This window comes from Colias philodice, chromosome 23 (genome assembly GCF_061535455.1).
Source record: "Colias philodice isolate Cphi_HAF_F1 chromosome 23, ilColPhil1 Martin Lab GWU primary, whole genome shotgun sequence".
Classification (NCBI taxonomy): Eukaryota; Metazoa; Arthropoda; class Insecta; order Lepidoptera; family Pieridae; genus Colias; species Colias philodice.
Window position 1 is genome coordinate 148,929 of NC_143108.1, and position 139,509 is coordinate 288,437.

Here is a 139,509-nt window from a genome sequence, read left to right on the forward strand (position 1 = left end):
TGAAAATTGTTCAATATCGAGTGTACTTAATTTAAGAATTCAATAGTGTAAACAACATTTGTATATTTTATTCCCATCGTCTCTCCTTCAATTATCACAAGCTAGAAAGCAGCTTCTGCAACATAAAAAAATTAAAATCATCTCACAAACGATGAAAATGTAAAAGTACCAATAGTAGGGGTCGTCAAGTGGAGAGCACAAGCCTCCACTCACGTGTCGCGCCTGACTTGGTGACGAGCCCTCCGTATGACTCGTGAATAATTGAATTAAAACTTCGCGACGCATTTATTTACACCGTTTATCTTCATTCTAGTGTATGATGTTGTAAGGTTTTTGAAGATCTGCAAATAGAGCTCGACTAGGATAAAAAAAATTGTTGAAAATGCTACAAGAAAAGATAAATACTACAACGAATAAATATTGTAAAAAAAAATTAAAAACATGCTATAAGGATAGAAATTATTCGTGAAATTATTGTATATTGTCACCGATCAGTGTAAAAATTAAGGATTAAAACTGTAAGTTTAAATTGGGTCAAAATTAACTCTGAAGAAGTCGACTACATATACACTATACAGGTGAAGCAGATAAAAGTGTGTTAAAAATAGATATTATATTATACCCAAAGGTTGAATGAGTAATTAAGTTCTAAAAGAAGCTTTAGAATAGAAAACTTCTTCTCAAATATATAAAATATTTGGTGTGATGTGATTAAATATTTGGTAGCATTGCCAAAAATCTTCGGTTAAAAGTAACATCCTCTGTTCATATATTTACGGACAACGTTTCATAATATTTTATATTAAGTCTGACATATTTCAAATTAAGGGGATTTATAAACGAGGCGGGTACGTGTCATTAATTTAGATAAATGGTTATTTAAATTATTCTGACTCTACCTAATTTGTAGGGATTGCGTGAAATTGATAATAATTTAAATTAAAATAGTTCTACGTGGATCAATCACGCAAAGGTATGTTTTTTTGGTGTCTATACTGTCAGCAGGATTAATCTATTCTAACATATTCTTCATAGCACCAGATTTGTATCTAAAAACTCTAAAGTGATTGAAAGTTTATAATCATTCAGTTTAAATACCTTTAAGTCTACATCTATACATACTGCGCAATATTGTAAGAGTCTGTTGAGATAAAAATAATCCGGTGGAATTAAACACATTCATGACGAAGCCAACCTTTTTTTTTTTTTTTTTTTTTTTTTTTTTTTTTTTAAGTGGGGAAATCTTGCATAGATACCCACGGCCTCCGGGGAAGGGGCCGTGGGTTATGTCGGATTCCTACCGACCAAAACCCCACTGTGTTCCGTCAAGCCGCATCAACGACGGGGCCACGGGTATGGTAGAATTCTTCCGTGACCCCGTCAGCGGCTGCCCGTCGCCGGGCCAAAACAAATTGTGAGCCAACCAGCTCTAACCTCATGGGGCGGCGTGAGCGGAACACGTCTCACGCCACCACATCTCTCCGGACGATGGACTAAATCCCCGCTCCATCGCCCGGCTCCCCTCGTTAGGGAGGCTGGTTGCGGCCGCGTAAATCAGCCGCAACACGACGACGACGCCCAATAGGGCGTCGGCGCCGGATCGGGTCCGCGTGAGGATCCCTCTCGCGGACCCGCTCAGCCTCCTCTTTCCGCGAGATCACGTCCTCAGAGAACGTGATCACCGCGCGCCAGGATCTGTCGCTGCCCACCATTGCACGAACTATGGAAGGCAGAGAGAGATCCGACCCGACGACCGCGACCAAGCGAGCACGAGGCTCGGCCCACGCGGGGCACACGGCAAGAGTATGATCTGCCGTGTCCTCCGGGCAGGCGCACCAATGGCAAGCCATGCTGGGCTCCCTCCTCGCGACTTTGCACAGATACCGCCCGAAACAACCGTGCCCGGACAGTACCTGTGTAAGGCGGAAGGTTATGGCCCCATGCCGCCTGTCGCACCACTCTCGCAGCACCGGTCGAATTGCTGCGACCGTCCGCTCTCCAGCGCTGGGCTCTTCGAGCCGGCGTTCCCACTCCCGGAACCGCCGTTCGACGGCCTCATCCCTCCACTGCTCAACCTCCTCATAGGATGGGTTGAGCCCAAGTAACTTGGACGCCGAGACGCGGCGATACACGTCCGCGAGCATCTCGGCGTCCAGTTCCCACGGTGGCGTTCCGGCCATCACGCACGCTGCCTCGAATGAGACCGTGCGGTACGCCCTCACTACCCTAAGCGCCATGACCCGCTGCGGTCTCCGCAGGAATGGTCTATTACGGGCGCTTAAGGCATCTGCCCAGATGGGGGCCCCATAGAGGGCCATGGAGCGGATTACGCCTGTATACAAACGGCGACACCCACCCCTGGCACCCCTAAGGTTTGGGAGCAAGCTTCCCAGTGCCCCGGCCACCCCAACAAGACGGGGGGCGAGGCGACGGAAGTGCTCCACGAACCTCCATCTGCTGTCCAGCACAATGCCTAGGTACCGCATTGTGGATCCAACCTTGATGGGCACCCCGCTAACCCGGATCTCCGATCCAGCGCTGTGTAGCCTTCGACGGCCGGGAAAGAAGATAGCCTCCGACTTCTCCAGCGCCACCTCGAGACCCAGCCGCCGAATGCGACCCACCACGTCCGCCACCCCCGCGGCAGCTAGGAGAGCCGCCTCGTCATACGAGGCACCACGCGCGGTCACCAGGGTGTCGTCCGCGTAGCAGGTTACGCCGACACCTGGGAGATTTGCGGCGCGCAGGACCCAGTCGTATCCAATGTTCCACAGGAGAGGTCCGAGGACTGAACCCTGTGGAACACCGCACGAGACCTCCTTCTCGCTCCACCCATCCCGGGTAGGATACGCCACAGCCCTGTCCGAAAGATATGATCGCAGTAGGCGCATCATATATTCCGGAACGCGGTGAAAGTGGAGCGCGTCAAGAATCTTCTCCCACGGCAGGGTGTTGAAGGCATTGGCGATGTCCAAGGACACCGCCAGAACAACCTCGCCGCTCTCAGTCGCGCTCTCCACAGTCGCCCTCACACGCGTTATGGCATCGAGCGTAGACCTCCCCCGGCGAAAACCAAATTGGTTGTTGCTGAGGTCCGGACCTATTCCCTCTAAATGGTTGACGAGGCGAGCTGCGAAAACGCGCTCAAAAAGCTTGCTCACCTCGTCAAGCAGAACGATAGGCCTGTAAGCAGTGGGTGAGTTCTGCGGGCGTCCATCCTTCCTCAGAAGGACCAAGTTCCCCGTCTTCCACCTGCGGGGAAATTGGCCCTGCCGAAGGCAGGCTGAAAATAACTGCTCTACTCGGGGTCCGAGAGCCTCCATCGCCAGCACCCAGGCTCGACCAGGGATTCCGTCTGGGCCTGGGGCGGTGTTCTTCTGCTTGAGTCGCCCCACCGCTGTTTCCACTTCGTCCCGGGTGACATCTGGAACAGATACACCTGCAGAGTCTTCCTGTTCGTCAGACGTCGCCGCCGTTGTCAAGGCATCTGGGCCGCCGTTGGCAAGGCTTCCCCTCTCTGGGAACAGGGTTGCTACTATCTGTTCCAGTAAGCGAGGCTCGAGGGACTGAGACAGGGGAGGGGCCCACGGGCGGAGCTTCTGCCTTACCCGCTTGTACGGCCGACCCCACGGTTCTTGGTTTAGGCTCTCAAGCATTTCGTCCCAGGCCCGATCCTTGGCGCTGCCGATTGCCTCCTGCAGAGCCGTCACGCACTCCCTGTAAGCGGCATATAGTCGCGTTTCCTCCTCCTCATCGCGCCATCTCCGGCGCCGGTGTCTGGTGTACGCCCGCCTCGCAGCCACACAAGAAGTGCGCAGCTGGGCGATTTCGGCAGACCACCAGTACATCCGACGTCTGCGCGGAGTAGAGCGGGCTCTGGGCATCGACGCGTCGCAAACCTGCACCATAGCGTTTGCCAGCCATGCTGCTTCATCCTCGACCGAACTGTCCTGTGGCGCAGGCAACCACGACTGCACTATGGCAGCCTCAATCAGAAGGTCCCTGTCGAGACTCCGAAGTGCCCAGCGTGGACGCCTATCAGTCCGGGAAGACCGGCTGGAGGCAATCGAGGGCGCAGATATGCTGAAGCGGATGTAACGGTGGTCCGACAGCGTCTCCACATCGGTAACAACCCTCCAATCCTCGATTCGCCGTGCAAGGTGGGGGCTTGCAAACGTGACGTCGACGATGGATCCACCCCTTTGCCTCACACACGTTAATTCTGACCCACGATTGAGCACCGAGAGATCGGCCGCAACCGCCCAGTCTTGTAATACCGCTCCCCGCGCATTCCTCACCGAAGATCCCCATGCCATTGACTTGGCATTGAAATCTCCGGCCAGAAGTATAGGCTGAGGACGGGCGAGCTCAATCAGCTCCCCCAACTCTGCCAGAAACTGCTCGAACTCGTCCAGTCCGCGGTTGGGAGAGAAGTACACTCCGACCACCGTGTATCCTCTGATTGAAGCCGAGACGCAGCCCCGCCGTTGGACAACTCGTTCCATAGTCACACCCCCCTGAGCCACTAACGTCACCAAGCCATCCACGTCCCCCACCCAGTTATCCCGGAGAGGTACCGAGTATGGCTCAGCTACCACCGCCACATCTATCATCCACTCCGCCAGACTCTGGAGCAGCAGATCTTGAGCTCTGGCGCAGTGGTTGATGTTGGCTTGAAGAAAGCGGAGGGCCATCGCTACGTCTCCATTCCTTCTACCTCCACAGGCGCCTCTAGTGGCGCAGGGCAGGAACGCGATGCGACTACTGGGCCATCGCGACTCTTGCCTCCTCTCTTCCGCTTAGGGGCTTTGCAGGCCGGGCCCCCGAGCCGGTGTCCCGCAGGCAGTCTTGCATCGGCGCAGAGGACACAATGAGCGGTTGCAGAGCACCCTGCAGCCTTGTGCCCATCTTCGCCACACCGATAACAGACGTTGCTCCGGTCCGTCGGCGATGAGCACATGACTCTTACGTGCCCCACCTCCAGACACCGGAAGCAGCGTTGCGGCTTCACTGCGCCAAGCGAGACCCCCGCGGAAACCCATCCAACAAGGATGCGCCCAGCCTGCGCCACCTTTTTCGCGGCGGCTACCGGGCAACTCACCCACGCCGTGGTGGAGCCCCTCGAGCCCACGCGCAGACCACTACACTTGACCTGGTCCGCGGGGCACTCACCCACCCGGGAGACTGCAGCTGCGACTTCATCGGCAGCCACCGAATCGTCGAGACCAGTGACCCGAACCTCCGCGCACTTTATCGGCCTGGATACCTTGATGGTATCTTCGCCCCACACCTCGCGTAGTCTACCAGCAAGGGCGTCCGCCTCCTTTGCACTTGTAGTGCCCGGTATTTCCAGAATTCTGGCCCCGGTGGCGGCACGCTTAAAGCGCAAGGCGCTAACGCCGATCGCCGCGAGGTCGATATCTTTCCGAGATCTAGCCATCACGGAGGCGTACGTTACACCGCGCTCCTCCGCACCCGGCTGCAGGGTTATGACCACAGCCGAGGACGAGGGAGAGCGGAGTTTAGGGGCCCTTTCACGTGCTTTATCCCCCGCCTTGTTTTTCTTCCTTTTCTTCTTCTCCACCAGAGTCCACCCTTGTTTAGGCGGTTGCTGCTGGGGAGCAGTAGACGTAGACGGGGCAACCTTTTCGGGACGCCGCTCCGCCTTCTTACCTCCCTTTCCTTGATTGGCCTTTGGGGCCGGACCGGTACCCACAGGCTGTGCAACAGCCCGCTTTTCGCCCTGATTTTTATTCGCAGCCTTTGCAGGCGCCCTCTTAGTAGCCTTTGGAGGCGGGAGTTGAGGGAAGTCCTCGGTTAGCCCTTGGCTAACCGCCATCCCCCTAGTCCTATCATCCGCCGCTAGTGGCGGCCTCACGCGCCTTACTGGAGGTAGGCGTTCCTCCAGCACATCCAGCCGGGCGTTTACCATTTCTCCAACCTGCCGCATGATGTTCGCGGTCAGGTCAGAGTCCGTCTGCTGCTGCTGCGTATGATGTGCAGCCCCTAGCGTAGCTTTCATGTCCGCCATCTCCTTGCGGAGGGCCGCAATCTCCCCATGGAGCCTGGTATTGTCGGCCTGAAGCCGCCGTGTCTCTTCGGAGGCGGTGCGCTGCACCAGCAGTGCGACCGCCTCTTGGATCGCCTCCGACGCATCCTTTAGGGTCCGTTTCGACGTCCCCTTCAGGCTTGAGGATTTTGCTTCTATTACAGCAAGGTTCTCCTCAATGCGGCGCCGGAGGGCTGCGGTGGATTCATTTTCGTCTGTCCGTCCGCCGCCAGCTTCTGCTTCCACAGCCTGGGAGCTTCTCAAGACCTGGGTCTCTCGCTCAGTCTCGGGCTTGTCGCCTGCGAGCACAAGAGCTTTTCGTGCGGCGACCAAGTCCGCCAGAGCTCTCCTTGCGGCCGTAGGCCGCGCCACACCTGATGATCGTCCCTTGCCCCTCTTGGCACCCTTCTTGGCCGTGCGCGTTTGTCCCTCTGTGGAGGAGCCCGAGCAGCTCGCTCCAGAAGACCGCTTGCGCTTTGCCCACAATCGGTCCTCTTCGTATGACTGGACCGTCATGAGGCTGTCTACAGACGTTGCCGTAGACAGTCCACTGGGTCCAGCTTTCCTCCCCCTAGTTCTCACACGCTCCGTTTGAGCGCGCGTCCCTACCCCAACATCCGTATCGCTTTGCATAACATCGTTGTAGTCCATTGTCCGTTTGCCAGTGTCGTCATTCGATCCAGTAGCTTTTGGCACCGAGGAGGCCTGGGAACCCACCTCCACAGTGTCTCTGCGTAAGTTTTTGCCCCCCCCAGAATACGTGGGGCAGCCTGAGTTGGACTCAGGGAGGGATTCTCCACCTTTGGTGGTACCCTCCTGGGGTAGTTTATTTTTAAAACTTACCTCCATCATCTCCTCTCTCTCCTCCAGTTTGCAGTACGCCTGCCGGGTTAAACCCGCCAGCCGCTACCTAGGGCTGGGCCCTTTCGGCCCAGCGGCCTCATCGGCCCCAACCCCAGTACTAGGTGATGCTGCGCACATACCATCACCTAGGAGTATTATTTAGCAGCCCTCCGGCCAGTGAGTGAGGCCTCCCGCCCCTCCTCGCTGGTTTTGGTCCGCGCCGGCTGAGTAGCCGGTACCCCCCATATCTGGGGGGCCTGCCCCTATCCGCCACCTGGGGACGCGCCCGATGGGAGACCAGAAACTCCACACGGGATGACGAAGCCAACCTAAGAACGCGTTATAAACGAAAAAGGCAGCCGACGTTATCTTTATTACAGACTTATCTGGATATTTTTTCCCGCTACTTTGCAGAAATTTGTTCACTTTATATCTTATTTTGGGAATTTTCGGCACAATATACCAAATAGAAATATAACGTGACAAGTAACAATTTAGAGGTTGAGAAAGGCAACACATAAGTGACAATATTATTTCTTTATTCATTTTCAGAAGGCGGAAGAACCTAACTATCCTACGCGTATAGAAAAATAAAATCTATTCCGTTTTATAAGAATACAAAATGATTGTTCCTATTTTTCCACACAAATAGGATTCGTAGACAGTATGCAGATAGCATCAGCTCCTAATCCAGACTTAATTAAAGATGAGGTCAGTTGGATACAACCACTAACCAGACGTAACCCGAATTAGTTATTACATGGCTGGATTGGCAAGTAATAAGGTGAGCAATATATTAGATCAATCGACGAGCATTTGAGCTTCTAATTAACTCAAAAGCTACCGTTATTTGGACTAGTCAATGATTATAATATGTGATTCAACTGAATAGGAAATTCAGTGACCTCTAAGTGTCATTTTCATGTCGACACACTGATAATACTATTTATTTAGAAAGTTTAACTGAAAAACTACTGCACCGTAATTCGCTCTGTTTTCACCAAAGAATATTATAGTCTGTTTATGATGGAAGGTATATCATTTGTTAAGCTTCTTTTCTTTCTTAATAATAATAAAAACGTTGTGTTAATATTTTTATAGGTACAAAAATAAATGAAAAAAAAATATATGAATTTTATATTTTTTTTCTATAAAAGACGATTTTATTATTATTATTATTTCTCTCTTTTTTCCTTTTCTTTGGAGTTGATGACCGCGGGAACAAAGCTAGTTGATAATAATTTACAAGACAATGTTCCAATGATACTTCATCTAATGTCACATGCCATCAACAGCATGACTCACTTACACACAAACTAATTTTATGACATAACTTTTAATGGACGCCTGGGACACTGCCTTCAGCGTGTTGTCATGAATAGCTTTGCGAGATACCGTCTAGCTACTAACATTTTATGGTATCTTCAATATTTTTGCGATGTTTTCAACGTCACGGGCGAACGGGTATTTGGTAAGTTAATGGATGAAGACATACGCCGTAGGTACTTTATGATATGTACCTAGTACCTACTACTCACTACTGTATGTTATAAGTAGCTTTTTGCATAAATATTAGAAGCGCAGAAGCTTATTCGTGTATGTTTTTAGTAAGAACATGAATTCCTCCGCACTATAACCAAAGTCATTAGTTTGAATATAATACGTGTGAGTAATTCACATACTTTTAAGCATCGAAGTAGAGCCATTTTGACTTCATTTTAACCCGTCTGCCAAAGAAGGTTTATGTTTTTAAATTCACTGCACAAAGTCAGACCATAATATTATATTATCGTGTGCTTTCATATTTTGAGGAAGCACGCAAAAGCATGCGAAGTCAGGGCGACTCACTAACACTCATTAAAATTATAAATGTCACTTCTACCTAATTAGCCCGGCTCCGGTGGAAACGAAGGAAATTTTATATCCGTTCTGAATGACGGGAAAAAAGAATAAGATTCGAATACTCGAGAAGGACTCCCTTCTCCTCCCTCCCCCCTGTACCCCCCTGCCCCCGCTCCTTCCTCCAGCTTCTTTTCTGCATTTCTATAACGGTGCGGGAAATTATTTAGCTTTTTTTCTTGGCAGTTTTAAAAGCGTAATTGAAAATGTATTTCTAACGATTTGAATTGTAAAACTTTTGAAGAAACTGCAGTATTTTGTGTTAAAAGGAAAATTTTATAAATCTACGAACGACTTGAATATTTCTCAATCGTGTTCCGGTTATTTTAAATTGTAGTTTTATTGCAGTTTAGGTTTTTTATCAATGTATTTCTCATGAAGTATCTTATATTGAAACAAGGTCTTTCGAATTTAAATCATTGAGCTTTTTATGAAAATTCGATTTGTGAAATATTTTATTTATTTTTGTTCTTCTGAAACAAGCGAATATTGTATCAAGTCATAAGTTGTAACTTGCGTTGTAACAAGGTTGTCAGTCTTCGTTTCTTATCTTTTGGACATAAATGTTACAATTTAACAACGACAAATAAGTGACACATCATAAACTTTGTTGACAACGAAAGAGCAAAACGTGAAATTTTCATAACAAATGCAAATTCTTATCCGCTATCATCCCAGTTCATCATAAAAGTTGTTTTAAAACAACTTCTTATTTATATAACATATATACAAACCTTTTTTGTGGAGTTCTTTTATATATTTTAAATGGAAATACGATATACATATTTATTGTGTATCTATTGTAGGTACTAATTAATAGATTTTCACTAGATACCAAAAGTTTTTTTAAGAGCGAAATCTTTTATTACTTTTATGTCTGCCTTCTTCTGTGTGGAGAAAATTTTACTGCCATCATAAATAATATCTGTATTTTGTACCCTCTTTCCAAGACTCCATATTGAGCAAGCGCCTAATTGAGTTAGAAGTATGTACATATGTATATTATGTATCTATGTAAATGTATGTTTGTAATGTGTCGCTCCAGTGAGGTGTGTCACTCTGAATAATTTGTAACGCGTAATTTACTTCAAAAGACAAATAGGGTCGCGGAAGGAGATGAAAATATCATAAATCTATATTATACATAATGTTGTTACGAAATTTGTTACACTTAATTGGTTTTATCGGACGATATACTAATTCTTGGTACAAAATATAGTACAACTAGCTGATTATTCAGACTTTATCCGTGTTTCTACAGAATCTTAAACCACTGTTACTCAGTTAAGATGTAGGGTTCTAAAGGTAACCATTTTTTAAACTAACCTATTAGTGTCTGATTCATAGAATAAATCGTTGAAAAATAAACTTTAATGCTTGGCTCTTTATAATATTAACCTAATTATTGCTACTCAAGGATTTTGATCAGTGAAAGAATAAAATACCTATATGGGAACAGCTTTTAAGTTTAGCTTTCGTAGTTGATGGGATTGGAAATACAGATATACAAAAGGGAAAGTATAAATCGATAATTATTGTATAAAGTGTATGCTGTAATTATTCTAGGAAATCACTTCCATTTAATGTTTTTGTTTGTCCGTTTATTTTTGGAAACAGAGGGCAGATTTTGCAAATTCATAAAGCACAGCTCATGGAAAATAATTCCTTTTTTATATAAATTAATAGCCAATTAATTAATGAAAAAATAGACTTAAATATTGATATAAAAATCACAAACTTATTAATTTTAAACCAGAACAAAGAGTGCTTAACTAACATACCTCCAAGTTTCCACCCCACATAAAATTAGAAAGCCGATAATGAAAACGTTTTAACCATTTCAATAATACTTATAATAAAACCTTTAAAATAAACCCTTTCGCAGCGCCCTTAATGAAAAACAATAAAAGCCCAAAATGTTCAATATCACCTCGACTCGCCATAAATTCTTGATCCCGTTTGAGTTATGTTTCTCCGAAAATATAGAACTGTAAATGGAACCTTGGGATCTAAGGGCCAAGGTCGATATTTGCATAATAATGAAGTTTCGATTGCGAACCGATCTTTGGAAGTTACGTAAACCGTTTGTGTGGAATTACCGAAGGTGTCTATATGTACCTATACTACATGTTACAATATATACAATCTCGTTACTTGTAAGTTATCCAGGATCTTAGATATTGAGATATTTCTAAAGGAGCCTCAAGAGGGTTGTCTGAAAGAATCGGATTATGTATTGAATAATTTTGTCGTACTTTTCTTTGTGGCCTACGTGTTATATTTTTCGCAATTTCATTTTTGATTGTCGCTAGGCGACTCGGTAAAATTTTGTATCACTTTGATGAATAAATTGTGTTTCCCTCTGTGTAATGTGCTTTTAAATCAATGAAGTAGATACTTATTGCAAAAACAAAAGTAGGTAGGTAATAAGTAGGTACTTCATTCATATAATAATGGTTACTTAGACAACAAGTTCTTCGTTGATTTTTACCGATATCTTTTTATCTTCTAATAACATAGTTTACAGCTCCAGAAAATCGTTACGAATTCAGAACCCCTGCTGAGTCTAGGAACGCATATAAAAAGGGCCAGACACATACCTACAGCTTAGAGGATTTACATAGTAATAAGACACGCAATATCGGCCTATAAACATAACTAAACCTTCACTTACAACTACTTATTAACAACTATTAATAAAATTTATGAGCCACAGAATGTCTCAGAAATATTGTCTATGACTTATGCTTCCTATAATTAATGGGCTGTCCGATCCTACCCCAGATAGGGGACGGGGTGACAATAAAATATTACTATTGTAAAGTTTTCGCGTCTCGGAGATTTCTACGCAATTGAGACTTTAAATTTGATCTTATTATCATAGCACTTGGAGAATAAATGTTGGCAAACGGCTTAGATCACGAGTCTTGTATTTGAACTAAATAAATTGTTCAACTTTAGCAGTTTTCATTTTACATTTTGATTAGATATTGGATCAATTTGCTTTTGAGAATCCGCTGTTTGTGTTGTTCGAAGTGTTTAGCATGTTCATTGAATACTAATTCTAAACATTTTACTGTTGTACTTTTAACTGTTTTGATTAAATGTTTTGTTGAAATAAATAAAAATATAATAAAATTATATTCTGTTTTTTGAGCGTAACAATCGACTTCATAATATTTGTTCATTTGTATCTTTTCGATTCTTATAAGTAAAAGCGACATGTCCATATTTTCTATTCTGCTGTCCTTAAACCTGTATAAGTTTACATTACATATTATACCGCAACTATAAATAGTTTTCTGTCTTAGGGTTGTGAATTGTGTTTGTATCGAACTATCGAGTCACCTTCGTGCAAAAAAGCCTCAGAAGGCTAAAACCCGATATATAAAACCGAAGGTTGCCATGTAAATCTGTGCTCGATAAGAAAAGGTTAAGTCACAATTAAACATTAACAAAGTAAAACATGAACCAAATTAATTTCACAGAAATATTTGAGGTAGTGTTACCGCACGCAATATTTTTACAACCTACCCCCAAATTGCTTTAATTAACCACGCGGAGGACTGTACGTAATAAAATGAAGTTACGACAATCCTGGATTGTACCTTTTGAGGGTCTTTTACGTACATCGTAAAACATAGCTAATTATAATTTAAATTTGAATAACTTTTTTGTCTTTATATTGCCGTTTATTATTCTTATTATTTTTGTTTCTGTTGTAAAATTAAGACCCACTTGCGCCGACTGGTTTACACGTAAAAAATATACACATACTACTCCGTAAAAATGTAGTAGGTAATACATTTTTTCAAAAAATCTTATCAAACAAAACTTTATCCTTAACTCTTTAATCCTTATATTATTAGTCTCAATTATGAAATATTTACAAAATACGATTATAATTAGGTAGGTCTTTAGTTGTTTAAATGAATCCATAGACTATACATAATTAAAATTAAATTAAATAAATACTTAAAATAAAGCTCTCCAATATTTGCTTTGACTGAATTTAAAATAATAACAGCCGCACTGTTCAAACGTGACCAAATTATGTATTTAAAGCTTTCTACGAACGATTCTAAAATTGAATAATATTTTATTTGCGTATAAAATAAAGTTTTATTTTTAAATATCATATTTTTTTTTTATTCATCATTCTAATAACTTCTCCCACGGAATGGATTATGAAAAATTATAACTGTGTTTATATAATTGAAAATCATATAAATACTGAACAATACCTTCAAATCACAATTTATAAATTCACTCCAATTTCCTGGTAATTGTAATACATTACGACGATATTAATTTTGTCTCCTTTTCGTATCCGAAGCTTTACCATTCGGCAGAACAACATCACGATTTTCACTTGCTCACACGAGCGAAAGAATTTCTCGTGAATAACGCAAGTTGTAAAATTCACAGTCAAAGAGAATAATTCGGTTATAATGCACTGGTAAATATGGAACAACTGCTATTGTCTTTGTTATTTAATTAAGAATATGGGAATTAACAAAGAGGGAAGGTTGGCGATTCTTGAGCTATGTTCCGTAGTTTGTGAAAAAGAGCTTAAGTTAATTGTACTTACATAAATGAATGTCTAGTCTACGAAGGACGAGGAAAAAGTAGCGAAGGCCTGATAACTCAGTGCAAAAAAAACTGTGTTTTCAATGTAAATATAATATACTTAGATACAAATTACAATTAGCCTGAAAATCCAGTCAATTTGAACAAGAAAAACACAATGTTAGTGAACTTAGCAGATCATTTTTAGCAGATCAAAAAAAAATGTGAGTTCTTATCGCGTGCAGTTGAGTTCTACAGTTCCTGATACTTTTTAGAAATAGTTCTGGCGTTTTTACCTTAAAAAACGACATTTGAAAAAATGATCTGCCAACTTCCCGTAGCAGATCATTTTTAACAGATCAAAAAAAAAATGTGAGTTCTTATCGCGTGCAGTTGAGTTCTACAGTTCCTGATACTTTTTAGAAATAGTTCTGGCGTTTTTACCTTAACAAACGACATTTGAAAAAACCCGACCTGGACCCGGCTTAACGTGATGCTAAGACGTAATGCTACGACGTGATGCTACGACGTGATGCTACGACGTGATGCTACGGCGTGATGCTACGCTGTGATGCTACGGCGTGATGCTACGGCGTAATGCTACGGCGTGATGCTACGGTGTGATGCTACGGTGGGATGCTACGGCATGATGCTACGGCGTGATGCTACGGCATGATGCTACGGCATGATGCTACGGCATGATGCTACGGCGTGATGCTACGGCGTGATGCTACGGCATGATGCTACGGCGTGATGCTACGGCGTAATGCTACGGCGCGATGCTACGGCATGATGCTACGGCATGATGCTACGGCATGATGCTACGGCATGGTGCTATGGCGTGATGAAATATGACATAAATAAATTTTCTAGTGTTTCATTTTACGCGAGTATTTCTAAAAAGTATCAGGAACTGTAGAACTCAACTGCACGCGATAAGAACTCACATTTTTTTTTGATCTGCTAAAAATGATCTGCTACGGGAAGTTGGCAGATTATTTTTTCAAATGTCGTTTTTTAAGGTAAAAACGCCAGAACTATTTCTAAAAAGTATCAGGAACTGTAGAACTCAACTGCACGCGATAAGAACTCACATTTTTTTTGATCTGCTAAAAATTATCTACTACGGGAAGTTGGCAGATCATTTTTTCAAATGTCGTTTTTTAAGGTAAAAACGCCAGAACTATTTCTAAAAAGTATCAGGAACTGTAGAACTCAACTGCACGCGATAAGAACTCACATTTTTTTTTTTTGATCTGCTAAAAATGATCTGCTACGGGAAGTTGGCAGATCATTTTTTCAAATGTCGTTTTTTAAGGTAAAAACGCCAGAACTATTTCTAAAAAGTATCAGGAACTGTAGAACTCAACTGCACGCGATAAGAACTCACATTTTTTTTTTGATCTGCTAAAAATGATCTGCTAAGTTCACTAACATAAAAACACATACCTCTACTACGTATACCTCCGACAAACAATTATTAATATTGAATTTGTTAATTTATAGACTTTAAGTTAGTTGACTGGATTTTCAGGGTAATTTGTTTATTTATTTATTTAGGATAGATTCATCATCACCACCATAATATCACTATAGGGTTGCTTGGAAGAAATCGTTCACGAGCGATAATGCCGCCCAGATTACATCTCTAGTATAAGTAATAATAATAAACAAACTATTCATTTATTCATTCATTATCTTTTTAAAGTTTAAAATAATTTAGCCAACACTTACTAAGTCTTTACATATTATTACTACTCGAAAACCCCTAACAAAAACTAATAAAATGCTACGCATTTTCAAACATTCGCAAAAATAACATTTACATAACAATATCGTCAAACTCAAACTCAAACTCAAACTCAAACATTTATTTATTCAATTAGACTACTTTTAGTAGCACTTTCGAATCGTCATTACATAAGTATTTTTAACATTTACCACCGATTCGGAAAGCAGTATCTATGGAGAAGAACCGGCAAGAAACTCCATAGTTGCTCTTTTAAAATCATATTGTCAATATTACATAATCTGTAACTTAAATCTAACTACATAATATATCATAATATGCCAAAGAACTGTCCTGTGGTTCTTATGCGACAACCCTCCATGGATTTTCATCTTCCATATATTCCTTAATGCTATAATAGGCTCTCTGAACTAATATATTTTTTACATAAGTTTTAAATTTAGCACTACCAAACTCTTTAATATTATGAGGAATTCTATTGTAAAAGCGTATACCTTGACCCATAAATGAATTTTTAACTTTAGCTAATCGGAAAAATGGCATTTCAATTCTATTTCTGTTCCTTGTGCCATAACAGTGTCTATCTCCTACTCTTGTGTGTACGTCGGCATTTTTGTGTACATGCAAAATATTATTAAATATATACTGTGATGGTACAGTAAGGATACCAGTATTCTTAAAGAGATCTCTTAGTGAGTCCCGAGCACGTAAATTATATATAGAGCGAATGGCTCTTTTCTGTAAGATAAATATACTTTCTATATCTGCTGCCCTGCCCCATAGTAGAATTCCATAGGACATAATACTATGAAAGTAGCTGAAATAAACCAATCTAGCTGTATCTTCATCGGTGAGATGCCTTACCTTTCGGACTGCATATGCTGCTGAACTGAGCTTACCTGCAGCGGTGTTGACATGGGCTCCCCACTGTAGTTTCTCGTCCAATGTTAACCCAAGAAATACAGTCGATTCTGTAGGGTGTAATACCTCCCCGTTCAAGGTAATATTTCTGCTCAACTTTTTAACGTTAGGTAGTAAAAATTCAACACAAGTTGTTTTTTTGGCATTTAATAATAAATTATTAGCAGTAAACCAGTCGGATATGTGTAAAAGAGTACTGTTCACTTCGTCAACATTTGGGTCATGCCTATCCACATTGAATATTAATGAGGAATCATCTGCAAACAGAACTATTTCACACCTATCCTGTAAATAATAAGGTAGATCATTGATATATACCAAGAACAAGAAGGGTCCTAAAATAGATCCTTGTGGAACACCAATGTTAATTGACGCACCGCTAGAACGTTCTCCATTAACAACTACAGTTTGTATCCTATCATGCAGGTATGAGGCTATGAGGTTCTGAGCTTGTCCTTTAATCCCATAGTGATTAAGTTTACGCAATAATGTACAATGTTCAACGCAGTCAAATGCCTTGGAGAGGTCACAAAATATCCCCAAAGCATTTTTTGAGTTTTCCCATGCCTTATATATATGTGTTAGTAGTGCAACTCCAGCATCTGTGGTTGAGCGCCCCTTTGTGAAACCAAACTGTTTGGTGTGCAGCAAATTATTAGAAGCAAAGTGACTAGTCAATTGGTTTAATATTAACTTTTCGAATACCTTACTTAATGTTGGTAAAATCGAGATAGGTCTATAGTTGTTACAGTCTTCTTGATCGCCTTTCTTAAATAGAGGTATAACTTTACTAAGCTTTAGTAAATTAGGAAATGTACCATAGTCACAACACTTATTAAATATGAAAGCTAAATTGTTTGCAATATTTTCTATTATATTATTAACTAAATTTACGGACATTCCCCAAAGATCACAAGTGTTTTTTAAATTAAGTGTCTTAAATGCTGTAACAATATCATTAGCAGTTACGTGACGCAATTGAAATAATGTACTGCACCCCGCAACATGGTCCCTCAAAAAGGTCTCTGCAAGTACTGAAGACGAGTTTAAATTATTAGTAATGCTAGCAGGGACACTACTAAAGAAATCTTCAAAAGCAAGCGCAACATCAGCATTTTTGTCAATAACCATGCCATTATGTACAAGTTTTATGGTATTACTTGATTTGCTTTTACCCATTTCACCATTAATAATAGACCAAACTGTTTAACTTTATTATCCGAGTCGCGTATTTTATCTCTGATATACAAACGCTTCGCAGTAAAACAAACAATTTTAAAAGTTTTTGAGTAATTTCTAACATATCTAAGAAAAGATGGGTCTTTATTATATTGCTTCATACCATATAACTCATAAAGAACGATCCTACACCTATGTATGCTAGGTGTCGCCCATTTACTAAATGGTAAATCCTTGGTAATATTTAAAGATTTAACTTTAAATATTTTTTCAAATTCATTATGAACTAAATTAAAAAGATTTTTAAACATTTCACAAGGATTATTATGACAGGATTGATCATTCAGTACGGGCAGGTTTTTATTAATATTATCTCTAAATTTATTAATGCCTTTTTTAGTTATAGGCCTAACATTAATTCTTTTAAATTCAGGTAAGCAATCCCATTCAAAAACTACTTTCTGGCCACAGTGATCCGAAGTGAGTGTATTGAGAATATTTTTCTCTAAACAGATGCAGTCGCAGTATATATTATCAATACAGGTTGCAGAAGTAGGTGTAATTCGTGTGGGTTCATTAAAAAGTTTATACAGATTAAATGACTGAAACAAATTAACAATTCGTGTTGCCGTTTGTGTTTGTAAAAGTATATCAATATTAAAATCACCACATACTATAACTTTTTTTTTACTCCTACTTAAACGCTTTAATATTTCTTCCATGACTGTCTCAAACATATTATAGTCACTGGAAGGGGGTCTATAAACGCAAACAATAATGTAACGCTCCAGTTCAACACAGGACAGTTCAATGGTCCGTTCTACAGAAAGACTAACAATGTCAGTTCGTTCTTTGCATTTTACACTATTATGTACAAAAATAAGAGAACCTCCATGAATAGCATATGTCCTGAAGTATATACTTTTTAATTTATAATTATCAATATTTATTAACAACTGACATTGTTTAAGCCAATGTTCTGTTACACAAAAAACCTTAATACTATTATGATTTAAAAACAATTCTATTTCTAATAATTTGCTAGCCAAGCCTTGAATGTTTTGATGTACAATAGAAAAGGTCTGCTTAGCTGTTGTCTTATATACTAGTTTAAATCTAGCTTAGGGCTAGATTTTCTGTCAACACTAGGTTGGTGTATATAATTACTACTACATAAAATTATAGTAGATCCAGGGTCTGATACCGAACATGTACCAGACTGGTTAATATTATATGCTATTAACATAGCAAGTTCTCGCTTATATCTAGATGGCAGATACACTGTATTCTTTGTCAAAGTAAAAGATTTAATACACAAATTAATGTCAAAGTAAATAAATGCATCACGATGATGATTTGTTACATTATACAATTTTAAATTCATATTATGAATTAATCTATTTTGTTCTTGTGTCAAACCAGGTAGGTATGGCAATGTACACAACATAAATTTACATTTAGTCTTACTACTAATTTCCAACATTTTTTGAAATCCTACATCAATATCCTTATTTTTTACATTTAAACTATCTCCATATAGTATAATTACAATATTATTCTTATTAAAGCTGAAATGATCAAGTGATTTGATTATATAATTAAATGAACTGTTAGGAGTGCAAATATTAGTGACTTTAAGCCCTAAATTGTTGAGCATAGCGCCAAAACCCTGACCAATATTATCTGACAACACAAAAATTTCCTGCTCGGAAAGGTGTTTAGTTTTTCTAGTTGAAATTGTTGTCACGGGTTTTACACTATGTATGTCTGTGCAGTCAAGCTTATGGGGCGACGTTTGCTCATTGTCACTTTTTGAACACTGACATACATATTTATTGGTCAGCGACTCAAAGCGATCCATATTTTCAGTACTCAACTTAATTAAGTCATCTGCCTGTTGTATATGCTCGTTTATTTGTATTTGAGCAGCAGAATATTTTTGGTTGACATCATTTAACATATGACTTAAAGAGTCTATCTTCTCCTTTAATTCATTTGTTTCTACATCATACAAGATTTTATAATATTCTAGATCCCTATGATATTTGTCTAACTCTTGAACCAGGTTTTTATTGTCTTTCTCTAATTGAACTACATTTTTTAAAGAACTCAAAAGTCAAAGCGGCAATCTTTAACAGCCAAAGGGGACATTCTGATTCGTTTATTCGTTGACTCCAAAAGATTCACAAACACGGATATAACACAACACACAGATAATATAATACACTACGTACTGGCTCGTCTCGAATATCCGGTGCTTTCATTGTTAAAGATCCCTTCAAACGCTTTCCCTCAAGGCCGACGTTTTGGCGGGAAACGTGATAAAAATACGGAGCTAAAGTGACAGAATAAACTATGTGCGGTTTGAAAGTCGAGTCGGGAATGTTTCTGAAGCGTGAACTACAAGCTCAGTCCAATGATCAAATAGGAAAATCGCTTATATTGGCGCTCGGAGCATGGTTACAGGAAAATCAGACGCTTAATACAATTATTTCGATCTGTTTTGAAGCTTTCATGTGAAGTGTCGTTGTGGCTGTGATCAAAGGAAATCACGGAGATTTGGAACTAATTTTGATGTGAAATATAATATAGAACATGATACATATTATATGTTTTTTACAACGATACATATAAAAACATTGCTTTTCCTTTAGTAAGTTGGTGAATATTGATGGAATTTTTTAAGTTGAATTTAAAAGCTCTTTAGCATTTTTATCTCGATAAATACGATTATGACAAGAGCCTTCTAATTACCGATTTATACCAGCGTAAGGCTGTATATTGAAGGTGAGCAATGTTTTAAATCCTTCATTAGTAACATGTAGGCACAATATAGGTTTATGGAAAGCTTCATATAAGTGCCAAGTCATTAATATACACGTTTGATATAATTTAGCGACGTAATTGCTCTCATTAACACTCAATTAGTGAAGAAAATTCAATCTACGATATTATATTTAAGGTGAAGTCAGAGGTTGGTTGTTCTACATAACAATAATATTTTATTTTTAAAACAGATTAAAATTGCTTTCAAATATGTACATATGGATATAAGATAAGTATGGAGTCTGCTGACTGCTGTAAGATGTCAAAGCTTCAAAATACGAGTTAACATTTTGTTAAAATGTTAGCTTGAATATAAATTAAAACTACGTAAAAATGCTATAAATATTTTTGTATCGCCAATGTTAAAAAATACGTGTATTTAGCACGGAGCCAATCCATAAATATTGCCCTAAGGGAAAATCGCTTAATGCGGCGAAAGCGCTTAATGTAGGGAATACAATACCATTGAGCTACTTAAATGTGTTTATATTTAAAAGTATAGAAATTTTATTGTTTTACTAGCTTTTCACCCGCAGCTTCACCCGCGTAGACAAAGGAAAACCCGCGAAGTTTCCTTCTATAATATAATATGATAATCCAAGTTACCCTCTATATGTGTGTTTTAAATTTCATGAAAATTGGTTTAGCAGTTCTTGCGTGGAAGAGTAACAAACATACAAACATTCGCGTTTATAATATTAGAAGGATATCCTGAGTAGATGTAATTTAGGAAGTTGACAACGTTACTCCTGTCCCTGTACCTTGTCGCGGAATACTATAAATCTTTTGTAGGATCTCATTCATTTCATCCTACACCCTACATCCTACAGGCACCAGGAAAGGGAATAAAGATTTGGTGACGTCAGCTTTGGGTAAGATTTAATGCCACCATTTACCTGTGAGAAGAATAGCCGACCTGTGTTATTATTTTACTGAGTTTTGACAGATTAAACAAGGGCAGGAAAGCGTGACAAATAATGATTATACAGCAGAAAGTGTGATTACATTAACTAAAAATACTTATACTAATGTTTTAAAATTTAATTATCTTAAATTTATGGTAGGTATCATTACTTTAATTTATATTAGACTAGATTTTTGCCCGCGGCTTCGCCCGCGCAGTCAAAGAAAAACCCGCATAGTTCCCGTTCCCGTGATTTCTGAGATTGCGTCATTTTCCCGGGATAAAAAGTAACCTATGTCCTTTCTCGGGTATCAAAATATCTCCATACCAAATTTCATGAAAATTGGTTCAGTAGTTTAGGCGTGATTGAGTAACAGACAGACAGACAGAGTTACTTTCGCATTTATAATATTAGTATGGATTATTGTTTCTTTTATTGAACAGTATTACAGAAAATATAACTAGTTCGCAACACAAATATTCAAATATGAAGCACCATTTTATAGGATTTTCTCTTTTTATTATAATCGCCAGCTTTACGAGAGCCATTAACATAAAGGTAGTCCCCGACAAGGTCCCGACTGAAAAGTTGCGTAACTATTATATTCTACCAAAATTTCTAAATTTGTTCGCATTTGGTCAATACTATAGTAGAACTGTAATTTATATAAAACAAAGTCGGGTTTGTTACAATACTAGATCTGCTGGACCAATTTCCATGATTTTGATTCGTTTGATTTGAGAATACCTACACACCTATTATAAACTCGACGAATAAATATTTCCCTTGTAGGTTCCTTTTTTTCATCCATCCTGATACTGTAGGTAGGTATATTAATGAAATACTGCAGGTACCTATATTAATATTTATTTCGTACCTATCATTATATTACGTTCGTCAAAGCCTAAATTAGTTCAGCTAGAAACTCCATAGTTTGCTTATTTAACACACTTTTGCTTATTTAACGTTAGTAAAATCTTACAATAGAGTACTGGCCATCAATAAAGGCATCAACCGGATCATCAAAACGGCAAATAAAATATTAGATTCAAATGAAATCAAATTCAAATGAAATCAGTTTACTTAGATGAGAAATAAAATGATAATATCATCCATTTGTTTATTGATACCAAATACTATTTTTTATGTTAGCACAGTAAAAATACATATTTTTATAAAGTCCATATTGAACTGTCAGCTAGAAAATAACATATGTAGAATAGTTTAAGCTTTATTATATAAGTAAGAGGATCATGTCGCGATAACCCGTCGCGCCACTCGGCCCGCCGAACGCCATAAACCACACATAAGCCGACAGAAGTTTTTCATTTATTTAAATACCAAATACGCGCTTTATCAAAATTTCGGCTACATTATGCAAAGTAGAGTGAAATTGCTCGCCTTTTTGTAATTTTATTTACGAATATTTCGCCGTAAATTCGTTCGAGACATAAAGTACGGTGGTTGCTCCTTATCTGAGCCGAGTTAGGATAATTATTTTGGAAGATTAAATTTCACGGTAAAAACGTTGGTTAGCTTTAAACTTTTAATGTACATATTTTGGGGATTAAGAATTACAAAATATTGTTAACCACAGGACACATAAATACTAATAAATAAGTTTTACAAAATGACTATAAATACTTGAGAAAGCATTAGAGCTTTTAAAAGCTTTTCGAACCAGTGGTAAATAGTTTCACTGTATTTTAACAATTCAAAAGCACTAGTTGAATAAATGAATGTGTGAGTTTGTATCGCAAGTGATTTTCAGTAACAAGGACTAATAAATAAAATAACTTTGTGTTAAGAAAACGAATAGGTACCTACGTAATGAAGTATCGTTATCATTTTTATAAAAGTTGAAGGTATTTTCTTATCTTTAAAAAGGCATTAAGTGTTATAAAGTAAATAATACTTAACAAAAGCGGATAGTGTTCCATAGAGATGCTATCTTAGCTGAGAGGTCAGTAACGAGCGTCTTTGTCTCGTCTCAAAGCTTACGGATAACATCTGGAAACGATATTCTTTAACAAATATATATTTCAATTTCGTGCAATTTCATCGACTTAGATTTATTGTATTGCTTTATTTTCAACTGGGTTTTAAAAACAACTAGCTTGCTACACGGCTTTGATTCGGTTGAAATTTTCTTTGTAGAGTTTGAAATTTTTAAAAACTTTATAGTTTATAAAAATATGATGATAATGTGTTTTCCCGATTGAAACTATCTGTATTCAATAATCTATAGAGATATACCAAAGGGCCTACAGATGTTGGCCCTGCACTCACCTCTCCCCGGATAAATCATTCATCACAATATCTATTAAAGTGATGAAAAAGGGATCACATTTCATTTTTTGTCAAATATCTCTTCTCCAGTTCCTTTGCTCCAGTAGAAAATCAATAAGAACTGTTTTAGTAAGATTATCTAAAACACACTAATTTACTTTAAAAGCATTAGTAACTACTCCATTAAGTATTAAGCACAAGAGCAGAAATGTGTAGGATTTAATTAAAATCAATTATAATTCAAAGATGGATTAGTGGAACATGTCGCGGGATATTATAGTGCCATAAATCAAGTTCAGTCTATATTCTAGTGTTCAAATGTTCACTGTATTAACGGGAAAGGATTGCGTAGAAATGAAACTTGGCGTATCTAACAGCTCAGCAAGGTGTGGTGCAAGTTAAAAGAAATTGAATTTATAAGCGTAATAAATAAAATTTCATTGTAAAATGAACGTTGTAAATGCGCTACATTAAAGTGCGTCACACACGGTGAAGATACTATAATATTTTATCTTAAGATACTGTTATATTTTATATTACAGTATCTTAAGGTATCCGGTATCAGCGTTCTGACCATCATTTTTCTTTTTGTAGTATCTTTACCATGTGTGACGCGCTTAACTCTGTGCGTAGAGCAATGGTCGCGATAGCTTTCGTGCGTTTTTTCTTTAGAAAATCAAAGTACATAGGTCTTCTAGACCAAAAACAATATAAGTAAATTATAAAAAAATATACTGTTTATTGTGACTAGTGTTCATTTAATCGCTGAATAAAGCAATGTTTATTAACAATTTGAATGACTTGTAAACTAGCTTTATTTATTTTTTTATATTAATTTATTAATTTTCGGTTTACTTGTTAAGATTAATACCAAATTCAAAAAAACATAATTTATTATATCGAACTTACATTTTCTATAGAATCTTGTGGCTCGCTCCTCCAAAATATGCCTAAAGTATAGAAAAGCCGGTCGTAATTCCGCTCATCAATCATCGAGATCGGGATGCAAATGTGTAAACCATGTTAGGAGCGCGATGACGTCACGGATTTAACTCGATGTGATTGGCTTTTGACACATTAATGTGATTCTTTTGTTATACCCAAAATGGCCGCGTCATACGTTCGTTATTTGCTGTTTGTTGATCAGTTCGACAGTCATTAATTTCTGTAAGTGTGTAATTTATCAGAGTGTTTTAATGTGTGAGTAGTGGTATATTATTTATTTCTTTGGATTGATGGCAATAAATCGTGAAGCATATTGATTGTGATTTTTGAGCATTTAAGAAAGAAAATTTTACTGTAAAATACGAATAACGAAAGATAGGAAGTGTCTACAACATAGTAGTTTATTTTTTGTTGTAATTACACCATTAGAAGTTTGCTTCAAATATTATACACATAATATGTGGCTAAGTAGCCACATTTTACTTCTTTTGTCTCTTTTTCACTCACAATAGTCGTGAGTGCCGTGTTTGAAGATCGAATGTTGTGTTGGTAGCTTATCTACACCTTTTTACTCATAATATCATTTCCCATATCTATTTACCTCAAATAGGGTAACGGCACCAGTGGTCAGCCTCATAACAGCTTTTTGAAGTTTTGACAATTGCCATTTCTACAACAATCGTTGAATAAAAAAACGTACAACATGTATGGATTTATTGTTTATTGTAGTTTCGAATCAGCGTTTATCAAAAACAATAATTCTCTTAGTAAAATATATAATTAATTTTAAACAAAAAATGGCCCAGTGTCCCAGTGAACAGCCTCTAAAAACCAATAAACAGCCTTGTTGAACCCAGTGTTCAGCCTTTAGTAAGTATAACTAATTATGAGATCAAAATAAACAATGTTATATCAAAATCAACTATATAAAATCACATTTTTATAGCAACGATTCACTTAGCACAAAAAAATGTATATCGCACATAATACAAATATTATTTTAAACATACTATTACATACAATCTCTTTTTGTCTTCTTATTTTCTAGGAACTTCTTATTATTTATCATAAAAACAGCAATAATTCTTTTTAAAAAAATCAGCGATATTAGTTTATAATATTATTGATGTATCTATAATCCACAATATATATATGTAATTATAATCAACCACAGGAGGATCTCTTTCGAAGGATTTCTCTGGAGGATACTGTTGTCTTGGCGGCATTTTTAGCTAGAAAAAAAGGGAACAATAATAACTTTTGGATATGAATACACATAATACCATTATTTCAGGTAAAACTTAACTTACATGAAGTATTACTTATAGATTTAAACACAAACATTCGCATTTATATTTAAAATTAGGGATGTAACGATACATGATTTTGCCGATACGATACCGATACCGATATTTGTAGTAATGTATCGGCGATACCGATACCGATACCGATATCGATGGCTTGGTAGAAAAATAAATAGTGAATTATGCATAAAAAGTTACCAACATTTAACAGAGACAACTGTTAATCGTATTCTTTTAAATAAAAATGCCAAATCAAAAAACAACAAAACCATTTATTTTAGTAGGTATTATTATTTTACGAAGTCAGTTAAACTTTAAGTAATACACATACAATCAGTACCTAATAAAAGTTTACTATAATATTGGTAGAGTTTTTTCAGAAAACAAAGTGCGCACGCGCGGGCGGCCTCCCGCATCGTTCATTGGGCGCGGATTTTTGAATTATTTGATATCAAAAAAATTGGTTGTTTGTAAAGTAGGTTTACGATCGAGATGTTTACGTGATAACATAATGCAGTGGCAGCGCTCGAGATGAAACGGGAGATCGGTCCGTCTCTCTCTCGTTATACCTGCGATCGCGCTCGTGAGGTTTTGGTGTGACACAAGTTTATGAACATGTCACCCGACTAAAACGATTTTAAAAACGTTATCACGTTAAAAATTAAAAAAATTCAAAATTATTCATTTCTTTCCTTTACATAAACAAATTTGTGATTGGAACACTCCTAGTAAGCAAATAAAATGCTTGTGTCAGGAGGTTCCGCTCTTCCTTAACACTATTACAGAAACAGAAATAAAACAAAATGAATGAATACAATGCAAAAACATAAAAGAAAAGATAGAATTTAATAAAAAAATATCGGTATCGGTTGATTTATTATCGGCGATACCGATATATCGGCTTGCCGATATATCGGCCGATATATCGGTATCGGTATCGGTATCGTTACATCCCTATTTAAAATATTATTTCAATAACATCGTGGCTGAATACTGGATCATTGAGACCACAGATTGAGACCCAGTGGTTAGCCGCTTGAAAAAAATATTTTGAAATGCGGCTGACCACTGGGTTTTGTAACAATTAGGAATAATCCCAGTAATCAGCCCCAGGGGCTGTCCATTGGATCTTTCATAAAAAATCAGTATCCAATGATCAGCCCCTCAAATTTTTAAGTAAAAAAACAATATTTTTTATCAAATTTCATAAAATTAAATGCTCTAAGTAATCTAAAAAGTTATTATCTATAAAACACAATCACATTTCATACTAAAATATGTTATTTCTCACCTTTCAAAAGAGCACCACGTGAAACAAAAAATATTGCAGACATGACACTTCTGCTCTTGTCGGCGGACAGCACCTGTACGAACGTGTTTACTTCTCTCCCCTGACCCCCTGCTGCTCCTATCGCGTGATGCATGAACCAATAACGAAACAGAGCTTCTATTTAAGTGCGCGTGATTTGGTTATTTTGATTACAGCGATATTTATGGCCAATAAACAACGCAATAGGCTGATCACTGGTTCCTGGCTGACCACTGGTGCCGTTACCCTATATACCCTGATTTAAAAGACACGTACAATATCCTACATTTTGCCAACACAAAGGGGCGTTCAAAAAGTGCGTATCCCGCTAATTTAGTTGGTATGTAAATCAGCGGTGGGCTGCTCAGCGCTCGTGCAGAATAACATCGTAAATCATGGTCCACCTGCGCCAAAACTGGGATGGATAAATTGGCAGAGAGCATCTGTCTATGAAAGCTTTAAACTGCTTACATTTTGGATTTTTAATGTAGGTAGGTATATTTTGGTAAAATTGTTCACTTGGTAAAGGGAATAGTCTGGTGTGACTTAAACTGATGAAGCTTTCTATTAGTAGAAAGTAGAAACATGTTCAAAATTCGTTAAGAATACAAAAAAAATGGATCACGAAGCGGAATTCGAACCCTCTGCAGATACATATTTCTCATTTATAAAGCATTTGTATGCTATAAAAATAAATTTCAAGCATCTAAATCCTTCTTCGGTTTTGTTCGAACATTGCTTTTAAAATGTTTCATATGAATGAAAAAAATAACAGTGATGATGTAATTTATAGTTAAAGGGAAATTTATGTATAAATTATGGGAGAGACGGTTCGGGCGGTGTTTATTACAAACTCTCTCAATTAATCATCAGGCTTACGATATATTATTATCTTGTTTATGTTGTTTTCGCTATGAAAACAAAATATGAAATTTGATTTTAAAATGGGTAACGCAAACAATTCGAAGCTTTTCGTTCGAATTCGAACTTCTTGAACATTTGTGAAAAAGGCAAAAGGTCTTGTTTGATGTTGGTTTAGTTTTGATTATTTGAAGGCGGTTTAGATTTTTGTTAAAAAATAATTAATTATTATATTTTTAATCTCATCGCAGTTATGCATCCTAGCAGAGCTAATAATAATTCTCACACGAGAAATTCCGCAAGATTTCATTATGCCTTCCTTTGTGGGGTTTTATGTTTAACTAGCCACTTACCTTTGTACGTAATTACTCATTATAGCTCTTATAAAACATGATTATAATTTTTTCTAGTGGTGTAATTAGAGTTTATAATGGTAGTAAATTTGAATGGCTTACTAGCTAGGTTATTACCTACTTACATCTATGATTTTTTGTTTAGTATTTTTTGTTTAGTTTATAGGAGAATCACTATTTTTTATAGTTTTAATATTTTATTTCTTTAAATTCAAATTCAGAATGGTATTTTATTGTAATTTCAGGTTATTTTTTTGTTCTAGGTACTTATACTGGCATACAATAAATAAAAGTGGCTGGTATAAATGAATTCTACGAAATAGTAAAGTGTTGCATGAAACATTGTAAGAAAATCTCTCGGAAAATGAGCTCTACCTATTGTAATATTAATCGTTTTTCATTAAGGCTCATTTTTCATTCCTTCAGCACTTGTAAGTGCTTTAGCGGCATTTTGTTACCTTATACTTATTGGAATTTGCTGTCCTATACTAAGAGATTTTTCAGAAACTGACTGTGTTAAAAAAAAACTAAGGAAACAAGCACATTCTTAAATATTATTTAGTAACATAATTTCAACATGAAATAGTTTTATGGCTAGAGTATGGCGCCAAACGAGATTCAACTGTTAATAAATCAAGTAATACGATTAAATCCTATAATTTCAAAGGCAGTATTAAGCCCAATTAACAAGTACATAACTGACCAGTTACGTAGATGGTTCAAGTAACACCCACTTAACTTCTCAAATGACACTTAACACTAGAGTACGCCATAGGCACCAAACCTCTGAATCCTGATAGCATAGCAATAATTTTGATAGCAAATACCTACAATAATAATATGTAAATTACCTACTTTGTGTCGATCGGCTATGTATGCAAAGGTTTGATGAATAAAATGTTATGTACCGTGCATGTAGGATTCTAATTTTACGATATATAATTTTATGTGTTATTTGTATATAAAAGTCTGTACCTAATAAATCAATTACTTACTGTTTATAATTGATTTAAGTTGAGACTATTTGACGAAATACTTCACTAACTTCATTTTAAGTCAGCAATTCTTGACAAAGTGAAGCATTCCGTAAAACTTACCATAATAAACTTACCTGAGAATAAGAACACTCATAAGAGCAATCATCAGCAAAATGCCGTTTTTATACCAAAGCTTTATGGACGCAATAACCTTTGGCTGTGGAAAGAAATGAAGCATTTTCTGCGTTTATTTACATTCATTATGATCATTTATTTTGCGTTACTTCATATCGACACAATGGGAAGGACCCTGGATTTTTTTCGATGGCTCTTAAATAAATGACAAGATTACTTACAGTTCTGTTATGTTTTTAAATAAAGACTCTTTATTTGTTTTTGTTTTTACTTATCGCCTTAATAAACTGAGTCTATTGGACTATTCGCTAAATTTAAGATGGCGGCCTATTCACATATTTTGAAAGTGTGATTTTTCGTGATTTTACACGTCACATTAATATTATTTTATATTAGTTTCAAACTTAACTTTATCATGTAAGATATATTAGACTGAATTTAATTTCTATAGTACGTAATTTTATGTTTTTAATGCGTTAATGCAATGTCAAATGGCTTCATAACATTTAAGTCAGTATAAAATGTAGGAAAGTGACTTTATATAGGTCATATAAAAACTTTTTACCATTTCTCCAGACGCTCTTAAACTTTTGATGTAACCGTAAACGTTTAACGATTTGAGATAGTCAAATAATTATTGTTATCTTTTGTTCAAGGTAACCACCAAAGTTTGATATTCTGTATTATTCATTTAATTTTCATTTTAAGAAAGTAATAAGCTTAAGTTGAATTATTAAAATGCTTAAATTTTCGTTCTGATTTCGTCTTACAAAAAAAATAATATTCCAAAGTATTTTGAGCCAAATGACGTCTATTATGCTGGCCACAGCCAGACACTTCAAATATATTGAGAGCAAAAAAAAAAGCAATGATTTACAGCCGTTCATTACATCCAATAAGTAGGTTTGTGCGAAACGCGCCATTGTGGTTAGAAATAGCTGGTTATTGCGTTTTGTTCCGCTTTGCTCAAGGATAATATCCCTTTGGCGTGTTGAGGGTATTGTAATTTATATTTTGCTGAAAATTTATCGGGTTATACATATAATGGTGACAACATAAAAATGTTGTCAGCATTATATGTATTTGTATTGTATTACAAAATTAAGATGATGCAGTTTTCTCCAGTTTCCCTACTTCATACCTTTTTGTTTTTTAAACGATAAGAGAAACTAAATTAATTAGTTCTCACATCGTAAAACATTGTAATAATATCTTTTTGACTTAATTTTCTTGAAACAATTCATTGTAATTTATTTACTTATATCGTCTAGTTACTGAGCTTCGAAGCAAGCTACTTTGCTCCTCAATCCTTATAAAAACATAAGATTTTGCAAGCTTTTGCAAGCTGACAGTGAATATTTATCATCATCAATATATGGGCATATAATATGTTGGCACAGACAGACAGACGGGGCTAGAGACACAGGCATCTTATGAGGGATCAAGTCATAATAAACCACTCTGGCCAAGTCAGTTTGGCGAATGCGAATATTGACTTATTATTAATTATCTAAACACGCCACAACAAAAAAACACCAAGCGGAACCCACCACAAGCACTCCATCGCTAATGTCGTCTGGAGAGTACACTCACAGACAGACCGCTTTGTTCGCAAACAATGCTCTGTGCCGTATCGGGTTCACATCTCGCCGATTGCAGATGCAGGGTATGGTCAGATAACAAAATATACCTACTCTAAATGAAGCTATTAAAAAATTAAATGAGAACCTTGCCTTGCTCTATCGTTAAAAATAACACAGACACGCATGATAGACTTCTTGTTTCTTTTTCTATCTGTATAAAAATGTATCGCCAGTGTTGCCAAGCCAAACTCGAGAACGGCGCGGCCAATTAGGGTAATTTTTTTAAATGTTTTTGTTAAGGCTCGAGAAAGGTATCTATGTGGTATCTATAGTTATAACAATATAAATATAGAATTATTTCCAAGCAATGCTTGTAGCATTAGCCTAGTTATATATGTATAATTATATTGACTTACGAAGTCGCGACTACTAGTTAGTTCATTTCTATAAAGTGCAACACAAATATAAAATAACAGCACTTCATTTGCGGACCTTACTAGTTATCAATACAATAAAATATGAACGGTATCTGTTAGAACTTAGAATGTAATAATATTGGTAGGTTTATTTTTAAGATGTTTACATAATATTGATTACTAGATATATTGTAACAATTATCAAAATCAGTTCAGTGGTTTTCCCATGAAATAGTAACAAACATACATAATATTATATATATTTGAGTTTGAGTTTTGAGTTTATCCTCACAAACTTTCGCATTTATCATATCAGTAGGACTTGTATTATTCTACGTCACCTGTATGAGGACCCTAATATTGTAAACTAGTTTCTGAATCAGTGACAATGTGCGATGTAAGCGCATTCACAGAAATATGTTACAGTTATTTATTACCTAGCGATACAAACTGTCATAAGATAACACATAAATATTATTTATGGCTACTAAATCGTGCAAAATGTATTAAATAGTTTGTTAATAAAACAAATCGAATACTTAACTATAGATACTTTTTTTTATTTTAGTTAAACTTATTGTTGTTGTATTTCAAAATCTTTTCTTATACATAAAATAAAAGCAAAGAAATAGGTAGGTTTGAAACACGATTTTTTTCTATTACATAAGTGACGTTTTCGACCGCCTCGCCACTTACGAATTCACCTCAGCAATTGAATTTGTTTCTGAAATTACATATGCTATAAAAATAATAAAATAAAGAATTCCTATCATTTTCGTACGAAATATAATATTTTAGTGCGCTCGAGGCGTGAATCGAAAAATTCAAATAGAATTCGCCCTTTGAACGTTAACTGAGAGCTTTTCACAGTCTGATGAACAAACGCACGGAAAACTGAAGTTTCGTGTACATTTATTTTAATAAAAAGCATCATATTTTACTCGCATCTCACCGTGTTTAATGCATTTCAGCATATGCGGTGCATCGGAGCACGAACGTTCACAGGGAAGTGAAAATATTATTGATGGTAGTAAAAATTATATTTTAATGAACTAAACATTAAAACATATTTTTATAGGTTTTAAGCTTCGTAGTTTAATATGAAACTTACAATAAAACAGGGATTGTCTTATTAGTTATGCAAAATTCAACCACATTCAATCACTTTGTCCGTTGCGTAATCTGTTGCAATGTGATAAAAACTATAATCCAATGTAAAATAATATTATGCTTAGATATTAAATGGTATATTTTATTTCAATATAATTTGTATATAACAAAATAACAATACATTACGAGGGTAACTTTTAACATACCGTTAACAATTCCATCGCAAGATGAAAAGCTCTACGTTCATACAACATATTATTATGAACGAAATTTAATAAATAAAGAGGTAAAAGTATTATCTAAAGAAAAATGCAATAAGCTGGAGTGCTATTGAAATCAGCATCAAATGAAAGGCTCTAATGATAGGATGCAACTCGATCGCCGCTACAAACCACTTGAAAATGAATCGATGCACTTTTCTAGCGTTTTGTACTTCTGAGTACCAGTATAAAAGTTATATTTAGAATATAATATGAATAGTATTCATGAATCTGTTGATAAAATTTTTTAGATATTATTTGTATCTAGGTATTAAATTTGCTACACATAGGTTATTTGCTACATATTCTTTCTAATTTCAATAAAACTTTCATCACTAATTAAAAAAAAAATTTTTTACTCCTTATTACTCAATTACATCGTTGTATAATTTACAAAGTTATCAATGATAGGCAAAAGAAAGAACTAATAGTTTTTTGAGGTATTTTCATTACATTAATTTAAATGGCATTGAATACTCAAATAACTAAATAGATTGAAAAACTGAATAGTCACAGTCCAGACTATAGTCACTACCCTAACTCCGTTCGTTTTTTGCTCCGTTTTAGAGAAATTTCAATTACTTAAGTTGGGAACGAATGATTCAGTTCGCTATTTCGCTTTTTCGCACAAAAACGGACTCTTGTGTATTCCATTCAATTAGACCTACTTGTCTGTAGCGACATTTAACTTCGTTAAATTTTAGATGAATAATATCGATCGAGTGTTTTAAATTATTAAGTACCAACTACAAGCATCACTGTTATAAATGAACATAAATGGTATGTGTGCAATGAATATTCTTTTTACTTGATAAAATTATCTTGATATTTTTTAAATTCCAGCATTAAGCATACTCAATCTCAAACATTTATCTATTCAATTAGATTTTATCTAAAATTGAATCGTGAAAGCATAGTTTTAACATATACCACCAAATACAAACATATAAAGCAAATTAATGACAAAAATAAAAATACGATCGAGAAGTACATAGAGGTAATAAATAAAACACACATTAATATCAAATTACTTTATTTAAACATACAAATAAATAAACTTACAACTAAATACGCTTATCATTACAACTTATAGTTTCTAGGTTAAATGTAAACAGTAAGCAAAGTACAACTTTACGAATTGTGGTCAATTAAGCCGAGGAAGTTGCCCTCAACTCCCCACTTAAGTATTCTGAATCTGAACAATACTCAACTTAATGCGCACAATTTTAGGGTCCCTACTTTGTTTGTTTCTTAACAACTGTCCCATTGAAGACGAAAACTCTTTAGCGAATTCAAATGTATTTTTCAATTTAAATCTTCAAGTAATGATAGCAAATTGTTTGCATGAATTCCAAATAAAAATAGAACCTTTAAGTAATTGAGCCAAATTAACATACGGATAAATAAGTAGATTGTTGAAGAAAACTGGTGATTGTTTTTAATACAAGAATATGGTACCATCAGAGTGATTTTCTACTTTAATGGTGGGGGGAGGAGGGTCTCTCTCCAGAAGGTAGTTTCTCAGCACGATCAAACCGACGTTGGCGACGGAACATAGATTGGCACCGAGCAGAATCCTGAAATTATATTATTATGTTTGTAAAGCAATTTTTAGTACATTTCAATTTTATCTAGATTTTAAAAAAACCTATTCAGTGTATTTATCATTATTTCGTCATCTAGGTAATAAGTTTTTTTAAGTGTATTAAAATATTCACTACTTTCTGTCTGGTGCTAATATAATAACAAAAAAACGTATTTATTACGTATTTATTTAATGCAAATAGTTAATACGAAAAGAAAATCGATTTAGTCCATTAAGCGTCAAAATAAACACATAATATTATGATAAACTAACCAGTAAGAGTAACCAAGTCCAGGGCCAGGGCTCAAGGAGCCCAGCGCAATGTAAGAGAAGGCGAGGTGGTCCTTCCACCCGGAGGTCAGCCAGTAGATGCCGAAGAACAGCATGAATGTCATACCCACCACAGTGGTAGCCACGTTCGACCAGAGACAACCTACAAGTCATAGCGCATAATATGAGAAAATGTAAAACATCAAAAATCTTAAGGCTATTTTATTTCAGTTATTTTAAGTCCCTCGAATATTACAACATAGTCACGAACAAGATAGATACATTTCTGCAAAAAAGTGCTCACTAAAATATTTTTTTTTTTTATTTTATATTTTATAATGTGCATTTATTTCAACTTTCTGCTCTACTTATAGAGCGCTCTCTGAAATAACAAACATTAGAAAAGGTAAATGGTAAATCAATGTCAAGACGATTCAAAAGGGTTTCTTATTGAATAGATGTTTGAATTTGAGTTTGAAAGCATCATCATGAAATAAATAAGCTAATTGCCTTACCTGGCAAACCAAATATCGGTTCTGTGGGGTTCTTAGTAGCGTTGAGTATGGCGAGTCCCGCGGACAGCACTGCGAGTACGAGCTGCAGGAACAGTAGCGTGAGCAGACTCACGTACACTCCGTACGATAGTACAGGCGGCTCTGATACTGGAATAAATCATTATAAATATGCTTGAATAAGATTAACTCATGAGTTTTTTCACCGATCCTTGTTTTGAATTAAATATATATCCATTTAAAGTGGGCCAAAATCGGACTGACTGTAGCGAGTCGATAGTCGGTACATTACTTGAGTAGCGTTGTATGCGAGATACAATTTGTAACTGGTTTGTAATCGTAATTACTGATTAGTTCAGTCATTTTTTAGTAGCTCCATGAGCGACGGGCCTTAATCACAACGAAAATATCGTTTCTGAAAACGTCCATGCAACGCATAATCGAAATTAAGAAATTTCTATTATGTATGTATTTAAAAATTTTCACCTTGCCTACACAATATGTACAAGCTTTATACTGCAATTTAGTGATACAATTACTGATTGGTATTTTGTTTAAGCTGAATATTAATATCAACGTTTAGCAGTTAGCTAGTATTCATTTCGGAGTCTGTTTGTGTGTGCCTTGTGTGTGCGCTGTGACAAAGCGACGAGCAATCTGTTACTAAAAGTGACTTTACAGTTTACACGACTTTGTAAGTTTCGTTCGGCTTAGGTTCGGATTATTTGGTGCCCTTTGTAATTTCTAACTCGACATGAGTTGGAAATTAGAATGTCATAGATTTTTTATTTGATAAGAACAATATTTTTGTGTGTTTGAAGATTATAAAGCCCAGTATTCATGTTTAAAATTTTTTAAACAACGAAGTTGCAGATTATATTATTGATGAAATCATTGCGAATTACAGATTTGATAAAGAATGTTCGTTCGTTTGTTATAGACAAAATTTAACCAAAAATTCCATGGAAATTGTTGTTGCTCAACAAAATATGTTTACATGTGAATTTGTATTCATGACTTGACGCAGACGTCTCTTAATTTTCTGTTCATGTAATCATCGTTCAGAATATTAAAACTTACTTATAAAGCGGTTTTGTCATACTTTTAAGGTACCTATTATATAAATGTAGAGACAGATGAAAAAACAAGGTAAAAATATAATTGGATTATACTTACGCGGATTATTGGTGTCAACAGTGGTGAACGACACGCAGGCTAAGTTTGGTCGGAAGCCCTGCGCAAGAGCACGCACCTAGAAAAATATTATAATAAAAGTACAAATATTTTTTTCTATTCGTTTACTGTTTGCATGCAGTTCTCAATCTAATAATAAATAAATATTATTTTAAGACACAATCCTGCTGCATGCATTACATAAATAATGTATCATTGACGAATTTTATACATTCTTGTATTTTTACTGTATCCATCTATGATCTAGCCTGTTATTAAAAAATGGCACATTTTGTGTAAAACTAACAATATAATATTATTATCTGTGTATGTACTTAATTGCAATTTTGATTGGTCTAAAAGTAAGTACCTATTCGAAAATATCTCTACAACTCTATAATTATCATAATGCACTATCTGTTTTAAGCACTTCATTCATGAATAATATTTGATAATAATTAAAACTAATCATAATAAAAATATCGGAAAAACATTCCTAGATAATCAAAGAAAACAATGGGAGTCACATGAACATCAATAATGTTATGACTATGAGAAATAATGTATTTCTGTGAACATAATATCATATTAGTTATATAGTTACTACTGAAATTAATGAAAGGAAACTTCGTTAATGAAACCCATTTTGACGACTTGTGACATCTACGAAACGAAACCCTACTTAATTACGTGACGAAATAGGTTACGTCTTGTACATTATATTTTAAGCAATCCACCAAGTCTATATTATACCTACATGTTATTATATAGATACTTAGTCCTTTTATGATTTGGCAATTTCATATACTTATACTTGTGTACCTATACTAATATTTTTGTTACAATAGCAACTCAAAACAAAGTTTCCAACTTCAACAAAATGCATCAAAATTCGGCACGCAATACAATAAAGTTCGCCTCTTTACGAGTCGCATGTCAAATATTATGCCACAGATACTAAGTTGTTCTATAAAATTATGGTACTTACCTCGTCTTCCCTCGCTTGTTTCTCCGTTTTACAGCTCACAGCGCACGCGTTTATGTCCGATAAACATGTCACTGGAAACAGATTCATTGGATTTTAAATTCATGAATTAAACATTATATTGTGAACAAATTACCCATTTATTATGGTTCTCTTTAAAATATAATTTATGGATAACTAAATAAATAAGCTAATTACTTAAAAATTTAAGATTCTGTGCCTGTTTAATTTTCATGTCAGCGCCTGACGAAGACAGAAAAATACGAAAGAAATTTGAATTTAATAATATGCAGGACGATAAAATATTATCCTAAGTCTACAAGCACATATAAAATTGCTCTATAACCTAAAACTAATTCCTATTTTCACTTTCATAATTAAAACTTACTGTAAAGTCGATTATAAGAGGGAGTGATGAAGATATGTAATGCCAATTCCCCGTTGAACATGCCATAGCGGATAATGCTGTCCTTGTTCTGTTCAGCCGTGCTTCCCGTAGACACTACCTAAAAATATATATACAACAGGGATGTATTCGTAATTCATCCTGTATTTAAATAAAGTTATCACACTTTTTAGGGTTCCGTAGCCAAAATGGCAAAAACGGAACCCTTATAGTTTCGTCATGTCCGTCTGTCCGTCTGTCCGTCTGTCCGTCTGTCACAGCCGATTTACTCGGAAACTATAAGTACTACAGTGATGAAATTTGATGGGAATATGTGTTGTATGAACCGCTACAAAAATATGACACTAAATAGTAAAAAAAAGAATTGGGGGTGGGGCCCCCCATACATGTAACTGAGGGATGAAATTTTTTTTTTCGATGTACATACCCGTGTGGGGTATCAATGGAAAGGTCTTTTAAAATGATATAAAGTTTTCTAAAAAACATTTTTCTTAAAGTGAACGGTTTTTGAGATATCAGCTCTCAAAGTCGTAAAAAGTATGTCCCCCCCCCTCTATTTTTATAACTACGGGGTATAAAATTCTAAAAAAAATAGAGGTGATGCATGCTAATTAACTCTTTCAACGATTTTTGGTTTGATCAAAGTATCTCTTATAGTTTTTGAGATAGGTTGATTTAACTGTAATTTATTATATTTGCTGCTACGGAACCCTTTGTGCGCGAGCCCGACTCGCACTTGGCCGGTTTTTTACCTATGTCATGAGCGTTCAATATGAATAATTATATCATTGCTAATAAGCGTTCAATTCGCGCTAATCTTTAAAAATTAACTTCGCGAATTCAATGCATTCAGCATAATCAAAACATTTACTATCTGATATCAAGAATAAATTTATGACTAGAGTAAAATGTTATCTACTTATTACAAAGAAATAGTTGCAAAGCTGATATTTTATTCAGTATCGGGGCCGAATATAACAATCCAGTTGGATTGAGCTGGCCAGCTGCGTCAGATGATGTAAATTCAATTGGTAACTTTGCTAGAGCTTCGCCTAAATTGAAAATTGTTTGTCTATGTATAAAAAGGTGTACAAGTTGGAAAATTTATTCCGTTTGCGTTTGTTCGAGGACCGCGTTTTGTTTTTGTTTCTTGCTAATACTTTTATAAATGGAAAGTAGACAGAATTACACGCAAACTTTTGAGTAAATGTTTATTTTAAATATTAGTTCACGATTATTGTTCAATAGGTACCTATAGGTATCTTCAGTAATTGTGATTCCTCTTTATTGTCATTATAGAGTCTACAGAACCTTTCTTAACATAACAAAATATATTATAACAGTGCATTGTTGTCGATAACATTTATAATTAGTAGACCGTACCATAAAATTATTGAAAGAATTTCACTTTCTTTAAAACATAACATTTGTATTTATACCTAGAAAAAATAGATTATAGGCACCTACAATCTACATATTTAAAAATATTCAATTTTCAAGCACAGGGAGCATCCTTAAATGGAGAGCTTTATTTTTTGCATTTTAAGGTAGGTATATTATTGATATCAAGTCGATGTGGTGCAATGTGTTAGAAGTTTTATTTTAATGTTTAATAATAAATTATGATTTGAAACAAATCGAGTACCGCAGATAGCATTCCTATTTAAGAGCATAGGAATATAGGTTAATGAATAATTAGGTCAGTTTATAGGTATTTTTGTCGTCATAAAATGATAAACATCGAATGTTCTCACCATTGTCCATGTTGTCCATTGTCAATGTTTATCTAAGTTAGTATTTGGTAACTTAAAGTAAACGAAACATGAACTTACCCACCCCTCGCTAGCGAGTGCTACAATAATTAACAACACACTTAAAATTCCTGAGAGAAACGCACAGAAAATGTAACTTCGTCGTGTCTCCGCCATCACGATCACACAATACTAATTATTATCAGATAATTACGATAAGTATTGGATAAGCTATTGCTGATAATGTATAACGACTCATCAAGCTTGATAAAGAAAATATTTTGAAGTTTTTATATTTTCATCTTGGTTAGCGGAATTAGATATAATTCATTATATGCGAATTAGGTTGTTGTGTTGCGTTTTGGGAATTACCTACTAACCTTTCCTACAAATAAATGAATTAGCTAAGTTAAAAACAAATTTGAAACAAAATCCCACGAGGGTACTACTCTTAATCACACATTGAATATTCGTTTGTGTTCGCATTATGGTAAACACTCCTTATGGCATGTATAATTGTGTAAAAGGGTTGCTTTGGGTTGATTATTGTATCCATCCTAAAATAATTAAATTATTTGGCAGCAATTAGTAGAAGAAATAAAACAACAAAATATATTAAATAATTTATTGCGGAAGCTTTTAAAAATATAATTTAAACTAATCTATAAAATACAGTTCAGAATCACACGGTGCGACAACATACACGTTTACACTTACATTAGATAAACCAGTAATTTATTATTGCGTTAATTTTCAATAATTTCTCAAGTTTATTCATTATAAGGCTATTTTGGGCGATCTAAATCAAGATTTAAAGTTTTTTAAAAGTATCAAACAATACAAGCGAGCTTGTCTTGCATATAGCAACCTAATATATTTTATATATTACATATAGTTGATTTTTCAATCCGAATACCGATATAATTATGTCAAAATTTATTGAATTACTGAATTTTCGCGCCAAAATAGCCTTATCCCTCGTCATCGAATAACATCTTTATCTCCAACATATTTGCTTACAAAATTTTAAACTATTTCCTACATATTGTATAAAAATCACGTATTTTTACACAAGACATTCATTATTTCAATTAAGGCTAAAAGCAGTTTCGCTTAGTTAGATTTTTATTTCAAGCAGGATTTGTTTAATCTGTATATGAGTTAAATTTTAATACAACAAATAATAAAGATAATTTATTTCCAACTGAATCTTATTATTTAATACGATATCATGAACACAAACACAAAAAAATCATTCATTTCTGTATAATATTATGTACTAAATTGTTAACATATTAAAAACTAGCTGTTGCCCGCGACTTCGTCCGCGATTCGGTCGTTTTTCGTCATTCGTCGTTTAAAAAAAATACGTGACACTTTATTTTTGAATGTTCTTAATTGTCTCTTATAAAATTTAACTACATTAAAATTGAATACTCTGATAAGAAAATCTTAAAATCATCGAAAATCATAGACATCGAATATCTGAGGAAAACATGAATGAATGTGATTTAAATTCTACATTTCTTAGTAATTAAAATAATAATCTAAATTAAATGTAGATTAACAGTTTGAGCGCACCATTATAGAATATGTACCTAAGTAATAAATTACGTTAGTTTACATAGTAACTTTACTAAAAACACGATGACTTTCTTTCGCGCTCGGTACCACAAACTAAACATGTTTGTGCTACGTGGCCCGCGTCACTTTACCCCCCACGAGTTCCCCTCCGTTGCTATGCGAAAATACATTCGTCGCCCTACTGTAGGAAAAATTGTAATACTGCGGCCTGGGCGTTATAACACGCTCAGGGAATTCCTGATTGCTGATAGACTTCCGTCTATCGGCATTTATACCAATTTTATATTAATATCACCATCTTGAGGAAAAGCTTCTAATGTCGATTTAAAACGCATATATACGGATTAACCTGATGAATTAACATGTTCTAAAATTGTGAAATGAGTTCAGTTTTAAATTCGAGAAATATTGATTTCTTGTATTCGATTATTCGTCGTAGTCGAATACAAAATATATTTAAAGAAACTTAGGTTGGCCTTCAGGCAAAAGGGATCCTATCAAATGATAAACTTGACCTTGTATCTTAAAAGTAAGAATGAAAGGAGCATCTAATAATTGTTGAGCACCAAAGGATCATTTAAAACGCAATACTATAAGAGCTAATATTGTCTAAGAACTGTTTAGATTGCACATGTTCCTCTAAAACTTAAAAGTAGTGATTTCAAAGGTTCCGGCGTATCTTCAAACGAAAGCCGACTCCTTACTCCACTTTAAAGCATTACAAAAAGAACATACTACGTTAATATCGCCTATACAGAAGATGATCTGTAATCAATTGTGAGGTTATAAGCAAACCCACTTTTATATTATTTTGTCGGACCACACCACCGAATTTGTAGATTGATCTTCTATGTTTACCTCTAAGTCATTAAGACTATGTCGAAATCTGTTTGCAATAAGACGGGCCTCTCGCTATTCGTCCGTTTAAAGAGACCAATAGTTTCAATTCTTAATCTTTCATTAAACAAACTTATTAATCGTTCTTGTCTCAAATAATGGTAATATTCGCGTCCCTACTCTAGTCATTGCTTATGCTCATGTTCATCTTCGAGAGATCGAATAATATTATGGTGCACCCTATTATTTGTCAAACGGTCTTCATATTGAGTAAAAGTTTCAGAATTCTCGAGATAAAATATGACGATCGTGATCAGCTGTGAGACGTAATTCCCTCTCAGTGAGGGTTTCGGTCTCACGGGATAGTACAATATGCCATTTGCGATCAGCTGTGAGACGTTATATATACCCTCAGTGAAGGTTTCGGTCTCACAGGATAGTACATGCCGTTCGCGGTCAGCTGTGAGCCGCAATTCTCGTTGTGAAGCGGTTTCAGGTTCGGCATAACACATGTTGTTTTCGGTCAATAGTAAGCCTCTTATCTCTAACGATCCTTGAGAACTCTTATTTCTCATTTTCTTAACTTTGCTCGAATTTCGATATATAAAGATTTTTTAGGTGGCACTGATGCGGGTGAATAAAAATTAAAACGGACTAAGAGTGCTATAATCTCAATCATCATCATCAATACATATAATAAAATTGTGGAAAAGTGATGTCTGTACAATTAAAATATGTAGAAAAAAATAGCAGGTGTTATTATTATCGAGAAATCGAGAGAAACCATTTTTTTCTCTTAAAAGCTCCCCCCCTCCTACTTCCCGAACTCCGATTGACCGTAATTTATTTTTCCTTACATTTTTATCATATCCTTTTCTAATGGGTTTCATCCTACTGCGATTTTTTTTTGTTTCAAAAATTATCTACCCTGGTGTATAGGTAAATTTTCCACATAAAATGTCCTTTAAATTATGTCGTATTATATTTTTAACCCCCGACGCAAAAAGACTGGTGTTATGTGTTTGACCGCTATGTATTTCTGTGTGTGTGTGTGTGTGTCTGTCTATGGCACCGTAGCTGGCTAACAGGTAAACCGAATTAGATGCGGTTTTTTTTGTTAGGCAGAATATTTTCCGACGCTGGTTCTTAGATAAAGTGTATCAAAATTGGTTCATCCACTTATTATACCTACATAGGGGTAAAAGTGGGAATGAAAAAAATGAAAGTTATAATTTATTTTTAAAGATCGTCGGGAAGTTTATGAAATTATTTATTCCTTTTTCTATACACTTTTCTTCGTCTAAACGGTTTAGTTACGTGCTCTCTCTCTCTTCAGCCTTTAGTTACGTGCGTGAGACAGGAAAGATCTAATTTGGATTTGTTTCTGGATTTGATAAAAACTGAGTATCGATTAAGCTGATCAGTGGCTACTGGCTACACCATAGATTATTAAAAACATCCGTTTAAGAAAGGAAGGAAATAGAATTTGCTCCTCTCCCCCCCCCTGGTTCCTAAAAAATAATATGACATAATTTAAAAGAAATTTTACGTAGAATTAGTTAGGCATTTCTTTTTTGATTTTCGATATTATATACTAATCATAATTTTTAATTACAATAATATGTAGTAACTATTTGGTATAGGTTAGGCATTTCATTTCTTGATTTTCTTTAATAATTTGGTACGTAAGTTTTTTAGCTCAGTTTAGTAAGAAATTTTAATAACAATTCTTTTAATTATTTATGGTAGTACAACAGTACAGTATGGTTGTACGTATTTACTCAATAATTGTATGTTAAGTAGTAATTCAGCATGGGCGTAGCCACGGTGGGGCTGGGTGGGGCGCTTACCCTGGCTTTGATCTGGTAGGTACTAATTGTGAAGGGGAGTGGGCGTGGGCGTGGGATTGGGACTGAACGTGGCATATGGCGTGGGAGTGCGAGTGGGCGCGGGAGTGGGAGCATGAAAATAAAAATGATTTTTTATTGTTGCCCCACCCACTGAGCCCATGGTCATAGGTCCCATAGTCACTATTCCACGCGAACGAAGTCGCGGGGACAGCTAGTAGACAAAAATAATCAGAAAGCTTTGAACTCCTAAGCTCAACCATAAAAGATAGACATTTATGATGTCGGGAGATATTTTTTATATAATATGGAGAACATTTCTTTCATACTTGATTTCTGTGTAGCTTTAACCATTAAGATACACGCATTAAGAACGCACACGCGACGAAAGCTTAAAAATGGAGTTGCTGCTCTGCTCACGAATATGAAAAATAATTGTACCAAGTTTCGTTTAAATCCGTCGAGTAGTTTTTTTTTCTATAACGGTTATACAGACAGACAGACGGACAAACATTTTTGACGTCGATGTCGATCTCTAATCACCTCGTGATAGTTATTTAGGAAATATATTTCATGTGCAGAATTCACCTCTACAGATTTAATATAAGTAGGTATACATATATTTAGATTCCAATTTCCATGTAACGTTAAATTCGACTATATAATAACTAACAGACAACGCAGGTTACTCTCGTTTCCGTAAGTTGAGGCGGCTACATATTCGGTCCTAATAACATGACTTTTTGTGAACGAAACAACAGCGCGGTTTAATTCGATGGCAACACCATCAGAAAAAAGGAAATATTTTTAACTTTGAAAAAATATTATGATTTACACTATTAATACTATTTTAACATTAACACAAAATATAAGACTGTGAGTGTGTAAAAATAAATCCAGCTAGTTTCACATCACACTTATGTTTATAATTAGGTATACGACATGAAAATATATTAATTACCAAGCAATAATCATACAGATAAATACTGAACAAAAGTATTAACAGTCAAAGTATATTTTTACTAACAACATGTAAATGATGAAGGAATAATAATTATCAACGAACTAACCTTTTTGTATTAGAGTCCCGCCTCGTGATCGAATTATTAAAACACGAAGATTTTTAAAAATGTAACCAATGAACACAATCAATATTAGATTAACTGTAATGGTGTCTAGTTTGACTTAAAATAATATACATCTACCCTCACTTTTAAAAATGTAGTATATTCACACGAATTATATAAGCGCACCTTATAGGGAAGGGAAGATTTATTATGGGTTAAAGAGTTAAATAAATAAATAACATAATTATATTTAAATTATTAATTTTTAACATTGAGTTCAGTAGTGATAACATGTAAATTGATTTGATTTTTACGAAATCTCATAGATGGCGCTGAATCAAATTTGTCTTTATAGTACTAAGATTCATTAAACAGTTTCTCTGCCCAAATTACGTAAATGACGTAGTTTTTATAGTGTAAAGCTAGATAATAGCATGGCTTACTCAAAAACAACATTTAAACATGAGTCTTTAGATTGTACGCTGTCGTAGTACACGGAATACGTAAGAAAAGTAAAGGTTCACAGCTCCTCCCCCGGAGGTGATAGCATGATAATATGTTTAAAAAAACCTCACACGACCTGTTAGTAATATTCATGCAAAATTTGAAGTCAATCTATGCAGTACTTTTCGAGATTAGCTCGGACAAACATACAGACAAACAGACAAACAGACAAACAGACAAACAGACAAAAATTCTAAAAACTATATTTTTGGCTTCTATATCGATTATAGATCATGGATTATGTATTCTTTTAAAAAAATATTCAATGTACAGTTTTGACTTTCCTACGATTTTATTATATGTATAGATAATACTCCAAAAATCATTTGTGATCGAAAGAAAAACTCTGTTTGACCCGGGAAAGTATTTAGGACTCTACAGAAAGTTGCTACAATGACTTCTAGACTATAACAGTAAACACTAAGGCCATCCTAGATTTTGTACTACTATTCGTAACAACTGATTTCATAATGTAAAAAACTGTTCAGTAGGGCTGACACTCTATAGACATACCTAAATAAATAAATTAAAATTATATTTTTATGGAATGCATATGAAAATATAAACAAGAATAATTTTTAAGCACCAAATGAAACGACTAGACCGTTTTTGACAGGACCCAATAATAGGTAGAGAATTTAATTTCCCGAACGCAAACTCTTTATTCATATAAACATTTACAGGTGTAAATGCCATTTTATTAAACGAAACTTAATTAATAATTCTTAGGGTTGGCAACAAAAAATCTCACGTAACCAATTATGCATGTAGAGCAAAATTAAAAACAACCCTTAATGGCTGTCGTACTGTACAGTTTAATACATTATGATAATATTATTTATACTAAATACTAGATTTTCTCAAAAAACTTCTACTCAGCGATTACTTAAGTCTATTAATGTTTTTAATGAACACTAAGTTTCGACAGTCGATTATTTCTTTCTATTTAAGTCTCGGAAATAATGTGTGATGTATTCAAAGTGTTATTTAACTATACAAAAATATATGAATATTATTTTCATATCTATCATTTAATAAGAAAATTAAATCATTAACTATACTTCAGTTTAGTATCATCTTTATTTTTATTACAATTTCTATATAATTAATAAAAGAAACAGGAATGAAATGAAAAAATGTTTTAATTTTTCATAAATACAAAGGAATGAAACATTCAATTAATTTTTTCTTTAATATAACTAATTAAATGGTCCTACGATAATATTATATAGCCTAAACTTTACAGGAAGCGTCAAATAATCAAATAAATATATTGCATATCAATTTTGAGTAATTTCGATTAAGTACAAACAACTGAGGCGGTTTATAAAAAGGAAAATGGAAAAAAATCCTTAGAATTTTTTTGAAAATTAAAAATGTGTATTTTTGCAGAACAACGAAAAACTCATAAATCATTATATTATATTTTAAATTCATTTTGATAACAGCCGATTTCCATAAAAACACTCGACAGGAAAATAATTTGTTCCAATATATAAAGGCATTGTATATTCTACATTTAACTTACAACCGCGTTTCACAAACTTTTTGCATAATATTAGAAGCCGACAACTTAAACGTTACTCAAAATTGAGTCGCAAAATTCTCACTTTATTTTTAGATTAGACGGTTCAATTTTTTTTCATGGCATGTATTAAACAGTATAATTATGTTTCATTTCAAGTAATAGGAGTTTAACTCAAAATTAAGTGCCGTTTGAGTGGTCGTTACGAAACATATTTAATTGTATTTTAAACATAATACAATCATTGACTACATTCGCATTATAAGGCATAAACAACTTTTTCAATACACAATTGACTAAAACATTTTCAAATTACATACTTTGACAAATTTAATAAATTTATTCATAAAAAATATCATTTCACATCTCAAATCACTAGCTACCCTCATTTACCATATTCAAACATTGCTTCAAATCATCCAAAACTTCATTCTCCTCGCACAACTCTTTCAATCTCATCAATTGCGGCTCAGTAAATTGCGAGTGCACAGCCACCAAACACAAGAACCTTCTATCTGCGAAGGGCATACTATCACTTGGCTGGAGGAGATCGCTAAATATGCCTAAGTCTTGCTCCTGTTTGTAGAAGCCTTGTCGGAAGATGTTTAGGGCCAAAGGGAAGGAATCTCTAAAGTGGGGGGTGGGAGAAGCGCTTACTAGAAGGGGTAAAAGAGTGGGGGGGAGTAAGGGAGGGGGGATTTTCCCCGATATCAAGTGGCAGAGGGCTTCAAACATCCATCCACTGAGGACGGGCAGTTGATTCTGTGATACTGACGCTTCGAACACCTGTGAATAATAGATTACATTGAATTTTTTCAGTAAATATTTGTTAACTTATACATAGCTAGATTGAAGGGAGTAATTTGCGTAACACCATGTTTGACTAATGATGTTAAAATATTGATTCAAACATTTAAAAGCATTTCAATTATAAATAAAAAAAAATCTAATTACGAGGTGCTAATTCCGGAGCGCTTAATTGATTTTAACTGTAAAATATTATCTTTTGAGCGAATATGAAAAACACAACTAATGAAATTTGTGACTTCACTTTACTCATATATTAAAATAAGCTTGATTGTTGCTTCTCACCTCAAACACCACTTCACAGTTGGCCACACACCGTCGTATCCACTTCTGTCTATCCACCAATGTACTACAAGAACCACCCCCATCCTGCCCAGCATTACAAGAACCACTCCCACTCTTCCCATCAATACAAGAACCACCCCTCTTGCCGCACACATTACACAAACGGCAAGTATCCAAGAACTCTATAACCACCCGACTCAACGTGGCCGCGGGCGGCAGAGTCTCCCGCAGGAAGTACCGCAGAGCGCTACACGCGGCCTGTATAGAGTCCCCTGTACGGGAACTGCGCAAGAGTCGATAGAGTAGGGTAATTCGCTCCATTGTGCTCATTAGAACGTCCGGGTCCATGTTGGATACGTCAGATGTTTGTTTCGGCGAGATTAGCTTGTTGCCCGCTGTGGAACAAACGAGCAATATGCTTTTAAGATAGGTATATTTAGGTAGAAGATAATGTTTAATGTATCCATTTTTTGAAGTGAAACTTCTTTATCGGGGTTGGAAAAAATTTAGTGTAACATTTTTTCGTTACGCGCCATCTTTGATTCGACGTACTTCTGTAAAGTTGCATATAGTAAATTATTTTTTGAAAAATAAGGTAATGAAGAAGTTTCACTTCTTACGTGTATACACTAGTACACGCACACATTTTTTTTATTAAAGCATTCTTATGTATGCGTACGCTGTATTTTACTTAAATGAAAGAATACATAGGTTTTATTTAATTCGACAGATTAAATTGCATTCATATCGCTAATCCATAGTTTCTTTAATATTTTTTCTACATTCTATGCATTTTAAAAATATAATTTTTCTAATGAATAGTATGCATTACAAATTATATAGTTAAATGAAAAAGTACGGTAGTGGGATATACTGAAATTATACAGATAAACATCTTCGAGCAAAACGATTTATCGAGCACCAAAAACTAAAATATGTAAATACATGTATAATTACTGACCAGAAAACAGATGCACCATGAGTATCTGCACGGCGTGCTGCTCCGAGTACTTCGTCATGTTCTCCAGCAACGTCTCGATTGTCGTCTTCTTTAGATCCTTCGGCAATATTCGCAGCCGCAGGCAGGATATTATACCCTAAATTAATTTTACAATTTGTATCATTTTAAAAATAACAAATTTCTGGCTTCAAAAAGAAAATAGTAGTAGTATATATAATTAATATTAATTGGTAAATTTTAAAATTTGTAATGACGTTTCAAAAGTGCTTCTATAAGAAGTCTAATTGAATAAATAAATGTTTGAGTTTGAGTTTGAGTTTGAGAAATTTTACATCAAAAGGAAAACTAAAAATTTAATTTAAAGACGTTTAAAATAAAAAAGAAAACAAAATCCACAAAAGGACTATTCGCTGATACGATACGAATGGTAAAGTGTAATATTATTAAGAAACGTTAAAATATAATCACGACTTTCTTTTTCTGTAATAACAAACAAACTTTACTGCAAGTGCAATCGAACAACTAAACAAAAACGCTACAAATTATGACCCTCCGTCGTTTCTAATAACGTCTGTAGGAGCTAGCCGTTCATCCTGAGTCAACGCTTTACACGATTCTATTTCATGACGGTAAAAATATCACCTTTACCAACCCAGCCTACGTTCGCGGCTCGTGTAAAGCGCTCGAGGTGTAGGCACTATATCATTACCAAAAAATCATTATCACGAAAGTCATGTGTGGTATCACGTGTGTCGAATGTCACGTGTTGTGTCGCGTCTGTCAAATGTCACGTGTGTCGATTGTCACGTGTTGTATCGCGTGTTTCGAATGTCACGTGTTGTGTCACGTGTGTCGAATGTCACGTGTGTCGAATGTCAAGTGTCGAATGTCACGTGTTGCTGATTTTCAGCGATCGGGTTGAGCAACAAAATCATCATTATAGCAACTAATTAGCAACAAAAAAGCAACTAATTCTGGCGTTGTTTTTTTTTTTCGCTAATTTTTCATCGCTAGCTTTACAGACCTTCGGTAAACTGTAGTATAATTAAAATATGTTGAAATATAATGTCTAGAAACTGCAAAAACACTATTAATTATGAACCTCCGTCGTTTTTAAAAACGTCACCTATATACGTACTTTAATTTTTAATCAATCACTTAATCTATGTTTAACGTAATTAATAAAAAAATAAACAGAAACTCACCCTAACAACCAAATCGGTACAATAATGTTGCGGGTGCTTGAGCAAGAAATCCACAGCTCGAGTGACCAGTTCGGGCTGCCAGGCCGCCAGCTCGAATAGTAGCGTCCAGTATAAACATTGCGCGTATACTGATATCCTGCGAAATAATTTAATTATTTTGTGCTACCGACATTACCAACAATACAATAAAAAATATTAACAATAATAACTACTAACTCAAACGCTATTCATGGAGGTTCTCTTATTTTTGTACACAATAGTTTAAAATGCAAGGAACGAACTGACATTGTTAGCCTTTCTGTAGAACGGACCATTGAACTGTCCTGTGTGGAGCTGGAGCGTTATATTATTGTTTGCGTTTATAGACCCCCTTCCAGTGACTATAATATGTTTGAGACAGTCATGGAAGAAATATTAAAGCGTTTAAGTAGGAGTAAAAAAAAAGTTATAGTATGTGGTGATTTTAATATTGATATACTTTTACAAACACAAACGGCAACACGAATTGTTAATTTGTTTCAGTCATTTAATCTGTATAAACTTTTTAATGAACCCACACGAATTACACCTACTTCTGCAACCTGTATTGATAATATATACTGCGACTGCAACTGTTTAGAGAAAAATATTCTCAATACACTCACTTCGGATCACTGTGGCCAGAAAGTAGTTTTTGAATGGGATTGTTTACCTGAATTTAAAAGAATTAATGTTAGGCCTATAACTAAAAAAGGCATTAATAAATTTAGAGATAATATTAATAAAAGCCTGCCCGTACTGAATGATCAATCCTGTCATAATAATCCTTGTGAAATGTTTAAAAATCTTTTTAATTTAGTGCATAATGAATTTGAAAAAATATTTAAAGTTAAATCTTTAAATATTACCAAGGATTTACCATTTAGTAAATGGGCGACACCTAGCATACATAGGTGTAGGATCGTTCTTTATGAGTTATATGGTATGAAGCAATATAATAAAGACCCATCTTTTCTTAGTTATGTTAGAAATTACTCAAAAACTTTTAAAATTGTTTGTTTTACTGCGAAGCGTTTGTATATCAGAGATAAAATACGCGACTCCGATAATAAAGTTAAAACAGTTTGGTCTATTATTAATGGTGAAATGGGTAAAAGCAAATCAAGTAATACCATAAAACTTGTTAATAATGGCATGGTTATTGACAAAAATGCTGATGTTGCGCTTGCATTTGAAGATTTCTTTAGTAGTGTCCCTGCTAGCATTACTAATAATTTAAATTCGTCTTCAGCACTTGCAGAGACCTTTTTGAGGGACCATGTTGCGGGGTGCAGTACATTATTTGAATTGCGACACGTAACTGCTAATGATATTGTTACAGCCTTTAAGACACTAAATTTAAAAAATACTTGTGATCTTTGGGGAATGTCCGTAAATTTAGTTAATAATATAATAGAAAATATTGCGAACAATTTAGCTTTTATATTTAATAAGTGTTGTGACTATGGTACATTTCCTAATTTATTAAAGCTTAGTAAAGTTATACCTCTATTTAAGAAAGGCGATCAAGAAGACTGTAACAACTATAGACCTATCTCGATTTTACCAACATTAAGTAAGGTATTCGAAAAGTTAATATTAAACCAATTGACTAGTCACTTTGCATCTAATAATTTGCTGCACACCAAACAGTTTGGTTTCACAAAGGGGCGCTCAACCACAGATGCTGGAGTTGCTCTACTAACACATATATATAAGGCATGGGAAAACTCAAAAAATGCTTTGGGGATATTTTGTGACCTCTCCAAGGCATTTGACTGCGTTGAACATTGTACCTTATTGCGTAAACTTAATCACTATGGGATTAAAGGACAAGCTCAGAACCTCATAGCCTCATACCTGCATGATAGGATACAAACTGTAGTTGTTAATGGAGAACGTTCTAGCGGTGCGTCAATTAACATTGGTGTTCCACAGGGATCTATTTTAGGACCCTTCTTGTTCTTGGTATATATCAATGATCTACCTTATTATTTACAGGATAGGTGTGAAATAGTTCTGTTTGCAGATGATACCTCATTAATATTTAATGTGGATAGGCATGACCCAAATGTTGACGAAGTGAACAGTGCTCTTTTACACATATCCGACTGGTTTACTGCTAATAATTTATTATTAAATGCCAAAAAAACAACTTGTGTTGAATTTTTACTACCAAACGTTAAAAAGTTAAGCAGAAATATTACCTTGAACGGGGAGGTATTACACCCTACAGAATCGACTGTATTTCTTGGGTTAACATTGGACGAGAAACTACAGTGGGGAGCCCATGTCAACACCGCTGCAGGTAAGCTCAGTTCAGCAGCATATGCAGTCCGAAAGGTAAGGCATCTCACCGATGAAGATACAGCTAGATTGGTTTATTTCAGCTACTTTCATAGTATTATGTCCTATGGAATTCTACTATGGGGCAGGGCAGCAGATATAGAAACTATATTTATCTTACAGAAAAGAGCCATTCGTTCTATATATAATTTACGTGCTCGGGACTCACTAAGAGATCTCTTTAAGAATACTGGTATCCTTACTGTACCATCACAGTATATATTTAATAATATTTTGCATGTACACAAAAACGCCGACTTACACACAAGAGTAGGAGATAGACACTGTTATGGCACAAGGAACAGAAATAGAATTGAAATGCCATTTTTCCGATTAGCTAAAGTTAAAAATTCATTTATGGGTCAAGGTATACGCTTTTACAATAGAATTCCTCATAATATTAAAGAGTTTAGTAGTTCTAAATTTAAAACTTATATAAAAAATGTACTAGTTCAGAGAGCGTACTACAGTATTCAGGAATATATGGACGATAAAAACCCATGGAGGGTTGTCGCGTAAAAACCACAGGACAGTTCTTTGGCATGTTATTACAATACTTATATGTTGTTACATATGTATTTTGTAAAATTGTAAAACTGACATGATTTAAAAGAGCAACTATGGAGTTTCTTGCCGGTTCTTCTCCGTAGATACTGCTTTCCGAATCGGTGGTAAATTTTAAAATATGTAATGACGTTTCAAAAGTGCTTCTTTAAGAAGTCTAATTGAATAAATAAATGTTTGAGTTTGAGTTTGAGTTTAACTAATAATGGTTTTAAACTTTGAACACACAGTGTAGATTTGGCATAAGATGAAAATAAATCCTATAATAAAAAGGAAAAATAAACAACAGACATAAAATATCACACAAATTAATGGCTTATTGTTGTGATCAACAGATTGCCATGATGCAGTTAAGGAGAGAAAAGAAAAAAAATAGAAAAAAGGTATACGATGACATTGCAACTATTTACCTATTTATTAGTGTTCGAAACGTCGGGAAAATAATATAATGAATAAATCGCGTTTAAAATCCGTTAAAAAGTCTTTAATTTCTAAATGTATAATACTCGCGTAAAATCAAACACTAGAAAATACTATTTACCTTATCTCAAAATATTCTATTCTTTGCATCGTTTAATGTGTACGGTATCCTGTGTACTATTTTCTATTCATTATTATATGTGATGTTAGTTGTTCTCTAATTTCTGTGCACCGTTTCTGTGTATTTACTGTGCTATTTCATATATTTAATGTATTTTGTTTCTTGTGAATACATTTTTGTACTGCTTATTGTGAATTATTATATTCTGTCTCAATTTCCGTCTAGTTTAATGTATCTGTGTGCTCTAATATGTGTGTGTGTGTATACCAAGAAGCTTATATCTAATACACTGGAAATTTCAGTATAAACATTAGGTATCTAGGTAGTTAGTTAGGTGTGAAAGGGATAAAAAAACATACAGGCGTCATTCAACGTCATATTTTCTTGTTACAATTTAATGGTCATAGTGCAATCTCCAGTGTATTAGATATAAGCTTCTTGGTCGACCTATCGGCCGCATCCAGCTGCTGCAGCACCGTCTAGTTTAATGTATCTGTGTGCTCTAATATGTGTGTGTGTGTGTGTGTGTATACCTATTGCCCGCATCCAGCTGCTGCAGCACATGGTCCAACAACGCAGCCCGCACGTCGCGCGCGGGCGCGGGGCGCAGCGCCAGCTGCGTGAGGCAGCCGCGCAGTGCGGCGTGACGGAGTGGCGCGTACGATGCTGAGAGGGAACGGATCAGCTTCTCGTATACCGCTGATGAGTCCTGTTATGGAGAGTATGTTATTATGTTGTGCATTTCTTGCGGTTTTATAGTGTCGTAAGTTATAAATAGCAACGACGTGTATAAGGAATAGTGTAGGTCCCAATACATATCCTTGGGGGACACCTGTTTGAGATAAATATAAATAAATAAATATTAAAGGACATTAAGTTATCGTCCGCAACACTTTTCGTTGAGAGATTTTTAAATCTGATTACAAAATTTGTTGTAGAATCGATGTAAAAACAATTAAGACAGGAATTTCTTATGGTATACCATGTCGAAAGCTTCCGCAAAAGCTAAGTAGGTAAATCTGAAAGCAAATAATTTTTTTGTGTTTGGTTTTGCATTATATTGTTGCAATGTGATCCGTTCGCATCTCCTCCTTGTTACCGTTGCCTGCGCCCCGCTGTACCTGTGCGCGCGTGACGGGCAGGCAGAGCGCGAGCGCGTGCAGCGCGGCGGCGGCGGCGCTGGGCCAGTGCGCGGGCGGCGCGTGCGCCAGCAGCCCGGCGGAGCGCGCCCACTGCGCCCCGCCGCTGCACGCCGCGCCGGCTGCACCCAGCGCAGATACCAGTGCCACGCGAGCCGCCAACCCAGTGTTGGCCTACGACAAAAAATACCTCATGTCGTACAAAAGATAATTATGTTGAAACTAGCGATTCACCCGCATACCTCCACTCCTGTTGGTCTTAGGGTGATGATATATAGCCTGTAACCTTCCTCGATAAATGGGCTATCTAACACTAAAAGATTTTTTCAAATCGGACCAGTAGTTCCTGAGATTAACGCGTTCAAAAAAAAACTATTCAGCTTTACAGGATGTCCCACTGTTGGTATACTAAGATCAAAGGAGGTTATAGTTTTGCATACGCTGAGTACGTAAAAAATACTTATGAAATTCCAGACGCAGTTTTTCAAATAGATGAATTCTTAAAACTCTATGTGTATACCCATAACAAGCAACCCGCCCAGCTTTGCTAGCAGCATGTGACCTATCGTTTAAGATTATGTTTCCATAGACAAAATGCTCACATTAGCGAAGCAGTATATGCCGGCTGCGCGAAACTAGAGAAGAGAACATGGATTTTCAGGAAAAATTTAGCAAAAATTTTTTGATGTAATTTTATTGTTTTAGTATTATTTTCGTGATCAGTGTATGCAAAACTACAAGTCCCTTCGTACTTAGTATACCAATAGTGAGACACCCTGTATAATATTAGTAGAATAAATAATAATCACAAAAAATGATCCCCGAGGCAGCTTTCTTTGTATAAAAATATCAAAGAACTTATCAACAAAGAATAAAAAGAACAACCGTTTTTTGCAACAATAATATTTAAAAAAATGCTACTAAAAAAACTATGATGTACTTGATTGAAAAAATAATTATAATGTTTATAGAAAAACAATTTCTCCTATAATTCCAATTCGAAATTATCTTCAAAATCAAAGAAAGACGATCGACTTGTATGACACCTTTTATCAAATTGGAATAAATGAAGCTGATTGATTGAAACCTGCCTTTTACGTTCCACGACGCAGAAAGTTAATATTTAAGGCAATGGTATTTGGTTAATTGAATTCTCCAGCGATATAATAGTCCGTTTTCTTATGGGCATGCTTGTATGGAAAGGTATACATTTTTGAGTAAAGCAATAAAATTTGGTTCGAATGTTGTACTCGTCCACCTAAGCCCAAATCGCCTGGTAGCCAGTGTCTACTCCCCGGCAGAAGGGAGGGAGGGGGGGTTATAGAATAGAGCGCCCGGCGCTCGGAAAAAAAATTCTGGCGGATTCATTTGGCCCTTTGAGTCGAGTTTGGTGTCGTTATCAGGTAACTAGATGATGCCCGATTCATTCCCCATACCTGTTTTTTAGGGTTCCCTAGCAAAATGTGTCACAATCGTTAAAATAATAAACTTTTGACAGTGTCAAAATCCAAACAAAACAGTATATTTTTATATTTTTGTATGAAACTTGGTTTATAAAAAAATACTGTCTGAAAGGCCATTTCATGCAGATTATAAAAACATTAACATGTAACATATATCTTACCATTTTCAATGTGAAATAAATTATAGAAAGTACAGGAACGTTCGTCAGCGCAGCGTAGGGGACGGCTAATAGACCCGAAATGGCGTATATAAAACACTTCAATCTGGAATTGCAAGATTTCACGCACCGACATCTTATCAATTCAAAGCTTCTCTTTTCTTTTTATTTCAGATGAGCAAGGAATATTTTGATTTTTTAGGTCCCTAAATATATACAGCCTGTAAAACTGCCCTTAAGGTGTGTTGTTTTAGGGCAGCTTCTGTGGGAGGCAAATTTTCGATTTGCCTGTCCGTTTTTGTTAAAAATTTGTTAGCGACCCTCATTTACTGTCACAGCGGGGTACAATGTGAAAAATAAACATGTACTTATAATAATTATTAAAAAAATATAAGTTCTGGATAAGAGTATCCTTAAAATATCGTGACCGTCCTTACCTATCATGCGTTGTATTCACAAACTTTTCAATTTCACTGTCTGCATATTTGCCACTGTAAAGTGCTTCAAATCCTCGTGTGCCATTCGGATATGCCTTCCATACCTCAAATGCAAGTGTACCTATAGTTCTTTTCAACCTTCTAGCTTGGAATACTATCGTGACGTCACGATTTTTTATTTTTTACATTTCTATATTTTTTTAAATAAAAGTTGATTACACAAGCACGTTATTTTATTGCTAAATCCCTTAAATTCAATATCCAATCAGCTTTAAAGCAAACTTATATCAAATTCTCAAAAAAAAAAGTATGTACATATAGGAGCCTGTGAGACTCCACGTCCGCAGTAGTGTTAAGAAAAAATGACGTCCATACTTAAAGGTTAATACAAAAACGTTCTATTATTATATATCTTTATTTTTAACAATGTTACCTAACTTCATTTATAATTTAAAGATGATTAAAAATCACACTAATATTATAAAGACGAAAGTGTGTGTGTATCAGTTAACCAGGTCCTACCAGACCAGATAATATGGTATAGGACAAATAAGTACGAAACACTCGATGGGCGAGTCAGACTCGCACTTGACTGGTTTTTGTTTTATGTTATTGCTTATTTTTCGGGTATATTAGCCGTCCACTACGCTGCGCTGACGAACGTTCCTGTACTTTCTATAATTTATTTCACATTGAAAATGGTAAGATGTATGTTACATGTTAATGTTTTTATAATCTGCATGAAATGGCCTTTCAGACAGTATTTTTTTATAAACCAAGTTTCATACAAAAATATAAAAATATACTGTTTTGTTTGGATTTTGCCACTGCCAAAAGTTTATTCTTTTAAAGATTGTGATATATTTTGCTAGGGAACCCTAAAAAACTGGTATGGGGAATGAATCGGGCATCATCTAGTTACCTGATAACGACACCAAAATCGACTCAAAGGGACAAATGAATCCGCCAGAATTTTTTTTCCGAGCGCCGGGCGCTCTATTCTATAACCCCCCCTCCCTCCCTTCTGCCGGGGAGTAGACATTGGCTACCAGGCGATTTGAGCTTAGGTGGACGAGTACAACATTCGTACCAAATGGCATTGCTTTACTCAAAAATGTGTACCTTTTCCCATAAGAAAACGGACTATAATAGGCATTTATACATAAATGGAACCGATATTCGAACTAAAGGTCTTCGCATATATAGACGATATAGTTTTAATAACTATGAGAAGCATGGTCGATGCTATGATATCAATTCGAGTTGTTTTCTAACAGATCGTTATAAAGAAATTAAATATAAAAATATGATCCTCCGAGGCAGATCTATATTCAGTTTAAAAAAAAAGAAGTAAAATTAAAATAAAATTGAAATTTTACTCTTTTTTTTTAATTTGGTCCGCTAACTGGACGTTACAACATTTAGAAACAGTGAAAATACAATCATAATCTTTGACTTAGTTGGACGGCCTTCTAGGAGCGAACACAACATGCAAACAATTATAAACCTACACTTGTAACAATAATTAAAACTAACAATTAAAACATATTAGTTACATAATATTTGTTAGAAAAAAATTTTTTGATTGGTCTGACCGATGCATTAAACAAGTCAAGCTCATGGCAGACAGTATTATCAGTAGAACACATACGGTTGATAGGTGAATTTTGGCCGTATTTAACACGCCTAAAGACTCAACTCAAAAAAATCATATAATTATCATCAAACAAGCCATTTAAATACCTTAGGATCCAGCATATCATCGGCGACATCCATCAGCAGCTGCAGACAGCTGTTCAGGTCTATATCGGTTCGTTTGCGTTTGCGTTTCACCTCACGTCGCACGCGCCAGTGCGCGTCGTCGACGATATCTGATAATAATATTAAATTTAGTTAGGATATGACATTTACGATTGAATATCGAATTACCTGAATTAAAATCTATAGTTAAAGTAGCTTATTAGTCTTTTTAAATGTTTTTTGTCTGTGTTTTAATATATAATATATACGTGTTTTAAAGGTGCAACAAACTATTATTTCTTTCCTTCTAGTCAATATTTTCACAAATTTAAAAACTTCGAAAGCTCTAAACACTTACCGGACGCCAATTTCAGATATTCAGTACTGAACTGCGCGTACTGGTAGCCGTCGATGCCGTCGTTGAGAAGTGGAATGTGTTCGAGGTTCTCGTCGTCGAATATTTTGTACGCAGATGTGCCCACAAGGATGCTGCGGAGCCGCTGCATTCTAAAAATGTTGTTTTTTTTTTTTTTGTTATTTTTATGCATATTAGGACACTACTCGTAACTTACTGAAGTTACTACGAATGGCAAATAAAATACAGTTTCTTGCTATTTTGCAACTGGATATTGGTGCTACAGCTTAAAAACTTAGTGTAGCCGATGCTTCGTAAAAATTATGCTATTTGTATATTGTAGCTTCTTGTCAATTTCATGCGAGCGAGCAGCTTTATTTTTACGCATCAGCGCCTACTATACTATTATAGTCACACCTGGTCAATGTACGAAAAACTGTACTTCGCGACCGTAATCACTACATAGTATAAAACAATCGCTTTCGCTATCCCTGTTTCTATGTATGTGTAAATCTTTAAAACTACGAAACGGATTTTGATATGTTTTTGTTTTATGTGTGATTCAAAAAGATTTATTTATAAGGTTTTAGACAAAGCGGGCGGAAAGCTAATATACAATAGTAGCACTAACCCATCACTAAGCGGCAGGTACCGTCGCGGCACGTGCGCGAGGCGGGCCCGCGGGCGGCGCGCGGCGGCCGCACACAGCGCCCGCGCCAGCCCGCGCACCGCGCAGTGCGGCCCGTTGCCCTGTAACGCGCCCACCAGGCCCACCCAGATCTCCTCGAACTGCTTCTTGGACGACCAGCCGATCAGGTTCACCCTGCATGGAAAGCGCGGAAAAATATGCAAACAACACAAATTTAACAATATACAATTATAATATTTTAAAAAACCTGTATAGCCTAGCTGTGTAGCTGTAACTCTAAAAACCAAAGATAAATATATCTATCTCATTTGTAAATAAACGACTTCTTGATTTTATTCTTAAAAACAGCCAAGCTAAACCTGCTTCGAAATTGACATCACAATCAAAAGGAAACCAATATAGACCTGTCTGAAGCTTTTTATCAAATTGTGATGAATAAAACTGATCGATAGAAAACAGCTTTCTACGTTCCCTTAAGCAGAATCTTTACATTTAAAATAATGGTAATAATGGTTTGGTGTAAATGTTTCAGACACATAATAGTCAATATATAATACATAGATCAGGCCGATATTCGAACTACAGGTTTTCGCATATATAGACGATATAGTTATTATGAAAAATGATCGATGCTCTATGATGTAGACTGTAATTTCGAAATGTAATTTTTAAATGGATATCAATTCTAAGCTGTCTTCGAATTATATCAACACATGCAACGAGAAATGGTTACAATTTTGCAAAAATAATTACTTACAAAATAATGAATAAGTTTTGTATAAATCAAGAATTTATTAAGTGAAGGTACAAAGTACGGAAATTACAGAAGTAAAACCAACCTAAACAGGAACGCCTCAAGCACGTCCAGGTCCTGCAGCGCCTGCAGCGGCAGGTCCACGCGCTGCAGCAGCTCGCGGTCCTTGCGCGTGCGGACCTCCACGCACGACCACGCCAGTGGCGGAATTAGTGCCATGTTGCTCACTATTTCTATCCTATAATCATTGGGATTCAGATTGAATCATTTCGATAGAATTTTAGAAACGAATTAAAAATTAATATACGGCAAATAAAAAATATGAAACTGAGAAAAAATCTTTTGAAAAATGAAATCGTATTTATTGTATAATATTCATTAAAAAAAAACCGGCCAAGTGCGAGTCGGGCTCGCGCACAAAGGGTTCCGTAGCAGCAAATATAATAAATTACAGTTAAATCAACCTATCTCAAAAACTATAAGAGATACTTTGATCAAACCAAAAATCGTTGAAAGAGTTAATTAGCATGCATCACCTCTATTTTTTTTAGAATTTTATACCCCGTAGTTATAAAAATAGAGGGGGGGGGACATACTTTTTACGACTTTGAGAGCTGATATCTCAAAAACCGTTCACTTTAAGAAAAATGTTTTTTAGAAAACTTTATATCATTTTAAAAGACCTTTCCATTGATACCCCACACGGGTATGTACATCGAAAAAAAAAATTTCATCCCTCAGTTACATGTATGGGGGGCCCCACCCCCAATTCTTTTTTTTACTATTTAGTGTCATATTTTTGTAGCGGTTCATACAACACATATTCCCATCAAATTTCATCACTGTAGTACTTATAGTTTCCGAGTAAATCGGCTGTGACAGACGGACAGACGGACAGACGGACAGACGGACATGACGAAACTATAAGGGTTCCGTTTTTGCCATTTTGGCTACGGAACCCTAAAAATGCAATAATCCTTACCTTGTAACAACATACAAGTTTCACATATTCAAAAGGCGACTAAAGTGTCAAATATAATGCAGTATTTAATTATTTCAAAGAAAATCGAAAGATTAACACGTGACTGTCAAATTCTTTACTTTCTCTTGCATTTTCAAAAATCAAAAATTTCAAAGAAACTGCTTACCTTGATAAACTAACAATTAGATCTTCAATGGGCTTCTTATAACGTCTTCCCAGAATATTTTCCCTTCTCACGTAGAAGTTCTGTTCCCAATATTCGATAAGAGTTATCAGTTTATCTCCAGTTATTATTATGTCCGGTTTGGGCCCTGGATCTTGCGTTTGTATGTGAGATTTGGATGTAAGTGGTTTATTATCCTGAAATAATTGTTTATTTAAATTTATTTATAAATCAAAATACATCTTAATCGATAGAATAAACGTGTATTAAGGTGCAGTTCATTATAAAAGAAATCTAAGCTTTTCTATTGGAATAATGCATGAAGGAAAGCATTGTACATTCATGAAAAAAATAGAAATAGAATTACACATTATAAATAACTTATTATCATACCTTGACTAAATACTTGACCACAGCGTACAAACAACAAATAGCCGACTGTATTCTATTCATCTGGTTTTCCACGTTAAGCTCTGACCAAATCTCCTCAAACTTCAAAGCCTTTGCTACATTATCTATGGTCTCTATAATCACGTGGTCCACACATACATTATCTGGCATATTGGCGCGAAACGACATGTCATTGTGCACCGGACTTTCTAACACCTTCTTGTTACTTATCAAAAACGACAAATACTGCAACGAGACCACACAGAATATCGCCAAATTGCGTGCTAGAGTGCTCGGGAGTATGTTTTCTATACACTTTTCTAACAAATCACAGTCCGTATCATCAATGAGGTTTACTACTCTTTCTAGAGATGGAAGGAAACCGGTTAGAATTGTCTGTATCGTCATAAACTCTTGATAGAACAGTTTATCTTGAAATACTTGGTGGCACCGTCGCGTGTATCTGTCTATCGTTTGTTCTACATTTAGGTTAAAGTTCTCGGACTGACTGAGCGGTCGACTTTGTTTCGGAAATAGTCTTAATATTTCTGCCAAGGATTTGTCTAGAGACGATATACTGGCTAGATACAATTTGGGCAATTCTGGTATGTTAATTTCACACTCTTCTTCGGTAATTTTTAAATTGCCAAAGTTTTCTTTAACATCATTATCAACCATTGGTATGAAGAACTGTGATTTCGACTCTTTGCTGTCGCTTTTCTTGAAAACGTGGATGTTAACAACGTTCATCTTGTTGCTATCTATAGATGACGACATTTCCTCTTTTTCCCTCGCCACTTCTCTTTCTTCTCTGTCTATCTCTCTTTCCATCTCTTTCAATTCTTGAACGGATACGACATTTAGGAAATCTCGTATAAATGTATCGCATGTTACTTTGAAACTGGCGCTAAGTATTTTTCTATCAAAGTCGGGACAAGACATCATCATGTTGATGTCTTCGAGGGAAAATTTCGTTAATAAATTTGCTAAATCTGTATATTTTGGTACTTTTGGTAGTGCGCTATCTTGCTGACAGCATCTAGAATTTCAAAAAATCATTTTGTTTAAACTTAACATGACAATTAATACTGGGAAAGTTAATATAAAATTTAGTACTGAAAATGTATTGTTATTCATTTAAGACAAATCGTTAGCTCAAGACAAATCTTTAGTTGAGCTATCTCCACTTAAAGTTAAAACGAAACAACTGTAAAAGTTATTGTATTGTTTATATAGTATTGTTTATATTGAGAAGAGGGCAATTTTTTTATGTTTGGAGATAGTTATGAAGATGTAGCTGGTTAGTTGAACGGCCTTCTAGGAACGAACACAACATGCACAAAATTATATACCTACACTTGTGACAATTTAATGAAACTAACAATTAATTAATATTAATGATACATATATAGTTACCTGGCTTTAACCTGCGCCATCCACTGCGTGGCAGGTTCGGCAGCCCTGACAGCGCGCGGGTTGAGCGGCCGCGCGCCGCCCGCGAGCGGGGACAGGTCGAACGCGCTACACGCTAGTGTATTCAGCGCTGATACTAGCGGACGGTACCTACGTTTGTATTGTGTTGTTTTTATTTGGTTCACAAGTTGTAATTCACAAAAATAGGCTTATAAACTAATGACTACTATGTGTAATCGATAAATTAGTGAGCACATTGATGTAATATTGTTGCTACAGTAACTCATTGCCGTTCAAAACCAATTTTACGCCTTAGTAAGAAGCAATGAGTTTTGACTGTAACATAGTCACTTAAATTAACCTACACCTAAAAAAAATAAAAAAAAACAACTTAGCACTATTATTACATCTTTGAAAGTAGCATAGTTCTTAAGTTGTTTTCATTAAATACAAAAAAGTAATAAATATTGCGTCTAGCGTCTGCTATATTCAGATATGAGTAAAGCGTTTGATTCTGTAGATCATTATTTGCGTTCATGTAATTGAGAAAAGTATGCAGTCAGAAGAAAACCAATAAATAGATTAAAAAGTACTTAAAACAAAGGGAGCAGCGTGTTGAAATAATGAAAACTGTTAACGTAAATAAAATCATAATTTTAGTTTAATCGCTGCGGAGTTCTGCAAGGGAGTAGTCTCGGTCCGTTTCTATTTCTATTATACATTAACAATTAACACAATCAAACAACACAGTTTTATACAAGTAATCCTCCATCGAACACATATATTAAAGAACTGACCTCAAATGCACTTTGTCCTTCTGCAGCATCTCCAGCGCCACCTGCACGTCTTCTTTAGTCCACTGGCCCGTGATCTGCTCTAGTGGTAACTCTTTTAACATGTTACACCTATCTATTGCTAGTTGCGCGAACCTGGAATACAGTTTTATGAATGAAATTTTTATTTTTTTAGTAGGTGACATCATTATTATAAAGTTTAATGAGTGTTGTACACAAACAAAAACTATTTTTGAAGAAAATAAAAATGGATCAATAAAATATTTTTAAAACAATGTTAATAGTATTTTTAGTGTCTAACTGACACGTAATAAATATACCTACCTAACCGCCAGTGAAGGCTCCAATTTACCAATGATGCGGCATATGAAGAATATCAGAGGCCCCGACTGACTTTCGTGGCACGTCGACAGTATTTTGTACGTGTTCAACGCGAATTCTCCCTGGAAATTTACAGAGTTGCCATAAATAAATTGTATACTAAAATTATTTTTTGAAGTAAAACCTCTTCAGGCGCATTGACTGTAAAATTTCAAGGTCGCGTCATGGCAATACCGTCACGTCATGGAGTACGGCAATGATTTAGGTATCTTTGAATCTTTTTTTTTGTCAGAGAAATTTCAGTTCAAAAAAACTTGTGTGCCGGGCACAGGTGGCACACCTGCCCTGTGCTCGGCACACAAGTTTTTTTTTTATCTCAGAACTTTCGACCTTTCGATTTTGATATTTTTTTAAAGCTGTTGCTCGTCACGTGGTCCCATTCAAATGTGGTTTAGTTCGTTGCCCTCGTCACTCGCAGGTCGCACGCACGCACACACCTGGTGCGTGTCGCGGCAGCGCGCGGGCAGCGCGTGCAGCAGCAGCGCGGCGGGCGCGGGCGCGGCGCACAGCGCGGCCAGCAGGCGGCGCGCGGCCCCCTCGCGGCACCAGCGCACCAGCTCGCCGGTGCGGTTGGCGACCACCCACGTCGCCGCCACTGCGTCCCCAAGCCCGCTCTCCACCTGCGCACGACGCAAAACAACGTAGAAAAACGACCAGACCAGACCAGAACAAAAGTCCAGAAACCTAACTTTTACAGAAACCTAACTTTTACAGAAACCTAACTTTTACAGAAACCTAACTTTTACAAAAAACCTAACTTTTACAGAAACGTAACTTTTACAGAAACCTAACTTTTACAGAAACCTAACTTTTACAAAAAACCTAACTTTTACAGAAACGTAACTTTTACAAAAACCTAACTTTTACAGAAACCTAACTTTTACAAAAACCTAACTTTTACAGAAACCTAACTTTTACAAAAACCTAACTTTTACAGAAACCTAACTTTTACAGAAAGGTAACTTTTACAATATATTGGAAATAATTTGGAAAATCCAAAAGTGCACGCCTCATAATTTTTTTTAATAAATATTTATTAATTATTATTTTTGTTTATTTAATAACAATTAAACCACATCGAATCAGACCCTGAAAAATGAAAGGGTTCTATTCCTGAGCATACTCAAGCGTAAGAGAAAAAAAAAGACTCGATTAGTAAAGTATTTCGGTCGTTATCGTGTTAACAAGAAAAAGGATCCGCACATACAGACACACGGACGTCCAAGACAGAACTTTTTTAAACTGTTTTTTAACTAGTTTAAATAACAAAAATGACATCAAAAATATCATGAACGTTAAAAATAGTGTTTTTTCTTAATATGTGTGTGTATGTATTATCTTACAAGTGCAATGTATGATACATAAAGACATTTTAAGTTTGAAAAATCAGATGTTTTGCGCGAAGTGACAGTAGTACCCACCTCAACGCTTCGCTTATGAGGCGTGCAAAAACCTAACTTATACAGAAACCTAACTTTTACAAAAAACCTAACTTTTACAGAAACGTAACTTACAAAAACCTAACTTTTACAGAAACCTAACTTTTACAAAAACCTAACTTTTACAAAAACCTAACTTTTACAAAAAACCTAACTTTTACAGAAACGTAACTTTTACAGAAACCTAACTTACAAAAACCTAACTTTTACAAAAAACCTAACTTTTACAGAAACCTAACTTTTACAGAAACCTAACTTTTACAGAAACCTAACTTTTACAAAAACCTAACTTTTACAGAAACCTAACTTTTACAGAAACCTAACTTTTACAGAAACCTAACTTTTACAAAAACCTAACTTTTACAGAAACGTAACTTTTACAGAAACCTAACTTTTACAAAAACCTAACTTTTACAGAAACCTAACTTTTACAAAAACCTAACTTTTACAGAAACGTAACTTTTACAGAAACGTAACTTTTACAAAAACCTAACTTTTACAGAAACCTAACTTTTACAAAAACCTAACTTTTACAAAAAACCTAACTTTTACAAAAACCTAACTTTTACAGAAACCTAACTTTTACAGAAACGTAACTTTTACAAAAACCTAACTTTACAGAAACCTAACTTTTAAAAACCTAACTTTTACAGAAAACTAACTTTTACAAAAACCTAACTTTTACAGAAACCTAACTTTTACAGAAACCTAACTTACAAAAACCTAACGTTTACAGAAACCTAACTTTTATAGAAACCTAACTTTTACAGAAACCTAACTTTTAAAAACCTAACTTTTACAGAAACCTAACTTTTACAAAAACCTAACTTTTACAGAAACCTAACTTTTACAGAAACCTAACTTTTACAGAAACCTAACTTTTACAGAAACGTAACTTTTACAAAAACCTAACTTTTACAGAAACCTAACTTTTACAGAAACGTAACTTTTACAAAAACCTAACTTTTACAGAAACCTAACTTTTAAAAACCTAACTAACAGAAACCTAACTTTTACAGAAACCTAACTTTTACAGAAACCTAACTTTTACAAAAACCTAACTTTTACAGAAACCTAACTTTTACAGAAACCTAACTTTTACAAAAACCTAACTTTTACAGAAACCTAACTTTTTTAAAAACCTAACTTTTACAAAAACCTAACTTTTACAAAAAGCCAACTTTTCCAGCAACGTACCACATGGTCGGCCGCGGCGAGCGTGACGGCGAGGTGCAGCGCGTGCGCGGGCGGCGCCGCGCGGGCGCACAGCGGCGCGCGCCGGCTGAACCCCGCCAGCTGCTGCCAGTAGCCCGCCGACACGAAGCCCAGCCTGCACGCGACACACGAACCAACATTTTTATTTTATTTCATTTGTATAAGAACATAACAGTCATACATGCTTTCATATAAAAAAGTTTTAAAGTTCACAATGACCACACAACAATATGTTAACACACAACATTTAAAAAACGAGCCTCACGCAAATGAACTAATCTACTTAGATATAATAAAACAAACAATAAAGCCCAAATTTCTGAACAAACTTAGAAAAATTAAATAATTTAAAATTTTTATTTATGTTGCTATTTGTACGGGGTTGTAGGGCATCTATAGATTTGTTAATATCGATGTTGTACGAACATCAATATTACACAAATTTTAAGCACGTCACTAAAGTTACACATAATATTATACAAAATATTTTTGCAGCATATTTCTTCAAGTGTAAAATGAAAACAGTGCACACCTGCACAGCAGGTGCGACCAGTGCGCGGCGAGCAGCGGGCGCGCGTGCGCGGCGCGCAGCACGGCGCGGCTCAGCGCGTCCAGCGGCACGTTCTCGTCCGGGCTGTACACACCTGCACAGCAGGTGCGACCAGTGCGCGGCGAGCAGCGGGCGCGCGTGCGCGGCGCGCAGCACGGCGCGGCTCAGCGCGTCCAGCGGCACGTTCTCGTCCGGGCTGTACAGCCCCGGGTTCAGCCCGCTCTGCTCCGCCTGCACCAGGCTCTGCGCCGACTTCGCCGTCAAAGGGAACTGGCAACCGGCTGGATAGAAAGCGGCCAGTTTAACCAATAATTACAAAAATATCATGGAACAGAAAATATCATCAGTAATAGAGCGAAAGATGAAGGCAATTGAATTGATAAGATGACCAAAAACATCAGATAATGTACAGTGAAACATGGAAATATCTACACGAACAATAAAGCACGGTAAAATATGAATAGAAATTAATTTACCTTATACAATAGGCATGACGAAAGATTTTGAAATCCTCTTCCATAATGTGTGTATACGTTTACTATAGAAGAAAAACCCTATATTTCGGTAATATACTTAAATTTAACGAAGATCAAAGCCATTTTTCAAAAAATATTTATTAACTGTGCCAAAACAGCTCGCAGGTGTCATGGCGTAGGTGTGACGTCACTCTTTAGTAAATACGTTATTGTAAAAAATTGAAATGATTGTATAAAGTTGCCGCGGAGAAACCCGAACCACATATTCGTGAATTCGCAATTATATTTCCGTTCTGAGTCGATAAAGCATACGTGAAACAATAGAAAATAAATAAAAATGCGCATTCTCAACATATTCATAACAACAAAACACACCTGACGTGAAGTTGTTTACATAAGCGTGACGTCACGCGTGTTTCTGTCAAAATGGCCGACTGCAGAATTTCAATGTTTTATTTTATTGACAATCTCATTAATCTTAATGCTTTTAATATTTCTAAGTCACTATTTTTAATTTATTTATTATACATTTTCCCTTAAAAACACTAATTCGATCATTTATGGATACTGTCGTCATGCCTATTACTGTGTAAGTAATAATTGTTGCACAGAAAACAATGCATGTTAAATGTATAAGAAAGTGATGTAAAAATAACGAACATTAATTATTGATGCACGAAAAACAATACACAGTAAATTGAGTAAGGAAAATTCATCAAAGCCAAAAGTGCACAAATAGTAATGCTCAAAAATAATGAAGAGTAAACTGAGCACCGCAAATAAAAGCACATTCAACTGTGTATATGCATTGTAATCGGAGAACAAAGAAATAATTTACAATGAATAAAAAGGGAACAATGATTGATCCCTGTGGTACACCGAGCATAACCATACGTTTAATATAAAAAATAAAGTTATTATTTTTAGTAGTGATAACTTTCAGCGGACGTTTGTTAAGATTTCTTTATCACTGAGATGAGGTATCGAAATATAAAACATATAATGATATTTTATTTATCAAAACGCAAAGTGTATAGAGTCAAAAGTTTGAGCAAAGTCAAAGAGTGCAAAAATTTACGCATTATCACAATAGAAATTTTACAGTTAAAATACTGCAAGTGAATAAAACACAAAAACTCACTCGTCAAATGCAGCATATGCTTCACTTGTACAATGATGTTCACCACAACCATATACAGCAGTTTGTCGTCTTCATCGCAGTGCTCGTCTTCGACGTCACTGTCAAAGTCTTCCATCTCCGTTATTGCGAATGTCAGAGTCTTGAACAGAAATCTGACCAGAATAACGTCTGGTGAGAGGTTAGCACAGCTTTCGTTCACATTTTGTACATTAAGTGGATCTGTGTTAGGTTTCACGTTGAAGAAGATCGCCTGTGGCGCGATACAAGTCGCCTTAAGGTAGTTGATGGATAGAAGGATTTCACTTTCAGGTATTAATACAAGAACTTTGCGTAGGAGCAACATTATCGTCGTGAGGTATTGCAGTTTCTCTTTACGTGGCGCTGTGTCCTGAAAAAGAATGTTATGTTAATGGGGGTGAAAGTCTGAAATACGCACGACATTAACAAATAAATTTTAGTTATTTTAATTCGAATAAAATTTCCATCAACATTATAGTCGAGCCAATTTAATAGGCAACATTTGACGTCTATCAATTTTATCTTTGTAGGGAGGTAACCTGCAACTTGCTGAAAAGTCAAATAAATGTGCAGTTCTAACAAAACAAAATGACATATTATTCTATGCCGTCGTTACGTTATTGAATTTTGTTGAACTATCAAATGTTGCCTATTAAAATGGCTCTACTATAGTGGTATTTTTATACATATAGTAGGGTAGGTCTATGGCCAATTATAAAAATATTTGTAACTAGCTCTGCCGCGCGGTTTCACCCGCATTACTCCGCTCTTGTTGGTCTTAGCATGATGATATATAGCCTATATTACTCGTGGATAATGTAGCTTTCGAATGGTGAAAGAATTTTAAAAATCGGTTCAGTCAGCCTATTCATAACAGACAAACAAACAAACAAAGTTTTCCTCTTTATAATATTAGTGTAGATATGTAATTGGGCAAAACTACCTGGGGGGGCGGGGCGAACAGCGCGCGCAGCAGCAGCTCGAGCTGCGGCTGGTCGGCGAGGTGCGGCGCGAGGCGGGTGAGCAGGCGGGCGAGGGGGCGCGGCGCGGGGCGCGGGGCGGGCGGGCCGGGGGCGCGGGCCGCCAGCGCGCGCGCGCACGTGCCGCCGCACTGCGCGCCCCAGCGCGAGCCCGCCCCCCCACTCGCCGCTAGGATGCACGACACCAGCTCCACCACCTGCCCACACACACACACACACACATATATACATATTACATATATACAAGACTATACAGAATGTAATCGTTAAGTGTGCACAGGCGATTATTCCGTAACTATTGCAGATTAAAAAAAACTTTATACTGATATCGAAAGCCCTTCATCTAATGAGTAAAATACAATAATAACTTTTAAAAAATAAAACGGGAAATATCCAAAAAGTTACATAAAACACTCCCCATACATTGAATTTTCCATACATTTTGTGTTCAAAGCAAATGTTAAAAGTGACGTCCTCGTTTTGAAATACCATTGTATTCATAGCGTTACATCTGTGCTTATGGCCTTTCACGATACTTCTGAATGAATTCATATACCTACTTGAGTTTGGACATTATAAATAAGCATAATATATAGTTTAGTAAAATATGACCATCACGTAATATAACTCGCTGCTACGCACAACTGTAAGCCAAATGTCACTTATTGAAAATCTGTGCCTGTCGCGAGCGCAGTCGCGAGCGACAGGCACAGATTTTCACACAGAGATTTCCACACAGAGATTTTCACACAGAGATTTTCACACAGAGATTTTCACACAGAGATTTTCACACAGAGATTTTCACACAGAGATTTTCACACAGAGATTTTCACACAGAGATTTTCACACAGAGATTTTCACACAGAGATTTTCACACAGAGATTTTCACACGGAGATCTTCACACGGAGATTTTCATATAGAGATTTTCACACAGAGATTTTCACACAGATTTTCACACGGATATTTTCACACAGAGATTTTCACACAGAGATTTTCACACGGAGATTTTCATGCAGGTTTGCTAAGCTGAAAGATAGGCCAATTCAATATGGTAACATTTACTATCGTTAGATCTTCGAATGGAATAAAAAAAGACGTGTGGCACTCGGGGACTGCCGCGGTAAAGCTATTGCATAGCATGCCTTCAAGCCACGCCTCCGAGCCCGTCGGAGTGGGGAGCGTGAGGTTTTTCGTTACGGAATTTCTCGATTCGGTCCCCGCGCTCAAGGCCCGCGATAGAAGCTATGCAATAGCTTAAAAAAATGCCAAGAAAGATAAACTTACCCAGTGGTGAACATCACCACTTCAAGGGCCCGTAAAAAAATAAAATCACACAAAAAAAGAGCAGAAGAAACCATTAAAAATGATAAAAGGGCATTCAGACATTTAAAAGACAATAGCCTAAGATCCCACCGCAGGATCAGTGCGTTCATCGGTTTTTTGCTGAAAAGCGAATTTTTATGTATATTTATAATTAGGAGAATATACATATTATATCGACTAGGTTGCCAGTCAAAATTTGTCCGCAAGCATGTTTTATTAAAATTTTTCTAATCGATTTTTGGGAAAAAAATTCGTTCACTAGTTTTTTTGAATAAAATGTAGTCTGCATTACGTCAAATGATATAAAAATTCTAAAAAATCACGGTTGCCGCTTTTCACCTGGCCGCAACATCTTGGCAGCCTGGTGCAAACACGTATGATTTCGATTCATTTTTACGTTCATAACGCACATTTATGAATCATATATCAAATTACAGCTAATTTTTTTCTATTTATTATCATATATGGTTGCCTAATTAAATCCCGCCGCAAATAAGGGTTGCTGGCTTTTAAAAATTATAAATATAGGATTAGTGCGTTCATCGTTTTTTGCTGAAAACCGAATTTTTATGTATATTTATAATTAGGAGAATATATATCGACTAGGTTGCCAGTCAAAATTTGGCCGCAAGCATAACTCCGCATAAAGTCATAACTCCGAAAATACGAAAAATCGCATAACATACATGGGGGTGATTCGGATAGCCCTCTAGGTCCTCTACCTCCCAGCTTCCGTTCATCACTACTTTTTGGGACACCCTGTATATTAAGAATTTACCTTTTATATGTGTGCTAAATTTCATTTTAATCTGTTCAGAAGTATTTGCGTGAAAGAGTAACGAACACACATGTACACATCCTCCCAAACTTTCGCATTTATAATATTAGTAGGACTACATATTATGGCGAAAAGTGATAAGATAAACGAAAATAGAGCGCGTATGCCGAGCACACGTGTCAGAAATTAAAATTGGCGAGATTCATAATACGAAAATGACATGAAATTTTACTCTAAACGCGCTTAAAAAGTTTCACTTCAAAAAGTTTTAAAAGTATGAAATTAAAGTTAAACGAATAAAATAGTGTGATCGAAAATAGTGAATGGAGTAAATTGAAAGCGTTAAAATTTGATAATAAACTGTATGGTATAAAAAAGAAAGAAGCAGTGCTTAAAGTTGATAATAAACTATATGAGATGGAAAAAAAAGAGAAAGTAATTAATAGAAGAATTAAGAGAAAGTAATAATTATTATTGCACAAAAACAATAAAAATACACAATTTCTTACTCTTGGTAAATGCATTGTTTTCTGCAGCATATAGAAAATCACCTCCCGCGTAGCTTGCAGTTCTTGCTGTTGCGTGCGGCCCAGTGTGCCTGCCCCTAGAGATAATACATGATTTCTAGGAAAAATTTTAATTTTTATTATTATTTTTCCCACTCGAAGGACCAAAAATTTTAAATTTGAGTAAAATACTAAAACAATCCATATTAGGTATATATGCCATTGATGATTACATTGATTTTAACGAAGCAATCGATTTAGTCAATCACGAAATACTAAACGTAATGAGAACAATATGTTCTTTTTTTTCGGAATTGGTTTAAATAATATTTGAGTTTGCATTACTTTTTTTTACATTACATTACTTTTACGTGATATCGGGTGTCCCTCAAGGTTCATAATAAGGTCCGCTCTTATTTATTGTATTTGTAGACAATATAACAAAATGCAATCATAATCATAATCCCGAACCTTTGCACAAACAATTAAATTGTTATAATAAAGTTTTAAAACGCAATCGCTTCTTGTAGCTGAATATAATTTCAATCACAAAAGGCGTAAGTAGAATGCTGCTTATTGCTGAAAATGTAATTTTTATCACAAATGTGTTAGCTCACCGGTACCGAGCGATGTGAAGACTCTCAGTGCGACAGGCTCGAGGCCGGCCGCGCACGCGTCCTGCTCGCCCGCCGCCAGCAGACCGTCACACAATTGGATCAGCTGTACACACACACATACAGATAAATTGACCTACTGATAAAATTAATAATAATAGGATCATTTTATTGGGTTCTCCACTTTATATTCTTGATTTGATTGATTGATTGATTATCGATTGATTATCGATTGATTGATTATCGACTGATTATCGATTGATTATCGATTGATTATCGATTGATTGATTATCGATTGATTATCGATTGATTGATTATCGATTGATTGATTATCGATTGATTGATTATCGATTGATTGATTGATTGATTGATTGATTGATTGATTGATTGATTGATTGATTGATTATCGATTGATTATCGATTGATTGATTGATTATCGATTGATTGATTATCGATTGATTGATTGATTGATTGATTGATTGATTGATTATCGATTGATTGATTATCGATTGATTGATTATCGATTGATTGATTATCGATTGATTGATTATCGATTGATTGATTATCCATTGATTGATTATCGATTGATTGATTGATTGATTGATTGATTATCGATTGATTGATTGATTGATTATCGATTGATTGATTGATTATCGATTGATTATCGATTGATTATCGATTGATTATCGATTGATCGATTGATTGATTGATTATCGATTGATTATCGATTGATTATCGATTGATTGATTGATTGATTGATTGATTGATTGATTGATTGATTTGATTGATTATCGATTGATTGATTATCGATTGATTGATTGATTATCGATTGATTATCGATTGATCGATTGATTATCGTTTGATTATCGATTGATCGATTGATTGATTGATTATCGATTGATTATCGATTGATCAATTGATTGATTGATTATCGATTGATTATCGATTGATTGATTGATTGATTGATTGATCGATTGATTGATTGATTATCGATTGATTATCGATTGATTGATTGATTGATTGATTATCGATTGATTGATTATCGATTGATTGATTATCGATTGATTGATTATCGATTGATTGATTATCGATTGATTGATTGATTGATTATATTATAAACACATGATATTATAAAAATACACAATATGATTTATGCCCATTCTCGATTCGATTTAGTTACTTTAATAAGATGGTTTGATTAACATAGTCAAATACTTATAACCAGAAAAAATCTTATGTATTTAATAAAAATAAAGTATGCAAGAGCTGTTGATATTTTATCGTCTTCAAATACATGTTTCTGCGAACTAGTAGTGATGAAATCACACATTGTGCGATTCAGTTGCGTGGATTTAATTATTAAAACAAGACGTAGGTTACCTAGCCTTACCTTAGGAATTTCTATAATATGTTTCGAGTGATGTTTCGATGACGAGAGTTGCACCAGGAATAACATTATACTGTTGACTAGTTCGCAGCAATTACTGAAAGAGAATAAGCGCATAATTATATTTCAATAAATCTAAAGGTGAAGGTAAAGACGGAGAAATTTTAATTATGTAAAATAGACAGAAATTTCAAACGAAGCTAGCTAAAATATTGAATGGTAAAGCACAGCATACATTTATTGACATAGATGAATGAGATAAAAATTTAGTTTTTTCTACTTACAAGGTCGGCAACATATTTTTTGACATCAGCAGTAGACTCTGCATCTACTCTAACTGAAACTTATACAAAAAGAACACTTTGCAACTCACGGTATCTCGTGGTGCTCGAGCAGGTCGAGCTGCTTGAGCAGGAAGCCGATGAAGAGCTGGTCGCTGTCGAGCATGCAGTAGTTGACGCGCAACTCACGGTGTCTCGTGGTGCTCGAGCAGGTCGAGCTGCTTGAGCAGGAAGCCGATGAAGAGCTGGTCGCTGTCGAGCATGCAGTAGTTGACGCGCAACTCACGGTGTCTCGTGGTGCTCGAGCAGGTCGAGCTGCTTGAGCAGGAAGCCGATGAAGAGCTGGTCGCTGTCGAGCATGCAGTAGTTGACGCGCAACTCACGGTGTCTCGTGGTGCTCGAGCAGGTCGAGCTGCTTGAGCAGGAAGCCGATGAAGAGCTGGTCGCTGTCGAGCATGCAGTAGTTGACGCGCAACTCACGGTGTCTCGTGGTGCTCGAGCAGGTCGAGCTGCTTGAGCAGGAAGCCGATGAAGAGCTGGTCGCTGTCGAGCATGCAGTAGTTGACGCGCAACTCACGGTATCTCGTGGTGCTCGAGCAGGTCGAGCTGCTTGAGCAGGAAGCCGATGAAGAGCTGGTCGCTGTCGAGCATGCAGTAGTTGACGCGCAGCGAGAGCAGCTGGCACAGCAGCTGCAGCACCGCGCGCTGCAGCCCCGTGCCGTTCTGCAGCGTGTACATCTGGACACACGCGAACGACGGAACGTGTTAAATAATATTTGAAAAATATTATAGAATTATATTGGTCTAAGATCCGAATATAGGTCGACCTGCACCGGCGTGATAATAGAATGAGACCAATTTTAAAATAAATATTGTAGTCTATTAAAAAATCTATTAAAGATGGGTTGACTGAAAAAATTCCTAGACAGGACATTTTTTTTAATTTTTAAAAAATATTTTTTTTTAATTAATTGCAGTAAGTACTATCAAGATAATAAAAAAAATTATGATAGACTTGAAGTATGAAACCTACAGAATGTGCAGTCATAGGGTTTTCTATATTTACCTGGACAAACTGCTAGGTTGGCAGGTATAAACTTACTTTCACTTGATGGGATGATAGAAAAAAAATATATATCAGCATGAGCGCTGTTTTATAACAAAATTGTTTATTGTCTCAACACTGCATAAAAAAAAATAAAAAGATTTTTTTAATAATTAACTAAAAATATCCTGTCCAGGATTTTTTCAGTCAACCCATCTTTAATAGATTTTTTAATAGACTACATTTATTATAAAATTGGTCTCATTCTATTATCACGTCGGTGCAGGTCGACCTATGATCGGATCTTAGACCATATATTTTTTTAATAGAATGACAATCATCTCATCTTTCTGCCTTTCCGAGGCGAAAACAGAAAAATGCGGGTTCGATTTCCGCGTCGCGTTTGATCTATTTTTCTATTCCTTAAAAAAGATATCCACTATACATAAACCTGATAGACTGTCACTAATCCATACTTAATATTGTAAATGCGAAAGTAATTCTGTCTGTCTGTCTGTTACTCAATCACGCCTAAACTACTGAACCAATTTGCATGAAAGGAGGATGGCCACATATGACCTGAATGCGAACATTAATCATCGGTGTATCAAAAAATAGTAATTTATGCGTGCTTTTACTAACGGGGTCTAACTTATTTTTTTCGGGCCGGGAAAATGTTATGTATTATTAATAAATAAACTCAAATTCATAACATTGTTTGAACGCATCCAAACGTCTTTCATTTTTACCTGTGTCATGCGTTTCGTTTTCACAGCGCAGCGGGAGTTAATTAGCGATTACGTTTAAAAAAACACTAGAATAATAATATATATTTCTTTGTTTTATTTCACCTATCATATTTAATAGCAAAAACAGTAAGAAAGATATAATCTAGAGATTTAAAAAATATTTTTTGCCATAAATACATTTAATAATATACCTAAAATATGTAAAACGGAACGTATTTTTTACCGGCATAATAGACAGTAGACACAAAGGTTAGATGACACATGACATGATTGACGCGTAGCTGAAAAACATGATTTTGTTTATTATTTGATGATTATTTGTCACTACAGTGTTGTATTGGCTTATATAACAATGAAATAAATAACATAGGCTACGTCGTTCACCCTTAGAATTTAGTTATGGCTGTTGGTATAACTCTAAACCATATTCATTATATACGTAGCCATAACCTCAAAAATGGCAAATTATGTAAAAGTTCTAAGCTCCACCACTTTCAAATAATATATTTGCAATGTGGGATTGCTAAGGGTGGTTAGGCGAACCATTTAAGCCCTATATTAATCATGGTCGCGACATTTCATAGTCAGGTCTTGGTATGTATGGGCAGTGGCCGATGTCCTTTGGTATGGAGATATTTTGATACCCGAGAATGGACATAGGCTACCTTTTATTGCGAAATATGTACCACGGGCGAAGCCAGGGCGGACCACTAGTATAAATTAAAAATAACAGTGGCCCCAGATCGAAGCCTTGAGGTACACCGAATTATTTATAAAATAATCAGGTTGATGATTGATGATAATATGAAATAATGTAATTAATCGGCTTTCATAAAATCGTATTGTTGTATTCGAGGCGGGTATTCCATATTTTTCCAATTTATTCAATGTAGGTCTATGTGTAACAACAATCAAATGAATGAAATGTCTTAAACTTTATTAATTTTGTTGAAGATTTATTTTAGGTTCAATTTAATTTAAAATTTCTAAATCACTAACCTTCAAAGCCTGTATCACAACCGGTTCGAACAGCCGTATATATCTTTCCAACTCCTTTTTATTAGTGCTCCACTTGCGATCCATTCTATTCTTGTTAAAATTCTCTATCGCCAATAGCAATCGTTTCTCTTCTATCAGTATGGGATCTTTAGTCTCCTTTTCACTTCCTTCAGAAGATACACTATCACGTCTAGTTTCAGTATCTAGGCTATTTATCATTAAAACATCGTCGTAGAAACTAGCTGGTTCTTTTTTAGGCACCGGATCAGCTATATTCATATAGTCTTGGTACTGATTTATCATGTTAGTACCAAAGAGGCATTTTAACAGTTGCGTGACGCAGTATACTGCGTTTTCGGGGCATAGGGGCATTATCACTTTGAGATAATAGAGCAGTTCTTCGGTGAGGGGCCCGAATTCATTTTCGGTTGACAGTTCTAATTGTATGGCTAGCGATTTGAGAACGGTAGATAGAAATTCGTAGAATATACTGCTTTTCGGGTCCAGGTTTATCTACAAAAATAATTAGCAGGATTAAAATATATAAATATCTTTATTTAAAACTGTGTAACTGAACGGAAGTTTGAAAAAGAAATTATTTTTGGGAAATAGCTTTTTGCTATTCTAACTGTAACTTTACATACTACTTTGTAGTCAAGGACATATATCTGTGTTAAAACTTATACTAAATTTTAACAAAAAGTTTGTAAAATTTAATTCAAATTTTCATAAAAAGTAAAAGTACCCTACTTTACCCTACCCTAAAAGTTAAAGTATCTATTACCTTATGGTTAGAGTACGTAGCCCGCAAATTATCATACATCTTAACGAACACGGGTTCGTTCACAAAGTGTCCCGCGAAGCTCGCCTTGAGCGTGTTGGCGGGAGTCGTCGGCTTCTTCTTCAGAGATGCCTTGTCGTCTGTATCGGGTGTTATGCTGCTCTTGCGGGGGATCGAATCTTTCATGGAAAATAATACGATTAAAATAATATCCTTTATTTAACACACACATACAGAAGAAAAAAAGAGAAACATATTATAACATGTTAAAAATGTGTGCATCTTTTTTATTCGTAAAAATTGAAAATAATTAATTTTATTCAGTTTCAAACATGTGCAAAAAGTACAAGTCTTCTTTTTTCTTTTCATAATCATTAGATTAAAATTTAGTTTTCTGGGAATAATAATTAAGTCAGAAAACGGCTTTTTCGAAACAAATATTAATATAGTTAATATTTGTTTATAATAGGAATGTCCAAAACATAAAAAATGTTTTTCTTTTATGATAAAGCTTTAAATTAGTCCAACAGATTATAAAGATAATATCTAAACATGTAAACGTAAGATTATCGTTCACTAATTATGTCACGTAAGAAACTATCATTCACTCATCGTTCACTCAATCACTCACCTTGCGTCTTCCTCCTAACCGGACTGCCTGGCAGAGCAATACTGCTCTTATTCACATGTACATTAGGGTTAACTTCCTCTATCAAATGCACGAGCACATTGAGCATCTTTAATGTGACTTGTAGGAACTTCTCGGAGAGTGAAGCAACTCTTTCGTTCTCTAAGTAGTGCCATTTCTCTCTAAACTCTTGCGGATCGCGCTCGAATATGTCCTTGTTGGTTTTGTTGCGCATTATGTGGTCGATTTCAACTGAAACATATTATGTTGCTATTATCAGTATTTATTTATCTTACTGCCACACTCAGAAAGATTCATTAAATTAGTCCTAATGAGTAATTAACTAATTATCATTAAATCTGCTAATTGACGCTACATCCCAGAGACAAAATTTAAGGGTTCATTATTTAATGACAACTTTAAGTATCCATAGGGCGGAGTAACGTCAAATCATTCTATCGAATGCTTATCGATAAACGGTGAGTGTAGCCACACTTGAAAAACTGTTATTAGTAAATAGCAAAAAAACTTTATTTAAACACATTGAAAGCATCTATATAAATGACATAAATTAAAATAAGTTCTTTTACCGGTCGTTTTTAGTGAAAGACAAAGCAAAACATCTATTTCATATAAATAATTTAAAGCAACCAGACCCTTTTTTTCTGGTATCACTTATTGCTAACTGTCAATGTTTTCAATTTTATTTAAAAACTTTGCTTGCCGCTTGGATTGTGTTGTTGTGTTTCACCCGACAAGAAGTTTTTCGCGCTATTAAGTTTAATTACAGCTATATTTAATATCATGGTAAGTATCGTTAAAAGTACATTCAGTGAATCTATCATAGCAGTTAAACGACACAAACTTCGGTTCATATATGTTTTTTTTTAGGAGTTTCAAACAAAAACACCACGCAGTAGAGTAGCCAATTTCACCGCCGATGAAAAAGCTTTATTGGCACAATTGGTTAAAAAAAGAAGAATTATCTCGTAAATACCGTCTCGGCCCGACTTCTCTATACCTTCTGGCATAGTCTAAAAAGTCAATAAAGTCTATGAGATCAGACATCTTCACCAATCTTTAATATTGAAAAAACTTTTAATTAATGCTAATGTGATTTTTTTACCTATTAAAAATAAAAATATAACCTCAAGTCCTCAAACGCAAATGTCAAAATCAACCATTAAAAAGTTAAGTAAAGGTTTTGCTGTACTTAACTTTAATTGTCATTAAGGGACGGTAATGAACCGTTAACTGTCTCTGAGAGCGAACTTTTTTAAATCTGTACTAAGGAACGACTTATGTAACCATTAAACGTCTCTGAGTGTGGCAGTTAATCTTAAGTTTGTAAGGATGTTTGGATGTATGGATGTTTGTTACTCTTTCACGTAAAAACTACTGAACCGATTACAATGAAATTTAGCACACATATAGAGGGTAACTTGGATTAACACATAGGATAGGTTTTATCCCGGAAATCCCACGGGAACGGGAACTATGCGGGTTTTCCTTTGAAAACGCGGGCGAAGCCGCGGGCGGAAATCTAGTGAAAATATATGTGTATGCATTATTTAGATTTTAAATAATTGGAATACATATATAGCTTTGCAACATTTTTTCGAAATTAAATTTTGCTTTATTTTTGCAATTGATTATAGCTTTGATTTTCAAATGATTGCCAACCAACTTGAAAGGAGATTTCGAATTCGAATATGCATTTTTTTTTTCTTTTTGGGTTTTGTTACCTCAACTTTCGACTGAGTGAACCGATTTTGACGATTTTTTTTTTATTAGACTGTATACATACCGGGGTACAGCAGCCGCAGCACGTCCAGCGCGGCGGCCGCCCACAGCGCGCCGCAGCCGCGCTCGCACAGCGCGTGCACGCAGAGCTGTATACATACCGGGGTACAGCAGCCGCAGCACGTCCAGCGCGGCGGCCGCCCACAGCGCGCCGCAGCCGCGCTCGCACAGCGCGTGCACGCAGAGCTGTATACATACCGGGGTACAGCAGCCGCAGCACGTCCAGCGCGGCGGCCGCCCACAGCGCGCCGCAGCCGCGCTCGCACAGCGCGTGCACGCAGAGCTGTATACATACCGGGGTACAGCAGCCGCAGCACGTCCAGCGCGGCGGCCGCCCACAGCGCGCCGCAGCCGCGCTCGCACAGCGCGTGCACGCAGAGCTGTATACATACCGGGGTACAGCAGCCGCAGCACGTCCAGCGCGGCGGCCGCCCACAGCGCGCCGCAGCCGCGCTCGCACAGCGCGTGCACGCAGAGCTGTATACATACCGGGGTACAGCAGCCGCAGCACGTCCAGCGCGGCGGCCGCCCACAGCGCGCCGCAGCCGCGCTCGCACAGCGCGTGCACGCAGAGCTGCGCCGCTCCCACCCCGCGGTACGCAGCTCCGTGCTGTGCGGGCGGGTGGCGCGAGCAGAGCGCTCGGAGCGCTTCGATCGCACCTTGCTGACAAAAAATAATCACAATAATAATTTCAAAATTCCATATTAGATCAATAAAACATAAAAATCAACAATAAAAAAATTAAAATATTAAAAAAATACCTGAAAATCACAAAAACAGTTGTAAAATGAACAATCAAAAATAAAATAATACTCACTGCAAAATTCCTACATCCGTTCTGCATCATGCGCACCACGAGTTCCCCCACCACTTCTGCCAGTACATCATCGTCGACATCACTCCTCTCCTGTGTGAGTTGTGCCGGCAAGTCAGCAAGACAATGCACACGGCGAAGCAACGCAAGCGAATGTTGTTTCTCGTGAAGGGAAAAGATAGCGCTGGAGCGACGCGCTTCTTCCGCGAGCCAGGACGTGCTGGTCGCCCGTGGGGGTATGTATAGGGAGGGGATTATGCTGCAATATGTAAGTTGATCATTTATTTAGTTGCTTATATTTATTTTTATTGAAGTGAAACTTCATTAGGCGTGTTGAGAGTAAAATTTCAAGGTAATACCGTCACGTCATGGAGTAAGACGTCGATTTTGGTACCATCTTTGAATCTTGCCAAAGAAGTTTCACTTCTGACGCATGTGCTCAGCCCACACACTTTTTTTAGTTATCACTACATAGTATAAAACAAAGTCGCTTTCCCTGTCCCTATGTCCCTATGTCCCTATATCCCTATGTCCCTTTGTACGCTTAAATCTTTGAAACTACGCAACGGATTTTGATGCGGTTTTTTTAATAGATAGAGTGATTCAAGAGGAAGGTTTATATGTATAATAACATCCATTAAATAGTGGAGAAGTGCTGTTATTTTTGAGGTTTGTAATGTGATGTCATAAATAATACATTTACATTTTTTCCGCTTATATTGCAAACGCAGGCTGAACCCTACGAGTTTTATCAAAATAATGTACTAAGAATTGTACACAATGAAAAGGTCTACAGAAAAGTCCGCGATGGTATATGTCTATCTCTTATGGACAATAACTTTTTTTTGTCATTTACTTTTTACGACAAATAATGGCTAATTTTCGAAGCGATTTTAACCAATACAGCATTAATCCTTAGCCAATTAAATACCTTGAATACATTGTTCATTTAATATAGATCTATATGGCCCTTTACACCGTATGATTTAAGTGAATATTTTCGAAGATATTACAGATTTAAAAATTGCGGGACGTAGCGTTTGCGGCGGTACCGGCCGGCCGCCATTGCACCCGTGCGAAGCCGGGGCGGGTCGCTAGTTATTAAAATAAATTACTGTAGTTGCCAAAAAAATAAATATTTTTATTTATTATTATAATAAATTAAACATGCAAAGCTAGAGCACTGCTACCAACAGATCATTCGTTCGATCATTCAATCGTTCACTTAGTGATTAATTCGTATACAGTAAATCCAAACAAAAAAATTACAATAAACAAAACCTGCAAAGCTAGAGCACAGCTGCTACCAACAGATCATTCGTTCGATCATTCAATCGTTCACTTAGTGATTAATTCGTATACAGTAAATCCAAACAAAAAAATTACAATAAACAAAACCTACAAAGCTAGAGCACAGCTGCTACCAACAGATCATTCGTTCGATCATTCAATCGTTTACTTTGTGATTAATTCGTATACAGTAAATCAAAACAAAAAAATTACAATAAATAAAACCTGCAAAGCTAGAGCACTGCTACCAACAGATCATTCGTTCGATCATTCAATCGTTCACTTAGTGATTAATTCGTATACAGTAAATCCAAACAAAAAAAACTTGCTGATTTTATTTTTCTTGTTGGACTGAATTTTTAAAATTGATCAAACATATTCACTATAAATTTTTCAATTTCACTGTGTACAGGGTGTCCCTTCGTTGGTGTACTAAGCTTAAAGGTACTAATAGTTTTGCATGCGCTGATTACGTAAAATAGAGTTATAAAATTCATGACGCTTTTTATATTCGATGTATTTTTTTTAACTTATGTGGGTTGCCATTTTATGTTTAAGATTATGTTTGCAGATAAATAATAAATGCAAATGGTGGTAAAGTATTTATTTCTATAATTTATCGATAAAAGCTCTTCTTAAAGCCAAATCGAAATTTTTCGAATTCAATCGAATTTATCTTTGAGTTTCAGTTTAGTATTATTCAAAGAACTCACACAGCGATGGTATTAGCTGCCGCGGATCGTACTTTTTGGTCTGTGTCAGCGAGCAGACGGTATAAGGTGTCCATTATCACTTTACTCTGTTGTTTGTAGTTTGGACTCAGCATGAATAATCTGAAAAAAGAAAATTGTTAATTTTGTTGTGTCAATAAATTGAAAAGTGAAAAGTGATGGTGATGTAGCAACATAATTATATGAATCTCACAAGTGAAATATTATTGTTACAGATACTCTCAACAATATCGATCGATCAGTCAGAAATCAGAATCGGTCCGAAGAATTTGAGTTTGTTCTAATGCAACTGATTAAAAAACGTAGTTTTTTTTAATTACCATTATAATATTTCAAATCGATCTTGTACATTTTGTAGGAAGGTTCAATTAATTTTCTAGATTTTCTTGGTTCTAGGTAATTTATTTTTACGTTTTACACAATAGTATAATATCTGACCTAGCATAGGGCATCTTCTCGTACACCTTGGCGAGGTTGAGCCGGCACAGCCAGTACGGGTTGGCGTGCACGTTGGCCAGCGCAGCCAGCACGGCGCACAGCTCGCCGGCGTGCGTGCTGTGTGCCAGCGCCGCGCTGAGCGGAGCCAGTGTGCACAGCGTGTGGTTCACCGCCGAGTGGACCTCGTCCGATAGACCCTGCCCATTCATAAGCTATGTGTAGAAACAATCGAAACACAGTCGTAAAAGTAAAAAAATATACCGGCCTAATTGAGAGCCTCCTTTTTTTGAAATTGGTTAATAACGAGTAACGATAACAAATTGTCATCGCAATGTCATTCGAATGTCACGTGTGTCGAAAGTCACGTGTTGTGTCGAATGTCACGTGTGTCGAAAGTCACGTGTTGTGGCACGTGTGTGGAAAGTCAAGTGTTGTGTCACGTGTGTCGAAAGTCACTTGTTGTGTCGCATATGTCGAATGTCACATGTGGTGTGTATTCAAAGTCATAAAGTATGAATTATGTTTAGAAAGGCAGAAATTAATTTAAAAAACAGTTTGAATTGATCTGGTGCGTTTCATTGACGTCCCTTTCATGATTAACACGTCATATGTCATGTGTGGTGTGTCGTGTGTATTACGTTTGCATTACACGTCTGTGATGTGAAACATCTAACATCACATAACATAATAACGCACCTTCAAAATGACCTCCATCAGGTTCTCCAGGCTCATAGCCTCTGCGACATCTTTGGGCAGCGACGCGTAACTCCTCCAGCGGCTGTAGTCCCCGTGCGAGAGATCCAACGCCCCAACTAAATAGCGTCCCAAGCAGACCCTCAACAAACCCCTTATTTGGGGGTCACTGTGATCTTCGAATAGTAATATATCACTCAAATGTTGATATTCCAATTCGCTCTGTTCGCTCATCGACTCGACGTCTATCTTCTTCGGCCGTCTATCGAACTCTTTGTCGAACTTGACCGTTTCGTTCGTCGAGTCACCGAAATGGTCAAACTTCATGTCTAGATCTATGCTGGAAGATAGAATACCCCCGCTGCTGGACATCGGATATCCGGTCGATTGTTCATCTGTGGAATTCGTTGTGAAGTTGCTGTTCGTCATGTTTGTATCAGCGCTGAGTTCGCTGGCAATCAGTTTGCTGTCCAGCATATTACTGGGTGCGTCTTTTAGGCTTTTCAACTCGCTTTCTATGGACTTCTCTATGGATTTCGTGTATTTCGTGGTTTTGGATTGTTGCGTGCTGTCGCAGCTCTTTAATAGATCCTGGCTGAGAGATTCTGTGAGCGAGTCTTGGAAGCAAACGTTTCGTTCTAGAATGAACTCGTCTAGAGTATCTTGGTTTGATTCTGCACCTTCTGATAAACCTGTGGAATTTCAATGAATGATTGAATTAACTGACTAAACGACATCTGCTGTATTACATTTTTATCGGTACAATACACATTATTTGAACAGAAATAATCATTAATGTTTTGACATACCATTATAGCAACATATTTTAGTAATAATTAATTATAGTAACAATATCAATACAGAATTGAACAGATTTCTATTGGATTCAATTCAGTTTAGAAATGTTTCAAAATTTTTGAAGAAAATAATTATTTATTCAAATGTTTGTGCTTTCTTGAAATACGTGAAAACAGTGAATTATAATAAACTAGCCGTGCCCTGCAGTTTTACCCGCAGTGCTCTACTCCTGTTGATATTAGCCTGATGATATATAGCCTTTCTCGCCTTTCTGATATTAGCGCGTTCAAACAAACAAACTCTTCAGCTTTATAATATTATTATTAGTATAGTTGACACTTACTAGAATAATTCAATAGTTTAGTATCAGCGTCCTTATCGAGGTACAGTGTCGCTATTTGCGGGTACAGTCGCAGGATCTCCGCGAGACACGACAGCGCTGACGACTTCACAGACACACGGACAGACCTGGGTTTTGATATACTTTTTAGATACGAGCAATTTTTATTATCGGTCAGACTTTCAAAATACAATACACGATACAATACAAAATTCTTTATTTAACACACACATACAGAAGAAAATAAAAAGAAAAGAGAAAAACATATAAGATACAACACGTTAAATAGGCGACCTTATCGCTTTCAAGCGATCTCTGCCAGGCAACCTTTGGATAGGATTAGTTTTATGAAATAGAATGAGATAGGAGGTGTTTAAATTAAATAACATTATAAAATACCTGACAAAATTGAAATGAACACCCCATTTTTTATATGTTAGCAGTGCGATATTTCATGATTTTTAAACAAATCCACCAATCAATAATATTTTTTTAATTATTGTTTCCGTTGTACAGTTTTTTAAACATTATTTCATATATCAGAGCTAATTAAGTTTCCACTCACCGATCCGACACGAGTTGGCCTTTACAACCAGCGAGAAGGAACTTGGAGACAAGTAGTCGTGCGCAGTATTTCAGTCTTACGTCGTCGTCTGAACTTGATCCGATGTTTATCTGTGCAAGATATGTTTATTTTGATGAAATGGAAAAAATCAAGTAGTTAATAAGAAATATTATTCAGTAATACTTCCGTATTAGACTTTACACTATGTGGAATCCTAAAAATGGTTTGGATAATATTTATGAAGCATATTATCAATTGAAATGGTGGTAAACAATCAGTTTCGATTATATTTCATTTCTTTTTGTAAGATAAATATATCCGATAAAATCAAGCCCTTAATTATCATTGATTTTGTTATTCGCAATAATTATTCAAATACAACCTTAAACAACTTAAAATTGAACTTTACCTTAACAGTCTCCTCACACTCCCGCATAACGACATCCCCATCTTCATCCGCATAGTGCTGCAGGCGCTCGGCCACCGCGCGGGACAGTTGTTCTGCGTCCACAGACGCGCTGTCGCTTTCTGGCGTGTCTGGCGTCTGAATGCATATCTTTATTTGTATTATTAAGCTATTGCATAGCTTCTATCGCGGGCCTTGGGCGCGGGGACCGAATCGAGAAATTCCGTAACGAAAAAACCTCACGCTCCCCACTCCGACGGGCTCGGAGGTGTGGCTTGAAGGCATAGCATGCAATAGCTTTACCGCGGCAGTCCCCGAGTGCCACACGTCTTTTTATAGTATTGAATTTATTTAGAAAATTAACGTATGTACAATAAACAAATAATTTGGAAAATCCAAAAGTGCACGCCTCATAATTTTTTTTTAATAATTATTTATTAACTAGCTTTCCGCCCGCGGCTTCGCCCGCGTTTTCAGAGAAAAACCCGTTCCCGCAGGATTTTCGGGATAAAACCTATCCTATGTCCTTTCTCGGGTATCAAAATATCTCTAAACCAAATTTCATGCAAATTGGTTCACTAGTTCAGGCGTGATTGAGTAACAGACAGACAGACAGAGTTACTTTCACATTTATAATATTAGTATGAATTATTATTTTTGTTTATTTAATAACAATTAAACCACATCGAATCAGACCCTGAAAAATGAAAGGGTTCTATTCCTGAGCATACTCAAGCGTAAGAGAAAAAAAAAGACTCGATTAGTAAAGTATTTCGGTCGCTATCGTGTTAACAAGAAAATCCTCCGCACATACAGACACACGGACGTCCAAGACAGAACTTTTTTAAACTGTTTTTTAACTAGTTTAAATAACAAAAATGACATCAAAAATATCATGAATGTTAAAAATAGTGTTTTTTCTTAATATGTGTGTGTATGTATTATCTTACAAGTGCAATGTATGATACATAAAGACATTTTAAGTTTGAAAAATCAGATGTTTTGCGCGAAGTGACAGTAGTACCCACCTCAACGCTTCGCTTATGAGGCGTGCAATAGATTCACGATCACGCAAATAAATTGTCCGAAGTAAAACTCTGCCCAAGGGAGAATAAGCAGAGTTTTCTACAATAAACTTTCAACATTATAGCCATGAAATAAGGTGATAATTTGAATGAACTTTTTTGACGACCTTTTTATACGGGATTGTTTAGTTCAATTTTTTTTTCGAATTTTGTAATTTTGTCTGAATTAAATACACGTGATTTTTCAAATCATTCTTTTTCTTTGTTCTTTTCTAGTTCTAACAAACTATTTGTGTGCGAAGTTTCAACTCTTTCGTACATGCAATTTTCGGGAAATATTTTTTTTATACGCAACTGCATTTGACTTTTATTTGTTCCTCCGTTTCCTGTACCTGTATGGGCAGGTCGTGCGAGCTGTGTGTGGGCGTGTGCAGCTTGTTGGCCGAGCCGAGCCGCAGCGCGCCGCGCAGCGCCAGCTCGCCCGCGCCGCCCGCGCTGTGCGAGCTGTGTGCGCTGTGTGCGGACACTGCGCTCGTGTAACCTGCAGGAACAAGTGGTTCAAATGATTTTGGCGGGAGGCGGAGAGTGTCCGTTCTGTAGCGTTTAGCTACTATTATGTATTCTGTGCTCAGGCTTAAGATCGAATCGGTGGTAAATTAAAAAAAATAAAATGACGATTCAAAAGTGCTTCTCGAAGAAGTCTAATTGAATAAATAAATATTTGAGTTTGAAGATAAACATCGTGAGTAACCACGAATGGTGGGAAACGTAACTGTGTGGTAGAAGGAGGTAGAAAGGTAAAATTCCATTATCAGAAAGATATAATCCACGACCACTCGACACGACTTAACGACCGGTCAGCAGAAACCCAATGCAGAGTTGTTTATATGCTCAAAAGCAAAAATATTTCATTGGATCGCTTCAGAGCGAGGTGTCTTTATAGAAACGTAACTCTCAGATAAATTCGCTTCAAAAAAAATAGTGAAAAGTAAGTAGTAAGTCTCCTAAGATATTGTCTTGAAACGTTCCGAATTTTTATTTCAAATCTCAAAACTCAACCAAAATACACCGCTATTGCTAGAACATATTATGGTCCTTCGAGCCGGATTAATATAACTATAAAATATTTTTTCATATTTTGTTAAAGTGAAACTTTTATTACATCGTCTCAAACTTTTTGGTCTGTGTAGCGCATGTCGCGTGTATCGCGGCTGCCGAGTAGGTATACCTACTCGGCAGCCGACCGCCATTTTTGTTTGTCGAATGGAAGCTCTTAATTTAATTTGATATTTTAGTTTTATAACATTCAAATTTTTTTTATAAATATAAATTTCTATATAAAACAAAAAAAAATACTCACTAAAATTCCGTTTATGCCCCTTCCCACTGGTCCTTGAATCCAAACACACAGGGCTCGGATGTTTATCCAACAATGCTTTCCTGTATCCATGATGAGCTTGCGATATAAGCACTGTTAGACATTCCAGTACTGCGTTTTGTACATTATGCTCTGTCGTTGTAAGATCGATGTAGTGTATGCATAGTTGATATAGCTGGCAAAAAAAAACAAATTATTTTAAAAATTGGAATTTATTTTCGATACAAAAAATAATATTCTTGATAAAACATGCTTTAATGATAGAATGAACTGAAAGTAAAAAGTATATTTTTTAACATTTTTTATTTTTTATTTTCTATTCAGAATAATAATATAAACACGTGAAATTGTTTTGTCATAAATGAACAAAGTTTGAATTAAATCTTTCCGTTTAAAGTGGGTCGAAATCGAGTATAAAGGAGTCATTTATACATATACAAACATACAGGTAAAGCGTAAAATATGAGCGTTAAAAAACATCCAATAGTATCTACTTACTTCTAGAAAATCCTGCACAGAAAATACGTTGTTCTCACTGAATTTCTTGATTTCATTCTGTTGGAATATAGCTTTGAAAACACAAAACCATCCGATAATAATACTGTCTTCAGCAGCTGTGGGCCACAGTTTTTCTGTAAATAAAATAATTGATTGTCATTGCCACATCAATTAAATATGTTCAAATAAAAATCATATAATCTTTGGCTGAAATTTAATCATTTTTTTAATAGAGGAAAAATTAGATAGGGGAAAATTTTTTTTTGATTTAAAATTTGTTTAATCTTGTGTATTTTTCTATCACGTCGCAAAGATGCGAGTTTGTGTCTGTGTGACGGTATGATATTTTTGACTTAATCTGTTGTTTTGTTGCAGTGAAAAGTGAAACATCTCATTCCCATGTGTACCACCAGGGCACAGCGTTGAAATGTTCATGGATATTGAAGCATTGATAGGTGTTTGCTTTGTGTCTGCGTGTTAATCTTATATATAAAAATGAATCGCAAAATGTGTTGGTAAGCGCATAACTCGAGAACGGCTAAACCGATTTCGATAATTCTTTTTTTATTATATTCCTTGAAGTACGAGGATGGTTCTTATGTAGAGAAAACGTAAATATTATGTACCACGGGCGAAGCCGGGGCGGACCGCTAGTTATCTATAAAAGTATTTATTTAAAATTGTATGTATGTTTATCAGCCATCTGGTTTCCATAACACAGGCAAAGCTTAGTATGGGATCAGATCGTGCCGTGTGTAAAATTGTCCTGAAATATTATTTATCTCATATTAATCATGAATAAAAACCACAGGACAGTTCTTTGGCATATTATGATATATTATTATGTAGTTAGATATAAGTTACATAATATTATGTAATATTGACATGATTTAAAAGAGCCACTATGGAGTTTCTTGCCGATTCTTCTCCATACTGCTTTCCGAATCGGTGGTAAATGTTAAAAATACTTATGTAATGACGATTCGAAAGTGCTACTAAATAGTAGTCTAATTGAATAAATGAATGTTTGAGTTTGAGTTTTGAGTTTGAAGCATTGTTAACTAGCTCACCATATCCCTTGTCCAGCACAGTGGGCAGCGCAGTCTCCCGGTGCTGGCAGAGCGCGGCGAGGCAGGCGCCTAACGCGCGCCGTACTGACGCCTCGCCGCACTGCACGTGTGACAGCAGAGCGATCGACAGCTCTGCAGGGGATTATATCAACATACATAACTTAAAACGCGTGTGTGCCAAGAACACGTGTTAGAAGTGAAACTTCTTTGGCAAGACTCAAAGATAAAAAAAAAGACGGGTTGCACTCCGAGAGTGCCGGCAGAAGTGAAAACTTGATTATTAACGTTGAGCATGTTTGATATTTTGGAATGGTATCCGTCTTACGCTTTTTCGATCAGGTCACGTGTCCTGACGCGAGTTTAAGATTTTATACCCATTACAGAAAAAGTGCTCAACGCCGCTAAAGAAGTTTTCACTTCAAAAATCATGGCTTTACTCCATGACATAACGGTATTGCCATGATGCAAGTCGCAACCTTGAAACTTTATTCTCAATACGCCTAAAGTGAAACTTGCTTCAATAATTACTACTAATTTAATACAAAGTATTGAAAATAAACTTTATTCTAACTCCTCTCACATTTGATTCATTGCATGAATAACACTACATTGCTGTTTATTTTTTAATTGATTTAGAAAACTACATTAATCTTGTGATATATCCACTTTAATATGTGTTTTGATGTGGATAAGTATCAACAAAACACACATACCAAATCTTTATCGGACATACCATATATCTCTTCATCCGTTGTGTATTCAGCCAATGCATTTAAAATCCTCGGCAGGTTACTTTCCAAAGCCTCAACAATTAGCGGCAGTTCACTTGTAGTTCGCACAATTTCACTCAACTTTGGGAAAAGGGTTTGTGCTTGAGATCTTATCTTTCCAATGCCTGGGCGTAACCAACTGTCTCCAAGACAGATACGGGCTAGTGATGCTCTTATCCATCTAAAAATATTATCAGTATTTATTTAATTATTTATTGTACCACACTATTTAACATTACAATACATACACAATAATATAGTTGTATAGTTAATTAATTATATGTATTATATATCTATCCTCTACCTTAGGTGGCCTGGAAGAAATCGTTTTTAAGCGATAAGGTCACCTTTTGTACTTCGCATCCAAACAGATATATATTATACTGTACATTGTAATATTAAATGGTGTGGTACAATAAATGATTAAATAAATAAATAAATAAATATAGATGGAGTGTAAAGTACAAGTACAGTATTTATAATATAGTGTTTAAAAATACTTTTGAAAACTAAATCAATTGTTTTTTTTATTAAGAACTACAAAATAATAGAAAGAGATATCTATACAACACACATTATAAAGGAAAAGAATACATTTTAATTATGTAGATTTTCTTTATTCTATTAATCATACCTTGCATTTCTAGAGACCTCAATCTGATTGAGTAGTATGGCATTTGTCTTATAAGAATTGAAAGCAAATCCACCAACAACCACTCTGTTGAGCGCTTCATCTCCCACTAGTCTTATTTCAGCCTAGAAACAAGATATTTGTTTGATTAATGTTTATAAGAACTAGAAAATGTATATCCTTTATGTCAGTTATGTTTTGAATAAGTTCAAAGTTCTTAACAACATAATATTTTTTAAGCTATATGGAACTGGAATTCTCGAGAGTTAAATAGGCTTTCTTACACTTTCATGACTGGCCAATGCAAGCAAAGTCGGAACAGCGACGTTAAGTAAATTTGCATAATGCCTAGCGCAGTTCGGTCGCGTTCCGAGAGCTCCCAAACACCGGCCCAGTGTTCCAGCTGCAGCTTGTAACTCATGACCTCTGCAATAACGCAAGTTGAAACACTCATCAGTAAAAACCCATAAAAATCCGATAGAAACACAACAAAAAGTTTACAACTCTTACTTTGCTACACCTTCGTAATTTTTTAAATATTCCAGGGCCTTCTCGGCCTTCTCGAGAACGTTCATTGCTACTTCTTACTTCACTGAAGAATAAACAGTCATTTTAATTTGTAAATACCGATTTCCGCAAAAGAAACGCAATACCTATACAAACAAGAAAATTCGACACTCGACAGTCGACAGACGAAAACAGAAAATCAATTCATGTAACATTGACGTTTGTAGTTGTCGTTCAGAAATCTTTAAATTTATATGTATTATGATGACAGTTTAAAATAGGGAATATACACAGGGAATATTATAAAGGGAATATAATATTATCTAATAAACTGGAAATTGCAATATATATGAACATTAGGGCGTATTCAGAAAGAAAGCTTGAAACTTATAAGCGCTTATAAGCGCTTATAAGTTTCGAGCTTTCTTTCTGAATACGCCCTTAACTTGTAGCAAGAAAATATGACCTTGATTGACGCCAGTTATGTTTTTTGTCTCTTTCTGTGGGGTGACCACGCTGGTTTGTAAATTCAGGATTTTTCGAAATAGAAAAAACTAAAAATCATGATCTATAAATAATAACGACATAATATATTTATAACAGTATTTATATTAGGGGGCGTCCATTAATTACGTGAGGTGTTTAAAGGGGGGAGGGGGTCGAGTCAAATCTCATCTAATCTTACGTTGGAGAGAGGAGGGGTCTCGGCAAATATCACACATTTTTTTTTCTGATTGAAACAAAAACAAATTATACTATTTTGGTCTATTTAATCTAGATTGTACATGCTTAAGATTTAATCTTAAGCGTTATTACACGTATTAGTTTTTATTACACTTATAATTAAACTCTCAGCAATATTGATTACTAGTCTTAACTAGTCGTAAATAAAAGCACGATGCAAATTTGTTTTTTTCTTTTTACAATAACAATCCAACGCGTTTACGTAAGAAACTCACATTTTGAAAAATCTCACGTGAGATTCGGGGATGGGGGAGGGGGTTGAATAAAATCTCACGACATCTCACCAAGGGGGGAGGGAGGGGCAGAAAATTTAAAAAAACACCTCACGTAATTTATGGACGCCCCCTTATAATTACTTGTCAACTTACAAGAATTATCACCTTTATAGGTACATATAATTTTAATTGGTACAGAATGATAGTTTAAATAACGCTTGATAACTTTTGGCTACAAAGCTTGGATATGAACATCATTAACATCCTTAAATTTGTAAATAGAGGAAAGTAGTGTTTTGCATCAGATGCTGTTTACCAAATTGTAAGCTACTCAGATCTTCTTTTTAAACGCGTTGCTTCGACGGGTCAACTTCAAGCCAAAAACATCAAAGAAAAACTGTTTACAGCAGCCTTGCAAAAATTTCAGCTAACTTTACAAAGTTTATTTTTCAAAAGGTATTTTTTTTCTGGGTCGTACTCCTCTGTCATTTTACCCTTGGTAGGCACATAATATATTTCTTTTTACTTCATTTTTTGGAAAGCTGAAATACGTAAAACAAAAAAATATTAGGTAAGTTAGGTAAGTAAGGACTGGCCGGTTGGCTTGGTTGGTAGTGGCCCTGCCTTCAAAGCTAGAGGTCGTGGGTTCGATCCCCACCCGGGGCAAATATTTGTGTGATAAACAATAGATATTTGCTCTGTGTCTGGGTGTTAATTATCTATATAAGTATTTATTTAAAATTATTATATATGTATAGGTAAACCAGAATCTGATGGCAATTAGGGAAATCAAAATTTTGAGTGTGCAACCCTAGGGAAAATGGACTGAACGATTTTGATACTGCGTATTTTTTATTTTGTCCTCAATATCATTAGTCACATTAAACAAGTGGATAATACTGTATTTAATAATGAGATATCCACGTAATATTAAGTAGGTACTTATTACATGTATAATACATACATAATATTATGTATTTACTATTTACACATACTTATATTTGAATATATGTATATTCAGTTCATTATGGCATGTGAAAATATGGATGTAATGATAATGCAGATCAAAACTTATTTACTATATTAATTAACGATTGTTTATAATTTTTTATAAAATAAAACAATAATAAAATAAATTCATATTTATTTTCGTAAGTATTAACACATTATAAAATTGACTTGTGTACAAGTCAATTTTATAATGTGTCAAGGTGTACCTTGGACTTGACAAATAGCCAAGAATGGAAACTCCTGTAATAAGTTTTCATAAAATTATATTTTAATCAACAAACAACATTATTAATTTTAAGTATCAAAACGGGTAAGTCCAACTTAGCAATAAAATCTTTCACGCGCTTTAAAATTGAAAATTGTGATGTGTTTGACCCTTCTTCATCGAATGTTTTTCTATACACATTGTAAACAACACCTCTTGCTTGTGATCGCAGCGGTTTTATCGACATTTCGAAGATTTTGAAGACAAAATCCTAAAAATTAATCATCAACACAATAATTTGACAACCAATTTGATAGTTGTCAAATAAAGTTGCCACATGAAAATCTTTTATTTTTAAAATATAAATATGCCATCAGATTCTGGTAGACCTATATGTTTATCAGCCATCTGGTTTCCATAACACAAGCGAAAGCTTAGTATGGGATCAGATCGTGCCGTGTGTGAAAAATTTCTGTGTCTGTGAAAAAGCTTCTTGCTGTGGACCTCCTGTAGACTGTCCGTCGTTATTTGAAGTTTCTGACAAAACATGTCAATCTGGGATGTCATTGTCAAATGTCAATTATTGTCAAATGTCAATATTATTTTATGATAATGATTATTGACCCTGAATCTGAAGCTGTGCGTGCCTGAAGTTTGAATTTTCTAATTGGGCTAATAATTAATTGCCTATTTCTTATTTGTTACATAGTGATAAATAATAATTATTGAGGCTCGTGTTTTTATAGTATTAAAGCAACAATAAACGCAGCTATTTCAAATCATTTATAATCCAAGGTATCGACCAACGTTTTAGAGCACAATTACCGGTGATCATAAAATCTTAAAATAAAATAAATTGGAAGAAGCATTAGATTATGTCTGGTGATAGTGAATACGAAGTTGATGTAATGTATAATTTAAAAAATGTCTTGAGTCGTATTGAAGGTGCTGTAGCAAGGAGAAGTAAGGTTAGATATTTTTTTCACTCCTTTTATAATAATTACGTTATGTATTTAATGCATAGCATAATTCTTAACCTTCTAATTTCAGGATCTACCACAAATACTACCAACTCTAGTGGCTGCAACTAAAATCAAGCCAGTTCCTCTTATCATACAAGCATATGAAGCTGGACAGCGCCATTTCGGAGAAAATTACGTCAACGAGCTTGCAGATAAAGCAAGCGACCCCCAAATATTGGAAAATTGTAAAGATATAAAATGGCATTTTATTGGACACTTGCAGACTAATAAAATCAATAAATTGATTCAGTCTCCCAACTTGTATATGGTGGAAACAGTTGATTCCGCTAAACTTGCTGATAATTTGAACAAACAGTGGGAGAAGTTCCGTAAAACTGATGATAAGTTGAAGGTCATGGTGCAAGTCAATACCAGTGCTGAAGAAGGTAAGTGGTATAATTTAATAATACACATACAAAATGTATACTGTTATTAATAACGGCAATATTGCATTCATTGCATCATCCATTTCATGACATTTGAAATTTTGGTAAAATTTTACAATGCATATAAGTAATATTATTTAAAATAGAAGTGTAATTCTTATCTTTGTCATTTTGTACAAGTTTCTCAACTTTTTCATTGAAGAAATTTGGTGTTGGTAAAATAATAATTTTTTTATGCAATCATATTGAAATGATGACATCTGTTATTATTATGTCTGTCTGTCTTATCTAAAAAGGCCTTATCAAGTCTGATAGGTAAATAATTTGTGTTTGTACAGATATAGCATGTGTTTCTTTGAATCAATTTTTGTGTACTTATCTAATAATAATTTTTCGATATGATAATCCTCATTTATATTTAGGGGCACATTGAAAAGATTTCTAATATTACTTGATCATGAGATAATATATTATATTATATTAAACTCTTTCAATTCAATTCAGTTTAACAAAATAGACTCATATTTTCTTTAATAATATTGATATAATTATATTCATAAATTTAAAAGCTATTATTAAAAGCTATAATACTAATGACATATTTTTGCAGCTAAAAATGGTATAGAGCCACAAGAAACAACAACATTAGTGAAGCATGTTCTAGAGAACTGTGCCAACTTGGATTTCAAAGGGTTAATGACTATCGGCCAGTATGACTATGATGTATCCAGAGGGCCAAATCCAGACTTCATATTGCTCGCTAAATGCAGGCAAGAAGTATGTGAGAACCTTAACTTGGATGTGAATAATGTTGAATTGTCTATGGGAATGTCAACTGACTTTGAACATGCTGTAAGTAATGTTATTAAGTTATTTCAAATGTAAGTTCCAATTTAAATAAAGGCAAATAATTATAAAGTTAAGTCACATTTGATTTGTTGTTGGACTATTTTTGCTCTTAAATAGTTTTTTTGTTTTGAAAAATAAGTAAATAAATATGTAGTAGCAAGTAAGCTGCATTTAGGTAAAAGAAACTAAATAAAATATGATACTACTTCTTTTAGATCGAGTTGGGGGCTACTACAGTGCGTGTCGGTACTACAATCTTTGGTGCAAGACCAAAAAAAGCTTAAGCTATTTATGAAATCATAAAATATCTGCAGGGCTTCCATAAAATACAAGTAAGGTTTGTTATCGTAGTTGATCAATATAATTGATATGCTAGGACATGTTACTGCTAAGATATATTGTTTTATTGTTATTTAGTTTTTCCATTATACTTTTCTCTGAATAAATATTACAAAGATTAATTTTTGTTTTCTTATATTTAAGGACAACTGTAAAACTAAATTATAAACTATGTACAACCTTCCTCTTGAGTCACTCTATCTATTAAATAAAAAAAAACACTGTTCTGTGAAAAAACTCATCAAAATGCGTATCGTAGTTTAAAGATTTAAGCATACATAGGGATATGGGGACAGAGGAAGCGACTTTGTTTTAATACTATGTAGTGATGTACAACCAATTAATTTTTTCTACTTCCACCGCTTTTATCAATCTTTTCTGAATATCTAACTAACTAGCGGTCCGCCCCGGCTTCGCCCGTGGTACCTACATGTTTACGTTTTTTTTCATAAGAACCATCCTCGTACTTCAAGGAATAGATTCCGCAGCGCACGCGATGACAGAATTTTTATTAAGGAATTTTTTACACCTTGGGTTACATTATTGCATTTTTGGTAAGGATCTCTATTTTTTTTGTAAATGCAATATAGCCTATGTTGCTCAGTGAAGATGCAGCTTTCTAATGGTGAAAGAATTTTTGAAATCGGTCCAGTAGATTATGCGTGAAAACCATACATACATACATACATAATTACAAACCTTTCCTCTTTATAATATTATTAGTATAGATAAAAAAATGACATTAGTATGGCAACTCCCGATCCAACTGAAATCTTTGTGGTTTGTTTGACTTTGACAGTTGTCGATTTCATTTTCTGAACGTGACGCAAATGTCATTTGTAATCTGTCGTCGACAGAATTGACATCATCATACGCGCTACGAAATTATTATTTTTAAGTTTCGATTTTATAGTGTTTAAAGTGAATAAATGTGTGATAAACTTTAAAAAGAAATAAAATTGTAATCCATATTAAGAAGCTATCTGTGTTTGGTGTATAAATATAACTAAGAAACGTCCATATCCTGTTCAAAATTGAAACAAGGCCGACGGACAAGTTTGTTTTAACTTGGGAGGTAAGAATTTTGTTTTTCTGAAAAAAAAGTTAATTATTAAAATTATGCGACCTTTTGGATTTTGAACTTTGAGCGATTTGTAGGAGTTTATATTTATAAAACTTTATCGATATATTTAATGTTTATAGATATATTCTTGTTTTCTAGATACATATTTTAATCTTTTATTTCAATAGTTTTGGATCAATTATTCCTAGTGATATCCTGTGCATATAGGGAAAAATACTATAACAATTAAAAGTTATCAAAGTTATCTCATTTAAATCAGTGATAATCAAATCAGTAATATTAGGTTTTTTTTACTTCTATTATGAAAAAGAAACAAATTAATTAGTATGAGTATTTTTAAGTTAACGTACGAAAATAATTTAATTATTTGATGATGAAATCAGTACTTATTAATATTGTTATGAAATGTAGTGAAATTTGTGAGTGTGTTTCTAATTAGTTATTAACTAACTAAGTAGTTACTTACTAATAGTTTTGCATTTAAAAGTAAATAGATACATGGGATGAGAGCTGATTTGGATAATCAAAATATATATATATATATATATATATATATATATATATATATATGTATATAGTTTCTCTGTAAAATAAATGATCTTTCTTTATGAGCCTTGGCTTTTATTAATTAATCATATGAAATGATATCTGGCCATTTAATATTACGGCACTGAAACTTAACCACTCGCATAGTCATCATTAACAACATTATAAACTGATTGCTGGAGGAAATTAACAATTCCCTCTATTATATTAGACCCATAGAGATATCCCTACTCTATTATCATAGAAAGAAGTATCCTAAACTATAATCTTTCGACCAATAAAAAAATCAAGTTACGACACTAGAATATTTCAATGTAACAGATGACTAGCTATGTTACGGCTCACACAGTTTCAACACATAACAATAAGTTGCTTCATTGTGATACTGATCTTTTAAAACTTGATACTCTTTTACGATTTGTAATTCTTCACTGAAAGCTGTCTCAACTTAGATACGTTTATTTGTTAATCGCTATTGATGACTTATAGTAATAATGTATGTGTTTGTGTTACATGCTGATAAATAGATGTTATATTAATTATAGAAATTAAGACTTTCTGGACTATGTTAGTAAGCCTGATTGAAACCAGAAATTTCCTATAATTAGTCATTAAACATTTCCTATAGTTAGTCATTATACTTACTAGGTACTTTATTTTTGCACGCCTCATAAGCGAAGCGTTGAGGTGGGTACTACTGTCACTTCGCGTAAAACATCTGATTTTTCAAACTTAAAATGTCTTTATGTATCATACATTGCACTTGTAAGATAATACATACACACACATATTAAGAAAAAATACTATTTTTAACATTCATGATATTTTTGATGTCATTTTTGTTATTTAAACTAGTTAAAAAACAGTTTAAAAAAGTTCTGTCTTGGACGTCCGTGTGTCTGTATGTGCGGAGGATTTTCTTGTTAACACGATAGCGACCGAAATACTTTACTAATCGAGTCTTTTTTTTTCTCTTACGGTTGAGTATGCTCAGGAATAGAACCCTTTCATTTTTCAGGGTCTGATTCGATGTGGTTTAATTGTTATTAAATAAACAAAAATAATAATTAATAAATAATTATTAAAAAAAAATTATGAGGCGTGCACTTTTGGATTTTCCAAATTATTTCTTAAATATTAGCATTTAATAGATTTTTTTAAGTCTTTATTTTTTAGAAGTATTTGTAAAACCAATATGTAAGCAATTATTCACCTAATTTGAAACAAAATGTAGGTTAAGCTCTGTATCTACCTTATTTATCTTAATCTCGTTAAAAAACAAATAGTTAATGTTGTTAACTACAATCGTGGGTAATTACTAATTAGTAATTATTATGTAGTGTCCACTGTATTTAGTTGAATGTTTAAATTGTAAAACTTGTACTATTTTAGCTTGTGTGAATAACTCAAACTAATTTTGCTACAGAAACTAACTAAATTCAAGTGTGTTAGAACACTAAAAACAATTTAAATATTAGTTAAAGACAAAAAAAGATTATTCTTTCATAAAAACCAAGCAAAAAGAAATTTTTTTTAAGTGTAGGGTAGAACTTATTGTTTCGTAAAATCGTGTAACCATAATGACGATCTCGAATCTTCCAATAAACACATTGCAACCAATAATTTAAAATCCAAAGCTATTATCTTCTCACACAATTATGACACACTCCCATAGCGAAACGAGTACAATTGAGTAATTAAATCTCAGTTAATTTCTACACGTTCATATAATATGGGCTCGCGTTTCACCGACTTTCACGCAAAATGTATGATGTTATGTCGAGACGCAGGGCAGAACGTAACAGTTACCTATAATCATGACCTTGGACTTCGAAAGGAAAGGTTCTAGCTTTGAATCGGATTTCCTCAAGATTGTTTTATTAGAGAGTGAAGCAGTTTAAATACGAAATTTGTAAGTTAACGTAACGAAAGTTCGAATTAATATGACTAACAAATAACAATTAAACTTCATGATATCCGCTAAATTACGTAACCGTAGGTTTCAATTGCCCATTTAAACTTTTTCGGTCTCACATCTTAGTCATCTCACAGAATTCTCACTAGAACAAAACAAATCTTTCCTAAAACGATACAAAACAAAGTGCCGTTTGTTTAAACTTTGGCAACATTCACTCGGCCCTTCCGCTTCCTACGTAAAATGGCGTAAATGTAAAACGACCCAACTTTGACACACCATTGTTCTGGTTACAATGGCATTGCATAACTATAACTTATATCATATTTAAGCACAAGACGGGATTAGGTTTCACTTACATCGGAGAGTGTGACATTTGTCAAACGACTTTAAAAAAGAGGTTTCATTTTACAATTTTGTGTTTGATACCTCAGAACTTTCGATTGGGTGAACCGATATTGACGAATCGTCTTTTATTTGAAAGCTTATTCGTTCGTAGTTCGTGTGGTTCGATTTAATGATCTAGTTCTGACAATTTGAAGACGCTTTCGTTTTTGTTAAAAATAATAATTGATATTTATAACTTTATCAGTCATTTAAGTGGTCTGGTATTTCCGACTTGAGTAATGTATTGATAAACTAGCTTACCGCCCGCGGCTTCGCCCGCTTTGTCTAAAACCTAATAAATTATATACTAAAACCTTCCTCTTGAATCACTCTATCTATTAAAAAAACCGCATCAAAATCCGTTGCGTAGTTTTAAAGATTTAATCATACAAAGGGACATAAGGACATAGGGACATAGGGACAGAAAAAGCGACTTTGTTTTATACTATGTAGTGATATTCTGGAGGTTACGTTCGCATCTGCTTTTCTTGTTATCAGCTGTTCTTGAAACTTTACGTCAAGTACCTATGTAGGTAGGTAGTTTTACATTAATTTATAATAATGGTCGGTAAAAACTAAAAACACATAGGCACATGTAAAATCTGGTATATACTATATACTTAGTTTTTTATTTACTTAATGTTGTAATCCAATCGAAATATTACTACAATAAAAAGTATCTAAAGATTTCGGTCATTGAAAATGAAAATGAATAACAAGTTTGTTTTTAATGATTGAAGGCTCCATAAAAACCTACTTATCATTAAAATAAACATTTTCGTTCCACCAATGTACATATTATTTGAATCACGTCATTCTTCAAGTGATATTAAACATAATTCATTGTCTATTATTTGCATGCAATTTCCTACGGATATGAAACATCACAAAGTTAGGTATCTACTTATGTACTTACTTAGGAAGGAGTTATTATTTCTTAATTATAGGTGTTATGAAATTCACTTATACGGTATACCTATGTATATCTAAGTACATAAAGGTTTTTTATTTACTTCAACTACGTACTAAGGCAGCAGTGAATCCGTCATCCGATTAGCATAAATCTAAAACATCGAGCCTTGCCTAAAATTTGCATTACGAAGGTCATAAGAAATGTTATAATATTATGCTAAACATATAATTATGTCAATAGAATTCATGCGAATCGTTCCGCTTGGACCGGTTTGTTACGTGAGCGAGCGCAGCCGCGGCCGCGGCGCAAACTTGTAAGTTCCGCTTTGACAGCTGATTGGTTGAACTCTGCTCTGGAGCAGAGTTCAACCAATCAGCTTGATGTAATTCAATCAATCAAATTGATGTAATTTCACTTATTTCGATGACATTTTAATGATTTTGAAATAAAAAATTGCGTATGGCACCTATTTAACAACGAAAAAAACATCTTGCAATAACAAATTTATGTCTGATGGATCTATCTAAAGGCAAAAGATTAAAAATTACGCGTTAATAAATGACTTTAAATTACGGATATTTTCCTGTGCGCACTAATAAACGCAACCACTACCGCCAGCCAGACAGCGCGGACTCTAACCGAAATAGCAAGAGAAACAGTATATCGAAAACCCAACTATACTAAAATGACTTTTTTTAAAACGTTAATAGCTCCCGTACCATAAGTTAACAATTAACTTAATTCAACAATTATCCAAATTTTAGGTAACTAGTTACACCTACCTTTTTTTAAAAAAATGCCGTAACTAATGAATCCTTAGTTTTTTTCTATAATAATAAGTGGATGTAGCATCTATTGCGTGATAAGGTATGATTATAAATACATAATATAGGTACAATTTATAACAAATAAACGAAACAGGAGGAAGTTACGCGATACCTACATACTACCACAAACCGCAATTTATATAATAGTTTACAATGTAATGAGTGAAAACGAAAATCGAGACGATTAGGCACATTTAAATGGTAGCCACGCTCACAATCGAAAGTGCATAATTTTCTATGCCCGAAATATTTCTTGCGACGACCCAACGCGACGGTGAAAACAATTGCGCATTGAATATTTTGCTTATGATAATATTGTCGTGTGTTGGAGACAATGGGTGTAATTTCAGCTTTTTATAATGTATAGTTATGATATACTAGCTTTCCGCCTGCGGCTTCGCCCGCGTTTTCAAAGAAAAACCCGCATAGTTCCCGTTCCCGTGGGATTTCCGGGATAAAACCTAGCCTATGTTACTCGTGGATAATGTAGCTTTCGAATGGTGAAAGAATTTTTAAAATCGGTCCAGTAGTTTATGAACCTATTCATTACAATCAAACAAACAAACAAACAAACAAAGTTTTCCTCTTTATAATATTAGTGTAGATGTAGATAGGGAATCTATTCGAAATTATGGTGCAGCAAAAGTGAAGGCTTGATTTTATTACCATTTCGGTCACATTCGATCAAACTCTCTCTGTGATAGCTACCATGTTGAAGATATTCATGAAATTGCTAAAAATGTCTTTCAGGGCTTTTTGTGAAGTGCAAAATTGAATTCATTTTCATAGAAATTGACCTCTGCATAAAATTACCATAAATATAGTAAATACCTACATACTATGTGCTTGTCTGATACATATAAGTATTCTTGAATTGTACGATACAATCAATCGTATTTGCGGTAATTGCTTAATTTAACAGTGATTTTAATTAAACAAGTTCTACCGTTAATGAATGCACTTAAAAAGCAATTTATTTATAAACAAACACTCAGAAATCGTGTATTCAATATATACTTGAAAATAATTGCCTTTAATAAATTACATAGCAAATAACTCAGAAAGTACACGTATCGAATGGCTAACCTTTTTGAAGTCGGTTAACATAACAACGTTACGCATTGTAACGGATCAATTAACCGCGGCAAGTTAACTGTCGGTTAGATATAACAGTTTAACAAATACAGTTTCTTTTTAACTCAATTAAGAATATGGAGGTCGTGTATAGAATCTCTGTTTAACCAGAGTTCAAGAGAAGGCAGTTATACTATTAGTTGATTAAGTAGTTAGTGAAGTTAGTGCTTCAGCTCGTAGATTCACTCGCATGGTAATCCTGTCACCTGTGTGCTAATACAGATAAGATTATCTCTTTCTAGTTTATGCGGGAAAGAAAAATAAACATTAATCCATTTAATCTTCCAAGATTAGCGTTCATGATAGACATGGTAGAACTCATTGTTATTTGTTATGTTAAAATTCGATGTGAGTAGTTATCTTCAATCATTAACAATTATTATTTCGGTAAGCATGATTTTCTTGGTAACATTAGTTTATAAATAAAATTTAATGCATTTTTAAATGTATCGATTAATATTGGTTAAACCAGTTTGGGTAATGTTTCAATTGTAATCACTGTTAGTAATTAACACTTGGTTAAGCAATAACAATCCATATTGAGTTATAGTATTCAATATTCATAAAAAAATCAACAATAAATCATACAATAAGCGCAATTTGGCTATGATATACATACACTATATACATACAATGCAAAATAGTTGAAAACCTACTCGGAGTGCAAGGTATAGTACTAGAAAATGAAATAAATCCCTGGCCATCAATGATGGATTGAAATAATGGAAAACTGTGGCGTTGTTCTGCGGTTGAAACGGCAGGACACAGCGAGTAAAATTTATAGATTTATTACTGTCTCATAAAGATCTCGTGCATAGTGATTGGATACGTGATCTTGAGCTAATATCTGTTATTATATATTTATTTGATTTCGCCCTAGTAGTTATCAATTTGTGACCTTAGATGTTTTCCTATAACAATTATCAAAAAAAAAAAATCAACCAAAAAAGTTATTAAATATATACCCACTTATTAAAGCAAGAAAAGAAGCTTGTATTCCTATTTGTCCAAATTTTCAAACTGGTGATATTTTAATAATAACAGATGCATAATACGTATTATATTTTATGCATATTATAGAATTAGTAAACTCCATTCATTGCCTTGAGCGTTCAACAAAATGCAATAACAATAAAATTTACAGTTATAGTTTGGAGCCACTTTGGAGCTTTTCAATGAATAACTGTTTCTGTGAATGTACATTCGATTCGGTAATGATTACCTTGTATAAATAATAATTGTTTATTGTTTTCAAAACCAACTATATTTTGGCTGTTGCTTTTCCTGGTTTTGTTCGTCTTTTAGCTGAGGGAAGAAAATTCAAAGAAATCGCAATAACACAAAATCATGATGAATTATTATGGATGCAAAAGTCTCTGTTAGTTTGTTTTTTACTTTATTACATTCACGCAGACCAAAATACCATTCTTGTTACTGATTTTTATTCTTCACAATTATTAATTGTATCATTATAATTGATTCTTTCAATTAATCCATCTATACATTTTACAATATGTAAAATAATGCACATTTACAACGTGACTGCAACGGATTACAATGCAAGCGTTATCTAGTTCACACATTGTGATATGACCCGCATATTTGCGTATTCGATCGACATACATACAAGCTTTTATGCTGGCTTTACTCGATTACAATTGAATCTAGATTTAGTTAGAAAAGTTATTATAGAGGAAGGATTTTGTGTTCATTTTATTTATTCATTTCATATGTTTTAGGTAATTTAGCGCACATATCCTAGGTATTTATGTAAGAACATTTCGATCTAGTTTTTCCGCAGTAACATAAGCAAAATTAAAATATACTTCAGTTTATGCTATTAAATTCCTGATGAACATAATTTTTACTGATGTTCTTTATTTCTCTATATTTAAATGGCTCGATAGATTCTATGTATGTTATCGTTAAAAAGGTGTCTCGGTTAATGATTATTTAACCTAATATGTATTATAAATAATTAAATCACTTTTCCTTTTACCTTGTAATTTGCGTAAACATACGCACACAGTGGTTGCACGCATCAAGTTATTACATTGTCAATTTAATATGTAAAGGTCGTTGGTAACTGCCCTTGCCTAGACTGTGGTTAGCAGGTTAGTGTTACAGGCAGGTGGTGTTAAATTAAACGTTTTAAAGCCTTCAAGATTATTAATAAATATTACCTGGGGTATGTGTCATCAACACTTGATATGTTTAAAAAAATAAGCCAAAGAAAACGATGGCCAAACCTACATTCTTGTCGGTTTTTCCTAATAATTTCCTTTCGTACCTAATTGTTGTATAATGTTAACCATTCAGGATTGTATATTAAACCAAGTCTCACATTTATTTTAAAACATTAAACGACACCTTAAAACTCAACTCGGCTCATGTGTCGGCACAACCAAAAACACAAGTTTGATATAATATAACCTTAACCACACGAAAGATGTCAATGCTGACACTATTGCATTTTACACTATCGTAACAGAATTATCACTAGATTAACATAAGTTTACCAACAAGATTAACCTTCACACTTGCCAAGCTGGTCGTCGAGGTGGTTGGACCACGGGGGCTCTCATGCTTGACGGCATTGGCTGCCGGAAGCATATACATACATACTTTGTATGTTTTGGACGAGTTAAAATGATGTGGTTGTTTGTAGTGTGTACTTTCTTTAGCATTTAAAAGCGTAGTAAGGTTGTTGGTGCGTAGATTCACTACCGTTTTTTGGCTGCTTGGTGCTGTATAGTTACGGTTGTCTTGTTATAATTTTTGACATGACTGCAATGTTGATATTACAATGTAAGGATAACTTTTGACGACAAAGTTTAAAAAAATCGCCTTAAAGAAGTTAGAAGGTAATATTCAAAGTATCCACTATAATAATAATATCTCACGTAGTATTCTGCTAGGTGTGTAACATTTAAATATGTACATACATTAAACAAATGCCACATTGTAAATGCAAGCCGACAAGCACTTTCCTTTTACTTTTCAATGCTATCACTGTTCTTATTATATTCGTGAGTCTGAGCCGAATTATAGAGCGCTCATTAAATGTGCTGATAAAAGCAAAAGTATATATGACGTAGGCTCTCAATTCTATCTGTAACTAAATAGTACTAATATTATAAACCTGAAGTGTTTGTTTGCTTGAACGCGCTTATATGTGGTACCACGCACAGATCCGATTAAAAAAAAATCACTATTAGATAGTCAATTTTTCGAGGAAAGCTATCGGCTAAGACATGTGCTAGGAGCAGACAGTAGGTTCAGTCTAGTACAATTTCGCAGCTTAAACTTAACAATCAAGCGCTTACCTATAGCTTCTTTATTAAGCGGCTCCAATTTATAGACCGGGAGATACTGACACAAAATTTCGAGTCATTTGTAACAGGATGGCGGTTCTACAGGGGTCTTAGTACGCAATGACAAAAAGAAAAACGATGGCGTGAACGCTGGTACCGGCGGCTTAGTCGCGTGGGCGTTAATCGAACTCGTCGGAAAATAGCGAAAGTCAAACGATTTGTAACAGTATGGCACTTATTTTTCCTGTAAGTTTGAGGATCAACAAATATAAATACAAAATTTCAAAGATCTAAGTGTTGGAAATCTTCACTTATATAAATTAATAATAAATTAAGTTTTCAAGTATAACAGCACTTTTTCCCCCTACTAGAAGTATGGCAAATATAATAATGGTCACATTTTATCAAATACTCTCCAAAAATCCAAATGCAATACTGGTACAAAAAGTTTGGCGAAATAAAATTTTTTTGCAGATTTTCGGCGGTATGGCGACCATTTGGAATCGTCCGAAAAGTATGGCATGGCGATTTTCGTAAATGGCTGCACGACGATAGTTACCTGTGCAAAAGTTAGCCTGGTACAAATGGTTGAATGATTGTTTTATTTAAATCAACACATTCGCGTCGGTATGGCGGGCTGTAAGTCACACCGGAAAAGTATGGCATGACACTACCGCCTACTACTTTTTTATGGGCTATCGGTAAATTCTAAAATTTTTGTGTTACAAATCGTTTGACTTTCGCTATTTTTCCGACGAGTTCGACAAACGCCCACGCGACTAAGCCACCGGTACCAGCGTTCACACCATCATTTTTCTTTTTGTCATTGCGTACTAAGACCCCTGTAGAAGCGCCATCCTTGTTACAAATGACTCGAAATTTTGTGTCAGTATCTCCCGGTCTATTAGTAACTATGTAAAGTACAGTGTAACAGAAATGGTTTTATTGAAGGATAATAAAGCCAGTAGGTGCACACGATTCTATATAATCAAACGAACTACTCCGGAGAGAGATTTCACCCCAATTTGTGTAATTGTTTCTGCGTGATTGAATAAAGAACGTTCAATCAAACGTACCGACTTTCACCTTTGTAATATTGGGATGGATTATTATCGATTGATACATTTTTCTGTGTATATTTAAATTTTTCTGCCCTATTTTAAAATTAATATCCTAGAGGTATTGAAGTAACTTTAATATATTATTTAAGTCATGTACGCAGATATTCTGAAAAGCTTAGTGCGTCATTTCACGGCTATTAGATATACGCAGTTCTCTCATAATATATTTTTTGCCATTTGTGAATATCATGAATATTTTTGTAGATAATCTTGTTTAATTTTAAGCCTAAATACAACCTCATAACAACATCTTGCAGTGGGAATAGATAAATAATATGTTGAATAGTAGGTATGGTTTGTTATAAATATTTTTTTAAGCATTTGTCCAATATATTATTAAAATTCTCGTATCGTGGTTTTTGAAGTTAAACTGCTCCGAAATGGCTTGACCAATCATGGAAATTTTTCATATCGGGTAGGTCTTTGAATCGGACAACATCTATCTATGATTAGAGTAAGGCAGAAGAACTTTTGCCAGGACAGCTAGTCAACAATATATTTTAATGTGTTATTTTAATTGTGTAATTAAAAAATTAGAAGAAGCAAGGACGTCACGTTATTAATTATTATGACCCTCCAAACAAATATGTATGTGTGAAGTGATGTGTAGACTGCAGGGGAACTGTATGGTACATGACCATAGACCGTCCTTTCGTCAGTCGACAGGTGGTCAGCGGTGCTCACCCCACGTGACGGTATCTGCCAAATGACGATGTGTTTTGGACGTTTTTGTGTACTTTGTGATTAGTTCTAGAAGTTTCGATTGTGATGTTTGTTATGTGTGTGAGTGGGATGTAGATTTATGTGTTAATAGTGAGTTATATCTAACTATAAAATAAATACTTTTTTTTAATTACGTCGAGTTTTTTTTATATGGTGGTAGTGGTGAAGTATTAGTGAGTAGTACATATATTATAATATTACTAAAGCGAGTAAGTCAATAGTAAAATTTTCACTAAACACTCTCTAGATTACGCTGTTTGTAAAATTAGTTTTAATAAAGGTGTACGTTCGCTAAATGTAAACAATAAACATGATGTTGGTTGTTGAATTTCTGAGGAATAGTACTTATTTATGTAAAGATCACAATTTTCGTCATAAGAAGGCTTTTAAATTGCCGCTCAGATTGCGCTTTAAATACTTCCGGTGTAAGGAAACGTTTGTTATATTTTGTAAACAGAATCGTGTAATTTTCCTGTCTGAATATGCTATAGTTATCACTCTTACTTATATTTTATATTTATTTCGGCTGAAATTACCTATGGTTATAAATTTGTTTATTTATTTCGTTAATAAAGCATTCAATAGAATGGTTTTAAATTTCTGTATGACAAAGTTAAACCCACCAGTTAGTGTGAATAGTATTTGTTGCAGAATTCATTGTTGTTTTTAAATATTTACGTATCTTCATACATTATGTAACATAGGTAATCTATTTATGTATTGAAGTTTAACTACGTAGCCATGATCGTATTTTGATATTTGCAACAATCTACTATTATAACACTCTAAATACATATTATGTCACGTTATAAATTCTCAGCTCATTCAAAACCCGTCTACACGACCAGACTAACCTATTTCACAACCAACCAGATTCAATAAGCATGTTCAAATCGGTACATTACACACGTACATGCAGTGCTAAATAAAACATGAGAGGTGAAATCTATGATGAAATAAGACAACCTAGATAGATAGATAGATAGCAAGATAGGTAGATACTAGATAGATACGTAGATAGACCGGTCGGTCTTCCGATACTAGGAATGTCGGGCGCCGGTTACAAGCGACCCATTGATATGTAGGCTGATTGAATAACTTAGTCATAAGTCATAACATAGGGAAAATGTTAGTGCACATGCTCATGTATGTTGTTGTCTTATAAAGTATTTAATTTGTTTCGCACAATTGCTTGCCCCGGTTTCGCATGCAACCCATGGGTTGTCCCAATACATAAAAAGAACGTGTGTATTATTATACACACATAATTTATATATTAGAAGGTAATCCTTAACACATATTACTTCAACCCGTTATCGCTACAGAGCGAACCACATAATATGCAACTCACTCGATAAAAAACTTACTGATAAATTCTTTGGGGATTTTAACCGATTCACTACGGCCAGATTCACTCGTATATTTCAATTATTGGCTCCCCATACCCGCGAATATAACGTTTTTGACCTCTCAAAATTAGTTAATTAGGTGTGAAAACGTAACAGACAAACAGTTACTTTCGACGTTATTGTAATGTTAGGTTGCATTTGTTTTAAATAATTGTTAGATAATCTGTGTTGAATTGTTTAACTTTTAAAACTCATAATAATATTTTATGTACGAATGCCAGCTAAAGGGCAATTGAATTATTATATTATACGTGATTACTTGTAAGTTATAGGTCGCATAACTTATTTTAATTCATTCGGTAATAATTGCATGTAATGTTATGTTGTGGGAAGATAGGTTAATATTTTAATGTAAACATAAATTCTAGAAATTAAACTCACGATATTCATTATAAACATTTAATTAATACCACTTTTAATAATAATTAATTACATGTCTATCATACTGATATAAATGGAAATGCTATAAAAATATTCTTACCAATGCATGGCAAATACCATTGCATTGTAATAATTTAATTTCCTATAGTTACTTCGTGATAAGCGAATAACTATAGTAGGAAACTTTCTCCACAATGTTCAAGTTCAAACCGTTTAAACGAGTTCTCGGTTCGTTTGCAATTTGCATCAATTTACATATCATCAGCGACTTGACACATGACATTCGCATTGTTTCAGCTTTTCCATCAATCTCACCGTGGGAGATCATAGGAAAGCTCTGTTATGACAGACAATGGCCGTTTCACTGTCTCCCACGCTCGATTAGAAGATTCGCGTGAGGACAAGTGACGCAACGCCATCTAGCGGCCGCTGAGTGAACTGCGATAAGCGGGTTCGAGTCTGGGCAAGATGAAGCTCAACCTGTTTAAGCGGTCGATGATTTTCGCGACGTTCTTCGGCTCGTGCCTGTGCATAGCGCTGATTGTAGCGTCACTGGGCACGCAGCACTGGGTGGACGCGACGGCAAGACGGCTTTCTAACCCCACAGAGTCGATGGGCAGGATAAGCTTCGGTTTGTTTGAAGGGCACAAGGAGTTGGATTTCGGATACAGATCGCGGAACGTTGATTTCAGTAGTGAGTATTTTTATTCCACTAACATTATTATTTCATCAATTAGCATTATCGTTGTTTCCCTATGTTATTATTGACTCATATTATCCAATTCCAATCAGAACTTTTTGTCTAAGAGTATTTGATACTGTTTGTATCACTTGTTGTTTTCTAACAGCTCAGTAATTTAAATTCCGCTTAATACGATCAATTGTCTATTAAATTATTTTCTATTTGCCTATTATTCCACAAGATTTCATATATTCACGCAGTATTTGTACGATTTCCAGTAAAGTCAGGCACGCACCCCGCGCGGCGCTGGGCGTGGTGCGGCGCGGCGGCGCAGCTGGCGGTCGCGCTGGCGGCGAGCGGCGGCGCGTGCGTGCTGGCCGCGCTCGGCTCGGCCGCGCGCGCGCGCTGCTCGCCCAAGCCGCTGCTCGTGTGCAACTGCGCCACCGGTGAGTGTCCCCCACACACACATACATACACATACATAGACACGTACATACGCTCACACACGCATAAATACAGACGCGCAAGCACGCACGCATATAGATAAGCGCTGATATACCTACATTTTCAAATGCGTAATATTAGTTGTGAAAATTTTAAAATCATATTTATACTTATATACAGACTGACGAGTCAGTACCCCCGTGACCATACTCGCTGTAAAATGTTCGAAACGTCGGGTTAAATAATTTAATGCATAAATCGCGATTAAAGTCCATAATACGCTCGTAAAATTAAACACATGAAAATACTATACTTGTAAGTAGGTAGATGTTCAGAAATCAGAATAATAGAAATAGAAAAAAAAAATACACGGCGCGTATCGTTTAGTAATACATCTATTACATTAACTCGTAATCCGTTGATAATAAACGGTATAAATTAAGGAATTGTATTCAATAGAAAGTGTAGCGACCTTCCCACGGGCCACGGAGCGGCGAATATTACGTGCTTTCATTTTACACTAATTAATTATCTCAAGCGGCTATTATAATGTCACAGTTTCATTTAGCGACTTAGTTTATGTAATTGTTACTTTTTTGAGGAAAAAAAATTCTAATTGTAATATCTAAATATCGCATAAAAAGACTAGTGTCCTACATACAAATAAATTACACTGGACTTTATTAATTGCTACTCTTAACGGAAACAAATGACTACTCAATAATACATTGTAGTGTGCTTAAATATGTAACAAAAAAATACTATTCGTGGTCTATTATTTTCGTAGATTTCTGAAAATGGCAAATGTAAAATTATAAAACGTTTTATTCAATTCTATTATGGCATACATTTTCTTTATATTCTCAAACCAAATCTAACCTCTACGGGTTTTTATCCGATTTAATATAAAAACTCAATGTGGTATTCGTAACGTTCGGCTGCAGATTATTCACAAGTATTTCGCCCAGTTCTCGTCCAAAAGCGTCGCTATAGAATTTTCTTGTATGAAGCTGGTAGTACTCGCAGACCATTTCGAAGAAATTCATCAGGTGGCCATAGTCTGTAAAGAAGACATAGCTTTGACTCATTTAAGACGGCACGGCAACGCCGCCAAATTGGACATTTACGTAGGTGGCGACGCGACGTTGCCGTGGCATTGTGAGGCGGATCTCTGAGGGTAATTGTTGATGAAAAATAATGATAGAAGTGTGAAAAAAGGATAGTATAATAATTATTTGTTACGGTTTAAATCTTTCAATGATCTCATACTTCTTAATAAGCTTTATCCACAGAGCGCAACCGATCTAGCATAGGTGCGGATAAAGAATTATAAGAATTAATGCAATATTCATTTGCCCTGAAGAAAACCAAGGCTTCTATCTGAAATCCAAAATTAAAATACTAAAATAATATAAATTCACCGTCAACCGGGCCGAACATTTCGCTGCACTCTTGCCGCAGAACACCGCATATCGAGTCGTAGTAATTCTCTTTGTAGCATATCTTCTCTGGTCTGCAACCGAACGAACATGAATGCACATAACGAATTATTATTTACAAAAAAAATATACCGGCCGAATGAGATCCTTTTTTTGCAGTCGGTTTAAAATATAATTAAGAAAAAATAAATAAAACTAAAAAAAAATCTCACTTATATCTTCAGGATCGACAACATTTAAAGACTTTACAGTTTTCAGTTCAATATACTAAGCAAACACTCACAGATCAACTACTTAACTAATATTTAGCATGAATACTAGCTAGTTCTTTACCTGATAATCTCCCAGCAAGTGAGCAGCTCTTTGCCACAAGACGAAATGTTCATAGTCCCGCGGTGAATGTAGTCGAATGTGAAGTTGTGGTACGGCTTATAGGGGATGGAGAACCCGTTCGCGTCGTTTGCTTTTACATCTAAAAATGTACATTCAATACATTGTTTTATAAGCAATTCTAGTGGTCCGCCGCTTCGCCCGTGGTACATATTTCGCAATAAAAGGTAGCCTATGTCCTTTCTCGGGTATCAAAATATCTCCATACCAAATTTCATGCAAATTGATTCAGTAGTTTAGGCGTGATTGAGTAACAGACAGACAGACAGAGATACTTTCGCATTTATAATATTAGTATGGACTAGACTAAAAAACGCACAAAATTGTCTGAAGCCAAACTCTGCGTCTTACTAGGCGATACAATAGAATTTGAACATTACTGCAACGAAATATGTTGCTAGTTTGAATGCATATTTATGTTGCAATTTTATCTACACAACGCCGCTCGGACATTCTGACGAGCTTTTAATAGGCGATTGTCTAGTAAATGATTATTATTTATAATTTTAGAATTAAATAAATCAATCCTATAACCTGATACACTACTACAATAAGAAATTTTATTGATTAAAATTCTAGTAAAGATACGCCCACTTGTATACAGTAGTAGTTTGCTTATAATACGTTTATTTTCTCATAGATGGCGCTTAATTTAAAATTTAGTTTAAATTGACTTATTCCAAGGAAGTTTCCTAGCAATAGTTGTTTCGAATGAATTACATAACAAATTACAATAATACGTTAAGAATAACCAGCGTATACTTACAGCAAATGGTGTTTATTATAACAAGAAAAATAAACAAGAAACCCTTCATGTTCTCAAGTTATCTGTAAATGCAATGAAGGTGTTTTAGAAACGCCATTGAAGTGATAATAGCCTAGTTTTAATTACCGTTTGTTAATTATTATAGGAAAGTTAATTAGTAGATATTGATGAAGTTGCGACGTAATCCAATCAGATATGAATTAATACTAGTAGTACTAGTTTTTTTTATAACCGGGTAAAGGTAAACGGACTAAAAAGCTTTATATTATGTACGCTAAAACGTGAAAGTATTTTTTATGGAATAAAGGACAATCTATATCTACTTATCAATTCTTCAAGAACGTCCGTTTTAAATTTTATTAGTGAATGTTATCTATAATAGTAGCCAATATTATAAATATTATTAAATTGAATATGTTTGTTTCCACAAATATGAAATAATGTTGCGGGTAGTTTTAAACAAAACATTTGTTCTTACATTACCAACACATATTCCAATGCTGTTCTGCCTGGGCGCAATGCCTGTACTATTTAATAAATTGTTTTCCTCTAAAAATGTTGCGGGTAGTTAAAAAAATATTTGTTTTAACATTACCATTATAATTTATTTCAGTGCTATTCTGCCTGGGCGCGATGTCGGTGTGGCTGACGGAGTTCTTCCTGCGGCTGCAGCACAACGTCATGTCGGAGGAGGACCTCGCCAACAAGTGGTCCTCCGACATGACCGCAGAGCTCGGGATCTCTTTTTGGTAAGATTACATTGTAAATAAAATATTATTATAGTTTTACAAATGTAAAGGGGGGCTAAAAAAACCCATTTGATCACGACCTTGCCTTCTTGTCAGCTGTGATGGAGAAAAATACCAACTAAATAATGTTTTAACGCTCATTTTGCTCCGGATTCGTTTTTACTTGATTATTTTTTATTCCTCTTTAAAATAAGATTTAATATTTTTTATATTTATTTTGCAGGCTAGTAGTAGCGGCATGTATAGCGGCGTTCATAAACAACGTGTGTATTTTGAGTGCAATGGCGGACACACCCGCACGTGACGCGGCGCCCGCACTCGAGGAGAAGCTCAACGGCGCCATCATGCTATATTAACCCTTATTGCTATAGCAAGAGGGTCGCAAATTGAGTGGCAGTACTGGCGTGATCATGCTATAATAGACTTTATTGGTATAGCAAGAGGGTCGCATGTCGAGTGGCAGTAGTATCGCGATGGTTGACCCGTTATCATGCTATAATAGATCTTATTGCTATAGCAACAGGGTCGCAAATCGAATAGTGATAGTAGCAACGTGCCTAGCGTCGTTCGTCAATGACGTCACGCATACGCTGTCATGCTATATTGGACCTTATTGTTAAGGTGATTGGATTGAATTTCGAGTGTAGAAGTTGTTGGTGAACTTTATTGCTGTGGCGAAGTTGAGTTTTGAAGTGTAATAGTTTTGAGATTGGATGAAGATGAATTGGACCTTATCTGTATGATCGTTGGATTAAATTTCAATTAACGCATCACGCGTGATTAAATATTGTTGCCTATGAATGTATTGTATATTTATATCTGTGGCAAGTGCGTTGGATTTCAAGTTCACCTTATTATGTTGAATTGAACCTTAATTTGAGTTCATTTTTTTTACGAAACACACTAGATTAAATATTTTTTCACGATCACGATATTAACGTGAATGTTGTAAAAAAATTTGAACTATTATATGTATACGTGAAAAGATTTTGATTTTTAAAAGTTTGGCACTTCTGGCAAATTTTAAAGAAAGTAAAATATACGTTGGAAAGTTGTGATCATTTTACAACTTATGTATAGATTTTTGTCATATCACGTAGCGTCATTAAGAACTTAATTTTTAATTAATTTTATATTGATAAGTATTTTAACAGTAAAAGGCTGATTCATATTAAGATCTGTAAATCCGTCCATTTAAATATCTTATATATTTGTATTTTTGTAAGTAAGTAATTGCTTTACACTTTATTACGTAATCTTTGCCTTATATCAAACATGAGTGATAATATTTTAAAAATGTTAATACGTAGGTACTAGATATTTCACTATATATTTACAGTATTATAAAGGGATATATTATGTGTTTTTTTTATAATAATTTTTTTTTTAATGCAATATCTCGAAACTTGCCAGAGGCGTAAAAATTATACGTTATTAAACTTTGTACCATCGATATAAATTTTCTCGAATACTTCGAAAACAAGCCTAAAAAATATATTTTCACAAAATCACTGTACAGACAATTAATATGAAATACGTATTTACTGTAATATTTTGAACTTAATAATGTCAATGATATTATAAGTAAAAAGATGTAGATAGACCAACACAACATTCGATCTTCACACCGCACACTAACGCACACACGATTAGACGTCAAAGTGAGATGGCAAGATTCAACTATCGTGAGCGAAAGAGACAACAAGACAGTCTGGCTAATTAGCTACTTTTTACTTATAATATTATTGAATAATTGAATTTAGTCATAGGACGTATCTAGCTCAAAGTTAAGTTCTATTGTATTAGTGCCATTAGGATAAGTTTCTGTAATTATTTGCTTTTAGCTACTAATTTATATTGTTTACTTTATATTTTGTAATATTGTGGAAATAAATACAAATTTGATTTATTTTGTGTTTTATTTTGTCTCATTGAATAAGAAATATGATCACCTAATGTTTTAGCGGAAATAATCTATGAAGGACTGCGCAGAAATTTTCTGTAATAAACGAAATCTGATGCTAAAATTACTTTTATTGATAAATATGTACACGTAGAAAAAATTATACGAATTAGGTACATAATTAAAACAGCATTTACAATGCCAAATAATAAACAACATTCTGGAATTTGGAATACTAGGTATAATTAGCTGTCCCGGGAAACGTTGTTCGGCCTTTATCTTAGAGCGTATACGCATTATGCGGGTAACCGCATTGCGGGTAGCCGTCCGGCTGACCGCAAGCACAATTATGTACGTAATATTCATTTCTATGCGCACTGTGCGGTCTGCGGTAGCCGCATCGCAGTGCGCATAGAAATGAATATTACGTAGAGATTGTCTAATCTAAAAATGAACGCCCCTCCACTGTGTTTACGCTCACATTCAAAGTACGTGTATAGACGCAATACACACAAATTGGTCTGCCTCATTGGTCGTTCAGTCCTCCAGTCCTGTCCATGCCCGAACGACAGGACCAGTTGGCCAACTAGTGCATAAATAACGCGATGCACGACAGAACGGACGTGTCATTCCGTACATAGCGCACTCTCCCCGCCATACAATGCTAGGCACCTGAACTGATCGCCCGATTAGTTGACAAATCAGTGCGCGAAAGTCAAAGTTTGCAGTAGAATCGCCGCGCGCACACATATAAAAGTGGTTCAATAATTATTTGTCCTCACACATTGAAACAATTAAGTTTAGTGGAAGGGCGTTCATTTTTAGATTAGACAATCTATACATAATTGTGCTTGCGGTCAGCCGGACGGCTACCCGCAATGCGGCTACCCGCATAGTGCGTATACGCTCTTATCACATAGGGGTATGAAGAATAGATGTTGTCAGATTCACAGACCGACCCGATATGAACACACAGAATTTCATTTCAACTTACTTTGTGATACGAGAATTATAGAGATCAAAAAAATGTCCATGGTTCGATTGAATAACTAGTAATTGAAAACCGTGAATGAGTAAATTAATGACTAGGTAGTCATTACTCATTTCATATTTTAAACTGGCTTTTTTGTATTTAACGTGGAAATTTTTCGGCTAAATAATTTATCGTGACCTATTTTTGTAGAAATGTACAGTACCTTTACCACGACCCTCGACCGATGCCTTTTTAATCTTCAAAACGTATCGTAAGCAGAAAAGCAGGAAAGCAACTTTGCTCTACAAATATCTAAAACCCTAAAGCTTACCCTACTTAAGCCCCGTATAATAAATACAATATTAAAATCTGTCCCAGTTTCCATTTAAATAATTCCGCTTGGTCAAAGCAACTAACAACAAAAGCTATTTGATTTGCTAATAATAGTTTACCTCAAGTTGTGATGAAAAATTGTTAGAATTTATGCCGACCATTAGCATATTGCCTACTCTGGAACCCTTTATAATGGTTTGAATAAAATACATTTGCGGTATTATGAAAGAGTTTTAGAGTAAATTTTTTGAGGTAAAATAAACACATTTTTTTCGTTTGAACATCTTTATTGTGTATGAAATATTATTGTGACGACTCACGACCATTCCATAATATACAAAATTACTTAAGGCGCTACCCGGCAATTTCGACTATGTTCAACCTCTATAAAGTCTGGTACAACATAAAGCACAATACCGAAAAAAATATATAAAATAGGATGGTCTTTGATCTTTAATTGCTCGCGAGGACTTTTTTCCAAAGTTAATAGATTTCTAGAAAAAAAATGTGCCGTGGTCATCGATTTTTCCACAAATACTCTATAAACTTCGTAACCTGCTGACTTAGAGCTCTGAAAATTTTATGTTCAATAAATTATCAGTTACACAACAATCCCTGACGAGGATATTTTGTTTCACTGATTAGTATCTTTTTAAATACAAAATGCGAGGAAAAAAGAAGGTGCAGCGGGAGAGGTTTGAGATCCGTCAAGTATGGTCAAGGTTATTAGCGCATGTATAAGCCTTAAATCTAGTGGTATACTTTATAATAAATGTACCTATTATGTAAAATGGTCTGGATGTAACTGGAATCTGGATCTTGGACTTGGAGGTTGCTTCAGATCAAAATAATTCTATCCGAAAATAATGAATATACCTAAACGCGTGTAACAAACAGACTGATGCCTAAGAAGACTCTATATCTATTGTTTAGCTCATTAGGTACAATCGCGTCGGTGAAAATTGCATTCAATTCCATGGAACAAGTTGTTTTTTCTCATTGTTTACAAATATACAGACAATTTTTTGATGATAAGTAGGTATATTGGCTATCGTCTCTTAAGTTAGGCCTTTATATTAGCTACCTACTACCTACCTACTTCTATTATTTCCCCATCAATATCTTAACTCTACAACCTACATTATAAAATCATTATAAAAATATTATATTTTATTTATTCTCATAAACCGCGTTTTATACATTTTTGTGTGTACGAAATATGAAATTGTTCAACTTGTACAATAATTGCAAAGTATTCGCCTCAAATAAAGCGAGTTCATTCAGAACCTTGAGCTAAATTTCGCATAATTATAAGCCTTTTGTAAAAAATGAAACTGAACTAGGCTTCTGTAAGCGCTCTTCTGGTTGTTTGTGATTGTTGGATTCCGTGATACTTATGGTAGCCCACGGCTTTTCTCGGCTTGACTATACAAAGCGTTTTGAGTTTTTTGACGAATTCTTCATATTCAAATTCTTTGTTGAAAATTTTATTTTACGAAGCAATCATAATATTATGTATTGTTATTTAAATTAATATGTTTTTCTTTCATTTCAATACTAAGGTACCTTATATAATTAACCGAAGTACCTATCATTGCAATTTGTAAGGCGGGATATAGGTACGAGAGATAATGAATCTTTTTTTTCGGCTACCGCCGTGCGCGTTGTACGTAACAGCTCCGTATAAAACAATAAAATTAATTACAAAAAGTGAATAATTCCCAAATATGTTGTGCTAAATGTGATAAGTAAGGCCTAATAGCAGTGTGTGAATGTTTGCAAGTTGCTGTGTCATCCCGTAGGAAAGATAACTTAGTTTTGAATATCGATGTGAATTGGAACAAAGTATAGTCTGAAATTATCCCATTAGTCCTTATTTATACTGATAACGAAGTGAAGTGCTAAAGTAATCAAAAAGACGGTGTGAATTCTATGTTTTTGTGAATTCGTTGTTCCCGAACATTAAATTTAACCTTGAAATAGTCCTTCATTTGTACACTTGTTAAGAACAAGAAAAATACATAGCATTTATTCGACACAAATGTCAATGATCTCTTAGCATATTCAGTTAACCACTGGGCTTTAAACGAAGTCTCGAGAGTTGCAAGTTCAAGTCTCACCGTATCGAAAAAAAATTTTTTTTTTTTTTTTCTTCTCACTCATACATTTTGCAAGAGTAGTGTAAGGGAGGAGGAAGGGAGAGAGAGAGGGAAGAGGGAAAAAAAAAATATGGCACCATCAAATTCATGTGCTGGCTGTCGTAAGGAGTTACCGAAAAAAGATTATTTGTGTTGTCATGTCTGCAAGCTAAAATATGACCTTGACTGTGCTAATATACCTCGCAAGCGGTTTGTAGAAATGGCCACAAGGCAAAGGGCTTCATTTAAATGTCTAACTTGCTCAGGTAAACAGCCGATAATTGTTGGTAACACGAAAGCTTCAAGTACATGTATGGATTCCGAAAGCAGCTGCCGCGAATTAAGCTCCCATGAGACTAGCCCTGAAAGTGAATCTATGTTCATCGATGGTGTGACACAGCGCATGAAGCCCACCTACCAACCCCCACAACCTAATAAACAGGATTCCTTTGTCACCGAAGAAAGGTTACGAGACATTCTGCAACAAGAATTATCATCTGCTCTTACTGTAACAATAAAAAGCCTGGTCACGTCTGAGCTAAACAACCTTCTTGAAAAGATTACTGGATTTCAGGACACGATCACCTTTCTAAACCAGCAGTTCGAAGTTTTGAAATCCTCTCTAGAAGAAAAAACATCTGTTATTGAAAATCTGAAGAAGGACAACGACATATTAAAGTCCACTATTACTAACTTGTCGAATAGACTCGGATCCGTTGAACTGCACATGAGGGAGAACAACATTCTGATTAGCGGAATCCCTGAGCACCGGTCTGAGAACTTATTTGAAACTGTCCTTCAAATAGCTAAAGTGATAGATACTCCCCTAACTCAAGAAGATATACAGCACGTGACCAGGGTATCAAAGGTATCTAATGACAGCAATAGACCGCGTGCTGTGGTTGCTAAGCTTCGAAGTCCGCGATTACGCGACGTTGTTCTGGCTGCTGTAAGTAAGTTTAACAAAAAGAATTCCAATGATAAATTAAACTCACACCACATTGGTATAGGGGGAACAAAAAAACCAATATTTGTTGCTGAACATCTGACTCCAGAAAATAATACTCTATACGCAGCTGCCCGTGCCAAAGCAAAAGAAGCTCATTATAAGTTTGTCTGGATTCGTAATGGGCGCATTTTCGTAAGAAAAAATGAAAACTGCCAAGCCTTGCTTATCAGAAATAAAGACACTTTAAATAAGCTAATCTAAGCTAAATAGTTAGTTTTTAATTTTGTATTAAGGTTTTATTCTTTTTTCCAAAAATCTGTGGGTACTTTTCTTTTTATTTAGTTATTATGATCGACTTGTATTACCAAAATGTGCAGGGCCTACGAACAAAAACTGTTAATTTCCAAAAGAACTTGTCTACGTCTGACTATAAGGTGGTCGCTCTTACTGAAACTTGGTTGAACTCTGGTATATCAAATAACGAACTATTTGATAGCAGATACGCCGTATATCGTAGGGACCGTGCCAGCTCTAGTAATACTAAATTGGATGGGGGTGGGGTGTTGTTGGCTGTATCTCATGAATATTCATCGTATCGGATTCAGTCTTGGGAATCAGATGTTGAAGATTTATGGGTCACCATACACTTCAATGTTGGTCAGATAGTAAAAAAGCTTTCTATTTGTGTTGTTTATATGCCTCCTCCAGTCAAAACTGAGACACTAAAGAGTTTCTTAGACAATATTGATAGAGCGGCAAATCTGAGTGACGACTTATTAATTCTTGGCGATTTTAATCTAGGATTTATTGATTGGAGGTTGCTCAGTAACGACACCTTTATGACACCCTTCAATTACAATAATAATTTAGGTCATGCCTTGATTGATTTCATGTCTATTAATAACTTAAAACAATATAACTGTGTCAGTAATAGCGATAACCGTTTCTTGGATATAATTTTAAGCAATTTATCTCATATCCATGTAATGGCTGCTCCCGAATCATTAAGCAAAAGTTACCCTAACCATCCTAGTTTATTATTAAATATTCAGTTTCCTAATTTGTCCTTTTTACGAACGAGGGGTGCCCCCAAATTGAATTTTTACAAAGCCGACTACACTGCCATATTGAAAGAGCTTCGGAGTATAGATTGGGCCCAAAAGCTTTGTGTCTTTGAAAACGTTAATAGTATGGTATCTGAGTTTTATGATATCCTGAACATTATAATAAGCAGATTTGTACCTAAAACGTCCTACACTAAATCCAAATACCCGATATGGTTTAGTTCAATTCTCATAAAATCACTTCGCGAAAAGGATAAGATTCACAGACGATATCGTATATATAGAAATCCACGTGATGAGATAGAGTACAAACTTATTAGGAAGCGATGTCATAAACAGTACGATGATTGTTATACTAATTACAAAAAGAACATTGAATCAAATATTAATGAAAACCCTAAACGTTTTTGGAGTTTTATCAAACACAAAAGAGGTGGCCATTCGCAGCTTCCTTCTTGTATGAAATTGGATGACTACGTGGTGAATTCTGAACCTGAAATCGCTAATCTATTCTCTAGACATTTTTCTTCTATTTACTCATGCCAACAATCCCTTGATATGAATAAAATATCGCTTCAAGAGGGTAGTGATCAATTTGTGACATCTATAAAATTATCTGAGCTTGATATATTGAAAAAAATACAGAAGCTGGACATAAATAAGGGAGCTGGGCCTGACTCCATTCCTCCACTTTTCATAAAGCGATGTAGATCTGGATTAACATTACCTCTAACTATTATTTTTAATAAATCGCTCAAAGATGGAGTTTTCCCCGAAGAATGGAAAAAGTCTCGTGTAATACCCGTTTATAAAAAAGGGGATATCATGGATGTAAAGAACTACCGCCCGATATGTATCCTATCTTGTTTTTCAAAGCTCTTCGAATCCGTTATATATCCCATGATCTCCAAAAATATTGACAATTTTATTTCAGATAGTCAACATGGCTTCCGGAGGGGTCACTCAACTCAAACTAATTTAATTCCTTTTGTAACTGAGATTTGTCTGGAATTGGACCAGGGACGTGAGGTCGATGCAATATATACCGACTTTAGCAACGCCTTTGATAAAGTCAATCACACTCTACTTCTTCAGAAACTCGTGAATTACGGGATTGGAGAACCCTTACTGAAATGGCTAGAATCGTATCTTCACAATCGGCCACAGTCGGTAGCTGTCGGTAACTCTTCCTCTGCATCATACGTTGCGCAAACCGGTGTCCCTCAGGGCTCTCACCTAGGACCCCTGCTTTTTCTCATATTCGTGAACGATATAAATAACCATATAAAATACTGTAATGTGTCCATGTTCGCTGACGATTTAAAAATCTACAAAACTGTAAACTCACCTTCTGACACCATTCTTGTTCAAAACGACCTCAATAAAATTAAAGAGTGGTGTCTTGTAAATGGTATGACTCTCAATGCATCCAAGTGTTTTCATATAAGGTATACCAGGAAGAAAAAACCACTTGCTGCCATGTACGAGCTTGACGGCGCACCTTTAAAAGAAGTTAGCGAAATTCGCGATCTCGGTTTGACCATCGATAAAAACATAACATTTATTTCTCAAATAAACAAATCAGTCACTAAAGCTGCCCAGATGTTAGGATTTCTCAAGCGAAACACGGGTTGCTTTGGTGTAAAAACTAAAACAATTTTGTATAACGCCTTAGTGCGCAGTCATCTCGAATATGGTAGCCTTATATGGAATCCATTTTATACAGTTTACTCACAACGCATTGAGAGTATCCAAAGAACCTTTACAAGGCACCTAGCGTTTATAAGCAGTGGTTTCTCTCATAGACAGCCATACGAACAGCGTCTTAACAAATTCAACATGATATCTTTGCATAATCGAAGATGTTTTACTGATGTCTTGTTCCTGCATAAGCTATTAAATGGACATATTCAATGCAAAGATATTTTGAAACTTATTCGTATTCAAGTACCTCATTCATTTCCAAGGACACGAATAAACAGAATCTTCCATATTCCTCTTGTCAAAACTAATTTGGGTGCACAGGCTCCTCTCATTCGAATTCTTAAGTTATACAACAAACTTAACAGTACCGTCACGGGTCTTGATGTATTCGGTAGCCAGCTATCCCAATTTAAAAGAATTGTTTTCAATTATTTACGTACCCACAGTATTAAGAAATAGTATCTTATTTTATCTTTTTTTTTATCTTACTGTTATTTTTAATCTGCTTCAATATTTTAAAACAACGCATCATGTTTCATGTGACTTTTTTTTAAACCATGTTTTAGAGTATGTTAGTGTAAAAGTTTTGTCATAGCTGAATTTATGTAAACCGTTATTGTCATATATTATAGATGATATGTTCAATATGTATTTTTATAAAACTTAATATTATAATGTATGATGTGGTATTACTTAAATAAATAAATAAATAAATAAATAAATAATGAAACATTTTTTTTTAATAATTTATCTGTGACCGAATGATCAACAAATCAAATATTCTATTAGTACCTGTACCTAATATTAGTTAATTTATTATACCTAGTATAATCCTAGTATCTATTATCTATTATTGTAAACTTTTTAAAACAAATCTTCGACCAACGAACTTAATCTATACTTACTAATATTATAAAGCTGAAGAGTTTGTTTGTATGTTTATTTGAACGCGCTAATCTCAGGAACTGCTGGTCCAATTTGAAAAATTCTTTCGGAGTTAGATGGCCCATTTATCGAGAAAGGAAGGAAGGCTACCTATAATATAATATCATCACGTTAAGACCAACAGGAGCGGAGCAATGCGGGTAAAACCGCAGGGCACAACTAGTATTATCTATAATGCACCTTGAAATAGAATTTTCTCCACTCTAGACATAAGGCTGTCGGTAAAGCTTTCCACTGCAGTTAGCGCCGTGTTACATTATGCAGGAACTTGGCAATTTGTAAAACTTTCTGAGAAATTTCTTTTCACGTTTTACTTTTATTATTACTTGAAAGAACAGGTATTTTTAAAATTCAAGTAGGAGTAACTAAAGTTATTATATTCCCTACTGAGCTATATCTGAGACAATAGTGTAAAATGAAATTGCTTTGTGAATATTTTTACTTTTTAAGCAGATAAATATGTAGGTAAGTACATGTTCGAATTAATTTTCATTTTAATAAACATGAATCCGAAATTAGGTAGGTAGAGTAAAGAACTACGTAAAAATACAAGCATCAAGAATATTTTTTTCTCAATATTGCTCAATAATTGATAATTATCAATATGAAATGATATTTTCCACGAAGATTAAATTACATATATGTAACGATAGAGTATGGCAGATAATAATTAGTACAAAAAAGTTAAAATAACTTTTGAATCACAATGGGGTAAGATATAGGTAAACTTAATCTAAAAGAATAAAGTAATACCACATTAATTTACCTAAATTAGTAAGTATGTAATTCACTAAAGTAAGTTCTATTTGGAAGTCTGTGTAGGTATAGGTTACTTACCTACATAAATAACATTCCTACACAGGAACAAAAACAAAACAGGGAATCGAATGACTGAATTATATATTACGAGCAAGTTATTTCTCAAGAGCTTTCCGTCTCACTTGCAGGGTATTTACGGACCATAAATTCAATGCTATTCTCTGTATCAATATTGTTTGTTACGTATTTGCTCACTTGGAATAATAATAGTGCAATAGATGTTCAATTGAAACAATTATAATAAAAGGTTTTCAAAATAATAACGAAACAATATTCTTGAAAATAAACCTACAATCTAAAGAGAAAGAACAGAATTATGGTAACTACTAACTGCTTAACTATTATTATGATAATCTACAAGGATATGGCTTTATCGAGACTGCAAAAAGGAATACTATAATAATCAAAAATTATCTCTCTTCTATCTTGTCTGTCTGTTTCTTCTTCAAGCCTCAACCACTGAAACGATTTGGATGGAATTTGATGGAGTTTGAGACAGATAGATCAGAAAGGACACAGGACGCGATCGAAGCCGAAGGCAGAAAGCTAGTAACATTATAATTTCATAGGATTAGGGATCAGAATGTATTAGCAGGGTCGCAAGAGGGTCCTCCATTTGCCGTGACGTAATACCAATTATGGTGGATTCCCTTACATTTGTTTGTTCAATTATCCTTTATACATAATCAAACTATACATTGTTTTGTTTTGTGTGCTTTTGGAGACCTTTTTATATTAAATTATTCATTAGGTACTATACGCTATAACGTAGCGTAGGACGACGCTACACGGTGGAGTGACGACATCCGCAGGGTTGCTGGTCAAAACTGGCGACAACGAGCAAACGACCGGGCTCAGTGGCGTGCCATGACTGAGGCCTATGTCCAGCAGTGGACAAGTGTAGGCTGACAATGATGATGATGATGATACGCCCGCAGCTATTTTTGATTACCTAAATTTCATGTTACATTACATTTAATTTAGGCTTATAGCTCTTTACATACCCTATTTCGCTCCCTTCAGCTTAAGTTTTTTTCTGAGGTATAAGTATTTTTTCTTTGAATAAAATATCATCAAAAATCTAAGTATAGGTAGTAGACAGACAAACATACATTCGTTTCGAATAATTTATTTAATTAATATAATATATTATGTGGTACGTATATTTAAACGCTCTATTTTTAAGCAAAGCAGCTGAATCAATTTTGATGAATCTCTATGTAGAGATAGCTTAGATTTTCGAGAATTACATAGGCTACTATTGCAGACTGCATAGAAACAAAAAAAGAGAAAGCCATAAGGTGTAGACTACGCAAACGATTGCAGTTTAACCGGGTTTAAAAAATAATGCAAATAAACACGTTAAAAATGTTCAGGCAAAGCCATAGCAGCTAGTTTGTAGAACAAAAAGTTGAACAGAAATAGGTCTGGCACTGGGCGTCCTAACGAAGTTGAGATTGCACTAGTCGCTTGCTGAAAACTTGCGACAAACTTTGAGATGGCTGCAATATTAACGCTCTGCTTTGGAACTAATCCTGTGAACCGCTTTACTTTGATCCCAGTTTTATTAGCGCGGTTAATTTTAGAATGCGCCAGTTTAGTGTAGGAGAAAAGGTAAATGGTGACTTTTTATACACTGTTCCTTAAAATATTGGAACGAAAATACTGACAACATCGTTCTATTTATAGATACAGTATTGATCAATGAATGTGTTATGTTTTCCTGAAATATTTGACCTTTCTAAGGATAGAAACAAGGAGTAATTATATCAACCATTTACCTGTCACCTTACATACAATTTAAGACCAGGGTAGTCTATTGGTCTTAATAAACGCGTTGCTGGTAAAACCCTTTCCCTATGTTACGGTTCTGAAGACTCCATTTACGGTACATTATACGTGACCGCTGTTATAACTCGTTTAGCTCAATAAATTTCCATTCATGCTGACAAAGATTAAGATATATTACTTTGGGAAATCGAAACGGTTTGCGTAAGGTATAAAAGAAAAGGTAGCTTGTATAATCTGTGTTTTTATTGGGTAAAGCCAAGCTCGTTTTGAATGTAAATGATTGAATAGGAATGAATACGAAGTTTTTTAGTAGAGACGCAATTTCAATAGTGTTTTAGTTGATTTGATAAAACTATCTATTGAAATATCCTACAATATAGATAACTCTTTTACATTATCTTAGACATACCTAATATTATGTATTACTAATGTAAGAAAATTTTATAAGTATGTATTACAAATGTAATACGTATTTTTTAATAGACGGTGGTAGTTAATATTTTATTACTTACTAGCATTGCCCTGCGGTTTCACCCGCATAGATAGCGATATCGTTACAGTGAAAAGTCTACTATAGGTCGGACTATAGGTTTAATTTTTAATCACATGAAAATCACCTTTACCCCGTCCCGCACTACGGCCTTTTTTTTTGTTTTAGTGGGGAAATCTTTCATAGATACCCACGGCCTCCGGGGGAGGGGCCGTGGGTTATGTCGGATTCCTACCGACCAAAACCCCACTGTGTTCCGTCAAGACGCATATTGGTAGAATTCCTCCGTGACCCCCGCACTACGGCCTGCTCGAACAGTATACCTACTATTTTCTGTAGATTGACACTTTTAAAAATTCGTTATATCTTTTGAATGGAATATCCAATTCTTTTCATTTAAAAAGTATTTTGCTGGTATTGAAACAGTCTATAATAAAACATCATTTAATGGGATAAGGATTAATATATGTGTATTGAAAATATGGTTTGATTACTGTCGGCACTTCTATTTACTTTGAAAACGTAAAAAAGTTGTTGTAGTAACATAACTACTGAAGATGGACATATGGTATCGCGGACTTTCTTGTAGATATTGATCCATTCTATAATACCGTAGAACATTTTTTTGTTCTATCTTCAATAGATTCCGCAGCGCACGCGATGACAGAAGTTTTATTGAGGATTTTTTTACACCTTGGGTTACATTATTGCATTTTTGGTAAGGATCTCTAATTTTTTTGAAAATGCAATATAGCCTATGTTGCTCAGTAAAGATGCAGCTTTCTAATGGTGAAAGAATTTTTGAAATCGGTCCAGTAGTTTATGCGTGAAAACCATACATACATACATACATACATACATACATACTTACAAACTTTTCCTCTTTATAATATTAGTATAGATTTCTTTTGTGAATCGTACGAGTATTTAGTACTTAACACCGTATATTACAAACATTAGAAGGCATGGATCTGCCCAGTCCTCTATATCATACAATATGTAAATTCACAAATATGCAGACATGAAAACTGAAATGTGCGATCCTTACGCATCAAAGGCTCTCAGTGGCGACCGGTTTCTTTTGAGGTTTCTTTTGAAATTCTAAAAATAAATAGAAATAATCAAATCAAGGATAACAGCCCTTGACATGGGAAGACATATCGGGGCATATTGCGGTTGAATTGAGAGTATTTTAGCAAATTCCTTTGAACGATGACGTAATAGGATTTCCTAAAGCCTTTGAACGGTTTATGTATATGTAGTGAACTAGCGGAGGCGACTTCCTTTTGGTTACGTGAATGCTTTGGGCAGAGCTATTATAGTATAAAAGTGTCTGAAATTACTTCTGATAAATTACTTCTGATAACATAAGCTATTTGCTTATATTACCATATTTTTAACAGATTTTTCCAGAGTAGGTATAATCGGTCTAAGCTTGTTCGGAGCCGAAACAGACGGACAGATATACATTATATAACTAAGTACGTAACAATACAAAAATAATAGGTATTGGTAGGTACTTACTAAAGCACAGTAACATGACGAAGAATTATTTATACCGGAATGAGGTATAAAAAACACTAGCTATTGTTGCAACAGTGAATTGTTTTATTTAATTTAGCTTTTCAAAGTTGAAACCAAACTGACCCCGCAAATAATGAAGAAGCCGTCGTAAGATTTCAGACAAAAATAATACCTAAGTTATATTAATCGTATTAATTTGTTTGCAAATAATAAGTTCACTCCCGAGACAGTCACTGTAAGGGAGCGTTCACAGAAATATGGAAAACGTCGTGACAGGTATACGCGGATTGATCATTCTATAAATAGGTTCAAAATATACATATTATACTAATAGAGACATAAAGCATATCACACAATGTGCCTGATAGCTTATTCTACACTTTTTATATTTAATTTGTCATTTTACTTGCCAGATAAGGGAAACAGAACATAACCAGAAGTCAATGTAACGTAACCAGAACATTTGGCGTCGTTTGAGAAGTTATTTTTTTTGTCGAAAATTAAGTTTATGTTCGCGAGTTTATTCTAAATGTACATAAACAAAATATATCATTGATATACTATGTCTTTTACATCTACATAATTATTTATAAAGGAAAACATCTTAATTTAATACTACACAGACTGAATATGAGATTCGTTTTAGGTGCATTAACTTTAGTTTAATAAATAAAACAAACCTTACAAATTTAATTGTTCCCATAAAATCACGTAGAATATACTTACGAGAATTTATAAAGAATTTAATTCCAATTCTGTATTCGTAAACATTTAAATTGGATATAGAACTTGAAATCTCAAACATTAAATATTTAAATCTCTCGCATGTTGTCAAATTTGTTTGGAAACCTTTTCGCTCGAAAGGTTGTTTGTATATAAGGCAGAATAGGCTAGTAGATACATAAAAATATACATATCTAAAAAAGGTTTGTGTGCGTAATATTCTAATGTAACTTCTAAATAACACTAAACGATGTTAAGAATCATGAGTTTAAATTTACATAGTGTCTGAAAATTCTTTTGGTCTACATTTTCTTTAGTTTCATACAGTTCAATAAGGGAACCAGGGAGAGCAGATAGTTACATTTAATTCATATTATAAACATCCGCCGCGGCTGTCTACTTGTGTGTTTGTTCGCGATAAACTCAAATACTGTACCGATTTTCATTATCTAATAGATTGCGTAGGTTTTTCTTAAGATTTTAGTACAACTTTAAACAACTACTGACGGAAACAGTATTTTATATACAATCGCTATCACCACCGCTAAACAGCATCACTGTGAACACAGCTCAAGCAATACTCGCATTGTTTGTTTACTATTGTTCAAAAGAGGTTGTTTATTTTAGGAATATACTGAACAAAATATATCATAACAAGTGAAATAATTGTATTTGAGTGTTGTTGTTGAATGTATTGTCTTTATTTATTTCCTCTCTCGCTTGTCGTACGAAATACAATTTTGTATAGAAGTTAGGTGTTTGTTCATACATATTTGTATTTGTAACAATCGATATTGAATGAATATGGTTTGAAATTCAGTCAATGAGCGACAGATAATGAAATTAACTGTATTATTACAATTAATGTGTATATTTAACCCTTAATTTGGTATAGTCCGGTGTGACGGACACTTGTTTAAAATAAATCCTGCCAAGTTTTTATTTCATGTTCATCGATTTCTAATCGATTAAATGTTTATTTATACCATAAACAAATAGTAAAAAATTAAGTAATGATTGTGACAACATTGCATATGTCAGTTGGGACGTAAAATGTCTGCGAAAATGCAGCCACCTGTTTTGCTCAAGGTATTTATACCTATTTTTCTTATTTTTTGTAGAAAAATGAATTGAATTATATATTTATTTATTAGATAATAAACATTTCAATCATTATTTACAAAAACATACACACTTTATTACATTTTTATGGTGTTTATTTGTAACCAAAATGTTTTGTCCGTCACAGCGGACGTTGCTAATTGTATAGAAAAGTACCACTTTATTACTATGTCCGCTGCGGCGGACACCGCCAAAATGTGGGTGCTTCTGCTTGTTTGGTTATGGTTCTGAGTTTGGATTTTTTTTCTTTGCCAACAGCCTAACCGCGCAAGTAAAATTATTGCTTTAGTGCCGAATGAACATGCACCTTCCGATGCTAGCGAAATATCAGATTCGGAAACTGAATTGCATGATGCAAGTACTAATTCTTCCACCCCTTGTTTTCTCCTGCACCATATTCCCTTGCTAACGTAACGATAGATACATCCGACGATGAAGAATTACACTCCGAAGATTCTGATAGACCTGCTGATGACCAGAGTCTTTCGTGCGTAAATTGGCGAGTCTTTTTTTGAAAATGTTCTATCTCTATCTGCTATTCCTAGATTGCCTGCAACGCCTATAACAACAATAGCTTCTTGATTAGCACCCCGAAAAATAAGTACTAAGAAACCACCCACAGTCAAAGCCAAAAGACCAAAAAAAAAACAACTTTCAGCTGACTTACAATTATTGGAAAGTAACTCAATTCCGTCACCAAGCGACAATAGAAGAAGGTGAGGAGGATGATTACATAGACATGCCAGAAGATGATTCACCTTTGAGTTTCTTTCACCTTTTTTTCTCAAGATATTTTTACTAGTTTCGTAGAGCAGACAAACTCATATTCAGTTCAAAAAACCGGCAAGTCAATTCAACTAACAGAAGAAGAATTTAGACTTATTTTTTTAATTTTCATACAAAATAAACATGAATTGTTTTTTTTTTTTTTAATTTCCATATAAAATAAACTGTACTTCGGTATCAAATAGTTCTAAAATGTTCATTTCTGTATTTTTCTTTAGTAAAAAAAATAAAATTAACTGTGGTTTTTAATTTCCGTAATTTGGCAGTGTCCGCTGTGACGGACACCAGTTTTCCCAGCAGTGGGCAATGGTAGATTTTTTTTTTCATTTTTCGAGAACTTTATGACATACTCCTGAAACCACAAAATTGTCAAATTCATATATTTTGAATATTTTTATCCGTGCCAAATTAAGGGTTAAGGTGTATGAATTTATATTATTAGTAGTATAATACAACGAAATTGACGATTATAAAGATGGTGCCAAAACTGAGTGCGATAAAACGAAGAATATCAACTTCGAGGTCCACAACACATCCACGCTTCCTGCATCCATCCTAACACGATGAAATTATACCTACCATATTAATTACCTATATGATGTTTTCTTTCTTTCTTCCTATAATTCGATGTTGTTTTAATTATCTACAATACATATCGATAACCATTTTTCGACCCTTTAATTCCATAAGTTAGTTTTAAGTAGGTAATAAAGAAATTCACATAACCAAACACTAACTTGTATGTAGACTCAAGTAGTAATACCGACTGTACCTTCAACTCATGAGCATCTTATATCGGCTTTATGACTTTCAAAGCTTAAGCTTTTATTGCTCTGTTTTCTATGAAATTATTCATAACAATTTTTCATGCGTTTTATTAGAAATCTCGGTAATGACTGCTCTTAGGAAGTTTTTAAATAAACTTGCTTTGGCATAATACCTTAGGTAAAAAAATATATTCTATGATTGTTTCAAATACTAATATATATCTATCTATCTATCTATACTATCTTATAAGCGCAATTGTGAATAAAATTGTTACTTTTAGGTAATTGCTATTCTATCCTGCAGTCTATTTCATGAAAATATCAGAAACAGATTCTATACACTCATATTTATTGATTATAGAATCGAATTAAGTAAGAAAAAAAACTCAAACTCAAACTCAAACATTTATTTATTCAATTAGACTTCTTCTAGAAGCACTTTTGAAACGTCATTAAGTACATATTTTTAACATTTAAGTACCATATGTAATATCATAATATATTACATATGTAATATCATAATATATTATCATAATATGCCAGGTTTTTATCTTCCATATATTCCTTAATATTGTAATAGGCTCTCTGGACAAGTACATTTTTTATATAAGTTTTAAATTTAGAACTACTAAACTCTTTAATATTATGAGGAATTCTGTTGTAAAAGCATATACCTTGGCCCATAAATGAATTTTTAACTTTAGCTAGCCGGAAAAATGGCATTTCAATTTTATTTCTGTTTCTTGTGTCATAACAATGTCTATCTCCTACTTTTGTGTGTAAGTAAGCGTTATTATGTACATATAAAATATTATTAAATATATACTGCGACGGTACAGTAAGGATACCAGTATTCTTAAAGAGATCTCTTAGTGAGTCTCGAGCACGCAAATTATATATAGTCTTATAGAGCGTATGGCTCTTTTCTGTAATATAATAAAAGCATAATTAAATAAAAAAATACCAGATGAAACGTGCTTTATACGTTAATGCCATATTTAAATACTAACTTAAGACTCCAAAAATACAACATAATCATTAACTACTATAAAACATACATTATAAATAGCTACACGCTAAACCAATGTTGCTGAAAAATGCTCATTTAAGCGGAACGGGGCGTAGGTTCGTAGCGCAGTCGCTCGGAAAATTGTCCCTTCGAGCGTCGTCGGGTGACTTACTATGTGACCATGAATTCATAATGATATCATTTAATTCATCTTTAAAACATCCGCCGCGGCTGTCTATTTGTGTGGTTGTTCGCGATAAACTAGATATTTCGCCGATTTTCATTCCCCAATAAATTGTGTAATGTGTAGTTCTCGAGGAAGGTTTTAGATAATTTTAAACAACTACTGACGGAAATAGCATTTTATATAGCAATCGCTATCACCACCGCTAAACAGCATCATTGTGAAAACAGCTCAAGCAGTACTCGCAATGTTAATTGTCCGTTGGTATGATTAACGAGTAACCAATATTTACCGTTGGTATGGACCGAATGGTTTATGAAGGAGAATAGAGAATATTATACTTTCGAAATTTAACTCGTACCTAGCTATCGACAATTTAAGGTTATTTACTTAGTTTAAAAAAATACTCTATTAAAATTGTGTTTGTATTATAAATATTTTTTATGTTCGATGGTGAATAATTGATGGATAAAGTTAAGACAGTGTGACAGTTAAGGTTTCAGTTATAATATAAGTATCGAACAAAATTATGTTTTGTTCAACCATTGTGTTCAACCTATGCATTATCGAGACATTTTCATCCTAAAACCCTTTATTACTATAAGTAGAGCAAAGATTTATAAAAACTTCGATAAGAAACTGATACGGATCAAGTTTAAAATAATCTAAACTTTCAGAGAATTCACTTTAGATTCATGAAAAATGCCAATATCTTGTAGAAAGATCCGGTTTCATAAACGAAAGTGAATTAACCCGGAAAATCGTTTTATTGTGAGATTAATGATGCCTTGATTTAATTTGTGTGCCTCGTGAAATATTAAAACGTTAATTTACAAAATTTCCTGCAAAAATTAATGTGAAAGAGCAGAAAAGAGAGATTTTTGTAGCAACTGGCAATTAAGAAGGCAAATGCACAGGTTTTTATGACTTTTGTTTAGCAAATTATTTATTAAAAAAATATGTACTTATTTTTAATACGTAGATCACATAGATGATAGATCATGAATCATGTATACTTTTACAATATATAATAGGAATATAATGTTGGGAATCGGGAACGACTCGACCAATTCGTTATTGATCCTTGAACATTTTTTTTATTTTTCTTATGAATATTAAATTAAATTGTAAATTCGAAATATGAGGATAAAAAGTTATTTATTGGGGTACAATAGATCAATATATTTAGAAATAACTTTTCTTCTAGGTATATTTTTTGTAATAAACAATTCCCTAACAATTCGGTTTGATTTCAACAAGACGACCTTATTTCGTAAACCACGTAGAAACTTTAAGTATTGACCGTAACTTGTAATTATGATTCCTTTCCACCGAGATAGCACTAACCGAAGTATGGGAATAAACTCGACTTTGCTCGTGCAGTCTGCGGTAAAGGACTGAAATAAGAAACACGCTCCGTGGAACTGGGCTTTATGTTATCCACTGAAAGAGAGGCGATATATAATTAAAAACATATTTTATTTAAGGAAAAAGAGCAGGAGTATATTGTGCGTAATGCACGAGGATCATCTTATATATTATGTTGAACATAAATCGAATCGGTAGTTGTGTCATGTTTTTTTACTAAATATGTATTTTAAAGACCAAAAGCAAAACTATATTGTTGACTTTTACAGTCTAGATTCTAGAAGGTCTTTTTTAATTTAAAGTAGGGATATAAAATCTAATACTTTGGAAACTATACTTTTATTTAAACCTCCATTAGCTTCGTTAGGTTAAGAAAACACAATGTAATGTAATTAATGTTCATGATACATATTTTTTATTTTTAAAGGTAGATACATTATGAGTAATTCACCGTGTATTCATAAATTCTGTGTTGTTTTTGTTGTAATAAAGATTTACATTTCATTTTCATCATCATAATAGTTCAGCAGTAACGAACCCAAGAGCATAAAATAGTCATATCTATAGCTTTGCACTGGCTGTGTACCTTAAGCTCTAAGTACGTTCAGAGCTAAGAAATTGACAGCAGTTAAAGTTTAATGAATGTTTGAAAATAATGCGGCACTCGCAGTAAGTTTTTTTAGTTGTTGGGAAGAGTTTCGAAATAATAAGAAATATATAAGTTTTGATGTTTCTGTGGTTTGTGTTTATTACGTCTTTCGAGTGAGTTTATTTGAAATATTTTGCGCGATAAATTGTGATATTCTTTTGTTTATTCATTAAATAGAAATGCTTTTAGTAGCAAATTACTACGATACAAGCTGTCTTAGTGTAGGCCTGCAAGTCATATTATCTTTTTAATCATCAGGTCCTAAATTAGACGCAGATGTTAAGTGGAGTAGCCTGTAGCAATATAATAATCGAAAAATAATTTAATAATTAAATTAGGTAGGTATATTATGAGACATGATTTAAAGTCAACCTTAATGCTTTAGAATATATTTTGCAACCACGTTTAATCACTGATCGATGACAGTGTGATTTTAAATGGAATGACGTTCGATATAAACTAAAGCTCTACCTTGGCTCTACCGATAGAGCTGTGAATATTATATGTTATGATATTTTTCATAAAAAATGGCAATTCTAAATCAAAGACTTTTAGCATACTTACTATTTACTCAATGAATATGTGTACTATGGTCAGTAGTCTTTACGTTTGTAGCAGTTGGTATTGATGTTGTTTACGCAGTCTCATTAGCAATCTTATTGTAATTAAATTATCACTATAGCTTGAGAATTAACATTAGATTAAGCCAAACATAAAATGACATACCAAGCAAAACGAGGACTTACTGTGTTATCTTTTTTGTAAATCAGATCTAGTTCTCTCAATTGGTGCTCAATTGTATCGATTTAAGTCTAAATCAATCAGTGGTCATACAAATAACTATATTCGCAGTTATTTGCGAGGATATGACCGACTGTTGTGTTGACACAGCGAGTGCAATCAGAGTATAAACATAACTAGATGTTAAGGCGCCTTCATTTCCGCTCACTGGAGCTTCTAACAAACCGGAAAATTAGGTGAAATTTACATGAGCGTTTTCAGGGAAAATTTGCCATGGTAGAAAGTTTAACGAAAAAAATAGTGCAAAATATGGATAGATCGATAATCTAATACAAACATCTGTAAGCTTCTTTATCTAATAAATATAAGCAATTTAAAAGTGGTAGCAATTACAAATCTGTGTATATCAATAGAAAATCTGTGTTCGAATATGGTCTATCGTTTATAATAAAAAGTGACTCTCCATGTTACTTTCATTACCCACCAACATATTATGTTGTGGCGACACGTACTTATTACAAATGTGTGAGAATGATGACTTCGCAAGATGTGAGCGTGCATTGTATTGCAGTTTATATTTCATTTAATAAAACCAGTTATATATCTAACGTCCGAGCGTTTTACTTGTCTCCTTGTCCCTTTTATCACATACATACACGCTAATTTAACAATGTAGTATGTATCTACATGAATGTGTAAGTAAATAAGATTACCTACTTATTAGATAAATCTACATATAAATGAAATAACAGAAAGATTCACATAACACATCGCTACGCTCTACACGTTCGCTTGTATCCAGCCTAATATTTCCTTTAATATAACATTGATATTTATTGGCCCAATCCCCAGCAGCAGGTATCGCAATATTTTGATCTGTTGGAAGTGGGCCAAGTGACCTCTGTTGAAGGGAATCAATAAAAGTAAATGCAGCTGAATTTTATTAGATCTTTGGATTGAATTGGGTAATTTAGTTATTGGTTTGGAGTAGGCTTTTTATATTTAATTGTGAAATATAAAAAGTAATTGAGTGTTTATTTTTTATTTATTTGTTCCTATTAGTCAAACTCAAACTCAAATATTTATTTATTCAATAAGACTTCTGGTTAGGGAGCCAGGTGCAAATTTGGTTAACTATTTCCTCTCAAGAGATAATTCGTCAGACGCATGAGAGTATAGTATTATAAAGCCTCGTGAACGTCAGCTGGCGCTCGGTTGGGGGGGTGAGCGGTTGTAGCCTCCCACGCACATAGGAAAAAAAATACATTCATTCATTCATTTCCTCTCAGCTAAAAATTTGTCAAATTGTAGCTAACCCAATATCTCAACGAAAAAAAATAGTCAGCTGGTTACAACATGGTGTATTATACGTCAGCTGGTGTCTCGAACATGAAAGTTAAATTTAAAGAAAAATTTATTTTCCGTTATTTCCTCTCAAACAAAAATTTACCTGATGATAGCTTATATGTAACTGTGGATAAATATATATGTCAGCTGGCTGTATCTTGGTGGAAAAACCGTCAGCTGATACGGGAGGCTACAACCGCTCTTCCCCCCAACCGAGCTCCAGCTGACGTTCACGAGGCTTCATAATACTATACTTTGATGCATTTTACTAATTACCGCTTGAGAGGAACTTGGTCATAAAATCTGCTGCTGGCTCCCGGACCATTCTTCTAGTAGCTCTTTTGAAACGTCATTACATATTTTTAACATTTACCACCGATTCGGAAAGCAGTATCTACGGAGAAGAACCGGCAAGAAACTCCATAATTGCTCTTTCGCCTAA

General features: G+C 35.0%; 6 protein-coding genes and 2 long non-coding RNA genes across 11 annotated transcripts; 2 read left to right on the forward strand and 6 right to left on the reverse strand.

Annotated features, from left to right (window-relative positions):
• Positions 1-4,696: 4,696 nt before the first annotated feature.
• On the reverse strand, positions 4,697-6,901 carry LOC149477819 (uncharacterized). Its single transcript, XM_089709654.1, has one exon. It carries the CDS (start codon positions 6,899-6,901, stop codon positions 4,697-4,699), a length of 2,205 nt encoding a protein of 734 aa, XP_089565780.1.
• Positions 6,902-25,212: 18,311 nt separating this feature from the next.
• On the reverse strand, positions 25,213-27,034 carry LOC149477820 (uncharacterized). Its single transcript, XR_016317517.1, has 2 exons — positions 26,771-27,034; positions 25,213-25,407 (listed from the first exon to the last, which is right to left on the reverse strand). It is a non-coding gene; the product is annotated as an uncharacterized LOC149477820 (long non-coding RNA).
• Positions 27,035-33,499: 6,465 nt separating this feature from the next.
• Positions 33,500-39,347, reverse strand: LOC149477821 (uncharacterized). Its single transcript, XM_089709837.1, has 7 exons — positions 39,247-39,347; positions 37,397-37,514; positions 37,012-37,082; positions 36,027-36,102; positions 34,854-35,000; positions 34,342-34,501; positions 33,500-34,060 (listed from the first exon to the last, which is right to left on the reverse strand). The coding sequence occupies exons 1-7, from the start codon at positions 39,340-39,342 to the stop codon at positions 33,922-33,924; spliced, it is 807 nt and encodes a 268-aa protein (XP_089565963.1). The 5' UTR covers positions 39,343-39,347; the 3' UTR covers positions 33,500-33,921.
• A 429-nt stretch (positions 39,348-39,776) lies between these two features.
• Positions 39,777-45,689, reverse strand: LOC149477822 (uncharacterized). The gene is made up of 2 exons (XR_016317478.1): positions 45,319-45,689; positions 39,777-40,203 (listed from the first exon to the last, which is right to left on the reverse strand). It is a non-coding gene; the product is annotated as an uncharacterized LOC149477822 (long non-coding RNA).
• Positions 45,690-46,753: 1,064 nt separating this feature from the next.
• htt (huntingtin) lies at positions 46,754-92,915 on the reverse strand. Its single transcript, XM_089709655.1, is given in 44 exon segments — positions 46,754-47,315; positions 47,622-48,016; positions 48,583-48,718; positions 49,788-49,923; positions 53,790-53,965; positions 54,378-54,569; positions 58,197-58,324; positions 58,552-58,700; positions 59,180-59,371; positions 60,037-60,189; positions 61,100-61,293; positions 61,490-62,525; positions 62,903-63,049; positions 63,697-63,828; positions 64,018-64,136; positions 64,512-64,694; positions 66,711-66,843; positions 67,373-67,559; positions 68,896-69,283; positions 69,857-70,090; positions 72,505-72,599; positions 73,119-73,221; positions 74,506-74,599; positions 75,361-75,521; positions 77,577-78,089; positions 78,361-78,536; positions 78,989-79,237; positions 80,793-81,078; positions 81,081-81,452; positions 81,607-81,862; positions 83,607-83,726; positions 84,063-84,259; positions 84,759-85,447; positions 85,897-86,021; positions 86,459-86,568; positions 86,868-87,002; positions 88,282-88,430; positions 89,250-89,442; positions 89,766-89,899; positions 90,836-90,967; positions 91,569-91,786; positions 92,240-92,361; positions 92,521-92,662; positions 92,747-92,915. Coding segments are annotated over 44 exon segments (9,657 nt in total). The 5' UTR covers positions 92,812-92,915; the 3' UTR covers positions 46,754-46,904.
• Positions 92,916-95,541: 2,626 nt separating this feature from the next.
• Positions 95,542-97,636, forward strand: LOC149477824 (pyridoxal phosphate homeostasis protein). The gene is made up of 4 exons (XM_089709952.1): positions 95,542-95,886; positions 95,969-96,326; positions 96,937-97,178; positions 97,391-97,636. The coding sequence occupies exons 1-4, from the start codon at positions 95,794-95,796 to the stop codon at positions 97,457-97,459; spliced, it is 762 nt and encodes a 253-aa protein (XP_089566078.1). The 5' UTR covers positions 95,542-95,793; the 3' UTR covers positions 97,460-97,636.
• A 699-nt stretch (positions 97,637-98,335) lies between these two features.
• On the forward strand, positions 98,336-117,647 carry LOC149477825 (uncharacterized). 4 transcript variants are annotated; one of them, XR_016317477.1, is made up of 6 exons: positions 98,336-98,589; positions 111,566-111,962; positions 112,229-112,396; positions 115,603-115,738; positions 115,962-116,262; positions 116,300-117,647. XR_016317477.1 is itself a non-coding variant. In XM_089709797.1 (5 exons), exons 2-5 carry the CDS (start codon positions 111,737-111,739, stop codon positions 116,092-116,094), a joined length of 663 nt encoding a protein of 220 aa, XP_089565923.1. In that variant the 5' UTR covers positions 98,336-98,589; positions 111,566-111,736; the 3' UTR covers positions 116,095-117,647. The 4 variants fall into 4 exon arrangements, 3 of the variants coding, with proteins under 3 accessions (XP_089565923.1, XP_089565924.1, XP_089565925.1); XM_089709797.1 differs by having other exon boundaries at positions 115,962-117,647; XM_089709798.1 differs by lacking the exon at positions 98,336-98,589 and adding an exon at positions 109,412-109,651 and having other exon boundaries at positions 115,962-117,647.
• Positions 113,111-114,550, reverse strand: LOC149477826 (uncharacterized). Its single transcript, XM_089709803.1, has 3 exons — positions 114,167-114,550; positions 113,816-113,907; positions 113,111-113,454 (listed from the first exon to the last, which is right to left on the reverse strand). Exons 1-3 carry the CDS (start codon positions 114,373-114,375, stop codon positions 113,276-113,278), a joined length of 480 nt encoding a protein of 159 aa, XP_089565929.1. The 5' UTR covers positions 114,376-114,550; the 3' UTR covers positions 113,111-113,275.
• Positions 117,648-139,509: the final 21,862 nt, after the last annotated feature.

Coding starts and splice junctions, on each gene's coding strand:
- LOC149477819 (XM_089709654.1), bottom strand. CDS start 6,901: ATGATGGAGGTAAGTTTTAAAAATAAACTACCCCAGGAGGGTACCACC.
- LOC149477825 (XM_089709797.1), top strand. CDS start 111,737: ATGAAGCTCAACCTGTTTAAGCGGTCGATGATTTTCGCGACGTTCTTC. Junction 111,963..112,228: donor GCGGAACGTTGATTTCAGTA/GTGAGTATTTTT, acceptor TACGATTTCCAG/TAAAGTCAGGCACGCACCCC. Junction 112,397..115,602: donor CGTGTGCAACTGCGCCACCG/GTGAGTGTCCCC, acceptor AATTTATTTCAG/TGCTATTCTGCCTGGGCGCG.
- LOC149477824 (XM_089709952.1), top strand. CDS start 95,794: ATGTCTGGTGATAGTGAATACGAAGTTGATGTAATGTATAATTTAAAA. Junction 95,887..95,968: donor CTGTAGCAAGGAGAAGTAAG/GTTAGATATTTT, acceptor TTCTAATTTCAG/GATCTACCACAAATACTACC. Junction 97,179..97,390: donor CAACTGACTTTGAACATGCT/GTAAGTAATGTT, acceptor TACTTCTTTTAG/ATCGAGTTGGGGGCTACTAC.
- LOC149477821 (XM_089709837.1), bottom strand. CDS start 39,342: ATGGCGGAGACACGACGAAGTTACATTTTCTGTGCGTTTCTCTCAGGA. Junction 36,103..37,011: donor AACAAGCGAGGGAAGACGAG/GTAAGTACCATA, acceptor ATATTTTTCTAG/GTGCGTGCTCTTGCGCAGGG. Junction 35,001..36,026: donor TGTTGACACCAATAATCCGC/GTAAGTATAATC, acceptor GATTTATTCCAG/TATCAGAGCCGCCTGTACTA.
- LOC149477826 (XM_089709803.1), bottom strand. CDS start 114,375: ATGTACCACGGGCGAAGCGGCGGACCACTAGAATTGCTTATAAAACAA. Junction 113,908..114,166: donor ACTTGCTGGGAGATTATCAG/GTAAAGAACTAG, acceptor GTTCGGTTGCAG/ACCAGAGAAGATATGCTACA. Junction 113,455..113,815: donor AATGTTCGGCCCGGTTGACG/GTGAATTTATAT, acceptor TCTTCTTTACAG/ACTATGGCCACCTGATGAAT.